The sequence below is a fragment of the Eulemur rufifrons genome, chromosome 25 (assembly GCF_041146395.1).
Source record: "Eulemur rufifrons isolate Redbay chromosome 25, OSU_ERuf_1, whole genome shotgun sequence".
Taxonomy (NCBI): domain Eukaryota; kingdom Metazoa; phylum Chordata; class Mammalia; order Primates; family Lemuridae; genus Eulemur; species Eulemur rufifrons.
This window is the reverse complement of record NC_091007.1, coordinates 22387378-22531556: the sequence shown is the minus strand read 5'-3', so window position 1 is coordinate 22531556 and position 144179 is coordinate 22387378. Positions and strand designations below refer to the sequence as shown.

The following is a 144179-nucleotide window of genomic DNA, read 5'->3' as shown; positions in this document are numbered from 1 at the left end:
TAAGAAAACTGAATGATATACAAGAAAAAATGGATAACCAACACAAAGAAACCATTAAAAAAATCCAGGACTTGGAAGAAAAATTCACTAAAGAAATTGAAATATTAAAGAAAAATCAAACCGAAATCCTGGAAATGAAGAATTTATTCAGGGAACTACAAAACATGGTGGAAAGCCTCAAGAGCAGGGTAGATCAAACAGAAGAAAGAATCTCAGAGATCAAAGATAACACCTTCCAATTAAATGAGTGAGTCACAGAGATAGAGCAAAGAAATAAGAGAAAAGACCAGAGTCTGCAAGAAATGGGGGATTATGTGAAGAAGCCTAACGTGAGAGTTATGGGCATTCCTGAGGGTGAAGAAGATAATACACCAGGGTTGGATAAGCTATTTGTGGATATAGTTGAAGACAATTTCCCAGGCCTTGCTAAAAATCTAGATATACAGGTACAAGAAGCTCAAAGGACCCCAGGGAGATTCATTGCAAATAGGAAGACACCATGTCATGCAGTCATTACACTGACAAAAGTATCCACCAAAGGGGCTCTTCTTTGAGCTCTAAGGAGAAAGAAACAACATACTAAGGAAAGCCCATCCAAATAACACCAGATTTCTCAACTGAAACCTTACAAGCAAGAAGAGGTTGGGGCCCCATTCTCATTCCTCTAAAATAGAATAATGCCCAGCCTAGAATCTTATGCCCAGCAAACCTAAGTTTTGTATACAAAGGAGAAATTAAGACATTCTCAGAAAAACAAAGACTGAGGGAATTCACCAAGACAAGACCAGCCCTCCAAGAAGTACTCAAAAGAGAGTTACACATGGACAAGCACAAGAAAGACCCACAAATGTAAAACTACTCAAGAGCTAAAGATCAAAGGCCAGATACCACAATGGCTCAAGACAGAAAACACAGTAATGAAGTTCTACCCAACAGGATGAACAGAAATCTGCCCCACCTATCAGTTCTCTCAATAAATGTGAATGGCTTGAATTCCCCACTCAAGAGACATAGCCTGACCCAATGGAGAAAAAAAATACAAGCCAAGAATCTTCTGTCTCCAGGAAACTCATCTAACCTGCAAAGACGCATTTAGACTGAAAATAAAAGGGTAGAAATCAATACTTCAAGCAAACGGAAGCCAAAAGAAGGCTGGCGTGGTGGTTTTGATTTCAGATAACTTAGTTTTTAAATCAACAAAAGTAATGAAAGACAAAGACAAAGAGACTTCAACACCCCACTGACAGCACAGGACAGATCCTCCAAACAGAAAATAAACAAAGATATAATGGACTTAAACAGAATGCTAGACCAAATGGGCCTGACTGACATTTACAGGACATTCTATCCAAACTCCACTGAATATTCGTTCCTCTCATCACCTCGTGGGACATTCTTAAAGATTTTTTTTTTTTTTACTCTTACATTTATTTTTTTTTTTATTATTTCTTGTACAATGATATATTCTTAAAGATTGACCATATCCTAGGACACAAAGCATGTCTTAAAAATTTTTTAAAAATACAAATTATACCATCCATCTTCTCAGATCACAGTGGAATAAAAGTTGAAATTAACCCTAACAGAAATTTTCATTTCTACTCAAAGTCATAGAAGCTAAAAAACCTTCTCCTGAATGATTATTTTATAAGTAAAGAAATCAAGATGGAAATCAAAAGCTTCTTTGAACTAAATGACAAATGAGACACAAGTTATCAAAATCCGTGGGACACAGCTAAAGCAGTGGAAAATTTATTTCCATAAATGTCTATATCAAAAAGACAGAAAACTTAAAAATACACAACCTAATGAATAGATTCAAAGAGTTGGAGAAAGAAGAACAGACGAACCCCAAACCCAGCAGAAGGAGAGAAATTAATAAGATCAAATCAGAACTAAATGAAATGGACAACAGAAAAACCATAAGGGAAATTAATAAAACAAAAAGGTGGTTCTTTGAAAAGATAAACAAAATTGACACACCTTTGGTTAGATTAATGAAGAGCAGAAAAGAAAAATCTCTAATAACCTCCATCAGGAACATGAAAGGAGAAATCACAACTGATGCCACAGAGATACAAGATATCATCTATGAATTCTACAAAAACCTGTATGCACACAAACTGGAAAATGTGGAGGAAATTAACAAAATTTTAGAAACAAACAGCCTCCCTAAGCTCAACCAGGAAGAAATAGAATTTCTGAACAGACCAATACCAAGAACTGAAATCGAAACAGCAATAAAAAACCTTCCCAAAAAGAAAAGCCCTGGACCAGGTGGCTTCATACCCGAATTTTATCGCACCTACAAAGAACTGGTGCCTATCCTACAAAAGTTATTCTACAACATTGAGAAGGACGGAATTCTCCCCAACACATTTTATGAAGCCAACATAACTCTGATACCAAAACCAGGAAAGGATGCAACAAAAAAAGAAAACTATACACCAATATCCCTTATGAATATAGATGCAAAAATTCTCAATAAAATCCTACCAAATGGAATCCAGATGTTTATCAAGAAAATAATCCATCACGACCAAGTGGGCTTCATCCCAGAGATGCAGGGATGGTTTAACATACACAAATCTATAAATGTAATTCACCACATAAACAGAAGCAAAAACAAAGACCATATGATCCTCTCAATAGATGCAAAAAAAGCATTTGACAAAATTCAACACCCTTTTATGATAAGAATGCTTAATAAAATGGGCATAGACGGGGCCTACCTAAAAATGATACAAGCCATATATGACAAACTCACAGCCAACATCATACTGAATGGGAAAAAATTGAAAGCATTCCCATTTCGAACTGGAACCAGACAAGGTTGCCCACTCTCCCCATTACTTTTCAACATAGTACTGGAAGTCCTTATGAGAACTATCAGGCAAGAGAGCAGAATCAAGGGTGTCCAAATAGGGACAGAGGAGATCAAACTCTCACTCTTTGCTGAATATATGATATTATGTCTAGAAAACCACAAGCATTCAACAAATAGACTCCTAGAATTGATAAATGAATTCAGTAAAGCCTCAGGATACAAAATCAATACACACAAATCAGAGGCATTCATATATGCCAATAACAGTCAAACTGGGAACCAAAGCAATGACTCAATACCCTTCACAATAGCAACAAAGAAAATAAAATACCTAGGAATATATTTAACTAAGAAGGTAAAAGACCTCTACAGGGAGAACTATGAAACACTGAGGAAGGAAACTGCAGAGAGGTAAACAGGTGGAAAACCATACCATGCTCATATATCGGAAGAATCAACATTGTTAAAATGTCTATACTACCCAAACTGATCTACAGATTCAATGCAATCCCCATTAAATTACGAACATCATTTTTCACAGATATAGAAAAAATAATTTTACACTTTGTATGGAACCAGAGAAGACCCTGTTTTGCAAAAGCAATTTTAGGCAATAAGAACAAAATGGGAGGCATTAATTCACCAGACTTAAAACTATACTGTAAGGCTGTAGTTACTAAAACAGCATAATATTGGCACAAGAACAGGGACACAGACCAGTGGAACAGAACAGAAAATCCAGATATAAAACCATCTTCATATAGCCATCTAATCTTTGACAAAGCAGACAAAAACATACTCTGGGGAAAAAAAATCCTTATTCAATAAATGGTGCTGGGAAAACTGGATAGCCACTTGCAGAAGACTGAAATAGGACCCATACCTTTCACCTCTCACAAAAATCAAATCACGGTGGATGACAGACTTAAACCTTAGGTGCGAAACTACTAGAATTCTAGAAGAAAATGTGAGAAAGACTCTTATAGACATTGGCCTAGACAAAAAATTTATGAAGAAGACCCCAAAGGCAATCACAGCAACAATAAAAATAAATAAATGGGATCTGATTAAATTAAAAGGTGTCTGCACAGCCAAAGAAACTGTAACGAGAGTAAACAGACAACCTACAGAATGGGAAAAAATTTTTACATGCTACACTTCTGATAAAAGACTGATAACTAGAATCTATTTAGAACTCAGGAAAATCAGCAAGAAAAAATCAAACAACCCTATCAAAAAGTGGGCAAAGCGCATGAATAGAAATTTTTCAAAAGAAGACAGAATGGCCAACAAACATATGGAGAAATGCTCGTCATCTCTAATCATCAGGGAAATGCAAATCAAAACCACAATGAGATATCACTTAACTCCAGCGAGAATGGCCTTTATCAAAAAGTCCCATAACAATAAATGTTGGCATGGATGCAGAGAGACAGGAACACTCATACACTGCTGGTGGGACTGCAAACTAGTGCAACCTCTGTGGAAAGCAATATGGAGATACTTTAAACAGATACAAGTAGACCTACCATTTGATCCAGCAATCCCATTATTGGGCATCTACCCAAAAGAACAAAAAACATTGTATAAAAAAGACACTTTTACCCAAATGTTTATAGCAGCACAATTCACAATTGCAAAGATGTGGAGTCAACCCAAGTGCCCATCAATACATGAGTGGATTAATAAAATGTGGTATATGTATACCATGGAGTACTACTCAGCTATAAGAAATAATGGGGATATAGAATCCCTTATGCTCTCCTGGATAGAGTTGGAAACCATTCTACTAAGTGAAGTATCCCAAGAATGGAAAAATAAGCATCACACATACTCACCACCAAATTGGTTTCACTGATCATCATCTAAGAGCACATTTAGGAATAACATTAATCGGGTGTTGGGCAGATGTGGGAGGGGAGGGGATGGATATATACATACATAATGAGTGTGATGTGCACTGTCTAGAGGATGGATACACTTGAAGCTCTGACTGGGGGGGCGGGGGGCAAGGGCAATATATGTAACCTAAACTGTTGTACCCCCACAATATGCTGAAATAAAAATAAAAAAATAAAAGCCCAAGCAAAATAGATGCTGACATGGATGGAGACAGAAAGGAATGCTTATACACTGTTGGCGGGCCTGCAAATTAGTACAACCTCTTTGGAAAACAGTATGGAAATTCCTCAAAGAACTAAAAGTAGATCTGCCATTTGTTCGAGCAATCCTGCTACTATGTATCTACCCAAAGGAAAAAAGGCCATTTTATTAAAAAGATATCTGCCATCAAATGTTTATCACAGCACAATTCACAATTTCAAGGTTGTGAGATCAACTCAAGTGCCTATCAATTCATGAGTGGATTAACAAAATGTGGTATATGTACACTATGGAGAACTACTCAGCCATTAAAAAGGATGAATTAATGCCTTTTGCAACAATTTAGATGGAACTGGAGACAATTATCCTAAGTATCTCAAGAATGGAAAAACGAACACCACATGTACTCTCTGTTAAATTGGCTCTAACTGATGGGCACACATGTGCATAGAGGGAAGTAAAACTCACTGGAAATAAAGTGAAGGAGGGGTTGGGGGAGGGGCAAAAATCTACCTAATGGGTACAATGAGGACTATTCTGGTGATGGGCATACTTATAGCTGTGACTCAAGCATTACAAAAGCAATTCATGTAACAAAAACATGTGTACCTGCTTACCCGCTCAATATTTTGAAATTAAAAAAAAAAATGCCTAGGTCATGAGACCTAAATGGCCTGCTCTCAGAGGGAGGACTAGCCTTCTACTATACTGACAATCTCACTTAAGTGATTCCCAAGGAAGGACATCACCTAAAAGGACTAGATACCCTAATGACTACCAGTGGCTTTGGCTAGACCATTAGTATGGACAAGGTACCCTAGTGAAATTCCTGGGATTGCTCTTTAAGGGGCATGACAATGACAATCATTACACAGGAGATTGTGAAGCTTTGATCATCTCTGGTCCAAGAAATAAAAACAGGCCTAGCAATTACTGTGATGATTCAGATATGTACATTCCCATTTTCCCTGTAGGGGTCCTTGACGACATCCATCTATGGGCTTACCAGAAAGGCTATATCATTTCAGTGGAGCCATGATCAAGAGGATGCCCTAGAAGCCCTCATACGGGCTTCCTAGGCCACTTTGCCCTATGTTCTTCCAATCCCCATTTGCTGTTTTGAGTCACAGATCTCAGCAATATCTCTGTTTGCCAATTGGAGCCTATGGCAGAAGGCTATTGCCACAGGTCAGATGTGCCCATTAAGTTTTTGAACCTATAATTGCCTGGAGTCAGCTGAAAGGCACACCACTTTGGAAAGATGATTATTCCCCTGTTATAGAGCCTTGGGGGATACTGCATGTCCCATGGTCATGACATAATCTTAGGGCCAGAAATGTCAAACAAAGGGTATCAATATTTTTGCTTTTTTTCTCTACTTATCGTAGAGTATTCACACTTTGGTCAAAAGTGTAAAATTTCTGTAATATATAGGCTAACGTAAGATGATACCTTGATGAGCTTAATTTTAAATAATTTAAAGTTATCTGTAATTTTTATACTTATGAGTAAGTCTTTCCCTTTTTGGAGTTCTTTGTTCCTTCACTTGCATTTCTGATTTTGACATTAAGTCTTGATGCTTAAGCATAAGATTTTATCTGGTTCTTCATCAACAACTACATAAAGAGACACATTAAGTCCACTAAATGAAAAAGAGATCTATTTGAATCTCCTAGGTTTCAAATTCACAACAAATGTGCAGTAGCATTTTCTCTCATTTTTAATTACCATAATGCTATATGAAATATGAAAATTGTAAGAAGAGCTTTACTGGGTATGTGTTGAAGCCATCTCATCAAATCACTAATATTCCTAGGCTTTGAATATGTTTTATCTTAGTCCCTAGTTTTCTTAAATTTTTTATATTTTCCATTAATACATCTTCATAGACCAAACAATGAAAATGCATATGCATAAGGTTCTTCATTATAGCATAATTGTAATTGCAAATACTTAAAATGACCTAAATGTACATGCATAGGATATTGGTTGAAAAGGATATAAACTATGATAATATCAACTATGGTATATAATGTGGGCCAAACAACTGTACATGCAGTTATAAGAGAAATGAAAAAGATTGCTACAAACTGACTTGGCGATATTTCTACGAAATAATGTTTAATGGAAAAAAACTGAGAGAGAGAATATTTAGTATGCAATCTTCTAAGTAAGAAAGAAGAGGAAATATCTGGGTTCTCCGTTCTGCTCCATTGGTCTATGTCTCTTTTCTTGTGCAAGTGCCATGCTGTTTTTGTTACTATAGACTTGTAGTAGAGCTTGAAGTCTGATAAATTGATGCCTCCTAATTTGTTCTTTTTGCTTAGGGTTGCTTTTGCTATACAGGGTCTTCTCTGGTTCTATACAAAGCGTAGAATTATTTTTTCTAGATCTGAGAAAAATGATGTTGGTATTTTAATAGGAATTGCTTTGAACCTGTAGATCACTTTGGGTATAGACATTTTAACAATGTTGTTTCTGCCAACCCTTGAGCATGGTATGGTTTTCCACCTGTTTATGTCCTCTGCTATTTCCTTCCTCAGTGTTTCGTAGTTCTTCCTGTAGCCTCCTTAGTTAAATATATTCCTAGGTATTTTATTTTCTTTGTTGCTATTGTGAAGGGTATTAAGTCTTTGATTTGGTACTCAGTTTGATTGTTGTTGACGTATAAGAATGCTACTGATTTCTGTACATTGATTTTGTAACCTGAGACTTTGCTGAATGTGTTTACCAATTCCAGTAGTCTCATGGCAGAATCTTTGGGGTTTTCTAGATATAAGATCATATCATCAGCAAGGAGTGATAGTTTGACCTCTTCTACTCCCGTTTGGATGCCCCTGATTTCCTTCTCTTGTCTGATTGCTCTGGCTAGGACTTCCAGCACTATGTTGAATAGAAGTGGTGATAGAGGGCAACCTTGTCTGGTTCTAGTTCTAAATGGGAATGCTTTCAATTTTTCCCCATTCAGTATGATGCTGGCTGTGCGTTTATCATGTATGCCTTGTATCAGATTTAGGTAAATCCTGGACATAAAACCATCCTCATATAGCCATCTAATCTTTGACAAAGCAGACAAAAACATACACTGGGGAAAAGAATCCTTATTCAATAAATGGTGCTGGGAAAATTGGATAGCCACATGTAGAAGACTGAAACAAGATCTGTACCTTTCACCTCTCACAAAAATCAATTCATGGTGGATAACAGACTTAAACCTAAGGCATGAAACTATAAGAATTCTAGAAGAAAATGTTCGAAAAACTCTTATGGACATTGGCCTAAGCGAAGAATTTATGAAGACGACCCCAAGGCAATCACAGCAACAACAAAAATAAATAAATGGGACCTGATCAAATTAAAAAGCTTCTGCACATCCAAGGAAACTAACACGAGAGCAAACAGACAACCTACAAAATGGGAGAAAATATTCGCAAGTTACACATCCAATAAAAGCCTGACAACTAGAATCTATATAGAACTCAGGAAAATCAGCAAGAAAAAATCAAACAACCCTATCAAAAAGTGAGCAAGGGACATGAACAGAAACTTTTCAAAAGAAGACAGACTAATGGCCAACAAACATATGAAAAAATGCTCAACATCTCTAATCATCAGGGAAATGCAAATCAAAACCACCATGAGATATCACTTATCTCCAGTGAGAACGGCCTTTATCAAAATGTCCCAAAACAATAAATTTTGTTATGGATGCAGAGAGATAGGAACATTCACACACTTCTGGTGGGACTGCAAACTAGTGCAACCTCTGTGGAAAGAAATATGGAGATACCTTAAACAGATACAAGTAGACCTACAATTCGATCCAGCAATCCCATTACTGGGCATCTACCCAAAAGAACAAAAGACATGCTCTAAAAAAGACATCTGCACTCGAACGTTTATAGTAGCACAATTCACAATTGCAAAGATGTAGAAACAACCCAGGTTCCCATCAATACATGAGTGGATTAATAAAATGTGGTATATGTATACCATGGAGTTCTACTCAGCCACAAAAAACAATGGTGATCTAGCACCTCTTGTATTATCCTGGATAGAGCTGGAGCCCATTCCACTAAATGAAGTATCACAAGAATGGAGAAACAAGCACCACATGTACTCGCCATCAAACTGGTATTAACTGCTCAACACTTAAGTGCACATATAGTGATAACATTCATTGGGTGTTGGGCAGATGGGAGGGGGAATGCGGTGCACACCATCTGGGGGATAGACATGCTTGGGGCTCTGGCTCGGGTGGGGCAAAGGCTATATATGTAACCTAAACATTTGTACCCCCATAATACGCTGAAATAAAAAAATTAAATGAAAAAAATAAAAGGGGAAATAAAAATATATAAAGAGAGTTACTTGTATAAAATAAAACACATAAAAGAATAAACAAGAAAACAAAGTAGTTGGTCACTAAGAGTCATTGCAGCCACTGCTTGATGAGTTGCACCCAATGACAGCTGTTAGCTCTAAATATGTGCTTGGCATGGATGACACAGCTGGTTTTTGAGACTCATGTTTAATGAGAAGGAATGTAGACTTCTCAGGTTCACTTCACCAGTGACCTGAGAAAACTATAGAAACTTGAATAGTCTGTTTCTACCATGAAGGAGGTCATCTTGTGGACTCAGTGTATGACAGTGACACCTTGTGTGGTGTGTCACAACAGATGCCCTCATTGTGAGTGCCATGACAGCATCCAAGAGATGAGGAGGGGAGAAGAGGAAAGAAGACATGAACTCTGGAGACACTCTCCTTCCTCTATCGGCTACTACTTGTTCTCCAAACGTTGGGCCCCCCATGAAGAGTTTCCTGTCACTGCAAACTTATCTATTTACTGAACAATAGGGTCTCAAGGAAGAGCTTGATAGACTCTCCAACAAGGATCTTCTGGCCAGATAGTAGGCCCTGGGGGCCAACATACAGCCCCACTAGAGTTAAAATGGCAACAACACTTATGACTCATGCAAGTGCTATTCCCTCTACCCCTCCCAGCAATCAAGATGAATCAAAGAACATTGTCTGTATTTACCCAGAAGTCTTGGCTTTCAAAACTAAACAAGATTAGGGTTAGGCCAAAGTCTCTGCATGTCCAGTGGTACCTGAGGATGTACCAAGTCAGAGTTCAAAGAGGTGGTAGTGAGGAACTGCATAACTTGGGCCATTTGGATATTAGTTTACCAGTGACTGATGTCCACAATCTGACACGAGGATGAGGGAGAATCAAATAATGCTGTATGGTTTGGGGTCTGAAGCCACCAAAAATATGACCCTTACCCAAACACGACTATGGGTGGGTACACTGGGCCACAACAAACATCTGTTATGGCTCCCACTACTGAATATATTATTGGTATAGAGGCATTTTCTACATGAACCTCCACACACATCAGCCCCAAGCCCTAATGGGAACTGCTGCAGTTAGAGTCATTTCAGTGGGGCATGTAGAAGACTATAAACCTACTGAACTGCATGTGATTAGAGATTTGTCTCCAAAAACAACTACCTGAGGGGGAAAAGGAAATTACTGCCCTCATTGCTCAGCTTAAGCCAAAGATCTTTGTGAGTCTACTTCCCCATTCAGTAACTAAGTCGCTCTGCGTATATGGCCATGGGTGCCTACAGACTGAATTCACTATGGGCAGCTTAACACTGTGTGGTACAGCCCAGGACACTGGTGTTACCCAACGTTATGACTGCCATGGAGACTGCTGCCCAAGCTGAGGGAAGTAGATATAAAGCAACTGGCATTGCGAATGCCCTTTTCCGCATCTCTCTCCACACAGATGATCAGGATCTGTCTGTCTTATGGAACGGGTTGCAATATTCCTTTAATGTCCTTCCACAAAGCCATGATCTGGAAAAAGTCCTGTTCCCATCAGCCTTCCATGATGCTGATGACTTCCTCCCGGCAGGCCCAGACAAGAGCATTACCCAGCAAGGACTGGATGCTGTGTTGAGCCCACGCAGCAATATGGCTGGGTCATTAATGCAGAAAAAGTACAAAGACGTTATACCCAAGTGAAATTCCTGGGAGTAAACTGGAAAGGGGTAACATGTCTCACTCCAGAGGAGGTAACTGCCAAATTATGGTCCTTCTCGATCCCAAGAAATAAAAAAGAGGGCCAGCAACCCGTGGCCTATTCTTCTCCTGGCACTGTCACATTCCCCTGAATGGAACCCTGATTGCAACCATCTGTTAAGTTATCGAACGAACAGGATGCCTTGGAGGCCACCCAACAGGCTTCCCAGGCCACTCCTCCCTGTGCTGCCTCTAGTCTGCAGTCGAGTTACAGGTCTCAGCAACATTTCTGCTCACCAACTGGTGCCCATGGAAGAATTCTACTGCGTAAGTCTGAGTTGGGCTTTTGGACCTGTAATTTCCTAGAGTTGGCTGAAAGGTACATAACTTTGAAAGATAATTATTGGCCTGTTATTGGCCTTGGTGAATACTGAGAACTTGATCATGGCTACAAAATAGTGCTACAACCAGAAATATATTAATAATACTAACCAAAAGTAATGAATACCTCGGCTTTTGTTCTCATCATCTTATAGTATTCACACTTTAGGTCAAAGGTAAAATTTCCATAAAATATATAGTAAAATACACATATATAAATCATAGAAAAAGATCTTTGGATGTGATTAATATAAAATAATTTAAAGTCATCTGTAATTACTATACTTACTAGTGAGTCTTTGTCCTCTAGAAGTTTCTTGTTTCTTTACTTGTAGTTCGTTGTTTGACACTGATTCTTGATGCTCAAGCATAAGATTTTTACCATCTAGTACTTCATCATGAGCTACAAAAAGAGATACATTTAGTCCACTAAATAGAAAAATGCACCTATTGTGGAATCTCTATATTTAAAATTTATAAAAAGTTTACAGTAGCATTCTCTTGTTTTTACAAAGTTGTAATTAAATTATTAATACAATAATAGTGGATTTGACAAGAAAATGGTAAAGAGTTTTAATGGATACATGTTGAAGCTTGCTCATTTCATAAACATTTCTAGGCATCAATATAGTTAATAGTAGTCTCTATTTTCAAGTTATTTATGCTTTATAGATCACATAGATTTCATGGGACAAACAATGAAAATGCATATGTACAAGTTTACCATTATAGCATTATTTGTAATTGCAAAATATGCAAAACCACATAAATGTTCAAGCATAGGAGGCTGGTTGCATGAGCTGATGTACATACTATAAACTATAGTATAATGTAAATTATGGTAAATAATGTGGTACACACATCTGTACACAGAGCTGTAAATGTAATAAAAAAAATCTTTATAAATTGATTTGGAGGGACTGCCAGGAGATAATGTTAAGTGGAAAAAAAAATCTGAAAAAGGGAAACCTTGTATGCTTCATTTAGGTAAGGAAGAAAGGGAAATATGAAAAAAAGAGAGAAAATCAGAGATATGCTTACATTTGCAAAATGAAACACAGATGAAATATAACAAAACAATGTAGTTAATTACCTACAAGATGAAAGCGGGAGAACTGGAGAAGGAATAGAACTTCTCTAAGTATACCTTTTGTACACTTTTTACCTTTGGAATCAGTTTCAGGTCCCATATATTTCAAAAATAAAATCATGAAGGATAACAAGGGGGAACTAAGACTGAAGGAAAACTTACTGAACCTACTGAACAAAAAAAAGAACTCATGCAAATAACGCAACACTATATTTGACATATGCCCTCATTCATGAGCAAGTGTGTGGAGCAGAGACTGTAAAACATATCACAAAATATTTTCAGTAGACTTGTTTTTCTAGAAGTTTCTGCTAAGTAATTCTAAAATAATTTTAGAACTATAATACAATCAAATATATGTGCTATGGATTAGTCAGGATTCCCACAATAGAAGAAAGGACATACGCATATGAAATGGAGGAAGACAAGAACAAGACCCGAGGGAATGGACTAGAATTGAAGGTGTCCAAGATTTATCATGAATTATAAATATGTCTATGTAGGAATATATATGCATGATTATATGCACACATACAGGTATGTAGGCATATGAATATATGAATGTATATGTAGCGCTTGTTTCAGCAGCACCTGTACTAAAATTGGAACAAATACATGTGTACACACACTTGTGAATATACTGAGGAGTCCAACTTTAGGCCAAATCATATGTGTGAGCTTTCAGGTCCAATCGTAGACAATTACAAAGGCATTACTTGACAGTTCTCACGGACATTCCCAACCCACAAGAGACTCAATGCATAACCAACGTACCGCAGGCTCTGGAAGGAGTTGCAGTTTTGGACTGAGACCCCTCCACCAGGCAGAGCGTGCTCTTAGGCACACTGCATTCTTAGCCCAGTACCAACTGGAGGCCTCCTTCAGGGGGAAGGGCTCGACTGAGGCACCACACTGTTCAGGCACTGCCTCAGCCTAGACCACCTTATGGCGGGAGGTGGAGGGGTAGGAGGAAGCCTTGAAGAAATTTTTCTCAGTTCAGACTCGGTAGTCAGAAACTTTCCAATTCCAGCCCTCCCACCACTGCCCACCACAGACACAGGATCCACCTAACAGAAAGAGCCTTTGTTTGAGGCTCCTTCAGCGGAGAGATTATCCTTCCCCACATCTTACTTCCAAGTCTGCATGGATGCATGTGACCCTTACTTGCTACTGTTCCAAGGGAAACAATGGAATATTAGTGGAGCTGGAGCCTTTTCCAGTTTAGATTCTTACTTATACTGTCACAGAAGTGAACAAAGGCTTAACTGTTACCTTCAACTTGGCTTAATTGATCAACTCAAAAATTGTCATCTCTCTGAGAAATTAGTACAGCAAGCAAGGTCGATGAAGCACAAGGTGTTTCTGGAAGGAACACTATGGGAGTCTCTAGTGAGTCTGCAGGGCACTCTGGGGTGGGATGGGGGAAAGAGGGTGTTACTGGATAATTTACTAGCATCTGAGGTGCCCAGAATACTTCTGAAGTCAGGCCAATGTGTTTCAGGTAGCTCTAGCAGACCACACAGGATGCTCTAGGAGAGGGCTATTTTATTGTTTGCATAAGCTTTTCAGTTCTGAGGGAGAAAAAAGGTCCTTCTCTTTGGATTCTTTGGCTAAGACAACTGGTGAGCCAAACTAGAGGTTCAACAGAGGGGCTGTGAGAAAGCTAAAGAAGCAATTTATGACTACTGCGTGTGGTCTACTCACAATGGGGCCAAGCACACTGATCCAGTCAGGACTGTTAGCTCTAACCATTCCCCCTGGAACTGAGGGACAGCCTGTGATGGCAGTGAGTTATTGAGAGTCATGCTTTAATGAAAAAGAACCAGAGCCATGAGATTGCTTTGCTCAGCAAGCAAAAGAGTCCTTAGAGACCTGGGTAGTTTGCCGCCATGTCAAAGGAAGTAATCTTGTTAAACCTTATGAAAAAGAGGGGCACATTGTGGGACTTATCACTAGAAAATCCCTTCTTCAGAGAGCCTTAACAATGGCCACACTGCTTGAGGAGGTAGAAAAAAAAGAAGGGAATGACAAAAGCAAACATCTGAGACCCTCTCCTTCCTCAGCTGAGTATTATTTTGACCCTGAAATTTTGGCCCACCCATGAGGAGTTTTATGCCACTGAAAAACATGTTTAGCTCACCCTTGCAGAAGCGACAGTGTCTCTTCAAGTCATGATGGTGGTCCTAGAGTTTACACTGATAGAGTGAGGACCACAGATGATGAGAATTTTAACCAGACTCAGATTTCTAAATTCAATTGTTCTATGCTTACTGGATATCAACCTAAATTAAACTGCCTCATAAGGTCAGGTCAGTGGACAAGACACAATCTGGATATTAACTGACAAATTATCAGATATGAAACTAAACCCAAGAAGCAATGATTGATTAGTAGTGAATGCAGTGTACAAATGTTAATCAGGCATCTACACCTACACAATCTAGGCAAAGGCCTTCCCAGTGAGATCTATGGCTGGATGCCAAACAATGAGGTGTCAAAGTAGACTGATGGGCTCTCTACGAAAGAATTTATGGCTTGGTAGTGGGCCAAGTGATACCCCAAGAGAGGATGAACTAGGGTCCACATGGCGACAGTCCCTGTGACTAATACAGTTGTATCGCTTGGCTCTCCTCATGTTCTTGCCATTGAATCTTTTTTTTTTTTTTGAGACTAGATCTTGCTCTGTCACCCAGGCTGGGGTGCAGTGGCATGATCATAGGTCATTGAAGTCTTGAATTCCTGGACTCAAGCGATCTTCCTGCCTTAGCCTCCCAATTGCCATTGAATCTTGAGATGAATCTGAGAGACTGCCAACCTCTATCCAGAATTGCATGTCTTCCAGCAGGAAGAGGAAGACCTGTGCTGAGGTCAGGGTTTAATGAGGAAGTGAAAAAGAATGGCATTTCTTGGGCCTTTTGGTTACTGGTACATATGTGACTGTGATTTCCATAACCCCTGACACCAGGATAAGGGCAAAATACATATGTTTACTGGTTTTGGCTCAGAAGCTACCACCACTGGGACCTTTACCCAGACCCAACTATGAGTAAGGGTCCCTTCAGGCCACCACAAACTTCTATCATTGGATAAGGAGATTATTAACTAGACTCGGAGTTCTAGGCTCATTTGTGCTAGTCTTGCTGATTATCAAACTCAATTAATCCTCCTCTTAAGGTCAGATCAATTGGTCCACAACACAATTTGGATCATAACTGACAAATTCCTGGGCATAGGAAAAGCAACTACTGCCAAAATAACAAAAAGAGACAATCAGAGTGATCAACATAAAAGCGGTAATCGGGCACATACTACTGGAAAACCCAGGCAACAATAACAAAGAGATCTCTGGGCCTTAACAGTGTGTTCTCAAACAAGAAGACTGATGAGCTCTCCACCAAGCAGCTTATGGCCAGATAGTGCGCCAGGATGGTGCACCAGGCCTGGTGACAGTCCCTGTGATTAATACAAGTGCCATTCCTTCTACCTGGTATTTGTTTGTTTGTTTACCCAGTAAATCTTGAGATGAATGAAAAATCATGCCAACTTTTAACCAGAACCAGCAGAACATAAACAAGACTTTTGTTATGTTGTTTTGAAACATAAACAAGACTATCAAGAAGGCCAAGGGCCTGCCCTGCACCAAGGGTCAGAGTTTAATGGAGTGTGGAGGAGAACTGCATTTTTGAGCCTTTGGATAGTCATGAGCATAAAAGTGACTGTGATCCACACAATCTCTGACAATAAAATAAAAAACAGATAGTGCTCTCTGGTTCGGGATATGAGGCTACCACCACCACAACCCCTCCCCAGACATGACTATGGATGGGACCATGAGGCCATCACAAACCTCTGTTGTTACGGGACCCACTACAGAATATGTTACTGGTATGGAGGTGCTGTCTCTGTGAACCCTCCATTACATTCACCCCAAGCTCTGAAGGGAACTGCTGCAGTGAAGGCCATTTCAGGGGGGCATGTAAAGACTGTGCACCTACAGTCTTCCAAAAACAACTGCTTGAGGGAGAAAAAACTACCTTTCCTCATTGCTGTGCTTAAGGAAGCCAAAATTCTACAACTGGCCTGTGTACAAGATTTCAGGTTTCTGAAGTCTCAGTTGATTACAGGCCATAAAATAATCTTAGTGCCATAAATTATTGCTGCAGTACAGCCCTCAGCACCAACAGCACGTGACATTGTGGCTGTCACAGAGGCTATTGCCCAAGGTAAAGGAACTTGGTATATAACCACTGACATTGCAAATGTATCAGTATCCTGTCCACACAGATGATCAGGATCAGTTTACCTTATGTGAAATGGGCTGTAATATACCATTAATGTCCTTCCACAAGGCTCCCTAAATTCTCCAAATATCTGAGACACTGTACTGTTCAGGCACCTCTGCCTAGACTACCTTATCACATGGACCTGGATTCTCAGTTCTGACTCAGTGCCCAGTATTTATTCACCCCAAACCCTCCCTCCTTCTACCTGCCCCTCAACCCCTGGTCCACATAACAGCAGGAGCCTGTTGTACGGGGCAGTGAGATGTTGCCCCCATCCCTGCCTGTCCATGATGACACACTGGAATATGATGGCATATGAAGGAATAGGATGACCCTTGCCCAGTGCTGTTCTAAGGCAAAAATGGAAGATTTGTAAAGCTTCAGCCTTTTCTATTTAGATTCTTGCCTATATTATCATGGTAAGTGAAGAAATGCTTACTTTTGTTTTCAGTTTGGCTTGTTGTCTTAATTGACCAACTCAGCAACTGGCAGCTCTCTCTGTGACAAACTGGCACAGCGAGCAGAGTGGTCAATGAAACACAATGTCTTTCTGGACCAGATCCTGTAGGACGCCTGTAGAGATGTTAGAGAAGATTCTGCATCACTCTCAGACTGTGCAAGTGGATCACTGCAGGATTCTAAGGGTCCAACAGGGCACTTCTCACTCATGCCAATGAGAAACTGGTGGATGCTACAGAGTGCTTTGCAAAGTTCTAATGGATTTTCACTTTGAGAGGGAACACTGGTCTTTCCGCTTAGCCCCCAACCCCTTGCTTTGTTCCACAGCGGGTCAAAATAGAGATTTAACAGAGAGATTCTAAAAAAGCTAGGGAAGCAATGCCCTAGTGAATGGGAGGGGGGTTAATAGTCCCCAGAGATGGGACCAAAAGTCATCAGAGACCCTGCAAACTGAGTTGTACCCCATGACTATCATTAGCTCTGAGCAGGTCTTCACACTGATGGATCGCATACATTGCAGTAAGTTATTGAGAACTGTACTTTAATGGAAAAGAATGTAGAGTCCTTTGGAATTGCTCTGCCAGTGCCCTGAACAGACCTAGAGACTTGGATAGTTTGCCTGCCTGATAAAGGAGGTAATCTAGTTGAACTTTGTGAGGGAGAGTGGCGCCTTGTGATGTGCCTTACTACAAATCCCCACTTTTGGAGTGTGCTGAAAGTGGCCACTTTGCATAAAGAGGGGAAGAAAAATAAGAAATACAAAAGGACACAAAACTAAGACCATCTCCATCCTCAGCTGGGCACTATTTAGGCTCCAACAGTTGCGGCCCACATATGGTAGGTTCCCTGGTACTGAAAAATACATATGACTACGTTTCCAGAGAGTACAGTATCCTGGCAAGCCACCTTGTGGTACTGCAGGTACACAATGAGAAAGTGAGAACAATATATGACATGACTGCTGACCAGACTTATATTTCTAGGTTTGCTTGTGTCAATCCTGTCGGTTAACGTAGTCAATCAAACCTCCTCAAATGGTGTGTCAATCAGTAGTGGCACAATCAGATTTTACTTGACAGATTTTCAGACATGTAAAAAGTGGCTGCTGCCCAGATAGAAAAAGATTGTTGTAATACTATACCCTTTCCTGGAAAATATGGGCAATGGCCTTACCTAAGATCTATGGATCTAATTACCCACAAAATGGGGTCTCAAAGTGGTAGAGTGATGAGCTGTCCACCAAGGTACTCATGGTCAGATTATGGGCCATGGGATACCAAACAAGCAGCCTCACCAGGGTCCATGCGGTGACAACCACCATGAATAATACAAGTGATATTTCTCCACCTCTGCTAGTGAATCTTAAGATGAATCAACGAATTCCACATACATTTACCCAAATCTTGGCTTTCAAAAATAAACAAGTCTAGGGGTTAGACCAAGGTACCTATTTTGAATACTGACACTGATAACTGGGATGCCCACAAGTCCTTCCACCAGGACAAGAAAAAAACAGACAATGCTCTCTGGTTTGGGGTCTGAAGCCACCACTGCCAACAGAAACCTTTTCCAGTATGCAGTATGGTGAATCCCATTGTTATGGCCTCTACTACTGAACATATTATTGGTATAGATGTTTTGTTCTATGACCTACCATTCACATTCACTCCCAAGCTCTAACAGGATGTTGCAGTTAGGGTATTTTAGTGGAACATGTGAAAGATCATGAATCATCCAGTTATTGGAATCTAAATCCAACATCTACCAAAAACAGTATCAAGTGCCTGGGGTAAAAAAGAAATAACTGCCTTCTTTGCTGAGCCTAAGGACGCCAAAGAACTCCTTAGACTATCTCTCTATTCAACAGCCTTATCTGGCCCGTGTACAAAATTTCAGTTGCCTAGAGACTAAATTAATTAGAGCTTCACAAGGCATTAATATCACCTTGACACCAGCGGTACCTGACATCATAACTGTCACAGAAGCTATTGCCCAAGATGAAGGAACTTGGTATATGCAATTGACATCCTGATCTCCCTTTTCAGTATCCTTCTTCAGGCAAATGATCAGGGTTAGCTTTATGGGGAATAATTTGTAATATATGACTAATGTCCTTCCAGAAGGCTTCCTAAATCCCCCCAACTATCTGTCATCAGTGGGTAGGGCATGACCTGGAAAAAGTCTGGCTCCCGAAAGGATTACTAACCTTCCTCTATGTTGACAACACCGTTCTGGTAGGTCAAGACAAGGGCACAACAACTCAACAAGGACCGGACATCCTGTTGACACACAGAGGCAATATGTCTGGGCAATTAATGTTAATATTCCTCAAATCATGAAAAGAGTTCAAACACTGGTGGGTCTCTCCAGATACGAACTTGTTGGCATTCTGCCCACAGGATCTGATGGCAGCTATCTATGGGGTGAGCATACTGAGTGACCCCTTGAAAAACAGGATGCCCTAGAGGCCCTCCAACAGGCCCCCAGGCTGCCTTGCTCCAGGCCCTCTGATCTTCATTTTGGTTTTCAAATTACTGATCTCAGCAACATCTCTGTTCATTGGTTGGAGCCTATGGCAAAAAGACACTGACACAGGTGAGAGGCACCCATTTGTCTTCTGGAAACCCGGTAATCTTCCAGGGTTTTGCTGAAAGGTACACACCCTTTTAGAGACAATTATTGACTTGTTATTGCCCTTGGTGGATACTGAGCACATGACTCATGTGTATGAAATAGTCTTATGGCCATAAATTCTAACCAAAAGTATCAAAAATTTTGATTATTTTCCCTAGTTACTTTAAGGCATTCTAAGTAAAATTTCTACCAAATTTATGCTCAAATACATTTTCATGAACCAAAGAAAAAAGATTTCTCATGCGTTTTAAAATAATATAATATTATTTATATTATTAAACTTACTAGTATGTATTTCCTTGCTGGAAGTTCTTTGTTTCTTTACTTGCAGTTGGGTTTCTGACACTGAATCTTGATGCTCAAGCATAAGCTTTTCATCTAGTACCTCATCATAAGCTACAGAAAGAGATGCATTTAGTCCACTCAATAGAAAAATAGATCTATTGTGATATACTTATATAAGATTTATAATTTATAACTGTACACAGCAAAGTTTTCTCTCATTTTGATAGTTATAAATAAAATATTATAATGCTGTATCTGATATAAAAATGGTGATGAAAGTTTTAATGGGTGTTTTTGAAGCTCTCTCATTACTTCATAAACATTTCCAGGAATTAAATTAAAAATATTTCATTTTAGTCTCTAGTTTTCTTTATTTATACTTCAGGCTAATATATAATTATATACCAAACAATGAGCATGCATAGGCACAAGGTTGTTCATTACAGCATCATTTGTAATTGCATAATATTTAAAGTCACCTAAATATTCAAGCATAGGTTACAGTTTGAATAACTTAAAGTATATACTATAAACTATGGTATAGTATAATTTATGGCATATAATATAGTACATAGAGCTGTAAATTGAATAATAAAGTTCTCCAGAAACTAACATGTAAGAATTTCTAAGAAAGAATGTTAAGTGAAAAAAGAAGGTATCTAGTATGCTGCCTTTGGGATAAGATAGAGGAGGAAATAAGGGGGTAACATGGAGAAAGCAACATAGAAAGTAATCGACCATTACAAGATGAAACACAGGAATGATAAACCAGAAAAAACACACCAAACGCTACTTACAACAGAAGAAGGGGAAAACTGGGGAATGCAGACGAAGGAATACAGGAAGAATTGATACTTCTCTCCACCTCACTTTTTTTCTTTAGATTTTTTTTAATTTTTGGAAGTAATTTAATGTTCTACATATTCTAAAAATTAAATATCAACATGGATAAAAAAGCAACTTAAGAAATAACCAATGAAGAAAAAAAAGCACTAATGCAAGTAACTCATGAATATAGTACTATAATACCCTCAGTCTTGGGCAAAAGAAATAAAATCACAAAATCTTTTATGTGGTTTGTTTTCCCAGTTGTATAGGCTTAGCAATTCTAAAACAATTTTAGAAGAAGTATAAGACTGAGTAAATGAGTACACATGTTAATGTTTTGCAGTCAGTACTCACTCTGAGAAAGAAAGGACAAACGCACATGAAGCAGAGAGAAGAAAGAACAAGCCTTGAGGGAATTGATTGGAACTGAAGGTGTCTGTGAGAAATGATTTCCAAATACGTCTATTTATGTGTATGTGCATATATACATGCACGTGAATGTGTATGTAGGTATATGTGTAAGAATATGCATATGCATATACTAAATAAATTTATACACATATACTTCTTTATATTTCTCAACACTCCTAGAAGCAAAGACATGCCAGTATGAATGGGCAGGATTAGTTTCCACATCTTGGTTTCTAGTAACATTTTCTATTAAAAAAAAAAAGGCTCCTAAAAAAAATGGCTGACTTAAGATATGGGGCAGAAAATATACAACATCTTGTCATATTAGATAACAAGGAATTTCTCAATATCTACTAGGGTTGTTTCATAAGGACTAGTAATTATTTTGAATAAGCTCCTACTTGCCAATGCTAGAACAATTTGAAAGCTAAAAAAAAAGAATAGTAATTAAGATAAATTAATACTAACAATAAACAGAGAAAAGAAAGAAAGAAAGAAAAAGAAAAGAAAAAAGGAAGAAAGGAAGGAAGGGAGGGAGAGAGAGAGGAAAGGCAAGGCGGGAAGTGCCCTACGTTCACTGTCAGGTATCCACTGGATGTAGAAGTGGCACTATAGTTGCAAAATCATCATTCTGAAACATCAAAGAGTGGTTCAGGCATAAACTATGAATACATTTTAAATCTAGGGAGGAAGATTTGATAGGGCATATGATATTTGCATTATCTTAAAGTATCTTCCTGTAGATCACTTACTAGAAGCTAGAAGAGACAATAATGAAAGAAATCAGACAACACTTTGACCAGGAGATCATTATTAGAATCAAAAAGGAATGACAGATGCACATAGGCCATCACCAAGGCACAGGGTCACCAGTCTGGCCAAAGTCAAGTAAAGGAGAAACTTCTACAGCCTGTGAGAGGAAAGCCACCAGTAACTTACAAAGGGAAACCCATCAGAATATCCTCAAACTTCTCAAGGAACTTTGTAAGCAAAAAGGATCAGGATCCCACTGTTAGGCTTCTTAAACAGAACAAATGCCAGCCAAGAATTTTTTATACTACAAAACCAAGTTTCATAAATAAAGAGGAAATAAAGTCCATCCTAGACAAGCAAACAATAAGGGAGTTTGTCACCACTAGACTACTGCCCTACATGAAATGCTCAAAAGTGCTCCACGTGGAACAAAACAATCAATACCCACCAGTGCAAAAACACAAAAGTTAAAGCTCAGAGCTCTTACAAAACAGTAGCACAAGGGAGAACACAAAACAAGGTATGATCCAACAAGATGAAAGGATAAATCACCAATAAAGATCTAGAAGTATAAACAAAATAATTACATAAGAAATACAAAAAACAGTTGTAGACATATTTGTGAACCATAAAACAACGTTCTCTTGAATTTACTTGAAAATAATTTTATAAAATTTTTAATTAATTACTTACTATGGAAACTCTCATTTCTGGTAGCTGCAAGATTCTTAGCTTCAGATTGGCTTGTTGAAACTAAAATTATGTCTTCAGGCGATGGTGGGGTTATAAACACTGGTAAATAGGAAAATAGATCTCTGATGAAACTTCTGGATATGCCAAGTAATCAGAAAAACTTCCTCTCATTTGTGTAAAATTAAAGGAAGAGGATTTCAAAGTTACAGAAGTGAGCTATTTCTTAAAAGACCATGGAGGTGAGGTAGGAATTTGATGTAAACAGATTCATAAAAGTGTGTGGAGAAGTCTTGTCACATAGCAGTCATTGACCATACAAATACCAATCAAAAGGTATCAAAATTATCACTTTAGTTCTCTAGTTATCTTAGGGTATTCCCATGTAGGTCAAAGTATAAAATTTCTACAAATTATATGCTCAAATAAACATTCATGATCCAAAGAAAAAAGATATTCTGATGAGTTTTACTTAAAATAACTTAAAGATATCTGCAATTATTATACGTACCCTTGCATCCTTCCATTCTAGAAGTTCTTGATTTCATTTGTTTTCTTTGGATTTTTCTTGCTGAATCTTCATTCTCAAGCATAAAGTTTTCATCTGGGACTTCTTCATGAGCTACTTAAAAAGATTCCTTTAGTCTACTACGTAGAAAGCAAATCTACCGTGCAATCTCTAGATTTCAAATTTAAAACAGGTATACAGCAGCATTTTCTCTCATTTTCATAGTTACAAGTAAATTACCATAATGCTAGATCTGACATGAAGATTGTCAGAACAGTTGTAGCAGGGAGTGATGTTGGTGCTGTTTCATTATTTCTAGGACATAATGTTAAGTTTAAAAAAAAGAAAAAGAAAAAGCATATCTAGTATGCTACTTTTTAATAAAAATGAAGGGGATAGAAGAAAAAAATTAAGAAAAGTAAAAAATGTAATTACCTTCATGAAATGAAACATAAAAAAAACCAGAAAACAATATACTTTATCACCTACAAGAGGCAAGGGGGAGAACTAAAAGGAATGCAAAGGGAAGGAAAATAGGAATGAAACTGCTCTAAGTATACCTTTTACATATTTTTTACTTTGGGAAGTCAGTGCACATATTCCAAAAAAATATAAAATCAATAGTTGCACAACACTATGAATGTAATTAATGCCACTGAACTGTATACTTAAAGATGGTTAAAACGACAAATGTTATGTTATGTATATTTTACCACAATTCAAAAAATTGTAAGTTGATTGATTACATTCAACTCAACCCCTGGTAAAAATTGATACTGAACACTGAATAAAAGAAAACGTCCTGAGATAATAAGGAATATTTATCTCAGATAACAAGTCATCATAGGTGGAACGGCAGAGGCATTCTCATTTCAAAGCACAATAGAACAGTGATGCTCCTGCACACTATACTACAATCATTTAATTTTAAAAGTAAAATATGAGTAGGATTCTAAAGTTACATATGTTAGAAAGGAAGAACAAACTTGTGTTTGCTTTTAATCATATTATACACCAAACACCTAAATGACCTGGTAAAAATATTAGTTATTCATACCACAAGTCATCTTTTTTCCTGATATGCCCATATTAATTTATGGTATAATATTATGTTAAGAATTCATAATGCCAAACACTATTATTTGGTTGAAACAAAAGTATCACTTCCCTTTTACACAGATTTTAGTTGAAATAGACTCTCTGAGTAATATGATGATAACTTAGCAAGTTAATTTTTATATAATCATCAGTATATTTATATACTATTTGATAACTAACAAGTTGTTTGTATATTTAATAATGTTCTCCCCTCATTTATTTAAAATTGTACCATGGGAACACACAATCATTTACATTTTCACCTTACAAAACAGAAAATCTTTTTACCTTGAAATTCTCCTGCTGCTTGGTTTGTTCTTCAGTTTTCTTTTGTAATTTCTCTTCTGAAACATCAGACTTAATAACAAAATTATAATAAGTTATTAAAAATTATACCTATATAAAAACTCTGCTTAATTACCTTCTTTGAGAGAGAGCACTAGCTTTTTACCATCATCTACAATGTCATTGCAAAGAACATTTTATTTTTCATTATTTCCTGGATGTATTAATATCAAATAAAAAAGTCAGAACAATTAATGGATTTGAGAAGTGTTTGGGAACACCAAATAGTGTAGAGGGTACCCAAGCAATATTGTGATTCTCCCTCATAAATAGTTCTAAATAAATCATGTTAATAATTAAGATTCTTACTTAGATTTACATTTTAGTCTGCTTCAATCTTTTGACAACTCAAATGGCTTACAAGATTATTTTTACAGGAAGACTTTAATAACTTCTATAATAAAAATATATTGTGGGTATGTCAAATAGGTACAGCCTTTTTATTTTTTCTCTTTTTCCCAGCATTTTTGCCCTGAGAATCTCCCAATTAAATGCTTTCTAAAGAAAAGTAATAATGATAATTTTCTAGGTCATTTAAAGGTATATAAAATTATTTCAAAATGACTATGATTTTACAATCACATTATTGTGTAAAAATCTTTTTTGTAGATTTTTAGTAGATGTTTCTGTAAACTAAGAAAATTTCCCTTGTCTCAGAAATATATACCTTTTAATTTACCATTAAAACTATAACCTAAACCACAACTTTTTGGTCAATATCAATTAGAATTTTTTGTAAGTTAAAAATATTACTTAGATTTCCAAATATTACTTTCAGAATCCTAAATATAAAGGTTTTATTAAAAGGCATTTTTTTATTTTTTTTAAATAATAAAATATTGATGAGTTTTTAATTAGCATTTATTTAGGATATTGAACAAGTCTAGTAATTCAAAACAAATAGCTTTCAAGTTATTATACTAGATCATACCTTTTTTTTTTCAGTAAGAACAGGAAGTGAAGTCAATGATGATGTCACTATTTCATTCTCTTGAGCCAATGTTCCAACAGACAATGAATCCTGAATTTCTTTGCCTGATGATACTGTTGTAAATGATTTACCATGGGTCTCTGATGAAGATTTTTGGGATGGGTCGTCAGCAACTGAAACTTCATTTGAATTCTCTAAAAAGGTTGACTCATCTTGAGACTTAAGGATCTGTGAAAGATCTGAAACAGCAGAGCTAGATCTTTTCTTCTCTGAGCTTTAGAATTACAAAACATCTGGTATTAGATGATACGAAGAACATTTTATTTGCAACTGAAGAATCATTTTAATCATCTATAAGGATATTAAGTAATCAATTATAAGTATTCATTAATTTATGGTAATATATGAAATTGATGCGAGGTAACAAGTTGGAGATAGTAATATATCTTCTATAATTTAAAATAGACACATAGAAGTAAGGTGTAACTGATTTAAAAAACTCCAACAAAATAGTTATTTAAGGTCATAACAGGCCACAGAACAAGAAAAGTTTGGTCAGCCAAAGTAGAGTACAGGATGGTTTAGAGATTTCCCTTTAGTCACATTTATTCCAAAATTATTTTTCTACAATGTCATTTCAGAATGAAAATAAAAATCTCTCCACAGCAGCTTTGACAATAAAAGATCATCATCTTTCACCAGAGTCAGTTCCCAAGCTCTGAGTTTGTTTTCTTCCAGGTAAGAGGTGTTTCTTCTCTACCAGTTGCCAGAGGATCAGCTTTCCAGGTTCCATAACTACGGTGACCAGAAGTCATGTTCTGCCCACACAATCTCCGTTTATGCTTGTTGTCCCAACATTCTAGTTTAGATGATAATTTAAATGCTCAAATTACATCTATACCCATATAAACATTTAACAAAGCTTTCCCAGTCCTGTGAAATGCAACGTTTGATGGTTCCCGTTTTGAACAGCTATTACTCCAGATAGCATAATTTGCTTAAGGTTTTTTGCAAAGTGTCTAAAATAATTTGAAATTTGGTCTCACAGAAGCAAAATTTTTAAATATAAATACTGCCACCTATCCAAAGTTTGTTAATTTAGGATGAAATTCAAACATCAGAGTTAGAATTATTAAAAAAGAGGGGAATGGGGTGGGTAAGACAATCCTGAGAATAAAAGTGTAAGGTGGTTGGTGGTTTAAAAATATATACCAATATAATTTACATTGAAGAGACTTTTGTAGTGGCATTATAAAGCAGATTCCAATGTTAAAAGTAAAGAGAATAGGTGCCTTCCTATACTAAATTAAGAAGGGCATCTCATCCTCAAACATAATTTATTAGTTTTATTAGGTATTTTAATTTAAAATGACTAGTTCTGAAGTAAAGTCTAAGTCTCTTCTGGAAACCATTCTTGAAGACATACAATAGGGAGCTATTGTCATTAGCCACTAAAGCAGAAAAATATTTCAAATACATGATATAAATTGATGTTTATTTATAAGCACACCTACAGTTATACACCAACCATCACTCCTGCCACCAATATTACCACATAGCTATAAGTAGAAAGCAAAATATTTTCAAAGTGTTTGAAGTGGTTATTAGGGGACATAATTCATCACTTGATTCTGCACAGGCAAATGATCTTACTATAACAGTAGAGAAAATGTGTGGCAATCCAAGAACAGTGCCTTAAATACTAACATAAAGTTCATTGGTAACCATATTTCCACACCATTCCCCACTTCTATTAAATCCTGTAACCATAAGGGACCACTACACACTAACTACGATACTTCTGCTGAGGGCGTCACGAATGAAAAACACAAGGCAGGTAGGCAAGCAGTACTGTATTCAAGCTTCTGCCAGCCAAAGGGATATCTCTAATAAGTGGAGACGGGCATACTTTCAAAGCCCCACTGTTTGTCTAGATGGTGACGAGGAGGAGAAAGAGGGGAAGAAGAGGAAGAGGAAAAACAAGGAGTAACTTAAGGAGGATGAAGGATGGAGGGAAAGAAAGGCTATGGAAGGTACCCTATACTCACACAGAAAACAATAATAAAGCAAGTGATTCACACCCTCCCAATTTTCAAAAGCAATCTAAAAATACTTCATAAATTTTAATAAATTTGTTTAACACATTGCTTTAAGTTTTTCTAGTCATCATTCCATATGAAAATAATCCAATATAATAGTATAATTATGAGCATGTATTTTAACAGCTTTGATATAAGCATGTTGACAGCATTCTACACGACAGTCTTCAACATCGCTGAAGTGGTATAAAGAGTAAATCTCCTCCTACTTGCAAAAGGATTTGTTATCTCTGAAGATCTGAACATAGCATCCTTTCCTCACCAAGCAAATAGATGTATAAGGGCACAGTCTGTTATGCATAGAATCCTAGACACCTCATAATCCCTCTTAATATAAAATGTTATCCAGGCAAAATGGAAAACTGCCACTGGATAACAGCCCAAACTGCCCTGCTCTCTTTTTCTTTCCAGTAACTTCTTTTTCAGGAACTTTCCTTAATTCTATCCATTTTCTTTTTTTTTTTTATTTCAGCATATTATGGGGGTACAAAAGTTTAGGTTATGTATATTGCCCTTGCCCCCTCCTCCCCTGCCCCAGGAATCAGAGCTTCAAGCGTGTCTATCCCCTAGACAGTGCACATTGCACTCATTATGTATGTATATACCCATCCCCTCCCCCCCTACATCTGCCCGACACCCAATTAATGTTATTTTTAAATGTGCTCTTAGGTGATGATCAGTGAAACCAATGTGATGGTGAGTACATGTGGTGCTTATTTTTCCATTCTTGGGATACTTCACTTAGAAGAATGGGTTCCAACTCTATCCAGGAAAATACAAGAGGTGCTATATCACCATTATTTCTTATAGCTGAGTAGAACTCCATGGTATACATATACCACATTTTATTAATCCACTCATGTATTGATGGGCACTTGGGTTGTTTCCACATCTTTGCAATTGTGAATTGTGCTGCTATAAACGTTTGAATGCAGATGTCTTTTTTATAGAATGTCTTTTGTTCTTTTGGGTAGATCCCCAAACTCTCAGCATAATCCCCAGCCTATACCCTCCCCACTTAGGAAAAAAAATAACTCACAAGTATTGATGCTACACTGAAATTTTAATTATCAATGGAAATACAGAGAAGAATGAATTTCATATTCTTATCTGTTATAACACAAGATGTGGAATGCATTCCTACATATAAGTAAAACAAAAATTCTAGGATTCAAAATGCAAAATATAGTACAATCTATAATGATTCTAAAAATTAACCTTATAGAAAATTTTCAATATAAGTACTGTAAAAGTCAAAAGTTATAAATATTTTAATAATTTTTAAAAATTATCTTCAACATTAATCAAAATATTCACAATGACTAGTCTTAGGCTCCTCAACGAAAAAGAAACTCAAAAAATTTAAAAAAGGTTCAGTAATAATCCAAGATGATAAAGAGCCTGGAAAAATAAAAGGTTAAAATACTTGTAATTATTTTACCTAGAGAAAACAATGCTGATGGACTACTTAGAAACAGTTCGTAAATGTGTAAATAATTCTTACACTGGCAACACTGACTAGCTACATCTAGCTCCACCACAGTGTTATCACTGAAATAATTAGAAATGGAACTTAAATTACAAGGAAATTATATGTGACAAAAGAAAAACTAGTCTAACACTAGAAAAAACAAATTACGGGTTAATGAGGATGATGAATGTGTTTTCTCCTGAATTTCCTTCCTTACTTGGTAGATTAGCAAAGACTCTCAAAGTCTTTCACTGATATCTGCAATATTGAAATGTTCTCTGTTGCTACTCTGCTTCCAGGGTTTTTTTTCAATAAACCTTGTTATGTGTAGCTAGTGGTATGGACTCATCTGGATCTTACCTAGCTTTTGAAAACAGGAAGTTTGGGCCCCACTGAGGTGGGAAGTAACTCCACTGGAAGCCTTACACCAGACAAACCACTGAGTTGAAATGGTCAATATCTCAGTGTCCATATTTTATACAGTCATAAATTCCCAAGAGAGGACAACCTAGAATGACTAGAGACCAGGTAGACAGAGTATGGGATACCATAACAGAGGAATTGAGACAGCCATGCTCAGAAACTGGAAGATTTCTTGGGAATGCTGAGCAGTAGATTTGCTACAAAAGAAAAATCTGGAGTAATGTTATAAGTAGGGAGCTGCAGCACTCTATTTCCTTAGGGAAAGACAAAGACTCCAGGCTCAAGAGAGCCTACAAAAATTGGCATAAATATGACTGAAAGTTAACAGCCTCACACCAAATCCTGAAGGGGACTTAAGAAATTACATGAATGAAATGCTCTATGGTTGGCCTCTCTAGGGACAGAAGCAGGGAACACCATGGGGCTGTTACAAAATTTGGAATGATCTTCACAGAGTTGTACAGATAAGAGAAACTGAGACAAAGGCTCGGGCTAGAGCCCTGTGCCCGCCTTCAGCATCCCAGAGGGGAAGACCCTAAACATTCCTAAACTTACCATATACTGGATCTTACAGGGTGGTTACACAAGGGTGGTAACATAGCAGGGCTGAGACTGCGATCCTTAGAAAGGCCTATTTGCAGCATTTGCCACTGGCTGGCATCTGGGAACTTGCCAGGATCCCTACTATTCCCAGAACAAATAAAAGGCTCACTGTGCCCAAATTGTTCAAACAATGTGTTTTATGCCGAACACCTGTTTTCCTTCTGCGAGTACAGATTTTGGTACATGGTAGGCAGAAGATATATATATTAATATATGACCGGCCCACAGTAAAACTCCTGGGCACTGAACCTCTAAGCTTCCCCAGATAGACATCATTTCACAGGTGTTGTCACAATTCATTGCTGAGGCAATTAAGAATGACCTGACTCCGCTGGGAGAGAGCTCTTGGACACCTGAACCTGGTTTCTTCCAGACTTCACCCTATGCACCATTTCCCTTTGCTGGCTTTGCTTTGTATCCTTTTGCTGTAATAAATCATAGCCACGATAACGACTGTGTGCTGAGTCCTGTGAGTCCTGCCAGCAAGTCAATGAACCTGGAGATGATCTTGGGGACCCTCAATACAATTGGTGTCCGAAATGAGATTCCCTAGCATGACTCTAACTCACTAAAACACGAACAAAGCATCGTTTGGGGAAAGGAATAATCACAGGGTGGCTGAGAAGTCACCTATGGTATAAAACAGCAGCTGAACTCCTGCCTGCTGGGAGAGGTAAAAGTTACTTGTGGAATTTGAAAATGATACATCCAACTCCAGGGAAACTGGCTCGCTGGATTCCCTGGCTGCTTTCGGTGGTGCCACGTAACGTGAGGGAAAAAGATGCAGCCTGGGTGATGTCTTAGGTTTTTGTTCTAGCCTACAGGTGGGAGGAGAAAGGACCTAAAAATTCCCAAAGGTTAGCTTTGGATGGGGTAAAGGCAATGAAAATTAGTTTACAGTTACTCTTTCTTATAGGTGAGAGTCAAAAAGGTTAAATCAGTTCCCAAGGATAGAGCAAAGTTTTAAATAAACCAGAGGAAAAAATGGTGGTGGGGGCAATGGGGAGCAGGGTGAGGGTGAGTAGGCATCCCGCCTTTTCTCAGTCTAGATCCTGTCACTGTGGAAGAATTACCTTTCCCTCACATTCCAGCTGTGATCTTCCTGCAGCAGGAATGAAAACCCTGTAAATGCCAAATTTACTGCTAGAATAAATTTGCACACAGAAAAAAAAAATTTTTAATGGCTCTGTATTTTGTGGCTATTACATCTGGATATATGATTTAAAAGTGATGTAAACTCTTATGTTTTAATTTAGTGAATGCTACAGGGATCATCCTGATTAGGGAAAGCAGCCAAAAAAACAAAAAGTGTTAACGGGACACAACTTCCTTGCTTTTTGCCACGAAAGGTAGCTTGTAATTTAAATTCTTTGAATCTTGACCCTAGAAGTAGTCTGTATAACTGATCGGTTTTATGATGATTTTTGCCTATTGGCGCCTCTGGAAACAGGGAGAGGAGCGGCAATATCTAGATGGAGATATACAATTTTGGAGTTTTAAAAAGTTAGTTGTTAATGAGCTCTTGTAAAATCAGATATTTGACCTTTAGAGGATGATGATTTTCCGGCCTGATGTGCATATTTTTGAGTGAGTCAATTTGAATTCTAAGACTGGCAAGACAAAAAAGGCTCAGGAGGCCAGACGCCGTGGCTCATGCCTGTAATCCTAGCACTCTGGGAGGCTGAGGCGGGCGGATCATTTGAGCTCAGGAGTTTGAGACCAGCCTGAGCAAGAGCGAGACCCCGTCTCTACTAAAATAGAAAGAAATTATATGGACAGCTAAAAATATGTATAGAAAAATTAGCCAGGCGTGGTGGCACATGCCTGCAGTCCCAGCTACTCGGGAGGCTGAGGCAGGAGGATCGCTTGAGCCCAGGAGTTTCAGGTTGCTGTGAGCTAGACTGACGCCACGGCACTCTAGCCCAGGCACCAGAGTGAGACTCTGTCTCAAAAAAAAAAAAAAAAAAAAAAGCTTAGGAAAGCCTTGATTGTCACTTGTACTTGGAACATGGTTATTTGTCCCCATAGCATCTCAGCTTTGCTATTTATCTTAAAAAAAAAAAAAAATGGCTTTTTTGGAAACCTAATTCATGGATCCCAATTGTCTGGACTAGACTCCAAGCTGACTTGACATTGTTTGCTATAAGCTGTTTCTGCCTCAGCACAGCTTGTGCTGAACAATCAGAAAGCATGATGAACAGGACTCAGACTCTGGGTCTGCTCCAGATCTAGGACACCCCTCCTTAGGGTCTAGACTTTAAAAACATCATAGATGTAGGCTGAACTGTCACAATACATGTCCACAGAAAAGGGCTTGCTCTCTGATGGGGCCATCTGGAATCCAGCTGCTGACAGATTATGTTTCTGACACAGAAACTGACCACATTCCTAACTTGTGACCCTGAAGAAAGCTGCGAGTTGGAAGAGGGTACGTCGCAGACTGTGGTCACTCTGCCCACTCCTAACAGATCAGACATCAATCCCCTTTCTGGAATGTCTCACTGCCATTGATTATTGTGTCTGACTTTCTGAATTAGTTACAGCTGGCAACAATGAACACACAGCCTGGCTCCACCAACCTCACCTTTCTCCTGGTACACACACCTTAGGAAGGCTATCCTTAGAAAGGCCTGACTGCACGCTTGGATCTTGGATGGCATCTGGAAACTCTGATTTTACAAGGGTTCCCACCATTCCCAAAACTAATAAGAGCAGCTTACTGTGCGTAAACTGTACAAATAACATGATTTACATTTATGCGGAACATCTGATTTCCTTCTGGGAATCTGGACTTTTGGTACATAGTAGGCAGAAGGTACTACATGACCAGCCCCGAATAAAAATCCTGAACACCAAGTCTCTAGTAGACATTTCACAAATTTTCACAATTCCTTGCTGGAGGAATTAAGAGCATCCCGTGTGACTTCACTGGGAAAGGACTCATGGAAACTTACACCTTGTTTCTTCTGGATGTTTTCCCAGACACATCTTCCTTTTGTCAATTTTGCTTTGTATCCCTTTTCTGTAATAAATCATAGCCATTATAATGACTATATAATGAGTGCTATGAGTTCTCCTGGTGATGATGGGAATGGTATTAAGAAGACTTGGAAGAGGTCCAGGCATCATAAAGTCAAGTCTTAACTTTAGATCTGCCATATCCTTAAGATTCATAGAATTATAGGTACCTACAAGCAACCTTTTTCTGACTGAAGCTTTTTGCAACAATGCTTCAAGTTATTTGTCAGATCCTGGCTCTTTGGACTCAATGATTTCTTCCTACTCCTGAGTGGCACATGCCTTTTGGCCAGTGACTGCCAGGCATTCTTCAAGACCATAGAACACCATCTTCTCAGATTGACTGAACTATACTTTTACAAAGATTCATGAGCCATTGCTAATAGCCTAGTTACACGGTCAGGCCGCTGGGCCCTCTAGGATAGAACTATTAAATACACATACTTTTCTGAGGCACCCCCTCCCCTGGGAAATAGGTATAACTACTTTAATCACAAGCTCAATCCTTATTTTTCATGTGTATGTGCCCATAAAGAGGAACTGAATCTAAAGGAAAACATCTGACATGAAAAAAACCACTTAAGAATGTGTGGCCATCATCTCTACTGTAGCCCTGGGTTCCTATTCAATTCCATCCTACCATGAAGGAATAAAATACCCAATAAATATTTTATTTAAAAGACATAGAAGCCACTGTTGTCCAGCAAGCTTATTCTCCTTGCCATGTAAGCCTGTCTCTTTGAAAACAACTCCACAGCACTTATCAGTCCACCTTTCCCTAATTGTTTGCAAGTTATAGGCTGCCATACTCTGCAAGGGCTCCTCTCCATGGTTGAACTCCAAAGCACCCAGGAGTTAGGGTGTGGAGGAAAAGATGATTTCAAGAGGAACAATACATTCCTCTTCTTTTTTTCACCCCTTGGTTTGACATCAGTGCACAGGTAGACATAATATATTGCTCATTTAAAAGACGGACATCATTTTTGCATCATGATGGCAAAATGGGGGTCCCTACTGAACTCATCGTTCCAGAAAAAGGATAATGTGCCTTGTCTCCATGGAGGAATGACAGACCTGCTTATTAGGTGTGAGCCTGTCCGACACTGGGAGATATCAGGAGTGGGGAACAAAGGGAGGTGATGAATGACTTTCTCTCTCCTACTGCAGATATTGAACAGACATCTTCAAGTCTTCTGACGCTGGCCAGGAAGAAGAGTTCACATGTGAATTTATCAGGACACTGATTCTGCATCCTCACCTAACCCAGCTGGTGACCTTACTGACACCCTCTGACCAGGTGATACTGTAGAAAGGTACTGAGGTGTCAGCCAGAGCTAATGGAGAGACTTATTAAATAATTAAGTCTCCAAGACCAAAGGGTGAACAGAAGAGGGAAAAGGGACACCAGCTGTGCTGGCATACCAAGGACCTCCTGCCTTCTCCCTTTTCCTAACAAGGCTATTACCCCACCCAGGAAGCTCTCACTGTTACAAGGTTGATTAGGTGGTCTCTATCCCCTCCCCATTCCCCTAATTTTGCAAAGCGGAATGTAAGGTGGGGGTTCCTCTCAGGAGCACTTCCCATGGTGAATTCAGCTATGCTTAGTCTGAATACACCTCTCTACGGAATTAAAGTACCCTCTACTGCTTCTTAGATTGCAATGTTTCCTCTACATAGTATAAGTATACCTTATACTATAATTTGGGTCACTAGCAATATGCCCCTTATACGACAATTAACTGAAGAAATTAAAAGTTTCTCTAGAGTTTTTAATGATAATATAAATTGTCATTTGTAGAGGTTTATTCTGATAAAAATTGGAAAAAAACAAAATAAATATTTTAAAAGCTTTTTATTTCATAATTAGACAATCCCTTTTCTTGATACATAATACCTTCCTTGACCACTCAATTTAAATTATCCTTCCCTGTGACTATCAGAGAGGGAGTTTATCATCATTTATTACTCTCTACAATTATCTTGTTCATTTACTTTTACTTGTTTACTTCCTGTCTCTCCTATTATAATGTAAGCACCACAAGAGAAGGGATCTTATCTGTCTTATTTTTCAATAAAAGCCAATACCCAAAAGAATATCTGGTATATGAAGGTGACAAAAATGTGTTGAATGAATGAGTTTTGTGAATAAATGAATGAGTAAATTTAACAGTTAATCATCTAATTGATGAAGAAGAAATGGATATGTATCAATACTCTTCCTTTTTTGTATGTTTTTGTGCTTTATAACAAACCTAAGTAGTATTGGGGAGAAAAAAGTCCTAACAAAAGGATTTAGAAAGAAGTAGGTTGGATGTGTAACTCTTAAAAATAAACATCAAGAGGCCGGGTGTGGTGGCTCACGCCTGTAATCCTAGCACTCTGGGAGGCCGAGGTGGGTGGATCGCTCGAGGTCAGGAGTTCGAGACCAGCCTGAGCAAAAGCGAGACCCCATCTCTACTAAAAATAGAAAGAAATTATATGGCCAACTAAAAATATATAGAGAAAAAAATTAGCCAGGCATGGTGGCACATGCCTGTAGTCCCAGCTACTCGGGAGGCTGAGGCAGGAGGATCGCTTAAGCCCAGGAGTCTGAGGTTGCTGTGAGCTGGGCTGACGCCACTGCACTCTAGCCTGGGCAACAGAGCGAGACTCTGTCTCAAAAAATAAATAAATAAATAAACATCAAGAATTAGTTTACATTTTCATTTCTAAAAGGTGTGAATTTCAATAATATAGAACATTTAAGAAGAGCTAACAATGCATACTATGTGAAACAATAAATTATTAAAATCTATTGTTTAACTATTTGCCACTAATTCATTCTCTAAGCCAAATAAATTGCTACACGTTGTAAAGTGCAAAAAAATGTACTTTATTATAAGCAATACCATGTATCTGCTCAGGTGGGATCTCCTTACTTCGCTCCCATCCACTCTGTGAAGGTTTGGGAGACTTTTCCAAGGTATTTCAGAAATTCTATTAGGATCTAAGAAATAACCCAAAATGAAGGTTGATGAATAATATTATACCATGTCCTTAATAGTTTGAATTTTTATTATATTTAGCAATACTTAACCTAAAGCTGTTATGGGAAATTCTATGAAACCTATAAAGCTGAAACAATCTATCTCATGTCATATTTCCCTTTGGTCTTTAGTCTAGAATCCAAACTAAAATGAATTACTGGCCTTTCTCCGAGTACACTGCATATATTTTAAACACTCTCATCTTTGCCTCAAAGCAAAGATCTGTCCACCTGGAACACCTTTTCCTCATATTCCCCTGTTAAAATCTAACCCAACCATCTTTCTTAAATTAAATGCTATGTAATTCTCAATCCAGCCAAAAGTAACTTCTCCTTTTTGATGTAGCTTCTTGGTAACTTTATTCAATGCAACTCCTAAATTATATTCTACTTATTTTTGTACATATCTTATATGCCTTATTAGATTGTTAATGCATTGAAGTTAATGACCATATATTTGTTAACCTTTACACCCTGAAATATCTAGCATAGTGCCTTGCACAGCATGGACATTCAGTCAATGTTTCCCCAATAGAGCTAAATTAAATTGAAATGAATTAAAATAATCTTCTTCTTGAAGTTAGGGAACATTATTATATCAATCAGTATTTCTTTTTAAAAAAAAAGGCATTTAAGAGGAATTATCTGATATTCATTCTATGATGTTTTTTCTGATCTTGAGGTTCTATATATCCCTATCATCCTCAGCCTGTTCTTCCCCTGCAAATACTTCTTCTAGTCTATCACCTCCCATTATAACTGTAAGATGTGACTTGTCAGCAAAGTAGAACGGGGGACGGCAGGGTAGTGACGCACAGCAATACTGTCACAATCCCTCCGCAAGACTTTCCCACGGGAGCGTGGAAAGTAGCTGAGGTGGCCCTACTATGTCTTCATAGAGACTCAGGCTTGTCTTTAAAACACTTTTTTAAGCCAATATTTCTACCTTATGAGATTTACCAAGTGTACAAAGAGCCTATCAAATTTATCAGCAGCAACTAATTGTTCAAAATTAAAATAACTTATATCAAAAGTTACCACTTCATGCTCTTCAAGGTGATAAATTATTGGCTTTCCAACATTTTCAAAGGCTACACTTCACCATGTTTCTAGTAAAAAATTATAGTAGTATGCCATGTGCCATGTTCTACCATAATCTGAACATGAATATGAAAGCATCATGCTTTCTTCCTTTCTGTTTCTACACACTTCATAAGACAGTTAAGTTCCCGTTAATATTAAAGACAATTACTAATACTTTTTCTTACACCTTCTCAAATATTCATAAAACCATACATATTTAAAATGCAAAGGAATAAATGACAAGAAACCAACCATATGAAGTCTGCAAAGCAACAAGTAAACCAATGTGTAATTGTCTCTTGAGATATTAAAAATATATACTTTTAAAAATATAAATAATCACTACAGATATTTAAAATGGACCTTTTCAAACTTCTGGCCATTAATCATTATACTTATTACCCAATTCTTGCTAATTATCTGGGTCTATAATACAGAAATATTAAAAATGGTGATGAAGCACAGAAATGCCTACTTCTAGGTTATTCTTCTTTTCTGCATGGCAATCAAAACCAAAATCTTACACATTGAGCTCTGTATATTAAGGAATAAGTAAGAGACTCATGTACATTTAATTTGAATTCTCAATAGTTCATGTCAATGACGGAAAGGAAACATTGACACAGTTTATTATCATTGGATAGCAACCTAACTCATAACTGACAGAATCTGCTGCCCTACTAACATATCTGCCTCAGGCAGACTTTCTCACTAGTGAAAACTGTAAGATTTAATTGGGTGAATAATCAACTCAATGATTTATGTGCATAAATGTATAATATATGGTGACTGACTAAAAATGAAAGGCAACAAATGTTCAGTTGAGATGCATGAGCAAGATGCATCTAGCTCATGCATCTTGATGATAACTAAATTCAAAATAAGTGTCAATTCATCACTATCTAGAAATTTTAATTGCTTCCATCAGAAAAAAAAGTGTGTCTATACATTAGACCTGGCCCTTAATTTAAATTTTTCATTTAAAAATTTTGATTTTTGACTGCATCCAAACTCTTCAATTGTTGATATCTAAAGTTTCAAACATTTTCTATTTAAAATTACTTTCAAAGAAAAGAGTACAAGACAATAAGCAAAGATATAAATCAACAAGTTTTATGACACAATTTAGAATGGCTATTTTTTATCACTTACATGTGTGAATTGATAAAGATTAGAAAAAGATAGTACAAATTTTTAAAAAATATTTTACCTTTCTTCAATTGGTCTTCTGCTTTGGACAACTGAGATCTGTGATAAATATAATAATAAATTTAAATATACCAAATATACAAATAAAATGTTTGCATTAAGTCATTTAGAAAGATATCATTCAAAGCAGTTTTTTAATATGACAATTTTATAAGATTAAGGTATCAAAAACACCAAGAAATTACCATATTTTGGCATTAGAAGAGACATTATAGCAGAGGAACAGGTCCCAAAATTATATTTCTAAATCAATAACAAAGAAGGTTTTATACTTTTATTAAATAAAATTTTTTAAGCTTATCTATTAAATAATTATCTAACCCTTTTAAATATTTTGTTGAAAGGTTTATAATGCTAATATTATATATAATATATTAATATAGTAATTTTTATAAGTTACAATTTTTATTTATTTATTTTTTAAGTTTCGATATACTTTATTTTTTTTTATTTATTTCAGCTTATTATGGGGGTACAAAAGTTCAGGTTATGTATATTGCCCATGCCCCCCCAATACCCCCGAGTCAGAGCTTCAAGCGTGTCCATTTCCCAGACAATATAATTTACAATTTTTAAAAGAGTATATTGAGAATGCATGTTTAAAATATGTTTGAGGTGTGTCATCAAAAATGTTAGAGGCCAGTGACCTCTAAAGTGTGATTTTTATTAATAAATTACCTCTTGTGAACATAACACATATTTTCCTATAGTATAAATGTTGATTCTAGGTTTTATTCCAGACTTGAATTTCATCGAATTCAGTATCTTTTATATAGACATTAGCTAACTTTATCCTTACCTACCTGTGGCAAAGACTTCTACACGTTTACCAAACTAATTTTCTTTTCTTCATAAGCACATTGCTAGTCTCCATTTTTAAGTTCCTCCTACAGTTAAATGTGGCAAATAGAATGTGAGAGAAAATGATGTACACCTCTTCCAAACTGGTCAATGAAAATTACTCATTTTGGGGCTCTATGTTCTTTTCTGATAGCTGGATGTCTATGCCCAGTGTGGCTCAAGAAACCACAAGTAAGATGGCAAAAACTCCATATGCCAGGATATTGAATGACCTTGTAGAGTAGAACTCCCTACCATGAACACTGACCTTGAACTTCCTTGGACTATTGATATGAGGAAATCAACTTCTATTGTGTTTAAGCCATTATACATTTTGTATCTATATATCACAAGAGTTAGCCTTATATTAATATTAACTCATATATCACCAGGCATGTTCATACAGCCTGTGCAGACAACTAGGACAGGCTAAACAGTGATGCGATGTGACATTTACATAGCACTTCCCAATACACAAAAGCAGTTCACAAACATTATCTCATTTTATCCTCACAATATTCTTATAAGGTATTATCCTCTATTAAGGGTTTGTAGATAATTATGAATAATTTCTGACAGAAATAATAACAGCTCTTGCCCCTCCCTCTAATTTAAAAAGACCACTATTCTAATAAATAATTTTAAAAACAGGTACGAAAAGAAAAAAAAGGCACTATGTGTCAAGTTTGCTCCAGGTGAGAACCCAAAAAGTACGTATAGGACAGAATGTGGTTAGTACAAAACTTAGGCTTGTAAAACAATAGCCGTAGGAGTCTGGAAGTCTCGGGACCTTGTAGATCTGACAGACAGCTGCAGCCAGCATTCCTCCCCCTTCCTCCCTGATGGAGATGAAGTTTGTCCCTCCCTAGCTCTCCTGATAAGGACGACAGCAGAGCTGAAGGATGGATGTCACTGGGGCAGGGGTCCTAGGAGCTGGTTGTTTGAAAAAGAATTAATTACAAACGGCTGTTCCCCCCAGAAAAACCCTCTATAAAAACCCAAGGCTCTCTGCTTTTCTCTGCTGGACGCTTTTTCGCCTCCACCCATCTGCACCCAGATGCTCAAAATAAACAGCATTTTGCTACACATGAGGCTTCGTGTGTCTCTCTCTCAGCTCCAGACCTAACACTATGTTGTCCAATATGTCATTTATCCATATAATGGACGTTTTGTGTGATATAATCTAGTGTATCGTAAGAGTTCTAAATATTTTTCCTTTACTTCTTTTAGATTTTAGTTTCTATCCCCAGTAGCAAAGGGTGATAAACTGGCTTCCCTGTGAAGCCCAGACTCAAGAGCACTGGGAGCGTCCCACCTCAGAGGAGGAAGCTTGCTCTTGATATTGACAATATCACAGCTCCACAGCCAACAAGGGCACTGTAATACGCAGGAGCGACATAGCACCAAAAAAATGAAATAAATTTAAAGTTACAATACATACAAAAAAAACCTTGTGAATTATGGGATCAGTAAAAGAGAAGAATATATCTGCCTTGCTAATGCACATTTTCTGTAAAAATATAGATCTTACATGTTTTTCCTTTACCTAAAATTTTCAGTGGTTCTTTCTTTCCAAAAAATTGAAGACCAAACTGCTTAATTAGCATAACAGCATTTTGCTACACATGAGGCTTTGTGTGTCTCCCTCTCCCTCTCTCTCTCTCTCTCTCAGCTCCAGACCTAACAGGTTCATCTGAGCCAAATGTGTGTGACAGACCTGGAGCACATGGCCTCAAGAGGTCCTAAGAAAATGTGCCCATAGTAGTTGGGTTATACGTTGGTTTTATACATTCATGGAGACAGAAATTACACATAGTATCATAAGTCAATACTTAGAGATCGCACATAGGTTTGGCCAGAAAAGGCGGGACATCTCAAAGTGAGAGGTTAGGCAGAGGGGCTTACAGGTTTTATGTGGGTTTAAAGATTTTTCGATTTGTAATTGGTTAAAGAAATGAAGCTTTGTCTGAGGGCTCAGAATGTTTTAACTTAAGATAAGCATGTCTGTTAATCAGAGAGAAGCCACCAGACAGTTACCAAAATTCAAGAGATCTCTTAAGTAAACTGCTGGCCTGCAGGTGTGGTTTAAGCTTTGTCTTGTGTAGTTGTAGGCCTATTAACGATTTAGTGTCTTACCGTTACAAGGAGTATCTCCGAAACAGGAGAGGGAGGCTGGGGAGGCATGTCTGACTTTCCTTCTCATGGCCAGCAACTCAGCTTTCGGGTTTCTCTGGGGTCCCCTAGGCCAAGAGGGGGTCTATTCAGTCAGCTAGGGAGCTTGAGATTTTTAGTTCACATGACTACGTCTGCTTTTAATGAATAGGATATGGCAAAAGTGATAGGATGTCACTTCCATGATTAGATTCGTTCTGTCTCTGGTCCTTTCTCTCCATCTATTTGTTTATCTCTTTGTATCTCTCCTGCCCTTATTTCCATTTTTTAAGCTGCCTTATAGCGAAGCCCCCATGACAAGGTACTGGTGTCTCAAACCAGCAGCCAGCCAGGACCTGAGGTCTAACAACAGTTATGTGAGTACATGAGTGATCTTGGAAGTACATCCTCCTCCAGTTGGATTTTAAGATACATGCAGCCAAGGCCAACACCTTGAATACATCCTCGTGAGAGACTCTGAGCCGGAGGACCCAGCTAAGGCACACTAGGATTCCTGACCTACAAATATTCTGAGATAATACATGTTTGTTGTCTAAGCCACTAAATTTTGGCATAAATTGCTGTACAACAAAAGATAACTGAAATAGTGTTAGGTTTGTTCCAGGTGGGAACCTGAAAACTGTGTATAGGATGGAATGTGGTTAATCGAAAACTTAGGCTTGTAAAACAATAGCCGCAGAGTCTGGAGAGTCCGCAGGCTGTAAAACAGACAGCTGAGCCAGCATTCCTATCCTCCTTGATAAGAATGAAGCTACCCAGCTCCCTTATCTCTACAGGATAAAACTGATGCAGAGGTCCCAGAAATTGGTTGTTTAAAAAAATTTTTATTACAGTTGCTGTTCTGGCCCAGGTACTCACTCCCCCCAGGGAAACCCTCTATAAAACCCAAGGCTCTCCCCTCTCTCGGGGTGGACGCTCTTTGGCCTCCACCCATCTGCACCCAGATGCTCAAAGTAAACAGCATTTTGCTACACAGGAGGCTTTGTGTCTCTCCCTCTCGGTTCCAGACCTAACAAATAGTACTTTTTGTTGCTCATATATATTTTTTTAATTTATTTATTTTTTATTTTTTTTGATTTCAGTGTATTTCAGGGGTACAAATGTTTAGGTTACATATGTTGCCTTTGCCCCTCCCATGTCAGAGCTCCAAGCGTGTCCATCTCCCAGACGGTGCGCACTGCACCCACCATTAGGTATGTATATACCCATTCGCTCCTCCCCCCTCCCATCTGCACGACCCTCAATGAATGTTATTACTATATGTGCTGATCAGTTAGTGCCAATTTGATGGTGAGTACACATGGTGCTTGTTTTCCCATTCTTGTGGTACTTCACTTAGTAGAATGATCTCCAGCTCTATCCAGGATAATACAAGAGGTGTCAGATCATCGTTGTTTTTTTTTTAACCATATACTAAAGGAAATGGAGAGACAGTGTTTCAAGCAATGAAAACAAAATATGCAAAATACTTAAAGATACAGAAAACATGGCATGTTCTATGCACTTAAAGAAGTGTAGCTAAAACATACAATGTATGTTACATATGTGCATATGAAAGCATATGCAGTGGCCTGGGGTGCTAATTAAAGATAAGACTAGAGTCTCAGGAAAGGACCAGATCTGAACTATAATTAGGAATTTGTACTTCAACTAACAGTAATGGGAATCATTAAAGCTTTAGGCAAGGAGGTAACATAAACAGATACCAATTTTTGAAAGTTGACTAGATGCCAATGTGGAGAATACACTGAAAATAGTTAATTCTGGAGAGAGGGAAACCAATTAGAGTCTTGGTGGCAGCTTAACTAAAAGAACTATCAGTGATATTGAGAAAAATGGACAGAATTTGATGGCTAATAATTGGATAGAGACAAAGGAACAGAAGAGACAGCAGTGATCCCAGAGTTTCTAGTGTCAGCATTAGGTGGATGAAGATGTCAGTAATCTCTGAACACTCAGAGATAAAACAGGTCTGAGGAGAAAGTAATTAGTTCGTTTGGGAACATGATGAGTTCTAGATGCTTGCAATCCATTCAAGTAGACAAGTTCAGTATGCTGATAGATAATATGTTTGAAAATTACATGATACCATGGTTAGAGATGAGATCTGTGTGGCACTGGAAGCCATGAAGGTATATGAGCATGCTCAGAAAGAGTCCAGGATAGAACCCAGAGAAATATGACCAGTTAAAGGATGGACAGAGCAAGAGGAGACCAAGAGGAATACCAGAAAAATATAAAGAAAGCCAAATACTTATGCTGTCCATCAAACTACACACTATATTTTTAAAACTGGTCAAACATGGTCAAATGCTAAGAGGAAGGGTGAGATAAGACTATAAGGAATCCTTCAGAATAGCATCAAGCAGATTTGTTGTGACCTTGACAAAAATGGTTTTAATACAGTGGTTGAGAAAGAAGATTATAGTTAACTAAAGAATCATTATAAGAACATGGAGACAGTGACTTTGAACAACTTCTATTCCTTCAAAATCTCTAATAATGATGTCTCCTATTTCACTATTACCAGAATAGGTCAATCTGAATAGATGACATTATATAAACCATCTATGCAAAGAACCTAGAATATAGAAGATGTTTAATTAATGAATGTTAAGCCAGACATATAGGAAGACAGGTATGCATTAACTATATATATAATCACTAAAAATTAGAATCACTTGCCCATATGAAAGCAACATGATGTTTTAGGTAAGGAAGCAGCTCTTTCTGTTCAGGTTCATCTTCCTATTTAATCTAACTGTCTCTATATTTAACCTGTCACATACAGCAACGTTTACTTTAGATTTAGGAAAAATACTGGGAAATATTAATATAAACATTAAAGCTATTAACAAAGTGAGGTTTTGAATGCAGTCACACAGACAAGCTGTAACAGAGGGAACAACCTGAAAAACGGTAGAATGTTTTAAGAGCTGTCTCTTCAAATGCCGCCCCCCCACTCTTTTGGGGAATTAAAACTTGGATCCCTGCCCAAGGCTAGTAATCAGAAGGGCAGGGGAGTGTTCTTTCTTTGTTTTGTTTTTTTTTGTTTTGTTTTGTTTTGTTTTTGTACCACAGAAGATGGCTTAACAGAATTGGCCAGGCAGAGGTCACAAGATTGTCTTGCTGTGGAGATGGGCTCAATCAGGACCATCAACTATAGTTAAACAGCAATAGCCCCAAGCTGAAAACTCCCTTTAAAAGCTCTGTATTTCTGCCTATAGATAGGACAACAGTACTTTAAGACAAGAGTGTGCCATTCTCCTCATTTGCTGGCAAATTAATAAACTTCTCTTTCCTTCTCCTCAAACTGCTTGTCCTCATTCTTCTGATGCAGCCTCAGGGACAAGTGCCAAACAGTAACAAAGCAATGAATATAACTTCAAACATGATTTTGGAACCAGAAAGACCTGGATTTGCAATCTAACTCAACATTACTGTGATGTTGCATTGTTGCACAGTTTAGTGTTTTTAAGCTTTGGTATCATCCTCAAAATGAGGGTGCTAATAGCTATCTTACTGTGGACTGTTTTTCTCTTCTAAAGTATAAATACAACTAACAAATTTAAACAAATTTCCAGAAAAAGCTTCTGAATGATGAACCATACTGCACAACAGAAACAAAAATAAAATATTTTAAAGAGTTTTTCCCCATGATTTTGCATTTATATTTAATTATATTAATTTAAAGCAAAATATTTTCAGTCTTTGAACCCTTATTCTTCTAGCTCTCAAATCTCAGATGCTTAAATCATCAAAGTCAGTACATATGTAATATATAGCTTTGGTAGTCAAGATGATAATGAATTGACACATCCAGAAAGTAAAAGGCAGAAACAAAAATAAAAAAGAAGCATAACTTTTTAAATAATATATACAAGTGAAGAAAATGATAATATAAATGATAAATGTCTTACAACACATACTACTGTCTCTATTTTGGTTATGTCCTTACCTGTGGATGTTCTGGGATGGTAATATTTGCCTTTGGTCCACCTGAATCTGAAACTACTGCTTTATTTATTTCTTTCTCCAATGGTATACTTTTTGAATCTTCACCTTTTACTTTTACTTGACTGTTACTCATTTCCACTGTTGTATTGGTCTTTCCCTCACTTTTAAGTAACTCCTTCCCTTGATTTAGGAAATAGTCAAGTTGATGCTTAGCTCTTTCAGCTTCCTGTTTTTAAAAAAGTACCAGTTTAACAAGCATTGTTTTCTGACATTTTCCTGCCAATACTACAATCTTCAGGAATCTGCATATATTTATGCCCACATTATTTCTCAACTCTTATGTTTACTGAGTTGGAGGAAGCTAAGTCATTGGTATAATCAATAGTTTAACAATTCCACAATCAAAATTAAACACTATAAAGAAACCTCTTTCACTTTGGAATGCTATTTTTATACTCAGGAGTTTCTCCTGGTTGTTATCTTTTTAAGGCTCTAATTAAAATACAAGCAAAATAAAAATTAATAGAAAGTATACATTATAAAAAGTGATAGATTTTAACCAAGATAATTAATACTCAAAGAATGAAAGAAAATGTGGAAAATAAATAACATTTCTTCTGGATTAAAATTTTCTTTAAAATGTCACTTTTTATAATTTCTGTTTAGTTACACAAATAACTTATTTGTACAAAAGAATATATAGATCAACAAAAAGAAAATTCACAAATAATCTCACCACATAGAGAAAAATCACTGTGAACATTTTGATGTATATCCTTTCTAATTATTTCTAAATGTACCTAAAACATATATGCATATATTTTTTAACATTTTTATCTAGATGGGATCATACTATACTATACTCACATAATATGCTCTTTTCATTAAATAATGTCATATAGGTTTCTATGACAATAAATACACATTTAAATCAGAATAGATAACAGAACATTTAATAATACATCACAATTTATTTACCAAATTCCTTATCAATGGAAATTTATTTTGAAATAAATTTTTGCTATTAAAACATATTGCATTATATATACTTGTATAAAATCTCTGTACATGTTTTCCTTCTTTAGAATAAACTTTTAGAAGGAGACTTATAGAGTGAAAAGGCTATCTTTCCAAGTTTTGCTCTATCTTTTCTTCTAGAAAAGTATCAATTGAAACTTTGATAATAGAAGTGTATGAAACATTGCTCATTTCAGCATACACCCACCAATATTAGATATTTCTGTTCCTTAAATTTTTACCAAAATGGCAGGTAACAAAAAAATCTATCCTAGTGTTATTCTAAATTGCATTTAATTGATAACTAGTGAGGTTACATATATTTGTATGCATTTATTTGTCATGTGTATTTCTGAATCATGACTTGCCTATTTGTATCCTCTGTGTATGTTGGGAAGGACTATCCATATTACTTGTAGGTTTATAAAATATCTTCATATAAAACATTTTCCATTTATCTTTCTATCTCATAATTTTACCATAAAATATTTTTTAAATTTACATACACAAATACTATACTTTTATATTCATTTGAATCTGTTTATAGACTTTCTATTCAGTACCAGAACCAGAACCACAGTGTTGTAATTACTGTAGATTTACACTACATATTTATTTTGGGATGAGCAGATCTTCCTTAATTGTTCTTTATTTGTATAATCACCAATTTCTTTTCTCATTATATCTTATAATAATCTTGCTAAGCTCAAAAATAATTCCATTTATAACTAAAAATAAATTGCTTTAAGCTGTATAACAGTTTGGGAAACATGGAAAATGGAAATATTGATAATACTTAGCCTTCAAGACCAAAATTACAAATTTCCATTTCTTCACTATTTATCTATGCCCCTTGGTAACGTATTGTATCTTTATTGATATAAAACTGTGTGTATTTTTTTTTAAATATGCTATTCTAATGTCATTCTAGACTAATATTATGAATAAACTTTTTCTATTATGTTTTCTGAATGATATATTTGAACAATCATTTTCTAAATGATTGTTTCTGATAAAAAGAACATCTATTGCTTTGTTATTTTCTAGTCTATTTTAAAAACAATCTATTTTCTCCCCAACCACCTTTTTTAACTACATCACGAATAACTTTATTATCTTGCATTTTTCAGAAAAACAATTAAAAGCAGTATTCTACTTTTAAGTATACTGTCTATCAGTTTGAAATAGATTGCCTTTGTTTGATTAAGAAAGTTTACTTTTCTATATAGATTACTGTTTTGATTCAAATGAATATTAAATTTTATTAATATATCCCTATTGCATAAAATGAATATATTTTAATGCTGGCAAAATAGTATAATATATAGACTGCTTACTTTACAAAGTCAAAATTACTCAATTAAAAATTCCTTTATGAATATTTTCTTCACCTACTAAAAATTTTCAAGGAACATGACATCCTTTACCTGTAAAGCCTGTTTCAGTTGTTCCTTTAGGACTTTGTTCTCAATTTCCAGAGCACATGCTGCTTTCTAGGAAGTTATAAGGGGAAAAAAGGTATTCACTTTGTTATTTTAAAAATTAATTTATATTTACAATTATTAATTTTCTAAAATCTATATATACCCAAGATGATTTCAGCATACACTGCACATTTCTCATGCATAATAGTGGATAATACCTGAAGCTTCCTATAGATTTTCTACAGGCGAATTGGCCATGAACCTGGCAAATTATAAGTACAGAAAATTAAACATTTCATTTCTCCTTTTCTCTAGGCCTTAAAATATTTAAATAGAAACATATCAAATCTAACTAAAAGAGGAATCCCTGCCCTTAACACAAAATAAACATATTTCTGGATTTGTGAGAATTAGTAGATTCAATTACACATGAAGTCTCAGGAATTCTCCATTAGCTAGAAGACAGTTTGAGGACCATACTTGAAGTCCCCAGTTTTGATTCTATTAATAATATGGCACAGTAAGTTCCTACTGGATGAATGCTGCCATATATAACAATCATAAACCCTTGACAGAATACAAATATCAACACTGGAGAGTAGTGAAAGAATCAAGAGTAGGTAGATTCTTGATGGAAGGTGACACTTGGAAGAAGGAAAGAGGTCTAGGTAAGATTCTCATTTTCATGGCTCTTACTTTGAAGGCAAGCCCTATCTGAGCCATGCAGGGAGCCTAACAGCTGAGAGAAAACTGCCAAAGGACAGAGTAAAGGACAACCATAGCCACTGGAAAGATTAGGGGCAAGTCATACAAAGAAAAAAGCCATAGATAAGGAATCCCAAATTCTTTATAAAACTCTATCCAAATCTCCCCAACTCCTGAACCACATATGCATAGAGGAGACTCTATGCAGCCTAGCAAAAGCTAAAACAACTGAAATGCAATTAGAGCTCCCACCTAAATACATAATTTGCATTTTACATCCAATAATGTTAATTATATATTAAATATTAAAAAATAGTACAGTTATGTCATAAGAATATAACAGAATCCAGCGTTTCAACAATATGCTTTTCAAAATATCCAAGATACAATTTAGAAATAATTGAAATTTGAAGAAACAAAAAAATGAGGCTTACTTTGAAAATAAGAGATAATCAACCAAACAATCCAGATCTTAAAATTAGCACACAAGACTTTTAAAGCATTCGCTATAAAAATGCCCACTATAAAGGAAAATATGCACATAATGAATGAATGATAGAAATATTAGTAGATAAATATAAACTATGAAAAACAGCCAAATGGAAATTCTGGTACTAAAAGTTATATCTGAATTTTAAATGTTAATGTATGGATATAGAAACAGATTGGATGTGACAGTAGAAAAATCAAACCACTTGAAAAGACATCAATAGAAAATATCCAATCTAAATACAAAGAACAAAGATTTCAAGAAATTAACATATACTAAGGCATATATGTAGGATAATATCAAATACGTAACATGAAATTGCAATCCCATAAGGAAAAGAGAGAGAGGAAGTGATATAAAAAGTATTTGAAAAATAATAGTTAAAAATTTTCACCAAACTTGGTGAAAATTACGTACTCAAGATGCTCGGCCCACCCCAAGTTGATGTTTAGAAACAAGATCATGCCTAAGTTAAACTGTTAAAAACCAAGTAAAAGGAGAAAACTTTGAGAGCAGCCAAATAAAAATGACATATTACACAATGGGAAAGGATGACATGAATGACTGCTTCTCATCAGAAAACAATGAAGGACAAACAAAAATATAAAAACATCTTTAAAGTACAGAGCAAATGCTCCTTTTCTGAAAGTTTTTAAGAAACAAACAAAAAAAAGCTTTAAATCTACATTTTATTCTCATTGAAATTTGAGAGGACATAGCATCTATGAAAAACAGAAGGCAACAATAATGGGAACAAAAATAAACCTTCTAACCACCACTCAAGAGATCTCAACATGTGACCAGTGAGGTGGCTGAGGAAACCGGCATCCATACACAGACACCTGGATAAACCATCTGATGGGCCTAAGTGACTTTCGAGAGGAAGATGCACAATCCAAAGAGGTATCCCCTACTAAAGCAGAACTAGAGACAGAAAATAATTCAAAAGAAAACATTAAAACTCTGATGGAGTTCTCTGATAGATGCAATTAGAGCTCCAAATTAGGGTCTCCTGAGAGATTTTTGAAGAAAGTAAACATGATTTTTTAATTTAAAAATTCAAGAGGAAGAGAAAAGGAGAAAGGCTAGTTCTGAGAATAGATTTAGTAATCTTATAAAGTAAATAAAAGAAATATCTTATAGCACAGAAAATACATACAAATGGAAGTTAGGAGTGAAAAGACAGAAGACTTAAAGAATCAATCTGGAAACTGTAGTACTCAAATATGAGCTCCAGAGACAGAAAAGGAAGAAGAAAGTTAAATGTTAGTGAAATAGATAAGATCACAAAACTTCCTTGAGATAAATAAAAAATGTGAAATCTGGTTAAATTTCTAAATTTCAATGAGAAATGAGAGCAAGAAGAAAGAAGACCAGGTCCCAAGTAAATCAAACTACTATACCTGCTGTAACTATCTACTCAAACTTTACATGAGATAAAAATAATTATCTTAAGCTATTCAGTTATTAATATATGAGATCTCTTTATATACCAGCTTAACCTATATTCTAACAGAGATATTAAGAGTAAAAATAATAAGACAAATCTAGACTTAATTCATTTTTATACAGAGGGAGGGAGAGAGAGAGAGAATATACACCCCACTGTGGTAAACTACAAATGGCCATAAATTCTTTGCAGTAGCTCCCATCAAAAGGTAGAGTCTATTTCCCCACTCCTTGAACTCAGCTGGCCTGTGACTTCTTTGGTCCACTATGTGAGATGTGAGCTTAGGCCTCAAAAGAACTTTCAGCTTTGTTTTGCTCTCTTGCTGCTGGGAGCCCTTCTGTAAACTACCCAGGGCTGGCCTCCGGGAGGGTAAGAAACTGTCCTAGATATCCCAGCTGGAATGTCAGACACATGGGCAAAACCATCTTACACCAAATAAAGCTGAGACTGCTCAGAGAGAAAACATATCCGGCCACTAAGAGAAATAATGAATCTACCATTTTAATTCACTAAGTTTTGGAGTAATTTGTTATTTAGGAAAAGTTAACTGGTATACCTAGCAATAAAAAATGTGCGTTACTTTATGTACTTAGAACATTTACAAAAATTGAAAACTGGATTATTTCCAAAACTGGCTGCCAACGATTCCTTCTACCCTAGAATTTTCAGAATGGCAAACAAACATTGGCTTCAACTTAAAATCACCAGCTATGTTAGCCTATAATGAGAGTCAGCCAGCCTGTCCTTTGAAACTTTGAAGCCAAGCATTGACTTCTCCTCTCTAGTTACATAAGTCCTAGATGGCATCTTCTTCCAGTAGAAGGCTGTGTCATCTACATTGAAAATCAGTTGTTCGGTGTAGCCACTTTCATAAGTTATCTCATCCTGAGATCTCCTGGATAACCTGTTTGTTGCAGCTTATATATCATCACTTGCTACTTCACCTTGTACTTTAATGTTATAAAGACGGCTTCTTTCCTTCAACTTCATAAACCAACTTCTGCTAGCTTCAAACTCTTCTTCTGCAGCTTCCTCACCTCTTTCAGTCTTCTTACAATTGAAGAGAGTTAGGGGCTTGCTTTGGATTAGGCTTTGGCTTAAGGGAATGTTTTAGCTGGTTTGATCTTCTATCCAGACCATAAAACTTCCTCCATTTATCAGCAATAAGGCTGTTTTGCTTTCTTATCACTCGTGTGTTAACTGGAGTAGCACTTTTAATTTCCTTCAGGAACTTTTCTTTTGCATTCACAACTTGGCTAACTGGCACAGAGGCCGGGCTTTCAGCCTATTTCAGCTTCTGATATGCCTTCCTCACTAAGGTTATTTCTAGTTTTTGTTTTTGTTTTTATTTCAGCTTATTATAGGGGTACAAAAGTTCAGGTTATATATATTGCCCATGCTCCCCCTCATCCCCCTGAGCCTGAGCTTCAAGCGTGTCCATTCCCTAGACAGTGCACATCACACTCCTCATGTAGGTATACACCCATCCCCGCCCCCCACCCCCCATCCCCCCAAGTCAGAACTTCAAGTGTGTCCATTCCCCAGACAGTGCACATTGCACTCATCACGTAGTTATATCCCCATCCCTTCCCCCTACTCCCATAACCCCCCGAGTCAGAACTTCAAGCGTGTCCATTCCCCAGACAGTGCGCAACGCACTCATCATGTAGGTATACACCCATCCCCTCCCCCTAGCTCCCACCTCTGTCCGATACCCAATTGGTGTTATTCCCAAATGTGCACCTAGGTGATGATCAGGGAAACCAATTTGATGGTGAGTACATGTCATGCTTATTTTTCCATTCTTGGGATACTTCACTTAATAGAATGGGTTCCAACTCTCTCCAGGAGAACCAAAGAGATGCCACATCACCCTTATTTCTTACAGCTGAGTAATACTCCATGGTATACATATACCACATTTTACTAATCCATTCATGAATTGATGGGCATTTGGGTTGTTTCCACATCTTTGCAATTGTGAATTGGTATTAATTTGCCAGACTTCAAACTATACTACAAGGCTGTGATTATTAAAACTGCTTGGTATTGGCACAAGTGCAGGGACACAGACCAGTAGAACAGAACAGAAAATCCAAATATAAAACCATCCTCATATGGCCATCTAATCTTCGACAAAGCAGACAAAAACATACTCTGGGGAAAAAATTCCTTATTCAGTAAATGGTGCTGGGAAAACTGGATAGCCACATGTAGAAGACTAAAACAGGACCCACAGCTTTCACCTCTCACAAAAATCAAATCACAGTGGATAACAGACTTAAACCTTAGGTGTGAAACTATTAGAATTCTAGAAGAAAATGTAGGAAAGACTCTTACAGATATTGGCCTAGGCAAAGAATTTATGAAGAAGACCCCTAAGGCAATCACAGCAACAACAAAAATAAATGGGACCTGATTAAATTAAAAAGCTTTTGCACAGCCAAAGAAACAGTCACAAGAGTAAACAGACAACCTACAGAATGGGAAAAAATTTTCGCATACTACACATCAGATAAAGGACTGATAACAAGAATCTATTTAGAACTCAGGAAAATCAGTAAGAACAAATCAAACAACCCTATCAAAAAGTGGGCAAAGGACATGAATAGAAATTTTTCAAAAGAAGATATAAGAATGGCTAACAAACATATGAAAAAATGTCCTTCTTTCTTATCTCTGCATGATTATGCTGCAAATCTCTCACTTAGTAGATACTTGACTAGAGAGTAAATTTACTATTTTTCTAACAAATAATCTGAAAATCAAAAGTTAATAGGATAACAAAATATTTTATGTCCTTTTCTCTAAGCATAATTTTTGTTAGTATAACTACAGCTACTGAGTGCTAGTCCATACAGTGTCTTTGATGAATGAGAAAAAGGACCCCTTCTTCCACGAAGACACAGTCTATGCCAGAGTGCATCACTGGCAAATAAAGCATAGGCTTAATTTCAACACTTACTTTCCCTCAGCCCAGCATCCTTTCTTTTTTAAATTTCAGAATATTATGGGGGTACAAATCCTTTGATCACATAAATTGCCTTTGCACCGCCTGCATCAAAGCTACAAGTGTGCCCATCCCCCAGACAGTGCACAACGCACCCAGTAGGTGTGAACTAATGCATCCCCTCCTCCCACCCCCACCTGCCCACCCCCCAATGAATATTACTTCCATATGTAAATATAAGTGTTGATCAATTAGTACCAATGTAATGGTGAGTACATGTGGTGTTGGTTTTTCCATTCTTGTGATTCTTCACCTACAAAAATAGGCTCCAGCTCCATCCAGGATAATACAAGAGGTGTTACTTCACCATTTTATTTTATGGCTGAGTAGTATTCCATGGCATAGATATACCACATTTTATTAATCCACTCATGTATTGATGGGCACTGGGTTCTTTCCACAACTTTGCAATTATGAATTATGCTGCTATAAATATTTGAGTGCAGATGTCTTTTGTAGAGAATGTCTTTTTTCCCTATGGGTGGATACTCAGTAGTGGGATTGCTGGATCAAATGGTAGGTCTACTTTCAGTTCTCTGAGGTATCTCCATACTACTTTCCATAGAGGTTGTACTAGTTTGCAATCCCACAGGCAGTATATAAGTGTTCCTATCTATCTACATCCACACCAACATTTGTAATTTTGGGATTTTTGATAAAAGCCATACTCACTGTAGTTAATTGATATCTCATTGTGGTTTTGATTTGCATTTCCCTGACGATTAGAGATGTTGAGCATTTTTTCATATGTTTGTTAGCCATTAGTCTATCTTCTTTGGAAAAGTTTTTGTTCATGTCCTTGCCCACTTATTAATGGGTTTGTTTGATTTTTTCTTGCTGATTTTCCTGAGTTCTTTATAGATTCTAGTTATCAGTGTTTTACTGGATATAGTCAGAGCAATCAGACAAGAGAAGGAAATCAAGGGCATCCAAATGGGCGCAGAAGAGGTCAAGCTATCGCTCTTTGCTAACAACATGGTCTTTTAGCTAGAAAACCCCAAAGAATCTGCCAAGAGACTACTAGAATTGATAAATAAATACAGCAAAGTCTCAGGTTACAAAATCGATGTTCAAAAATCACTAGCATTCATATATGCCAACAACAGAAAAACTGAGAACCAAATCAAAGACTCAATATCTTTCACAATAGCAACAAAGAAAATTAAATATCCAGGAATATATTTAACCAAGGAGGTGAAAGACCTCTACAGGGAGAACTATGAAACACCAAGGAAGGATATAGCAGAGGACATAAACAGATGGAAAACCATACTACCATGCTCATGGACCGGCAAAATCAGTGTTGTTAAAATGTCTATAGTACCCAAAGTGATCTACAGATTCAATGCAATCCCTATTAAAATGCCAATATCATTTTTCACGGATCTGGAAAAAATTATTCTATGCCTCGTATGAAACCAGAGAAGACCCCGTATAGCCAAAGCAACCTTAAGCAAAAAGAATAAATTGGGAGGCATCAATTTACCAGACTTCAAGCTATACTACAAACCTATAGTAACCAAAACAGCATGGTACTGGCACAAGAACAGAGACATAAACCAATGGAACAGAACAGAGAACCCAGATATAAAACCATCCCTATATCGCCATCTGACCTTTGACAAAGCAAACAAAAACATACACTGGGGGAAAGAATCCCTATTCAGTAAATTGTGCTGGGAAAAGTGTATTGCCACATGTAGAAGATTGAAACAGGATCCACACCTCCCACCTCTCACAAAAATTAACTCACGATGGATAACAGCCTTATACCTAAGGTATGAAACCATAAGAATTCTAGAAGAAAATGTTGGGAAAACTCTTATAGACATCAGCCTAGGCGAAGAATTTATGAAGAAGACCCCAAAAGCAATCACAGCAACAACAAATATAAATAAATGGGACCTGTTCAAATTAAAAAGCTTCTGCATAGCCAAGAAAGTAATCATTAGAGTGAATAGACAACCTATGGAATGGGAGAAAATATTTGCATGCTATACCAGCATCATTGTTCAAAGTACAATTTGTACAACATGAGGATAGCCTTAAATCCAAATGAATTTGTATCTACATATCCTTTAAATAAACCTTAGAATAATTACTGAAATAATGGTCCCCTAATTAAGAGGTGAACAACTAGTAGTTCATTTAAAAACTAAAGTTTTCATGTGACTTAAACATTTTATAAGCATTATAATTATTTGAAAAAATGTATAATAATATAATCTATTATTCATGTTTGCGTAAGGAAACAAAATTGAATAATCTTCCATTATTGTTGCAAATGCTGAGCAGGATTCAGAAAGCCATTTTTGCAGTTCAAATTTCACCCCTAATTTGTTTTCTAACCCTAAGCAAGTCACTTTTTATCATCTACTGATCTCTGTAAAATGGCCTAGATCCATGCAGCTCATAATAGAGTGCTGGAGGAAGGAGATGAATTCCTCTAAAATTATTAAATTCGCTGACATTCTCTCCAGAAAAATTATACCTGTACAGAAAATGTTGGCTTTAAATTCATAAAAAAGAATTTTATAGGATATTAGCTTAAATATTTCTAATATTAATAATATAATGGGATTATAACAAATTTTTAAAAATATACAAAATGCCATTCTATCTAAAATAAGCTTGTAAGCATGGAGGCAGAATTCTAAGATAGTCCCATGATCCTCCCCCCTGGGTTATGCTCCATATAATAAGATAATATACTCCTTTTGACTGTGGGTAGGATCTGTGACTTGCTTTTAACCCATATAATATGGCTAAGTGGTGGGGTGCCACTCCTTTTATTAGGTTACATGCTATAACAAGGGTGACAGGATATCATTCCCATGAGCAAGTTACATTATAGACTCTGTCTTAGCAGACAAGAGAGACTCTTGGCTGGTCTCAAAGAAGAGGCAAGCTGCTGTGATGTGCACTGTCTATGGAAAAGGTCATGTGACAGGAAACTGCAGACTGCAGTTGAGTGCCTCAGCAACAATTGCAAGGAATTGAAGTTTGTGATATCCACTTACGTTTGGAAGAGGACTCTCAAGGTACAAAATGGAATAAAACCCAGCCAACACCTTGATTACAGTCTGCTGAGACCCTAAGCATAGGACACCACTAAACCATACTGGGACTCCTAACCACTGAACCTGCGAGATAATGTAAATTGCTTAAGTGGCTAAATTTGTGGTATCTTCTTATGCAACAATAGAAAACTAATACTACAAAGTTGTATGTTTTATATTCAGTATCTCAAGTATCACTCTTATTTTTTCCAGAAGTTATGTTATCTAGTTCTTGAGTCACTCAGGTGTGTCCATACTTGTAGGACACAACTCCAGCCACTTACTGAAACGGATGGTATGATGCTACAATGGGTGTTAAGAAATCAACTTGTAGCAAAAGAAAAAAAGTATTACGAAGCCAAAATGAAGTAACAGGTTACTTGTGTTCCTTTTATTGGATCACATAAAACAGAGTAGGCTATATAGTTTACAATTTCTGAAGAATTTTTTATTTGCTTCTTATAACTCTTAAACCTTTTTGAGATAGATTAGTTATCAATTTACCCATTCTGGTGATAGAAAATATAAAGTTCAAATAGGTTAAAGGGACTTATCCAAAGTCATATAACTAGTGAGTCCCTATTTTGGTTCCCAATATGATATTATTTCCTCCATGATATTGCCTAAGGTTGAGTAAGACATGATAATTTGTTATAATCTTGGCAGTAAATATGCCTAGATTTACTGTTTTATTTTCTGAAACTTGCTGATAAAAGTAAATCAACAAGAAAGACATATCTTAGGAAAGAATTTCAGTACACACACACATACACACAGATTCAAATATGTCCATATTCACATACATACATCTGTTATTTATATATATAATTATCAGAGCATGTATCATTAATTAAATATAGATGCACAGAGAGAGAAAGTGTGTGTTTTACCTGGACTTGTAGCAAATCCTCTTTTATTTTAAGCTCTTTGTCTGGAGACATCTTCCTATAACAAAAAAATGTTTTAAAATACACCATGGTATTTTAAAATGCATCACTGCTTTGCCTTCTTGGGGAAGACTTTAAATCATTTTAAAAGGATGAAATTTTTTAAAGAAATTCAAATTTTTTGAAAGCCACAGAATCCATACAGGTCAAATGATAAACAACTAAAATAACATTTCTCAAGCTAACTTCTCATAGGTATGAGTAAAATGTGAAAAGACTGAGATTTTCAAAGTGCATTGGTCATTTTTTCTTCTCTAAGTCAAAGGACAAAGCCATTGGTCCAAAAAGTTTCTTTTCAGAATTTATGAAGCTCTATGATGACTGATTTCATAGTTTCTTTTTAACACTATTTTAAGATTACAGTTTGAACAAGCAAATTCAAAAAGCAATAATTATTTTATAATGCTAAGGAAAATATGCATTTACTTAATAAGGCTACTTTATAATAATCCACACACAAAAAAAGTAGATAACTTTTTATAAAAGTAAGTACAATTAAGAAGTACAGTAGGAAAGAACAGCTCAGAGGTGGAAGCAGCGTGAGGAGCGGCTGCAAGGCCGAGCGGGGGCGGGGCAGGCACCCAGGCCGGGGTCACCACCACGGAGGCGGCGAAGCGCAGGATCCAGGGTCTGCGACAGTGGCTGGTGATGCAGAGCAGAGAGCCGCGCACCTCCAGCAGGAAGGGGAGGGAGAAAGGCGGCCCGGGGACAGGCTGAGGCCTCCTTGAACCGCAGGACCCAGCTGGTGGCAGAGGAGCCAGATCCTGCTCAGGAGCGCCTGGCCACTGCCCTGCAAAAGCCGGGGGAAGCGGGAAAAGCTGCTGCTGAGAGTGAGAGAGGTATGAAGGTGATTGAAAACCGGGCTTTAAAAGGTGAAGAAAAAGATGAAACTCCAGGAAATCCAACTCAAAGCAGCTAAACATATTGCAGAAGAGGCAGAGAGGAAGGATGACGAGGTGGCTCGTAGGTTGGTGACTACTGAAGGAGACTTGGCACAGAGGAGCGAGCTGAGCAGGCAGAGTGCTGCGGCCGAGAGAGGGATGAGCAGACCAGACTGATGGACCAGAACCTGAAGTGTCTGAGCGCTGCTGAAGAAAAGTATTCTCAAAAAGAAGACAAATATCTCAGGAAGAGATAAGATTCTTCCTGATAAACTCAAAGAGGCAGAGACCCGTGCTGAGTTTGCTGAGAGATCGGTAGCCAAGCTGGAAAAGACAATTGATGATTTGGGAGATAAACTGAAATGTACCAAAGAGGAGCACCTCTGTGCACAAAGGATGCTGGAGCAGACTCTGCTTGACCTGAATGCGATGTAGAGCACCCCAGGCCCGCCCCGCCCCGCTTCTCCCTCTGACCCTGACTCTGCCTGAGGCCAGCCTGCCCGAAGCTGACCTTTAAACCCAGGGCTGATCTTTTACTGGAAGGTTGCTTTCTCCTCTCACCATCCCCTCCATCCTCCACCCCACCCACCAAATTGTCTCTGCCTTTTCCCAGAGATTCTAGCTGGGCTAGAGGCTGAGCACCTTTGGGAACAACATTTAAGGGAATGTGAGCACAATGCAAAATGTCTTTAAAAGCATGTTGTGATGTACACATTTTGTAATTACCTTTTTTGTCATTGTTGTACGAACCATTTGTAAAACATTCCAAATACTTCCACAGCTCTGATGCAGCAATCTAATACCTTTCTCACTTTTGGAAGGTGACTTTGCAGCTTAATGCATATTGCCCTCTCTATAAAGGAGGCAAAAAGGTATGGGCCTGCCTTACTGAGAACCAAACAGAGCCCAGGGAAAGACTCCACTATGGGAAATCTCATTGCTCTGTACAAAGTACTAGCCAAATCTGAAAGGTGATCCCAGGAGGAGTCAGCCAAAAAAAAAAAAAAAGAAAAGAAAAGAAAACACCAACAAAAACATGCTGTTCAGGTTTTCATTTTTAAGGTATCTTTGGACAATTTTATTTTTTTCATTAGAAGTGACCAAATTAAGATGGTGAGACCTCTGAGACCAAATTTTTGTCTACCCCTTTCCTAACCACTCACAGAATGGATCATGTGCCCCTTACTTTTGAGTTGACCACTTAATTGCTCTCCTGCCTCCTTGAAAGAAATAAAATTCTGTTTTTGCCACTGATTTACCACATGAAACTCATTTCATTTTCCTTTTCTGAGTCTGAAGCTGCTATATCTAAAAATGCCATCTCATCATGCTTTGTATCAGTCAGTGCTGGAGAAATCTCGAATAGCTTATGTAAAAACTTTGAAAATTTTATATTACTTTGAAACTTTGCTTCTTTGGGTTTGGGGCACCCTGGCCACCCCATTTGGCTGTAAGAGCTCTCTATAGTTTGTGGGCTAGCCGTGTGCTTATCTTTTAAAGTTTTTTCCCCCGCCCAATCCCCACTTTTTTATGAGGTTTCTGTGAGGTCTGTTAGGTGTACATCCTGCAGCTTATTGGCTTAAAATGTACTCTCCTTTGGTGTGGTCTCTTTGGGGCCAGTTGGGAGAAAGTGAAAACCAATAGTGCAACTGTTTTGATACTGAATATTGACAAGTATCTTTTTGAAATAAAGGACCAGTCCCTCCAAAAAAAAAAAAAAAAAAAGAGAGAGAACAAGCTCAGACTGGAGAGTTAACAAATTATTAGGTTATCAAATATTTGATTTCCTTAAGTATTAAGTTTGACAGTTGTCATCTCTGACATTTCACTTTGACACCTCTTGTTTTATTTTTATTGTGAAGGAACATCCTCCTTTGAAATGCATAGTTTAGCTTGTGATTAACTTTCAAATATTTTTGAGAGCAATTTTTGTTAAACCATGGATAAGTCAAAAAATTCGTGTTGTTTTCAAATATGAGTTCCCTTGCAGAACCACTACTGTGCAGACAGCTTGAAATATCAACGAAGTGTTTGGGAAGGATGTGGCTAATGAACACACAGTACATCGATGGTTTGAGAAGTTCCATTCTGGTGATTTTAATCTTGAAAATGAGCCACATGGGCAATCAGAGACCAAAGTGGATAATGATGAGCTGAAAGCTGTAGTGGAAGCGAATCCACCTCAACTTACATGTGAACTAGCAGCAAGGTTGGATGTTACTATTCCAACAATATTGGGCCATTTGAAACATATGGGCAAGGTAAAGAAGCTGGATAGATGGGTACCACATGAATTAAATGAATGTCAGAAGAGAAATCGTCTTGAAACTTGCCTTTCTCTACTGTCATGACATAAAGGAGAACCATTTCTGTTGAGCCTAAGAAATACTGATTTATAGAAATGCCCCCTGTATTTTTAGAGACAGATATGATTTCAGAAGTCAAGCAAGGCTTTGTCCTAAAGGAAAATGTAAACGTGTTAGTTCGCATATCAAAAGCTGCCTCACCTCAGGAGGGCGTCTCAATGGTCAGTAGCAGCTGCATTCCAAGGTGAGGCTATAATCTGGGTTTATGGCTCTCACCTGTTTTGAAAGACAAAGCAGGTCTTGCCTAGAGCCATAGATTGCCAGAGCTGATCAACAAAGACAGGCTGCTGGGGAGGAGAGCTAATCAAATAGATATGCTGAGAGCTGATCAAATAGATATGCTAAGAGCTGATCATAAGATATGCTGCCCGGCCAGGCCCAGACGGAACCATGCAGTTAAAGTAAATAACATAAGGCACAGCTCATCTTGACTTCTGAAATCTCTGTTCTAACACACAATAACCAGAGCCACGATGTCTCTGTTTTCGCTAAAGTAATAGCCTTATCATAAAACCTAGAAGTTTGTCCTAAGAAGATTTTATAACTCATGTTTACCTAGGTAGAGTTAGTTAAATGATCTGTAGTAGCCTTTTAGAAGACTTATGACCCTGAACTATCTATTATTATGTAAATCCCATTGCCCTTGGCAACCAAGAACCTGTATCTGCCCTATAAGTAGCTGTGTAAAACTTCAGTCGTTGTTGCATCTCCGCAGGAAGAGATGTAACCTTCCAGGCACCCTCCTTTGTCTATCTTCATAAATCTTTACTTTATAAACTATGTCTTTGGCTCTGCATATTATTTTTATTTCTGTTTCCTACTATTTTTTCATCCTTTGCAACAATCCCTGCATGAGGGACCCGAGAACCCCCTTGAGGGGAGTGTAGCTAACTCCCCGCACATTTCTACACCATATTGTGACATGTGATGAAAAATGGATTCTTTTTGATAATCTCAAGCATTTGGCACAATGACTGGCTAAAACTGAAGTGCTGAAACACAGTCCAAAACCAAATATTCATCCCAAAAGCTAATGGTGTGTGTTTGGCGATCCAGCACTGGTATTATCCACTACAGCTTCATGAAACCTGGTCAGTCAGTGACAGCAGGTGTCTACTGCAACCACCTGGATGAAATGATGAGGATGCTTGCAATTAAGCAGCCAAGATTGGTCAATAGAGACAGGCCAATGCTCTTGCAAGACAATCCTTGACCACATGTCACACAAACAACGCTGCTCAAACTACAGAAGCTGGACTTGGAAAACCTCTGTCATCCACCGTATTCACCAGACCTTGCACCTACTGGCTACCACTTCTTCCAGGCTTGGACCACTTCTTGCAAGCAAAAATATTCAATTTTCAACAAGCGGTGGAAAACGCCTTTCACAATTTCATCATCACTTGCTCTCCAGGCTTCTTCACTGCTGACATAAACAAGCTATCATTAAGTTGGCAAAACTGTGTTGATAGTTTAGGATCATACTTTGATTAACTCTACTGCTTCTTGTTTGAGATATAATAAACTACACTTTTGATTCAAAATTGCACACTTCATATTTAATGACCTTCTGATATGAAGCATTAGCTAGACCATCGAGAAAACAATGTAAAACCTTTTTCTTTGTAATTATTTCAAGATTTAATTCTATTTACCTATTCCTAAATATCTTTTGGTTCATCCTCCTCCTCCAATTCACTTTTGGTTTTTTTCTTCTTCCCTTTTTAGCTTTTTCCTACAATCATATCCTGGTCTGCTTATAAAACTATATATTTACTAATTTTATGTTTCTAAAATCTATTAAATTATGTTTACCTTAACTTGTTTGTCTAAATAACAATATAAATTAACAAGAAAGGGGAGGATTAACGTGCATCTTTATGTCTTACCCTTCTGAATCCTCATATTTTCCTTTGTTTTTTTTCTTCTCTGTTTTGGCAGTTTTCTTTGCTTGATCATGTGCAGGCTTTGTTTTCTGCATAATTTTATATAAGCCAGAAATAAATGGTTAAGGATATAATAAATTATAGGGAAATATATGATACTATACATTAATAAGATTTCTATTTTACTTTGAGAGTGACTATATAATGTTTCAAGAAAAATTGTCTGAATAGAAGCAAAACAAAATTAATGATACATCTGGACTGTTTATAATAATGCTTTATTGAATATAAGTTGTATATAAGCTAATATATATTAAAACATTAAAATTCCTGTAATAAATTACAGTCAGTTCTATTACAATATGGCATATGTATTCCTAAAATCAACTTACTATGCAAAAACATGCAATAAAACCTACTGATGTATGGGGAAAATGAGTTAGGTGCACATCATGCAAAAACATTATCAATGATATGTTTAAAACAATAGAAACCTAATAAAAACAGTACTACAGCTTTACATAGTTAAATGATTAAGAATACATAAATACCACGGGAAATATAGCCTTTTATCTTGACAAAGATCTGAAGCTTGTTTGTGGAAATGAGCACTGAATAGGTTGAAACTTGTGAGTTATTGTGTAGTGGAAGTGAGTTAATGGAAATTGAATAAAAACTTGTAACACTAGACATAGACTGTTGTGGCACACTACACACATGGTGAACCAAGGGAGTTGGAAAAAGCCATTTTCTGCCTTCACCTTAAATTTCTGCAGATGAAACTGTGCATAAGCACCTGTGAAATTCAAGTTATACTCAAATTATTCAATTCTGTTGGAATAAATCTGCATTTCAAACCAAATATTATAGCAGAATTGACTATGTGTTTTAAGGTATTCCTGAACTGCTATGTAGTATCAGATTATTTTATATAAGAAAGTAGAGAAAAAAATTAACAATTAGATTATTGAAAATTTTAGGGACCTATTAAGGCATTAGGTGGTTATTTCCTGTTTTAGACTACAATTTCCAATGCATACAAAATTCACTGTAGTAGCAAACTTCTCATAAATTAAACATAAAGTATAATAACCCCTCATAAAATATAGAAAAAAGAAAAAGTATAATAATGAATTTTAATGAGAATTGTTAACATCTCAAAATAATTTTCTAGCTTAAATATGAGATTTTGGAGATGTTTTCTATTCAAGAAAAATTAATATATATTGATAATCAATAAAAACTAAAATAATGAGAGGGATAAAAGACTAAAAACTAATGAACAGGTCATTAGTAAGTTCTGAGACAACTTCAAGTGAACCAATATGCTTGCTAATTGGAGTTTATGATAGAAAAGAGAGGTGGGGGAAGAGAAGAACTACTGGAAGAAATAATGGCTGAAATTTTTTTCAGATTTGATGAAAATTAAATACCCTAAAATCCACAACAATATAAAGAAAACTACCCTAAGTTACATAACAATCAAATTACTTTAAGCAGCGATAAATAGAAAATCTTAAAAAAAGACGGAGGAGAAAAGCAGATTACATACAAGGGTAAGGAGGAGAGTAGACTTCTGATGAGAAACAATGCAAGCCAGAAAACAAAGGAGCACCATCTTTAAAATACTGAAGAAAAAAGTCAACCAGAATTCTTTCTCCAGAAAAAAATATTTTTGAAACATAAAGGCCAAAAAAAAAGGGGGTGGGGATTTTTTTAGAAATCAAAGAGTTGAAAGAACACATCAACAGCAGCCCTGTATAACAAAATAAATAATAAAGAATTCTTCAAGCAGAAGGAAAATGATACCAGACGGAAATATGAAATTAAGGAAGACCACCAGAAATTATAACTATTAAGAACACCATGCACTGGTTACCAATCCCAAGGGAAGACTCTAAAGACTTCTTCCCATTGTATCTTAGAATCAGAGTTTCCAGGGAAAACACAATGCAATCAAGCAACAGATGGAACAAGGCTTTACTTGCATAGAGGAGACAGAGCAAGATCAGCTTCAGTATTGTGCATCAGTCCCCCGTGGCTAGCCAGTCCTCCTGGAAGCCAAGACAGGGGAATTGGCTATGGGTACTCCTCTGATACCACAGAAGAAAGACCAAGAACTCTCCTCATGGAGTTTGAAGCACTGGAGGTTGGGGGTATACCTAAGGACGATTTACACACATGCTTAAGCAACACAAAGGAACATGCATTGAGAATAAAACGGAAAGACATTCCCATACAAGACAATATACCTGACACAGGCTGCATGGGCTCTTTATCTCTTGGTAAGGAAGTGTTCCAGGACCAAGGACCATTTTTATATGCCAAGAGAGGAGTTGAACGACTACATGCACTAGACTGTCTTTCCCAACAATACAGAAGTCCCCCCTCCTTAAATGTAGTCTGGCTTTCCATGGTTTTAGTTACCCATGGTCAACTGTAGTTCAAAAATATTAAATGGAAAACTCCAGAAACAAATAATTTATAAGTTTTAGATTGCAAATTTTTCTGGGTAACATGACGTAATCTCATGCCATCCTACACTGTTTCTCTCCCTCCTGCCCTGGATGTGAATCCTCTGTCCAGCATGTGCATGCTGTAGATGCTCCCTGCCTGTAGTCACTCAGTAGCCATCTTAGTGATCAGATCAACTGTCACAGTACCACAGTGCTTGTACTCAAATAACCCTGATTTTACTTAATAATGGCCCCAAAGCACAAGTATAGTGATGCTGGCAATTCAGATACGCCAAAGAGAGGCCATAAAGTGCTTCCTTTAAGTGATAAAGAACTTTGTTGAAAGTTCTGAATAAAGAAAAATGTCATATGTTGAAGTTGCTAAGATTTACAGTAAGAATGAATCTTCCATCTAAGAAATTGTGAAGAAAGAAAAAGAAAATTCATGCTAGTTTACTACTGCACCTAAAACTGCAGAAGTGAATGATAAAAACTTAGCTAAGATAGAAAAGGCATTACATTTATGGGAAGAAGACATGAACAGAAAACATGTTACAACTGACAGCAATGTGTTAATCTAGAAAGCATTAGGCCTATATGAAGACTTCAGCAAGGGATCCTGTGAAATGAATGACACCAAGCCATTTACTACAAGTAAGGGATGATTACACAGATTCACAAATAGGTTTGGACTGAAAAGTATAAAATTACTGGAGAGGCCATGTCTGCTAATGAAGAAGCTGCTGCCACATTTCCAGCCAAGTTGAAGAAGTTAATTAATGAGAAGGGATACCATCCAAAGCAAGTCTTCAGTGGCAATAAAACTAGGCTCTTAAAATGTAAAGGAGGCACAATGTTGGCATGGACGCGGAGAGACAGGAACACTCAGACACTGCTGGTGGGACTGCAAACTAGTGCAACCTCTGTGGAAAGCAATATGGAGATACCTTAAACAGATACAAGTAGACCTACCATTTGATCCAGCAATCCCATTATTGGGCATCAACCCAAAAGAACAAAAGATATTCTATAAAAAAGACATCTGCCCCCGAATGTTTATAGCAGCACAATTCACAACTGCAAAGATGTGGAAACAACTCAAGTGCCCATCAATACATGAGAGGATTAATAAAATGTATCTGTATACCATGGAATATTACTCAGCTATAAGAAATAATGTGGATATAGAATCCTTTATGTTCTCCTGGATAGAGTTGGAATCCATTCTACTAAGTGAAGTATTCCAAAAATGGAAAAATAAGCACCACATGTACTCACCATCAAACTGGTTTCACTGATCATCACCTAAGAGCACATTTAAGAATAACATTAATCGGGTGTCGGGCAGATGTAGGGGGGGAGGGGATGGGTGTATACATACGTAATGAGTGCGATGCGCACAGTCTAGGGGATGAACACTCTTGAAGCTCTGACTCGGGGCGGGGGGCAAGGGCAATATACATAATCTAAACTTTTGTACCCCCATAATATCCTGAAAAAAAAAGTGTAAAGGAGGTACCAGAGCATAAAAGATGGAAGAACAGACCATCTTTGGTACTATGTAGCAACACTGTAAGGCACATGATAAAGCTGGGTGCATTACACAGAGCAAAGAACCCATGTGCTCTTTCTCAAAAACAAAGACAAAAATTATCTGCTTCCATGTTCTGGCAACATAACCAGAAAACGCAGGTGATGGTCATCTTGTTTATGGAAAGGTTCCACCAATTCTTCATCCCAAAATACTTGGAAGAGGAAGACTTGGAATTTAATAGATAATGTACCTGGTCATCCCAAATCTGTTTGCTATGAAAATGAAAATGTCAAGTTGCCTTTTTACCTCCAAATACAACACTTCACTGCTTCAGTGCCTTGACCAGGACATCACATGGTTTGCAAAGGCTACATGTACCCCACCTTGTATTTGCTACATTCAATCAGCAATTAATGCAGAGCCTAATCTGGATATAATACAGTGCTGGAAATCATTCACTATTGATGCAATAACATTCATCAAGGCTGCAATGGATGAAGTAAAACCAGAAACTGTAAATGCCTGCTGGAAGAACCTATGGAGTGAAGTCACAAATTATTTTAAAAGCTTCCTGGAGATCAATGGAGAAGTTGGGAAAATTATTCTTGTAGCAAGACAAGTTGGTGGAGAACGATTTACCAACAACAAAAAATTTACTAAAGAGGTAGATATATTACCAAAAAACCCCAAATAGAACTCCTGGAAATCAAAAATTCATTTAAGGAAATACAAAACAAAGCAGAAAGTTTTAAGAATAGACTAGACCAGGCAGAAGAGAGAATTTCAGGGCTTGAAGACAACTCTTTGAATTAACTCAGTCAAAAATAAAGAACAAAGAATCAAGAGGGACAAACAAAGCCTACAAGAAACATGGGATTATGTAAACAGCTAAATATAAGAATTATAGGCATCCCTGAAGGTGAAGAAGAAAAGCCATAAGGGCTGGAAAACCTATTTGAGGGAATAATTGAGGAAAACTTCCCTGGTCTTGCTACAGACTTAGATATCCAGGTACAAGAAGCTCAACGAACACCTGGGAGATTCATTGCAAAGAGGCCATCACCAAGACACACAGTCATCAAACTGGCCAAAGTCAACATGAAGGAGGAACTTCTGTGAGTCATGAGGTGAAAACATCAAGTAACTTTCAAAGGAAAACCCATCAGTCTAACTGCAGACTTCTCAACTGAAGCCTTACAAGCCAGAAAAAATTGAGGCCCCATTTTCAGTCTTCTTACACAGAACAACTGCCAGCCTAGAATTTTGTATCCTCCAAAACTAAGTTTCATATATGAAGCGAAAATAAAGACTTTTCCAGACAAGCAAACACTGAGGGAATTTGTGAGGACCAGACCTGCCCTGCAGGAAATACTCAGAACCGCATTATACATGGATCAGTCCAATAGACACCCACCAGTGTAGAACCACCCAAAAGCTAAAGTTCAGAGCTCATATAAAACAACAGCACAAGAGGGTAAATAAAGCAATAAAATATTACCCAACATGATGACTAGAACATCATCCCACATATCAATCCAATCAATCAACATGAATGGTCTGAATGTCCCACTCAAGAGACCCAGGCTGGCTGAATGGATGAAAAAATAAAATCCAAGTATCCGCTGTCTCCAGGAAACACATCTAACTCAAAGACCTCACACAGACTCAAGGTGAAGGATGGAAAAAAATACTCCATGCAAACGCAAACCAAAAGATAGCAGGTTTAGCTATTCTCATATCAGATAAAACTGACTTTAAATTGATAATGGTAAAGAAAAACAAAGATGTTCATTATGTAATGGTAAAGGGAGAAATTCAACAAGAAATAGCAACTATAAATATGGATGTACTTAACACAGGAGCACCCAGATTCTTACAGAAAATTCTACTACATCCAAGCAAAGAGATAAATGACAGCATTGCCATTTTCAGGGACTTCAACACCCCACTGTCAGAGCTGGACAGATCATCCAAGCAGATAATATATAAAGAAACACTGTACTTAAAGGGGACTCTAGAACAAACGGGCCTAACAGAAATTTACAGAAAATGTTACCCAAAAACTATTGAATACATTCTTCTCATTATATCTTTGGCCACAAAATGTGTCTCAACAAACTAAAAAAAAAAAATAGAAATCATAACATGTATCTTCTCAGATGACAGTGGAATAAAACTAGAAACCAACTCCAAGAGAAACACTCAATTCTACACAAAGTAATGGAAATTAAACACCCTGCTGCTAAACATTTATTGGGTCAATAATTAAATTAAGATGGAAATCAAAAGACTCTTCAAACTAAATGACAAAGGAAACACAAGCTATCAAAATCTATGGGATTCAGCAACAGCAGTCCTAAGGGGAAAATTCTTAGCCTTAAATGCCTACATCAAAAAGACAGGAAGAGCACAAACTAACAATCTAATGACACATCTTATGGACTTAGAAAACAAATTGCAAATCAAATGCAAAGCCAGCAGAGAAAAGAATAACTAAGGTCAGAGCAAAACTAAATGAAATGAAAAACAAAAAAACAGTACAAAGGATTAATGAAACAAAAAGTTGGTTCTTTGAAAAGATAAACAAAATTGATAGGCCTCTTGCTAGATTAACCAGGAAAAGAAGAGAAAAGACACAAATAAGCTCAATCAGAAATGAAAAAGGAGATATTACAACTGATACCACAGAAATACAAAATATCATCAATGAATACTATCAAAATCTCTATGTACATAAACTAGAAAACATAAAGGAAATGGACAAATTCCTAGAAAAACACAACTTCCCATGACTCAATCAGGAAGAAACAGAACTCCTAAACAGATCAATAATGAGCAGCAAGATTGAAGCAGTAATAAAAAATCTTCCAACAAAAGCAGCCCCAGACAAGATGGATTCACAGCCAAATTTTACCAGACCTACAAAGAAGATCTGGTACCCACACTGTGGAAATCATTCCATAACATAGAGAAAGAAGGAATCCTCCCCAACACATTCTATGAAGCCAGTATCATCTTGATGGCAAAGCCAGGAAAAGACACACAAAAAAAGAACACTACAGACCAATATCCATTATGAATACAGATGTAAAAATCCTCAATAAAATACTAGCAAACCGAATTCAAAAATATAATCCACCATGACCAAGTAGACTTCATCCCAGGGATGCAAAGATGGTTCAACATATGAAAATCAATAAATATGATTCATCACATAAACAGAATCAAAAACAACCACCATATGATCATCTCAGTAGATACAGAAAAAGCATTTAACAAAATCCAGCACCCTTTCATGATAAAAATCCTTAACAAACTAGGCATAGAAGGAAAATATTTCAAAATTATAAAAGCCATATATGACAAACTCACAGCCACATAATGAATGGGGAAAAGTTGAAAGCATCTCCCCTAAGAACTAGAACAAGACAAGGGTGCCCACTGTCATCACTTCTGTTAACACAGTGCTGGAAGGCCTAGCCAGAGCAATCAGGCAAGAGAAAGAAATTAAGCGTATCCAAATTGGGAAAGAGGAAGTCAAGCTATGACTTTTCACTGATGATGTGATTTTATATCTAGAAAATCCCAAAGACTCCACCAAGAGCTCCAGGAATTGACAAATAAATTCAGCAAAGTCTCAGGTTACAAAATCATTATACACAAATCAATAGCATTCCTATATACCAATAACAGTCATGGTGAGAGTCAAATCAAAGACTCAATAACATTCATAATATCTACAAAGAAAATAAAGTACCTAGGAATATACTTAACCAAAGTGAAAGATCTCTACAAAGTAAACTACGAAACACTGAGGAAAGAAATTCTCAACACACAAACAAATGGAAAAACATATCATGCTTATGGAATGGTAGAATCAACATTGTTGAGATGTCCATACTACTCAAAGTGATTTACAGATTCAATGCAATCCACATCAAAATACCAACGTCATATTTCACAGATCTAAAAAAAAGAAAAAAAAAAAACAGAAAAAGAAAAAATTCTATGCTTCATTTGGAAGTAGAAAAGAGCCCAAATAGCCAAAGCAATCTTAAGCAAAGAGAAAAATCTGGAGGCATCACATTACCAGACTTCAAACTACAGTACAAGGCTATGGTAACCAGAACAGCATGGTACTGGCACAAAAATAGAGGCAAGACCAATGGAACAGAACAGAGAATCCAGATATAAAACCATCCACATATAGCCAACTGATCTATGACAAAGTAGACACCACTATACACTGGGGGAAAAGAGGCCCTATCCAATAAATGGTGCTGGGAAAATTGGATAGCCATATGCAGAAGAATGAAACAGAATCCATACCTCTCACCACTCACAAGTTAATTCAAGATGGATTAAAGACTTAAATGTTAAGCATGAAACCACAAGAATTCTAGAAGAAAATGTAGGAAAAACTCTTCTAGATATTGGCCTAGGCAAAGAATTTATGACTAAGACCCCAATGGCAACTACAGTAATAAGGAAAAAAATAAATGGGACTTGATTACATTAAAAAGCTTCTGTACTGCTAAGGAAATAATCAACAGAGCAAAAAGACAACCTACAAAATGGGAGAAAATATTTGCAAGCTATATACCCAATAAAGGGCTAATATCCAAAATCTACAAAGAGCTCAAACAAATCAGCAAGAAAAAAACAAACAACCCCATTAAAAAGTGGACAAAAGACATGAAAAGATGCTGTTCAAAAGAAAACAGACAAATGGCCAATAAATATATGAAAAAATGCTCAATGTCACTAATCATAAGGGAAATGTAAATGAAAACCACAATGAGATATTACCCCTGTTAGAATGTCTTTTATTAAAAAGTTCAAAAATAGATGCTGGTGTGTATGGAGAGAGAAAATAACGTTTATACACTGTTCGTGGGACTGCAAATTAGTACAACCTCTATGGAAAACAGCATGGAGATTCCTGAAAGAAATAAATTACTATTCAACCCAGCAATCCCACTACTGGGTCTACCCAAAGGAAAAGAAGTTATTTTATCAAAAATGTTTGATAAAGCACTCAAATGTTTATTGCAGCACAGTTCACAATTGCAAAGATGTGGAATCAACACAAGTGCCCATCGATTCATGAGTGGATTAACAAAATGTGGTATATGTATACCATAGAGTACTACTCAGCTACAAAAAGGATGAATTAATGCCTTTTGCAACAATTTGGAAGGAACTAGAGACCATTATCCTAAATGAAGTATCTCAAGAATGAAAAAACAAATACCAAATGTAGTCCCTAGTAAATTGTAACGAACCGATAAGCACACCCATGCACAAAGGAAAGTAAAGCTCAGTGGAAATCAAGCAGGGGAGGAGAGGATGAGTGAAAACCTACCTAACACTACAATGAACACTATCTGGGTGATGGGCACACTTACAGCCACTTAAAGCATTACAAAAGTGATCCATGTAACCAAAACCATCTGTACCCCCTTAATATTTTGAAATGAAAAAAAAATGAAGTGGCTTTGGAATTGGGTAGTGGGCAATGGCCAGAAGAATTTCATAAAGCACAAAAAAAATTAGCAAATTAAGAAAAATCCCTTAACATGATAAATAGCATTGAGAGAGTAAGGGACAGGAAGACAGAGAAAAAGAGCAAGTGAGGGAGTGCTGGCTGACTACAGCAAACAAGAAAACATCCCTTTAAAATCAGGAACAAATAAACAATGCCCATTCTCATACATTCTATTCAATATTAGTCTAGAGGTCCCTTCCAGTGCAGCAAGGCAAGGCAAAGAAATAAAGGGTATTACAAATTGGAAAGCAAGAAAATTTAGGCTATTATTATTCATAGATACTTTGATTATGTAAGTAGGAAATAAAAATCTAATCATTATGACAGAGTAGCTAAGTTTCCAGATGCAAAAATCTATGACACTTCTACTTCTTTAGAAAATGTATTTCAAAAGGTAGAAATTAAAATAGCATAAAAAGGCCAGACAAGGTAACTCATGCCTGTATTCCTACCACTTTGGGAGGCCAAGGTGGGAGGATTTCTTGAGGCCAGGAGTTTAAGACTTGCCTGAGCACAAGTGAGACCCTGTCTCTGTATAAAAAAAAAAAGAAAGAAAAATTAGCTGGGCATGGTGGTTCATGCCTGTAGTCCTAGCTACTCAGGAGGCTGAGGCAGGAGGATTGCTTGTGCCCAGGATTTTGAGGTTGCAGTGAGCTATGATAAGGCCATTGCACTCCAGCCCTACGATATAGCAAGACCCTGTCTGAAAAAAAAAAGCATAAAAATATGAAGCACCTAAGATTAACCTAACAAAAATGAATAAGATTTTATGATGAAAATATAAACATTGTGTTGTAAGACATTAAAGAAATCCTTCAAAATGGCAACATTTAATGTTCATTAATGAAAAGATGCATCTTGACAACCTAGAGGTCAAATCTCTCCAATTTAATGTACAAATTCAGTGCAGTTGTACAGTCTGACAAGTTTAACTCAAATTTATATGAAAGTATAAAGGCCATAAATAAACTGCTTGTAAAGAAACAATATGGGTTGACTTGCCCCGTAAGACATCAAGACTTATTTTAAATCTGTAATCATTACGGTTCTTAAGGGTTGGCACGGTAATGGACAAAGCCAATGGAACAGAATAGAGGGCATAGAAATAAATCTTTAAGCTGTGATATTTTCATCAACAGCATAAAAAACATATACATCGAGGAGATCCTCTTTTGAAAGCTACTTTAGAAAGCTAGGTGATAGCAGAAATGAATAAATCAGGAGTTGGCAAACTATGGGCCAAATCTGCCCTGCTGCCTGTTTGTAAATAAAGTTTTACTGTAACATAGCCATACTCATTTATGTATTGTCTATGGCTGTTTTCATACTATAGAACTGACTTAAGTAGTTGCAACAGAAACTGAACAGCCTGCACAGCATAAAATACATACCTGGCCCTTTATAGTAAAAGTTTGCTGTTACTATAAGTAAATGGGTATAAGAAAACATTACACATTACAACAAACAACAGATACTTGTGCCCAGTATCCTTTTTCCCTTTTGTTAAGAAACAGCATCATGTTTTAAAAAGGTTCAGTACCTCCCTCATTTCCATTTGTCCCAGTGACACTTGCCCCAAACCAGGCAAGATCCCATCTTCTAAGAATTGACTGTTATGAAAGGAAAATAGGTAGAGCTGAGTAATTCCAGATCCAATATCCCATAGGATGAAAAACAGCCATAAATTCCCTCTCCAAAAATTCCCTGAAAGGGCAGAAGTACTGGGTGTTCATGAACTTCTGTTATTTTGACTCCCAGAGTTGCTCTGGTTCTACCCCTCACCAAACATGTTGTACAACTTTTCTTTCAATTTTTTTTAATTACCCTAATACTTGTCCAATACATTCATTGCTTTAGATAGCCAGAGTCAGTTCCTCCTGCTTACACAAAAGAAAATAAGAAACTTAACTAATTCACAGGAAAATACTGGTTAATATTTGGCAGATGTGAGTAAGAATCAAATGTGGCTTTTGATTATTAAGCTTAGTTGTCTACAAAAATTAAATTATTCAGATAAATTTAGGAAAGGAAGCTTCCTTTGGAAGAAAAATGATAACTTTGTTATTAGAAACCCCGAGTTTGATATATGCTATAGCCATTATTCTCTCCCCACCATCCTGTTCCACCAACTCCCATGTTAAATTTCCTTCTCTGAAAACAGACTGCCTCTTCATCTCTTGGTCGCTATCCTCATGTGAATATAACATTACCACTATATATGTAGTAATGCTCCTTCCAAATTTCTCCCTCAAGCTTCCACACAATGATCAGAAGTGCTACAAGTAATTTCCAGTGAGAGAAGGTAAGGTCAGTAATTCATTGATGACATTTCAAATATATAAAGCATTAGAAATATGGCCACTGGACTTTAATATATTTTAGAAATTTAAAAGCTTAAGTGAAAATTAAATAAAAAAAAAAAAAAAAAGCTTAAGTGAGTAGTCAAGTGGGAATTATGTGCAGAGGCTGAGACAAGAATGGTAAGAGGTATAATCTATCAAATGAGCACCAAAGTTTCTATGGACTGAATAGGAAAACCATGTTGTATCCTACACCATATATTGAACAAGCCCATGAAGAACCATTGCTCCCTAGAGCAAAATTAGATGCAGAACACCTAAAGAAATAAAACAAGAAAGTAAAACCAGAAACTGCTACAACTTCAAGACATCTAAGAAGCCAAAAAGTTTATTCAACGTGGCTCTAACAGTACATGATTAAAATGTTGCAAAACTCTCACACTTAGACTACTCAATTCATTATTTTACTATTCACAAATTACTATTTTTAGCATTTTTTGTACGGATATTCTATTCCTACTTGAAATGATACGTAAAAGGAACTATTCCTAAACTGAACATATGTGACAGCCCTGATCTTAGATTTGACACCTGTGTGAGATCACTGATTTCCTGATTAAATGGCAAATTGCCTGGTACTATTAATATTTCTGCTTCCTTCTCTAGTAAGGAAGAAATATCAAGTAATTAACATTGGTGGATTCAAGAGCATTTTCCTTCAGTCACAATCTTATGTTTGTAAGTGGTTAATAAAAAATTCACTTCTAATCTATTTGACTTTGTTGTCTATAGCATGAATTTATAAGCTGTCCAAAAAATGGCAAGGAAAAAGAGAAAATGTAAAAGGAAACAAATTTTCCTTTATCCTTGGCATTTCCATTTACTCTACTTGGTATAACAACCTGGGACACACATAGTACATAGTTGCAGATAATACCACACAATGCATTGAAAATATATTTGTAAACTTTAATTTACAGATAATTTAATGCACTTAAATATTTGGCCTAGAAACTTCTTTTGGGATGCTTAAATTTTATGTCTATTTTATCACAGCATCCTTTTTGTTTTGATAGCTAATATGGTAATTTAGACTACAACATTATTTTATTTTTTTAAAGCACAGCTGCTACAAATCATTATTAAAAACCTATTATAAAACATTTAAATATCTCTTTGATTCCTCTCCTAAAATAATAACCTTGTTAAGTACTGTTTGACATTTTTAGACACTAAAATTTTACCCACCTCTATATCCTTCAACTTTTGTAGTTCAATTTTTAGCATCAGTTTCTCCTCTAATAATACTTCAAAATTACTTTGCATCTGTTTGTATTTCTAAAAACAAATATTATAATTTTAGGAATAATAAAGAGCACACATCTTAAAATAAAAAGGTTATTTGGATATTTAATTGTTAAGGTAAGAAAGTCTTCATTAACTCATGAAGATAATGAACCATTGGTATTAATCTGTATAGTAAGGCTATAACTGGGGCTAAAAGAGGTAAAGGAACTAGAAGTGAAAATGACTGGAACTATTCAGAAGACTGCAGGATATTATAGCTTAATACTTCAGAAGTTAAGTGTTTCTGAATAATAAGGTCAAGTAAAATTAAAAGAATAGGCCATTATCCTAAGTGAAGTACCTCAGGAACAGAAAAATAAATACCACATGTTCTCACCTAAAAGTGGGAGCTAAGCGGTTGGGTATATATGGTCATACAGAGTGGTATAATGGACATTAGAGACTCAGAAAGTGGGAGCGTGAGAGGGGGATGAGGGATGAAAATAACCTGTTGGGTACAATGTACACTATTCAGGTGATGGGTGCACTAAAAGCCCTGACTTCACCACTACACCATTCATCCACGTAACAAAAAACCACTTTTACCCCTTAAATCTATTGAAATCAATTTTTAAAAAAGAATAGACAAAGCTTTCCAGCTCACATACATAGAAATCTCTTGAATAAACCACATAAGCATTAGATCTTTATTTTTATGTATTCTAAAAATTTCTAGAGTCTATTAAGACCCAAGGGCAAAGTGTAATTTCAAATTGAGAATGCTATACTTACAGCCTCTAAGAAACTTTGATCATTTATAGCTCTGAAAAACAAACCAAAAATATCTATAATGCATAATTTTACATTTATATTTTTATTTATATAACACACATACATTTTCTTTGTAAAAAGTTTAAACTAGCACAAATAAAGGTTAGAGTACACTTTTAGAGGACACTTTGACTACCACTTGAAATATTTAATGCTTCCCCCAGAGATAGTGTTGGATTACTGCTACCTTTCCAGAACTTGTTCCAAGCATTAACAGAATACTACATGTACCTATTTAATTCTATAATTTTTGTTAGCAGATTAGATTTCTGTTTTGTTTTCTTTTTCACATAAATGATATAACTATTGTACATATTGTTCTCAACTTGTTTTCACTTAACATAATGTCTCAGATCTCTTTTTTTTTTTTATTTCATCTTATTGTTATGGGGGATACAGAATTGCAGGTTACATACGTTGCCCATGTACTGCCTTTCCCCCCAAGTCAGAGCTCCAGGCGTGTCTGTTCCCCAGGTAGTGCGCGTTGCACCCATCATGTAGGTATATATCCCTCCCTTCCCTACCCCCCCTTCCCGAGTCAGCACCTTCAAGCGTTACCATTCCCCAAACGGTGCGCAATGCACTCATTGTGTAGGCATACCCCCATCCCCTCCCCCACCCCCCACCTCAGTCTGATATCCGATTGGTGTTGTTCCCAGATGTGTATTTGGGTGATGATCAGGGAAACCAATTTCTGGTGAGTACATGTGATGCTTGTTTTTCCACTCTTGGGATACTTCACTTAATAGAATGGGTTCCAACTCTCTCCAGGAGAACCATAGAGATGTCGTATCTTCATTATTTCTTATAGCTGAGTAATATTCCATGGTATACATATACCACAGCTTACTAATCCAGTCATGTATTGATGGGCATTTGGGTTGTTTCCACATCTTTGTGATTGTGAATTGTGCTGCTATAAACATTCGGGTACATGTGTCTTTGTTACAGAATGACCTTTTTTCCTTTGGGTATATGCCCAGTAATGGGATTGCTGGGTCAAATGGCAGGTCTACTTGAATCTGTTTAAGATACCTCCATAATGCTTTCTACAGGGGTTGCACTAGTTTGCAGTCCCACCAGCAGTGTATTAGTGTTCCTGTCTCTCCACACCCACGCCAACATGTGTTGTTTTGGGATTTTTTGATAAAGGCCATTCTCACTGGGGTTAAGTGATATCTCATTGTGGTTTTGATTTGCATTTCTCTGATGATTAGGGATGTTGAGCATTTTTTCATATGTTTGTTAGCCATTCTTATATCTTCTTTTGAGAAGTTTCTATTCATGTCATTTGCCCATTTTTTGATAGGGTTGTTTGATTTTTTTCTTGCTGATTTTCCTGAGTTCTAAATAGATTCTTGTTATCAGTCCTTTATCTGATGTGTAGTATGCAAAAATTTTTTCCATTCTGTAGGTGGTCTGTTTATTCTCGTGACTGTTTCTTTGGCTGTGCAGAAGCTTTTTAATTTAATCCTGTCCCATTCATTTATTTTTGTTGCTGCTGTGATTGCCTTGGGGGTCTTCTTCATAAATTCTTTGCCTAGGCCAATGTCTGTAAGAGTCTTTCCTACATTTTCTTCTAGAATTCTGATTGTATCATGCCTAAGGTTTAAGTCTGTTATCCACCGTGATTTGATTTTTGTGAGAGGTGAAAGCTGTGGGTCCTGTTTCAGTCTTCTACAAGTGGCTAACCAATTCTCCCAGCACCATTTATTGAATAGGTATTCTTGTCCCCAGAGTATATTCTTTCCTGCTTTGTCAAAAATTAGGTGACTATATGAGGATGGTTCTATATTTGGATTTTCTGTTATGTTCCACTGGTCTGTGTCCCTGTACTTGTGCCAGTACCAGGCTGTTTGAAGAACCACGGCCTTGTAGTATAGTTTGAGGTCTGGCAAATTAATACCTCCCATTTTGTTTTTGTTGCTTAAAATTGCTTTTGCTATACGGGGTCTTCTCTGATTCCATACAAAGTGTATAATTATTTTCTCTACGTCAGATCTCTTTATATCACTACACATAGATGTTTCTCAGTCTTCTTAAATGCTACTTATTATTCCATAGCAGCAGTTGGCAAACTTTTTTTGTAAAGAGCTAGACATTAAATATTTTAGATTCTGTGGGCCCAGTGGTCTCTGTCACTACCAAATTCTGCAAAAGCAGCTACAGATAATAGGTAAATGAATGGGTATGGCTGCAGGCCAGATTTGACTCATGGGCTTCAGTTTGCTGACATGCATAGATGAATTGCCATAGATTTTTTTTTTTTACAAAAGAGTTGTGTTTATTAAATCAGAATTTACAACAAACTTATTAAGATATAATTAATACACCATAAAATTTGTTAATTTTTTAAGTGTATAATTCAATGTCTTCTAATATATTCACTAAGTCTAGCAACCATCATCACCATCTAATTTTAGAACATTTTAGTTACACCCAAAAGAAACCCCACATCGGTTAGTAGTTATCCTCATTCCTCCTTGCGTGGCGCAGTCCTGTAAGTCAGCAGTGTACTTTGTCTCTACAGGTTTGTCTGTTCCAGGTATTTCATATAAAGAGAAGCATACAATATATGGTCTTTTGAGACTGGCTTCTTACACTTAGCATAATGATTTCAAGGTTCATCACTGTTGTAGCATGTATCATTACTTTGTTCCTTTCTATTGCCACATGACATTCCATTATATAGATACGCATTTTATTTATCTATTCATGAGTTTATGCATGTTTCGGTTGTTTCCACTTTTGGCTATTATTAATAATATTACTATGAAAATTCACAGGCAAGTTTTTGTGTTGACATATGTTTTGATTTATCTCAAGTATAAACCTAGAAATAGAATTTCTGGGTCATATGTTAACTCTATATTTAACATTTTGAAGAACTGACAAACTGTTTTCCAAAGCAGATGCATCACTTAAATTCCCACCAGCAATGTATGAGGGTCTCAATTTCTCTACATCCTTGCCAAAAATTGTTATTGTCTTTGTCTTGTTGTTTGCAGTCATCCTAGTGGATGTGAAGTAGCATCTCATTGTAGTTTTGATTTGTATCCCCTAATGACCAATGATGCTAAATATCTTTTCATATTCTTATTGAACATTTGTAGATCTTCTTTGGGAAAATGTCTATTCAGATCCTTTGCTCATTTTTAATTGGGTTATTTATCTTTTATTATTACGGAGTAAGAGTTCTTTATATGCTCTGGATACGTAAGTACCTTATGAGATATATAATTTGTGAATATTTTTTACATTCCATAAGTTGTTTTTTTCATGTTCTTGATGATATTTGCAGCACAGAAGTTTTTCATTTTGATAAAGTTCAATTATCTATTTTTTTATTTTATGGTTGTGCTTTTGGTGTCATATCTGAGAAACTGCTGCCTAACCCAAGGCCACAAATATTTAGTCCTATACTTCATCTAAGATGTCTATAGTTTTAGCTCTCAAATTTAGGTTTTTGATAATTTTGAGTTAATTTTAGCACATGGCATAATGAAATGATTCAACTTCATTCTTTTGCATATAACCAGTTGTCCAAGTACCATTTATTAAAGACTACTCTTTCCCTCCATTCAATTGCATTGTCTTGAAAATCAACTGACCATAATTGTAAGAATTTATTTCTAGACATTCAATTCTATTCCATTGCTCCATATGTCTATCCTTATCCCAGTACCATATTTCCTTGATTATTGTAGCTTTGTATTAAGTTTTAAAATCAGTTAAGTGTGAGTCTTCTAACTTTGTTCTTAAGATTGATTTGGCTATTCTGGGTTCCTTGCGTTTCCACATGAATTTTAGAATCAGCTTGTTAATTCATACAAAATAGCAGCTAGGATTTTTATAGAGATTACATTGAATCTGTAGAACAATTTGGGAAGTATTGCTATTTTAAGATTATTAAGCCTAACAGTCCATGAAGATAGGATATTTATTTAGGTTTTCTTTACATTCTCTTAATGATATTTTGTAGTTTCGGTGTACAAGTCTTGTACTTCTTTCATTAAATTCATTCACATTCTCTTTGGTGCTATTATAAATGGAATCGTTTTATTTTGCTTTTGGAATGTTCCTTGCTGGTGTGCTACTTTCCTAAAGCTGAAGTAACAAAGTACCACAATCTGGATGGTTTAAGACAACAAAAATGTATTCTCCAAAATTAAGGTGTTGGCAGGGCCATCTCCCTCTGAAACATCTAGTGAAGGAATGAATTTTCCTTGCCTCTTTCAGCTTCTGGAACTCCCTGGCATTCTTCGGATTGTGGCAGCGTAACTCAATCTCTGTCTCCACCTTCACATTGCAGTCTTCCCTCCATGTGTATCCGCCTTCTCCAACTCATACACCGACTGATGCTGGATTGCTGGCCCATCCTACTTCAGTATGACTTCATCTTAACTAATTACATCTGTAATGACCCTATTTCTAAATGGCTCACTCTGAAGTAGTAGGGTGTTATAACTTCAACATATCTTTTGGTCGGACACAATACAACCCATAACTACTAGTGTATAGAAATGCAACTGATTTTTCTTTTCGGATTTATAAATTGCAGCCTTGATGAATTCATTTATTACCTCTAATAGGTGTTAGTGGATCTCTTGGGACTTTTTATATATAAGATCAGATCACCTGCAAATAGAGGAAGTTTTATTTCTTCCTTTTGAATCTGGACACTTTTATTTCCTTTTCTTATGTAATTTCCCTGGCTAGAAACTCCACTACAATGATGAACAGGAGTGGTACGAATGCCCTAGCTTAGGGATCTTAGGGAAAAATAATTCAGTCTTTCACCATTAAGTATTATGTTAGCTATGGGTTTTTGTAGACAGTTTTTATTAGTTTAAGGAAGTTTCTCTCTATTTCTAGTTTTTGGAGTATTTTATCACAAAAGATATTGGGTTTTGTTAAATGCATTTACTCAGTCTAGTGAGTTGATCATATGTTTTTTTTCCCCTTTATTTAATTATTATGTATTATATTAATTGACACTTGCATTTTTTTTTCTTTAGAGACAGGGTATCACTATGTTGCCCAGGCTGGTCTCGAACTCCTGGCCTACAGCAATCCTCCCAGCCTCCCAAAGTGCCGGGATTACAGGCAGCAGCCACCATGTATGATACTTGTATTTTAAACCAACCTTATATTCCTGAGATAAATCCCACATATATATGGTGTATAATCTTTTATTATGTCGCTGGATTCAATCTGCTAGTATTTTCTTGAGGATTTTTGTGTTCATATTAATAATAGATATTGTTCTATAGATTTTCTTTTGATATTGTTTTCTGATTTGGGTATCATAGTAATACTAGTTACACAGAATAAGGTGAGAAGTGTGAAGCCTCTTCTATTTTTTGGAAGAGTCTATGAAAGGCTGGTATTAATTCTTCTTTAAATATTATTTAAATAATTGATAGAATTCACCAGTGAAGCCACCTGGCCTAAGCATTTCTTGATAGGAAATATGTTAATTACTAATTAAAACTTTTTACTGATAGTTGCAGTCATATTTACTTGTTCTTCTTGAATCAGTTTAGTTTGTGTCTTTCTAGAAATACATATCACCTAAGTTATCTAATTTGTTGTCATACACTTGTTCACAGTATTCCCTTATAATGATTTTACCATAGATTACTGAGCCATACTCCTACTAACAAAAATTGAGATCCTTTTCAGTTTGGCTAGTATCACAAAGATATAATAAATTTCACTTTATATGCCTCCTTGGGCATATGTGTACTGCCTCCCCTAGGATAGATAAAAAGAGATCTGCTATATAATATGGTATACATTTTTGTTGTTATTAAATTGTGCTACATTGTTCTTAAAGTGGGCAATTTCCATCATATTAGCATTGTAAGAGTATTCATTACACTACCTCTCTGTCAATACTTGATATTTTAAAACTTTTAATTTTTCTTACACTGGTAGACAATAAAAACCATATTGTCATTGTTTTGCTTTGTATTTCCCAGTCACAGTAAGATTGAGCATCTATTAAAATGTTTATTGGCCAATTTCTTGTCTCTTCTTTGAATTATCTGTTAATATACTTTGCCTACTTTTCTTGTGTTTTTTCCATTTTATGGAGTTATATGTTCTTACTATTACTCCTTTTTTTTCTATTGTATATGCACAAATATTTTCTCCAAATCTATTGTTTATCTTTGAACGCTGCTTCAATCTTGAACAAGACATTTTTAATTCTAATAGTATTGAATGCCATCCCTATGTTTATGGATTTTTTTTTACATTTAGTTCTGTAAATAAATATTAAATTTAGTTTTTTAAATAGTGTGAATTCAGAATCTGTCATTATTTTTTCACCAAATGAATGCCTTTATCTTGCCGGGGCCCTAGCTGACCACTGGAGTTCATTCGAGACTGTGAATTTGCCATGTTAGAATTGTTATCCTTCCAACTCTGACATAACATAACTACCTATAGTACATACAACCGGGCCAAAGACATTTTGAAAGGCAAAAACAGCCTACTACCCTCACTTCTGACCCCATGCCTCCCTAGAAAAACATCATGATGGAATTCTTAATAGGTCTGCTCTCCTGTCAGGACCACATGACTCTGGTGATGAACAATATTCTGACCAAAACTGACAACTTCATTCACCCCACCACCACCAAGACCGGACACTAAGCACCATATTTATCAAGGAGGAATTATGTCTTTGCAAACTAATGTCTAGTTAGGATCTCAATTTGTCCCATAATTGAAAAAAGAATTGTTCATGACCCTCTGTGTCTATGCTTACTTGTCCATTTCTCACTACCCAAAGATCAACAGCTAGCCATGCATTAACAAATCCTGAAGCCTATTAGCTCCCCCAAATACTATCATGATTGTCCTATCTTGCTAGTATATAATTCATACATAGTAACTTAATACAATCCAATTTTGTACGTTATCCTATCTTTTTAAACTACTTAATTGATGTATGATTAACATATAAAAAGCTATACGTATTTATTGCATATATCTCAGTGTGTTTGGGGATGTGTGTATACCCATGAAACCATCAGCAACATCAAGGCCGTGAATATATCCATCACCTCCCAAAGTTTCTTTCTTCACCTTTTATTATGATTGTTTCTTGTGGTTGCTGCTACTGATGTTGTTGTAAGAACAATGTAACATCTACCTGTTAGAAAATTTTAAGTATACAATACAGTATTGTAGGCACTCTACTACAGGAACTCTATAGTACATCTCCAAAACTTATTTATCTTGCATAATCGAAATTTTGCACACTTTATCCTACACCTACTCATTTCACCCTCCCACTGGCCCCTTGCAACCACCATTCTACTCCTTGCTTCTATGAATTTGATTATTTTACATTCCCTATGTAAATAAGTTCATACCATTTCTTTTTCTGTGCCTGCCTTCTTTCACTAAAAATAATGCCCTACAGGTCCATCCATGTTGTCACAAATGGAAGAATTTTATTCTTTCTTAAGGCTGAATAATATTCCATTGTGGATATATGGCACAATTTCTTTATCCATTCATCCATTTATGGATATTTAAATTGTTTCCATGCCTTGACTACTATAATAAACATCAGAATCAGAGATCTCTTTAACATACTGATTTAAGTTCCTTTGGATGCATACCCAGAAGTGGGATTTATGGATCATATGGTAGTTCTACTTTAATTTGTTTAGGCACCTCTATACTGTATTCCATAATAGCTGTACCAATTTGCATTTCTACAAACAGTATAGAAGGGCTCTCTTCTCCCTATCTTTGCCAAAACCTGTTACCACTTTTCTTAATAAGAGCTGTGAACTGTTATCTCATTGTGGTTTGGATTTGCATGTGTTGCTGAGAAGCTCCCTTTCCTGTCCTATGGTACATTTGTAAGTCTTCTTTGGAGAAATACGTATTCAAGTCCTTGGACTATGGTTTGTTTGGGGTTTGTTGTTGGTTTGTATGCGTTCCTTGTATATTTTTTATATCAACTGCTTATCAGATGTATGGCTTGCAAATATTTTTCCCATTCCATAGTTTTCCATTTGATTTTATTGATTGTTTCCTTGGCTGTGCAAGACTTCTAAATTTGATGTAAGCCTACTTATTTATTTTTGCTTTTGTTACCTGTGTTTTTGGTGTCATATCCAAAACATCATTGCCCAGATCAATGTCATGGAGCTTGTTTCCCATGTTTTCATCTAGGAGTTTTATGGTTTCAGGTCAAACATTTAAGTTTTAATGCATTTTGAATTGATTTTTGTGTATGGCACAAGGGTATCCACTGGTGAATATCCACTTTTCCCAGTATCATTGGAGGAAGATACTGTACCTTCCCCATTATGTATTCTTTATACACCTGTTGAAGATCAGATGACTTTATATCCTGGGCTTATTCTGGGCTCACTATTCTTTTCCATTGACCTATAATGACTAATTTTACACCAGTACTATCACTGTTCTAATTACTATAGCTTTAAAACTTCATTTGATATCAGAAAGTGTGATGCCTCCAGCTTTGTTATTCTTGATGAAAATTGCTTTGGCTATTTAACGCATTTTGTAGTTACATAGGAATTTTAGGAAGTTTCTTATTTTTGTGAAAAATGCCATTAGAATTTTCATAGGAATTTCACTCAAACTGTAGATCATATTGTGTAGATAGACATCATAACAGTATTAATTCCTCTAATCCATGAACATCAGATATCATTCCATTTCTTTGTGTATTCTTCAAATTTCTTTCATCATATTTTCTTTTATCTTTTTATTTCAAAATATTAAGGAGGTGCAAAAGTTGTTACAGGGATACATTCGATAATGCTGAAGTCAGGGCTTTCAGTGCGCCCACCACCAGGACAGTGTTCATTGTACCCAATAGGTAAGTTTTTATCCCTCATTCCCTCGCACCTTCTCCCTTCTTAGTTTCCATGGCCCTTTACATCTTTTTGTGCCCATGTGCATCCATCATTTAGCTCCCATTTATTATTCAGAACATGTTGTGTTTGTTTTTCCATTCCTGAGATATTTCACTTAGGATAATGTTCTCCAGTTCCATCCAAGTTGCTATGAATGACATTATTTCATTCCTTTTTATAGCTGAGTAGTACCCCGTGGTGTATATATACTATATTTTCTTTCTTTTTTTTTTTACAGGTGATTCTTTATCTGATACAGAGGTTAGGAAACAGAGAACAAAAATAATTGATTACATAACTTACAAGTTAGAAAAATATGGTTATACTAATGGAAAATGAACACGTTAATTCAGAAAAGAAATATAAATGGTCTCTTAACATTGGAAAAACAGTTTAGCTTCCCTGGCAGATCAAAGAAAATGCCAATTAAATTTAACTATTAAACACCATTTTCAATACATCAAATTGACAAAAATTAAAAGCCTGGTCCCACCCCGAGGCTGGTGCACTATTATCATGCATGAGGTCAAATGGACTCTTATAGATGGTAAATGAAATGCTAAAAATCTCTCTAGAAAACAATTTGAAAGTAAATATCAATAGCTTTAAAAATATGCTCTGACTCTGGGGGATAGGCGGTACATGGACAATGTATGTAATTTGAACTTTTGCACCCCCATGATAAGCTGAAATAAAAAAAATAAAAATAAATAAAAACAACTGCAAAAAAAAATATTCAAATACTTTGAACCAGTAATTCTGCTTCCAGCAATTCATTCTAAGGAAATCATCAGACATATACTCAGAGATGTCTAAATAAGCATGTTTGACCAGTTATTGTACTACTTAGGCCTGCATTTGGCAGAGAGAAACCTGACAGAGGCTTAAATAAGCATAGTGTTTATTCTTCTCATATCTCAAGAAGTTTAGAGGTCAGCAGTCCAAGGCTGGTACAGCAGCTCAAGGCATGCCATCGAGGATCCAGACTCCTTCAGTCTCTCCACCTAAACCAACCAAAGCAAATGGTTGCCTTCCTTATGCCTAAAAATGGCTCTGGTCCTCAGGTTTCATGTCTGCTCTCCAAGCAGGATGAAGAGATGAGGGTAAATGTTCATGCTTGCCAAGTCTGTCCTTCTGCATCAAAAAACTCAGCAGTTTATTAAGCAGAATTCCACTTGCTAACTCTTAACTCGCCAGAGCTAAGTCATATAGCCACCCTTAGCAGGAGATGGGGAGGTATTTTTAATTAGACATGTTATCATCTCCCCCACCCAAAGTAGGGTTCTCCTAATGAGGAAGATACAACAGGGTATCTGTTTAATTATAAAATTCTCTGCAGCTAAGAATGTCAGGTTTTTGAAATTTACTGACCTGGAAAAATGCTCACAATGTAATGTCAAGTGAGAAGCAGGACAGAGAACATGTACAATTGTATTTATACAATTTTGTTTATATAAACAAGATGTATTTCGTTTAAAAATATATAATTTACATACACACCCACACACAGGAAATAACAAAATGGTAATAGTAGTTAACTTTTACCAAGTTGGCATTTCAAGTCAGAGAGGTATTGATGGACAGATGTAGTTTATTTTATTAAATTTTTTCCTGTATTTTCTAAATAACCAACTCCTTATAATAGGAAAAATATATACTTTCCAAGGAGACTACGTCCAAAATGTTTACACTTACTCGTTTTCATCTTCATTGTCAAAAGAAAGGAGGCTACTGTTTTTGATTTGCTTTTGTGAGCTCTTTTTAACTGAGTCCCAATTTATTTCATCTTCATTTGGCTTTTTCTTTTTTGAGCTTGCTGTTTTCATCTGAGGGACGCTTGACTGGTTTTCGATACATGATTCTTCCATCAGCTGGAGCTGGTTCTTCCTCTGCTTTGGCAGCCTTTATTTCTGCTTTAATTTTCATGACTTCTTCAGCTGACAGATCTCCTTTTTTAACAACCACCACTTGGGGCTGTTCATCTTCTGTGTCACTGTAATCACCATCTTCATCTGAGAGCTGGGGCTGGATTCTCCTGGTCTCTACAGTGGGCCCTTTCCTGTAGCCAACCCCCTCCTTGAAGCGGGCCAGAAGCGCCGGCTCGGCCGGCCGCACGTACGACGCCTGGTTCCACTTGCTCATAGCAGCTCTGGGGAAAGAGGCTCCCTGGCCAACACTGACTCCATATTTTTCTTAATCCACCCATGTATTGATGGGCACTAAGGTTTATTCCCATATCTTTGTAATTGTGAATATGTTGTGATAAACATTTGAGTGCAGGTATCTTTTTGAAGTTATTTCTTTTCCTTTGGGTAGATACCCAGTAGTGGGATTGCTGGATCAAATGGTAGGTCTACTTTTAGCTCTTTGAGGAATCTCCATGTTGTTCTCCATAGACATTGTACTATAATAATCTGCAGTCCCACAAACAGTGTGTACGCGTATCTTTTTCTCTGCATCCATGCCAGCATCTGTTGTTTTTTCACTTTTAATAATGGCTATTCTCACAGGGATAAGGTGGTATCTCACTGTAGTTTTAATTTGCATTTCCCTGATGATTAGTGACATTGAACATTTCTTCAAGTGTTTTGGCCATTTGTCTATCTTCTTTTGAATAAATTCTGTTCATATCTTTTGCCCACTTTTTGATGGCACTGTTTGTTTTTTTCTGGCTGTTTTGTTTGAGTTCTTTGTAGATTCTGGAAACTCGTCCTTGGTCAGATGTATAGTTTGTGAATACTTTCTCCCATTCTGTAGGTTTTATGTTTACTCTGTTGACTATTTCCTTTGCTGTGCAGAAACTTTTTAATCTAATTAAGTCCCATGTATTTATTTTTGTGCTGCTGTATTTGCCTTTGGGGTCTTACTCTTTCCCTAGGTCTATGTCAAGAAGTTTTTCCTATGTTTTCTTCTAGAATTGTTATGGTTTCATGCCTTACATTTAAGTCTTTAATCCATCTTGAATTAGTGTCTGTATATGGCAAGAGATACAGGCCCTGTTTCATTCTTCTGCATGTGGCTGTCCAATTTTCCCAGCACCATTTATTGAACAGGCCATCCTTTCCCCAGTGTATGTTTTTGTCTGCTTAGTCGAAGATCAGTTGCTCATAACTATATGGTTTTATTTCTGGGTTCTCTATTCTGTTCCATTGTTCTGTGTTTCTACTTTTATACCAGTACCATGCTGTTTTGGTTGCTATAGCCCTGTAGTATAATTTTAAGTCAGGTAATGTGATGCCTCTAGGTTTGTTCTTTTGGCTTACAACTGCTTTGGCAATACAGGCTCTTTTCTGGTTCCAAATGAAGTTTAGGATTATTTTTTATACATCTGTGAAATAAGATATTGGTATTTTGATGGGAATTGCATTGGATCTGTAAATCACTCTGGGCAGAATGGACATTTTAACAACATTGATCATACCAACCCATGAGCATGAGATGTTTTTCCATTTGTGTCATCTACAGTTTCTTCCACTTTTGTTTTGTAGTTCTCCCTGTAGAGATCTTTCACCTCCCTGGTTAAATACATTCCTAAGTATTTTATTTTCTTTGTGCCTACTGTGAATGGTATTGAGTCCTTGATTTGACTCTCAGCTTGACTGTTATTAGTACATATATATGCTACTGATTTGTATACATTGATTTTGTGATCAGAGACTTTACTGAATTTATTTATCAACTCTAGAGTCTTTTGGTGGAGACTTTAGGGTTTTCTAGATACAGGACCATATCATCAGCAAACTGGGATAGTTTGACCTCCTCTTTCCTGATGTCGATGCCCTTTATTTCTTTCTTTTTCCTGACTGTTCTCACTGGGACTTCCAGTACTGTGTTCAACAAAAGTGGTGACAGTGGACAACTTTGTCTTGTTCCAGTTCTTAGGGGGAATGCTTTCAACTTTCCCTCATTCAGTATGATGTTGGCTATGGGTTTGTCATATAAGACTTATAATTTTGAGGCCTGTTCTTTCTATGCCTAGTTTGCTGAGAGGGTTTTCATCATGAAAGGGTGCTGGATTTTATCGATTATTTTCTGCATCTATTGAGGTGATCATATAGTCTTTGTTTTTGCTTCTGTTTATATGGTGAATCACATTTATTGATTTGAATATGTTGAACCATACTTGCTTCCCTGGCATGAAACCCACTTGATCATGGTGAATCATCTTTTTGAGGTGCTATTGAATTTGCTTTGTTAGTATCTTGTCAAGGATTTTTGCATCAATGTTCGTAAGTGATATTGATCTGTTAGTTTTCCTTTTTTGTTTTATCTTTTCAGGTTATACTGGCTTCATAGAATGAATTAGGGAAGATTCTCTCTTTCTTGGTGTTATGGAATAATTTCTGTAGGGAAGTACCAGTTCATCTTTGTAGGCCTGGTAGAATTCAGCTGTGAACCTGACTGATTTGGGGCTTTTTGTTGTTATTGGAGTTTTTAATTACTGCCTCAGTATCATTGCTATTAATAGTTATTTTTCTGTGTGGGGTTTCTATTTCTTCCTGATTCAAGCTTAGGAGGTTGTGTGTTTCCAGGAATTTATCCATTTATCCATTTCCTCTAGGTTTTCTAGCTTATATGCATAGAGATTTTTGTAATCATCAATGTTTTAGTTTTCATTGTATTAATACAAATCTTTCACTTCCATGGTTAAATTTATTCCTAAGTATTTTATTTCTTTTCATGATATTATAAATAGAATTGTTGTGGTTTTTTGTTCCTTTTGCAGATAGTTATTATTAATATATAGAAACACACCTAATTTTTATATGTTGATTTTTTTATCTTCAACTTTACTAAATTCATTTATTAGTTCTAATAGTTGGAGGGGTACCCTTGGATTTTCTATATATAAGATCATATCATCTGGAAACAGTTTTACTTCCCTAGTCTTATTTAGATGCCTTTAATTTTTTTCTTTTTTTTTTTTATTTCAGCATATCATGGGGATACAAATGTTTAGGTTACATATATTGCCCTTGTCCCCACCCCCAGTCAGAGCGTCAAGCGTGTCCATCCCCCAGACGGTGCACATCGCACTCATTATGTATGTATATACCCATCCCTTCATCCCCCCTCCCATCTGCCTGACACCTGATGAATGTTATTACTATATGTGCATTTAGGTGTTGATCAGCTAAAACCAATTTGATGGTGAGTACATGTGGTGCTTATTTTTCCATTCTTGGGATAATTTCTTTTTCTTGGCTAATTGCTCTGGCTAGGACTTCTGCTACTATGTTGACTGACAGTGGTATGAGTAGGCATCCTCACCTTGTTTTTGATCTTAGAGAAAAAGCTTTCAACTTTTCACTGTTGACTGTAGTGTTAGCTGTAGGCTTGTAATATGGCCTTTATTATGTGGGGTATATTCCTTTTAGACCTAATTTATTTAAAGTTTTTATTGTGATAGGATGTTGAATTTTGTCAAATGCTTTTTCTGCATCTATTGAAATGATCATATGTTTATTGTCCTTCAAAATGGCAATAGTAAGTCCTTACCTATCAATAATTACCTTGAATGTATTATTTAAATGTAAATAATTTAAGGAATGGGTTATATCTCCAATTAAAAGACACAGAGTGGCTGAATGCACTTTTTAAAAAGAACCAACTATATGCTGCCTACAAGAGACTCAAGCTTTTAGAACACACAAAGACTAAAAGTGAAGGGATGGAAAAAAATATTTCATTCAAATGGAAATGAAATGAGAGCAGGGGTAGCTATATGGCAAAAGACAATTTAAGTCAATACTAGTCACACGAGACAAAAAAAGGTCATTATATACTCACAAAGCCTGAATGCATCAATAGGATATAATAATTTTAAATAAATATTCACACAAGATTGAAACATCTAAATACATATAATGAATAGTAATAGACCTAAATACATAAATAGACAGAAATAATACTAGGGGCTTTCAATACCCCACTTACAACAATAGAAAGTTCATCCAGAAATCAAATTAATAAGGAAACATTGGACTTGAAATATATTTTAGACCAAATGAACCTAGTAGACATATACAGAACATTACAATCAACAGCAGCAGAACAGACATTCTTCTGAAGTGTACATGGAACGTTACCCATGACAGATCATGTGTTAGGGCACAAAACAAGTCTTAACAAATTTAAGAAGATTGAAATTATATCACATATATTTTCCAACCATGATGGTATGAAACTAGAAATCAGTAATAGGAAAAAAATGGGAAAAATTCACAAATAAATTAGAAATTAAGCAACAAACTCCTGAAAAAACAATGGGTCTAAAAGGAAATCCAAAGGGAAATCAAAAAATATCTTGAGACAAACAAAAATGGAAATACAACATACAAAAACTTATAGGATGCAGCAAAAGCAAATTATAGCAATAAATGGCTACATTAAAAAGAAGAACAATCTTAAGTAAATAACCTAACACATCAAATAACTAGGAAAAAAAAGAAAAAAGAAAGCCCAAAGTTAAAAAAGGAAGGAAATGACAAAGATCAGAGAAGCAATAAATAAACTAGAGACTAGAAAAATAATAAAAATGCTCAACATCCCTAATCATCAGGGAAATGCAAATCAAAACCACAATGAGATTTCACTTAACTCCAGTGAGAATGGCCTTTATCAAAAAGTCCCAAAACAACACATGTTGGCATGGATACAGAGAGACAGGAACACTCATACACTGCTGGTGGGACTGTAAACTAGTGCAACCCCTGTGGAAAGTATTATGGAGATACCTTAAACAGATTCAAACAGACCTACCATTCGATCCAGCAATCCAATTCTATGACAAAGACACCTGTACCCGAATGTTTATAGCAGCACAATTCACAATTGCAAAGATGTGGAAACAACCCAAGTGCCCATCAATTCATGAATGGATTGGTAAACTGTGGTATATGTATACCATGGAGTATTACTCAGCTATAAGAAATAACGGTGATACGACATCTCTTTGGTTCTCCTGGAGAGAGTTGGAACCCATTATATTAAGTGAAGTATCCCAAGAATAGAAAAACAAGCATCACATGTACTCACCAGAAAATTGGTTTCCCTGATCATCACCTAAATGCACATTTGGGAATGATACCAATTGGATATCAGACTGAGGTGGGGGGTGGGGGGAGGGGATGGGTGTATACCTACATGATGAGTGCAATGTGCACTGTCTGGGGAATGGGCACGCTTGGAGCTCTGACTCGGGGGGATAGGTGGTACATGGGCAACGTATGTAACCTGAACTTTTATACCCCCATAATAAGCTGAAATTAAAAAAAAATTAACAAAAGTAAAAGCTGGTTTTTTTCTGAAACGATAAACAAAATTAATAAATGTTTAGCTAGACTAAGACAAAAAACAAGACAAATAAATAACATCAGAGAGAAAAAGGAAATATTACAAATCATACCACTGAATTAAAAAAAAATCAAGAAACTACCATGAACAATTTCATTCCAACAGATTGGACAACCTAGAAGAAATGGTTAAATTCCTAGAAACATAAAATCTGCCAAGACTGAAAAAATAGAAAATCCGGAAAACGAATATGAGTCAAGAGATTGGATCAGTAATATTATCTCCCATCGAAGAAGACTTCACAACCTCATGGATTCAATAATTCTACCAAACATTTAAAGAAAAACTAATACAATCCTTCTCAAACTCTTTCAAAATATTGTAGAGGAGAGAATACTTCCAAACTATTTTACAAGTCTGCATTATTCTGGTACCAAAAACAGACAAGGACATCACAAGAAAAGAAAATTACAGGCCAAAATCTTTGATGAATACATATGCAAAAATCTTCAACAAAATTCTATCAAACTGAATTTAACAGCACATTAAAAGGATCATTCACCATGACTAAGTGGGATTTATCCTGGGGTGCGAGGATGATTCAGCAAATTTATAAATGTCATGCATTACTTTAGAAGAATGAAAGAAAAAAACCATATCATCTCAATAGATGTAGAAAAAGCTTTTGACAAAATTCAACATCCTTTCATGATAAAATCTTTGAAAAATTAGTTATAGAAGGAATATATCTCAACACAAGAAAATCTATATATCACAACCCCGCAGCTAACATTATACTCAACAGTGGAAAGTTGAAAGCTTTTCCTCTAAGATCAGAAACAAGATAAATATACCCATTCTCACCGCTTCTATTCAACATATGAATAGTACTGGAAGTCATAGCCAGAGCAACTAGTCAAGAAAAAGAAACATAAGACATCAAAATAGAAAAGGAAGAAGTACTACCATCTCTGTTTCCAGATGGCATGATCTCACATAAAGAAAACCCTAAGGACATCCCCAAAAAACTTTCAGAACTAATAAATGAACTCAGTAAAGTTGAAGATACAAAATCAACATCTAAAAATCACTTACATTTCTATAAATTAACAATAAACTATCTGCAAAAGAAATTGTTTAAAATCTCATTTATAATACCATAAAAAGAAATAAAATAGGAATAAATTTCACCAAGAAAGTGAAAGAGTTATACACTGAAAACTATCAAACATTGACGAAAGAAATTAAAGATGACACAAATAGAAATATATCCTATACCCATGAATTGGAAGAATTAATATGGTTAAAATGTCCACACTACCCAAGGCAACCTAGAGATTCAATGTAATCCCTATCAAAATTCCAATGCCATTTTTCACAGAAATAGAAAAAACAAACCAAATATGGAACCACAAAAGACCTTTGGCTCATGATAGCCAAAGCAATCATGAGCAAAAAGAACAAAGTTGGAGGCATCACACTACCTATAGTAACCAAAATAGGACAATCCTGGCATAAAAGCAGATATATAGCCAATGGAACAGAACTGAGAATCCAGAAATAAATCCATGCATTTATGGTCAACTGATCTTCGACAAATATCCAAAACACACAATTGGGAAAGAAAAGTCTCTTCAATGGTGTTGGAGAAAATACAGAAGAATGAAACTGGGCCCTTATCTCACCCAATATACAAAAATGAACTCAAAGTGGGCTGTAGACTTAAAGATAAGGCCTGAAACTATAAAACTACTAGAAGAAAACATAGGAAAAAGTCTTTCTAACATTGGTCTTGGAAAAGATCTTTTGGATATGACCCCCAAAAGCACCAGCAACAAAGCAAAAATAGAAAAATAGGATGATAAACTAAAAACCACAGCAAAGGAAACAATCAACAAAGATACAATCTATTAAATGAGAGAAAATATTTGCAAACCATACATCTCATAAGGGTTTAACATCCAAGATATATAAGGAACTCAAGCAACTCAATCTCAAGGAAACAAATAATCCTATTTAAAAATAGGCAAAGGGCCTGATATTTCTCAAAAGAAGACATACGAATGGTCTACGAGTATATGAAAAAAACGATCAACATCAAGCATCATTAGCAAAAAGCAAATTAATATCACAATGTAATATCACCATACCTTAAGGGATAGTTATTATCAAAAAACAAATGGTTATTGTCAAAAATAAAAATAATAACAAATATCGTCAAGAATGTGGAGAAAAGGGAACTCTTCTACACTTGGTAAGAATGTAAATTAGTACAGCTTTATGGAAAACAGTATGGACGTTCCTCAAAAAATTAAAAATAAACTACCATATAATAAAGGAATTCCACTTCTAAGTATATATCCAAAGTAATTAAAATAAGTATGTTGAAGAGAGATCTGTACTCCCATGTTCACTGCAGCATTATTCACAATGACCAAGGTATGGAATCAACCTAAGTGTCCATCAGTGGACGAACAGATAAAGAAAACATGGTAGTTATGTATATGTGTGTGTGTGTGTGTGTGTGTGTGTAAAATAAAATATTATTCAGCCTTAAAAATGAAGTAAATCCTATCACATTCATTCATTTGCAACAACATGAATGAAACTGGAGGACAATATGCTAAATGACATTGTAACTTTTTTTAAACTATGGTAAAATACACATAACATAAAATTTACCACATTAACCATTTTAAGTGTACAGTTCAGTAGTGTTAGGTACATTCACATTATTTTACAACCAATCTCCTGAACCCTTTTCATCACGTTAAACTCAAGTTCTATATGCATCAAACAATGATTCCCTATTTCTACCTTCCCCATCTCCCTGGCAACCTTGATTCTACTTTCTGTTTCTATGAATTTGATTACTCTAAGTACCTTATTGTTAAGGGGAATCACACAGTATTGTATTTGGCTTGCTGAAACTGGCTTATTTTACTTAGCATAATGTTCTCAAGGTTCATATATGTTGTGGCATGTATCAGAATTTCCTTTCTTTTTAACACTGAGTAATATTCCATTGTGAAGTAACACTTGAAGGTGCTGACTCGGGAAGGGGGGGTGGGGAAGGGAGGGATATATACCTACATGATGGGTGCAATGCGCACTATCTGGGGAACAGACACGCCTGGAGCTCTGACTTGGGGGGAAAGGCGGTACATGGGCAACGTATGTAACCTGCAATTCTGTATCCCCCATAACAATAAGATGAAATAAAAAAAAAATTCCATTGTGTGTATATGCCACGTTTTGTTTATCCATTCATCCATTGTTGGACATTTGAGTTGCTTCCAACTTTTCGCTATTGTGAATAATGTTTTAACAAACATGGGTTTACAATTACCTCTTCAAAACTCTGCTTTTAGTTTTTTGGGGTATATACCCAGAAATGGAATTGCTGGATCATATGACAATTCTATTTTTAATTTCTTGAGTAACCAACATAATGTTTTCCCATAGCAGACATTTTATATTCTATTTTACATTCTGTTTTTACCATTTTTAATTTAAAAATTATACATATGAATAACCATAAAAATTGATATAAAAACTCTATTTTGACAGAGGTCTTATTTTCTTTATGTTTCCAGTATTTCTGTAGTAAATATGTACTAATTTTTGTAATTAAACATATTAATACATGATTAAAAACATATAGTGTTATCTGCTAATTTTTCAAAAATAATAAAGTATAAAAAAAGGAAAAAGAGTTATTTTAAAAGCTTACCTGTCCAACATATTTGACTGGTTTTCAAATATTTTCAACATGGTAGTCAATCGATTAGTCAGTGAATGAGCAGTTTCTATAGTAAAAATTTAAGAAAGCAAACTTTTAAAGGTATCACAAATGGCCAAAGTTACAGCTCTATGCTTATATAACCCACTGCTATAGACATGAAAACTAAACAAGCATAAAGATGAATGAGTAGGCCACATGAACATTAAGGAATAAAATGGTTATGATGAACATAGCTACCATTTTATTAGACACCTATTATGTGTAAGTCACCATGTTAGTTCACATTCTCTTAGTCTTAAACTAAAAAAGAAGATACTTTTTTGTTTTCAATAAATAAATTCATGCTCAGAGAGGTTATATAACTTGATCAAAACTATGCACCTAATAAATGACAAAACCAGACTTAGGTCCAGTTCATGTGACCTCATTATGATACGGCATGACAGAGGACTCTAGGATGCTAAGGGAAAACTTCTTTGGTTGCTGTTGCTAAGTCAATAAGATCTATGGGAGTAACCAAGCTAACCTATTAAGTTTTCCAACAGTATCAACTAACTTAAAAAGAAACCTAAGATGCTATTTAAAAGGGTACCAACATAATGAGGATCCATAATAAACAATGAACATTCAGGGTAATAACACAAGACTCTTCAATCTTCTGACACAAAAGGCATATGATAGAAGACTGACCCTGTACTATTTTCTGCTAGATAAATAAGATATAACATTTATAAAGAAAATATTAAACAACGTGGAAGCATACAATAGATCCTAAACATTAATTATATTTTTTCTATTCTACTGCCAAAAGATTGGTGTAGAAAAATATAATTAATGTTTAGGAGCTTAGAAGAGAAAGGAGGAAGATAAAAATAAGCTAAGCCTTAAAGAATGCATAGAATTTCATTAGAAAGAAAAAGTGAAAAACAAACACCATAAGCAACAGCAAGAAAAGTAGAAATGTACAAAATATATCAAGGGTATCAAATAAATCAAGTATATCAAGGAACCAAGTCAACAAGAGGCTTTGCTTTGGGAAAGTCAACACTCCTCAAAGATTCAAATGGAATATAAAGAGAAGCCAGCTTCAGAAGAATTAAATTTAGAATTTCTTGTAGGCAAGAGAGAAGAATTAAAAATGCTTACATAATGGAAGCTCTATGCCCCTTCCCCCATACCTTGCTCTATACATTTCTTCACCTGTATTCCTTGTAATATTCTTTACAATAAACCAGTAAATATGGCTGACTAGAAGCATTTCATACACGTCTCATCCACTTAGAAGAACCAAAATAGCATATAAACAATCACACTTTGAATACATTATCCAAGAGGGAACACAGGAGTTCAAAAGGATAGCAACAGGAAACACCAGAACCTAGAAAGGAGAAGGAAAACAGACAGCCTTCTTGGCCAGGAGCCAGGAGTGACTCTCCAGTACAGGGAGAGGGTGAGTAGGAGTCCCTCTGCAGTCTACTTTTCCACTAGGGAAGGGTACAATCCAGGCCATGGGAGAGCACCTTGACCATCCCAAATCCTGAATCTAACTTAAGGAGCTGCAGCTCCAGGGAGGGAACTCACTCTGGGTCCCACACTCTCTCTGAAACCTAAGTGGCTATGACAAGATACTATTTTTAATCCAAGCTTTCAAGAGACTATGCACGGTCCTGGGATCCAGCAGTGCCAGTCCTAAGCCCGAGTTTCCCTAAACTTGGGCTGCTACTTGTGAAACTGGGACACAAGCAGGGGGTGGGCTCCAACAGTCAGGACTAAAAAGCAAGCATGGCATGGGCTGTAGCCACCAGCACTGGAAAACAGGCACTGTCCCTGAGACTTTAGCTTGAGCCGGATGTGAGTTGCCACAGAGGCTAGGTCTTGAGCTGGGCAGGGTCTCCTACAACCCAGGGCTGAGGTGAAGGCTAAGCACTGGCTGCCGAGTCTGATGGGCCAGCTGGGTCTGCTGTGAAAGCCAGGAGTGGGGAGCAATCCGTGCCATGACAGAGGTTTGAGAATGATGAATGTTCCCTACCCACCAGCCAAAGCTGTGGCCACTGGGACCGGCCCCAATCTCTCCATGGCAGGACCTCAGAACAGCAGCTGTGGTCCCTAACTCTACCATTCCATCCAGGGCCTGAAGACTGCCCCACCCTCACCCATTGTGCTGGTGTATCACTTGCCATTGAGGGGCCTGAATGCAAGCCCACCTAGTCCAGCACTCCCTGGTTTTGCACCCCTCAGAGACAGAGTGCACGGTCTGGGGTCCTGGGAATTGTACAACACAATGCACCACCTGGGACACCTGAGCACTCTCCTGAATAACTGAGGTTGGGCCTAAACACCCTACAGCTACCACCTCGTCTGACTCCTACCTGCAAGTGCCACCTGCTGGCCAAGAGGATGGCCCACACAGCCCACTGTAACCATTGTCAAGACAAGCACACAGCATATGCGACACAGAAGAGCACCTTACCACTGCTACCAACATTGCCCACGCCACGCCAGTTGCCCAGAGACTCAAGAGCACCAGGTCCACCACTATCACAACTAACATCAGAGGCCCAAGAACTGGCCCACCTGGAACCACAGGTACCAGTGTATATCACCCCAGGGATAGACATGCTTAGCCCACTAATGCTATCACTGAGTCCTGAAGATGGGCCTATCTGGCATTCCAGTCACCAGCATAACACTACAGCCTTCACTAATGACCACATCCTAACACACCAAGGAAACCACAGATACCACTAAGGCTGTTTATAGCCAAAGAAATCATACAGAGACTTCACTATTTCAGGCACCAAGAAGCAAAGCCAAAGGGCCCTACCAAAACAAACCATAAACACATCTTTAAGGAAAAGTCTCCTCACCACAATCAACAATAGTGAATTCAAAAATAGGAAGAAGTGACTATTACAACAGATGTGCAGATATCAATGCAAAGACACAAGAACCATGAAAAGCAAGAAAACAGGACACCCTCAAAGGAACACAAGAATTCTCCAGCAATAGATCTTAACCAAAAAGAAATTCTTGAAATCCCAGATAAAGAATTCAAAATATTGATTTTAAAGATCAATGAGATGCAAGAGAAATCTGAAAACCCCTATGAAGAACTCAGAAAATAAAGATCTCATTCAAGATATGAATGAGAAATTTACCAAGGAAACAGTTACTTTTTAAAAACCCAGAAATTCTGGAATTGAAGAATTAATTGAAGAAAATACAAACTACATTCAAAAGTTACAATAACTGACTAAACCAAACAGAAGAAAGAATTTGAGAAATTAAAGACAGGTCACTGAAAATAATCCCATCAGAGAAACTAAAGAAAAAAGAATTTAAAAGAATTAAAGCCTGCAAGACATTAAAGACAACATAAAGTCACCGAATATTTGAATTATCAGTATCCCTGAGGGTGAAGAAAGAAGAAAATGTTTAGAAAATGTGCTTAACAAAATAATAGATGCAAATTTCCCAAGTCTAGTGAGAGACTTAGACATCCAGATACAGGAGGTTCAGCAATCCCCAAATGCAGTGCAAAAAGGTCTTCACCACAGCACATTATAACCAGACTACCTAAAGTTCAAGTAAAACAATAAGTTCTAAAAATAGCAAGAGAAAAGTACCTAGTCACCTATAAAGGAAAACTCATCAATCTAACAGTGAACTTCTCAGTAGAAACCTCACAGGCCAGAAGAGAATGAGATAACATTTTCAAAGTGCTGAAAGAAAAGAACTTCCAAGCTAGAATACTCCATCCAGCAGGATTAAGCTTCATAAATGAAAAAGAAATAAAGTCTTTCCCAGATGAGCAAATGCTTAGGGAATTTGTCACCATTAGACAAACCCTACAAGAAATGCTCAAGGGAGTCCTAAACTTGGAAGCAAAAGGACATTTAACATCATGAAAACACATGAAACTTTAAAACTCACTGGTAAAGCAATCACACAAAGGAGGAAAAGAAAGGAATAAAATGGTACCACTAATATCATCAAACCACAATGACAAACAGTAAGAGAAAAAGAAAGAAACAAATAGTTTAGAAAACAATTAACAATATGACAAAACTTCAAACAGCAATATAACCTTGAATGTAAATGGATTAATGTTCCAATTAAAAGATACAGATTGGCTGAATGGATTAAAAAAACATGATTCAACTATATTTGGCTTACATGAAACTCGCCTTACATGAAAAGACACATATAGACCAAAAAGTAAAAAGGTATAAAAAGATACTCAATGCAAATGGAGACCAAAATCAAGCAAGAGTAGCTATTCTTAGATAAAACAAAGTCAAAAACAATAAAAAAAGACAGGTCATTATATAATGATAAAGTGATCAATCTAGTCAGAAGATATAACAATTCCAAATTTTAATACCTTGTACTCAATACTGGAATACCCAGATTCATAAAGCAAATGTTATTAGACATAAAGAGAGAAACAGCAATACATTAATAGTAGGAGACTTCAATACTCCATTCACAGCATCAGACAGAATATCTAGACACAAAATTAACAATGAAACTTTGGGCTTAAACAAGACTTTAGACCAAATGGACCTAACAGATATTTATAGAATATTCAACCCCAAAACTATAGAATATATATTTTATTCATCAACATATAGAATATTCTCTAAGATAGACCATATGTTGGGTGATAAAACAGGTCTGAACAAATTCAAAAAAGGTGAAATCATATTAAGAATCTTCTCAGACCACAGTGGAATAAAACTAAAAATCAATACCAAGAAGGACTTTGGAAACCATACAAATATATGTAAATTAAACAACATGCTCCTGAATGACCATAGGGCAAATGGAGAAATTAAGATAGTAATCAAAAGATTTTTGGAAATAAATGAAAATGGAGACACAACATATCAAAACCTGTGGGACAGAGTAAAAGCAGTGCTAAGAGCATCATATGCCTTCATCAAAAAAGCAGAAAAATTACAAATTAACAATCCAATCTAACCTCATGGAACTAGAAAAAACAAACCAAACCCAAAATCAACAGAAGAAAATAAATAACAAAGATCAGAGTAGAACTAAATGAAATACAGACTAAAAAAAAAAAAAAACAAAAGATTAATGAAGCAAAAAGTTGTTTCTTTGAAAACATAAACTAAATTCACAAACCACTGGCAAGACTAACCAAGAAAAGAAGAGAAAAGGTCCAAATAAACAAAACCAGAAATGAAAAAGAAGACAACTAATCCCACAGAAATACAAAAGACATCAGAAATTATTATGAACAACTATACATTCAAAAACTAGAAAACCTAGAGGACGGGTATAAATTCCTAGAAACATACAGCCTCCCCAGATTGAAACGAGAAGAAATAGAAAACTTGAAGAGACCAATACTGGGTAGCAAGATTAAATCAGTAATTTAAAACAATCTCCCCAAAACGAAAAGCCCAGGACCAGATGGTTTCATAGCCAAATTCTACCAAATGTACAAAAAAGAATTAATACCACTCCTCCTGAAACTATTCCAAAAACAATGAAGAGGGTGGAGTTCTCCCTAATTCATTCCATGAGACCAGTATCATCCTGATACCAAAACCAGACAAGGACACAACAAAGAAAGAAAACAACAGACCAATATCCCTGATGAAAATAGATGCAAATATCCTCAACAAAAAATTAGCAAACTTCATCCATCAGAACATCAAAAAAAAATAAACCATAATCAATTGAGTTTTATACCAGGGATGTAAGGATAGTTCAACATATGCAAATCAATATATATGATACATCATATTAACAGAATCAAGAACAAAACCATATGATCATAAAGGAAAATTATTTGATAAAATTCAACATCCCTCCATGATAAAAATGCTCAACAAACTAGGTATTGAAAGAATACACCTCAAAATAATAAAGGCCATATATGATAAAACCATATAGCTTCCATCATACTGAATAGTGAAAAGCTGAGAGCCTTTCCTCTAAGATTTGGAGCAAGACAAGGATGCTCACTTTCACCATTCTTATTCAATATCGTACTGGAAGTCCTAGGCAGAGGAATTAGGCAAAAGAGTAAAATAAGAGGCATCCAAATTAGAAAAGAAGAAGTCAGTTATCCATGTTTGCTGATGAATGATCTTATATCTATAAAAACCTAAGGACTCCCCTAAAAATTCTTAGATTTGATAAATATATTTACTAAACTTACAGAATACAAAAATCAATGTACAAAAATCAGTAGCATTTCTACATAATAATGACTAGAAATCAAGAAGTTGATCTCATATACAATAGCCACAAAAAATACAATACCTAGGAATAAATTTAATCAAGGACGTGACAGATCTCTACAAGGAAAATTATAAAATATTGATGAAAGATATTGAAGAGGACACGAACAAATAAAAAGACATCCCAAGTTTATGAATGGGAAGATCTAATATCATTTAAATAACCATACTACACAAACAAATCTATAGATTCAATGCAATTCCTATCAAAATACCAATGCCATTTTTCACAAAAATTGAAATAATAATCCTAAAATTCACATGGAACCAAAGAAAGAGCCTAAATAACCAAAGCAATCATGAGCGAAAAGAACAAAGCTGGAGGCATCACACTACCTGACTTCAAAATATACTACAAGGCTATAGTAACCAAAACGACAAGGTATTGGTAATAAATAAATAAATAGACCTAAGGATAAATATCCAACAGGACAGGGAATCCAAAAATAAATTCACATATTTACATCCAACCGATTTTCATCAGAGGCACCAAGAACATACACTGGGGAAAGAACACCTTCTTCAATAAGTTGGCTGTGAAAATCAGATATATGTTTTAGTCTGTTTTGTGTTGCTGTAAAGAAAATATCTGAGACACAGTAATTTATAAAGAAAAGAGGTTTATTTGGCTCACAGTTCTGCAGGCTGTACAAGAAACATGGAGCCAGCATCTGCTTCTGCTGAGGGCCTCAGAAAGCTTTCAATTATGACAGAAGGTGAAGGTAGGACAGGTACGTCACATGGCAATATAGGGAGCAAAAGAGAGAAAGAGGAGGTGCCACACTCTTTTAACCAACCAGCTCTCAGATGAAATAACAGAGCAAGAATTTACACATTACCTGTAGGGAGGACACAAGTCATGCATACATGAGGGATCCACCCACATAACATAAACACCTCCCACCAGGCCATACCTCCAACATTGGGGATCAAATTTCAACCTGAGATTTGAGAGGTAAAAATATCCAAATTATATCAATATCCATTTGCAAAAGAATGAAACTGGACCCTGTCTCTCACAATGTACAAAAATTAAGTCAAGATGGATCAAAGACAAGACTTGTCTTGCCCTCCCCTCCCTTCTTAGAGATATCCTTTGTAACTCATTAACAGGCCTAAGGCTATACAAGACAAAGCTCAAACCACACCTGCAGGGCTATCAATTTACTCAACAGATCACTTGAGTTCAGGTAAATGTCTGGTGGTTTATCTCTGATTAACAGATATCCTTATCTTTCGTTAAAACATTCTAAGCCTTTAGACAGAGCTTCATTTCTTTAACCAGTTACAAATCAAAGAATCTTTAAACACACCTATAACCTATAAGACAGAGCTTAGAGATGTCCCGATGTCCCGCCTTTTCAGGCCAAAGCAGTGTATGCCCTCCACATAATGACTTAGGGTCTCACGTGTAATTCCTATCTCCATGAATGTATAAAACCAAACTGCAACCCAGCTACTGAAGGCACCTCTTCAGACCATGTGTTCCAGGCCACTCAAGCACATTTGGCTCAGAATAAACCTCTCTGAATTATTTTACAGAGTTTGGGTCTTTTTCCGTTAACAAGACTAAGCTGCTGCCATCTTCACTGGAGCCTGAAGTGCCACACCCACCCAGCTACTGCACTCACAAACACCCACAGGTGAAGATCCTTTCCCATCAAAACTGGTCCATAAAGTCTGGAAGAGATGACTACTCCATCAGATGTGCAGATATCAACTCAAGGCAACAAGAAACAGAAAGGCTGAATGAATAAAAAACAAGACTGTATGCTGCTTATAAGAGACTCACGCTGATTTTAAGGACACTAACAGAATTAATGTGAAGGGATAAAAATATATATTCCATGCAAATGGAAATCAAAAAAAATACCATGGCTGGCTATACTTTTATCAGGTAAGAGATGTTAAGGCAAAAACTGTCACAAGAGAGAAAGAAGGTCATTACATAATGATAAGGGGGTTAATTCATCAAGAGAATATAACAACTGCAAATATATATGCACCCACCATTGGAGCACCTAAATATGTAAAGCAAATATGAATAGATCTGAACACAGACATACACAGCAATACAGTAATAGTAGAGGCCTTCAATACTGCACATTCAACACTGGATAGATCACCCAGACAGAAACAAAGAAAGAAACCTTGGACTTGAACTACATTTTAGACCAACTTGACCTAACAAACATATACAGAATATCTCACCCAAGAGCAGGAGGATACAGAGTCTTCTCAAGTGCACATGGAATATTCTTCAAGATAGATACATGTTGGGCCACAAAATAAACAAATTTAAGAAGAATTTATTTAAAAATAAAACAAATTTAAGAAGACTAAAATCATATCAAGTATTATCCAACCATAATGGTATGAAACTAGAAATCAATAACAGAAGAAAACTGGAATATTCATAAATATGGAAATTAACATACTCCCTAACAATGGTCAAAAAAGAAATCCAAAGGGAAACCAAAAAATATCTTTTTTTTTTTTTATTATTTCAGCATATCATGGGGGTACAAAAGTTTAGCTTACCTATATTGCCCTTGTTGGTATTGGCACAAGAACAGGGACATTGACCAGTGGAATAGAACTGAGAACCCAGATGTAAAACCATCCTCATATAGCCATCTAATCTTTAACAAAGCAGACAAAAACATGCACTGGGGAAAAGAATCCTTATTCAATAAATGGTGCTGGGAAAACTGGGTAGCCACATGTAGAAGGCCGAAACAGGATCCACACCTTTCACCTCTCACAAAAATCAACTCACGGTGCATAACAGACTTAAACCTAAGGTGTAAAACTATTAGAATTCTAGAAGAAAATGTTGGGAAAACTCTTATAGACATTGGCCTAGGCAAAGAATTTACGAAGAAGACCCCAAAGGCAATCACAGCAACAACAAAAATAAATAAATGGGACCTGATCAAATGAAAAAGCTTCTGCACAGCCAAAGAAACTGTCATGAGAGCAGACAGACAACCTACAGAATGGGAGAAAATTTTCGCATGCTACACATCCGATAAAGGGCTGATAATTAGAATCTATTTAGAACTCAGGAAAATCAGCAAGAAAAAATCAAACAACCCTATCAAAAAAGTGGGCAAAGGACATGAACAGAAACTTTGCAAAGAAGACAGAACAATGGCCAACAAACCTATGAAAAAATGCTCAATATCTCTAATCATCAGGGAAATGCAAATCAAAACCACAAGGAGATATCACTTAACTCCAGTGAGAATGGCCTTTATCAAAGAGTCCCAAAACAATAAACGTTGGCATGGATGCGGAGAGACAGGAACACTCATACACTGCTGGTGGGACTGCAGACTAGTGCAACCTCTGTGGAAAGCAATATGGAGATACTCTAAAGAGATACAAGTAGATCTACCATTTGATCCAGCAATCCCATTACTGGGCATCTACCCAAAAGAACAAAAGACATTCTATAAAAAAGACATCTGCACTCGAATGTTTATAGCAGCACAATTCACAATTGCAAAATGTGGAAACAATCCAAGTGCCCATCAGTACATGAGTGGATTAATAAAATGTGGTATATGTACACCATGGAGTACTATTCAGTTATAAGAAACAACGGTGATATAGCACCCCTTGTATTTTCCAGGATAGAGCTGGAACCCATTCTACTAAATGAAGTATCTCAAGAATGGAAAAATAAACACCACAGGTACTCACCATCAAATTGGTTTCACTGATCAACACCTAAGTGCACATATATGAAAAACATTAATCAGGTGTCGGGCAGATGGGAGGGGGAGGAGGGGATGGGTATATACATACATAATGAGTGTGATACGTACTGTCTGGGGGATGGACATGCTTAAAGCTCTGACTGGGGGGGGAAGGGGGTCAAAGGGCAATATATGTAACCTAAACATTTGTACCCCTATAATATGCTGAAATAAAAAAAATATCTTGAGACAAACAAAAATGGTAACACAATATACCCAAATTTATAGGATGTAGCAAAATAGTTCTAACAGGGAAGTTTATAGAAATAAAACCTTATATGAAAAAGAAAAAAAAGACCTCAAATAACCTAATGTCATACCACAAGGAACTAGAAAAAGAAGAACAAACTAAGTCCAAAGTTAATAGAAGGAAGGAAATAAGATTGGAGCAGAAATAAATTTTAAAAATAGAGACTAGATGATGATCAGGGAAACCAATTTGCTGGTGAGTACATGTGGTGCTTGTTTTTCCACTCTTGGGATACTTCACTTAATAGAATGGGTTCCAACTCTCTCCAGGAGAACAAAAGGGATTCTATATCACCGTTACTTCTTATAGCTGAGTAATACTCCATAGTGTACATATACCACAATTTACTAATCCATTCATGAATTGATGGGCACTTGGGTTGTTTCCACATCTTTACAATTGTGAATTGTGCTGCTATAAACATTCAGGTATAGGTGTCTTTGTCATAGAATGACTTTTGTTCCTTTGGTTAGATGCCCAGTAATGGGATTGCTGGATCAAATGGTAGGTCTACTTGAATCTGTTTAAGGTATCTCCATAATGCTTTCCACAGGGGTTGCACTAGTTTGCAGTCCCACCAGCAGTGTATGAGTGTTCCTGTCTCTGCGCATCCATGCCAATATGTGTTGTTTTGGGACTTTTTGATAAAGGCCATTCTCACTGGAGTTAAGTGATATCTCATTGTGGTTTTGATTTGCATTGGGAATAACACCAATTGGGTATCAGACTGAGGTGGGGGGTGGGGAGAGGGGATGGGTGTATACCTACATGATGAGTGCAATGCGCACTGTCTGGGGAATGGACATGTTTGAAGTTCTGACTCAGGGGGACGGGCAGGACATAGGCAATATATATAACCTGAACTGTTGTATCCCGATAATATGCTGAAATTAAAAAAAAAAGAGAGAGAGACTAGAAAAAAACAGTAGAAAAGATCAACAAATTATAAAAGTTGGTTTTTTGAAAACATAAACAAAATTCACAAAACTTTAGCTAGACTAAGAAAAAAAGAGAGAAGACAAAATTAGAAAAGAAAGAGGAGACATAACAACTGACACCACAGAAACACAAAAGATCTTAAGAGATCACAGTGAACCATTATACACCCACAAATTAGATACTCTAAAGAAATTGAATAGTTCCTAAACATATACAATGTACTAAGACTTAATCATGAAGAAACAGAAAATCTCGGGAGACCAATAATGACTAAGGAGATTGTATCAGTAACAAAATCTCCTATCAAAGAAAAACTCAATACCTGATGGCCTCGTGGTCTAATTCTATTCAGCATTAAAAGAATTAATACAATCCTTCTCAAACTCTTCCAAAATATTGTAGAAGCAAGAATTCTTCCAAAGTATTTTACAAGGTTACTGTGATACCAAAGCCAGAACATCCTTGATGAATATATATGCAGAAATCTTCAACAAAAGATTAGCAAACTGAATTCAACAGCACATTATGAAGCATCCCAAGAATGGAAAAATAAGCACCACATGTACTCACCATCAAATTGGTTTCACTGACCATCACCTAAGAGCACATTTAGGAATAACATTAATCGGGTGTCAGGCAGATGTGGTGGGGGAGGGGATGGGTGTATACATACATAATGAGTGCGATGCGCACTGTCTAGGGGATGGACACGCTTGAAGCTCTGACTCGGGGGAGGGGGGACAAGGGCAATGTACATAACCTAAACTTTTGTACCCCCATAATATGCTGAAATAAAGAATAATAAAGTAAATAAGCAGAGAAAAAAAACAGCACATTATAAGGATCATTCACCATGGTCAAGTCAGATTTATCTCTGACATGCAAGGTGGTTTCACATATCAAATCAATGAGATATACTACACTAATAAAATGAAAGACAAAAGTCATATGATCACCTCCACAGATGGAGGAATGATTTAAAAAAATTCAACATCCTTTCATGATAAAAAAAAAAAGAAACTTTCAACAAATTAGTATAGAAGGAATGTACCTCAACACAATAATGGCCAAGTATCACAAACCCACAGCTAACATTATACTCAACAGGGAAAAGTGAAAGTTTTTCCTCTAAGATCAGGAGCAGGATGAAGATGCCCACCCTCACCGCTTCTATTCAAGATAGTACTGGAAGTCCTAGTCCGAGCAATTAGTCAAGAAAAAGAAATAAAAGGCATCTAAATAGGAAATCAAGAAATAAAACTATCTTTGTTTGATGAATAGAAGTAGGGGCCATCACAACTGACCTTGTAGACATAAAAAGATAGTAAACAAGTATCATAAATAACAAATTGCTAATAAATTTGATAATTTAGATGAAATGGGCAAATTCTTGGAGACACACAATCTATCAAAATTCACAAAAGAGAAACAGATATTCTGAATAGGCCTACTTAAAGAAATTGAATCAATAATTAATAACCTTCCAAATCAGGAGGTACCATGCTCAGATAGTTTCACTGGCAAATTCTACTACACATTTAAGTAAGAAATTACACCAATTCTCTACCATATCTTCCACTACACAGAAATATAGACAGTAAACAGAACATTTCTCAAGTCATTCTATGAAGCCAGCATCATTCTAATACCAAAACCAAAGACATTACAAGAAAGGAAAACTACAGATAAATGTATCTCCCATGAATACAGATGTAAAAATCCTTAACAAAAATATTAGAAAATCAAATCCAACAATGAAGAGAAAGAATTATACAACACAACCAAATGAGATTTATATCCAGGTATGTAAGGCTGGTTCAATATTCAAAAACATCAATTAATGTCATCTATTAACATCACATTAATATGCTAAAGAAGAAAAATCATGTGATCATATCAATATATGCAGAAAAACCATTTGACAAAATCCAACACCAACTCATGATTTTTAAAAAATACCTTTGCAAATTATAAATAGAGATGACTTCTTCAACTTGATAAAGAAAATCTACAAAAACCCTATAGCCAACATCATACTTAATAGTAAAAAACTAAATGCTTTCCTCCTAAGATCAGGAATAATATAAGCATGTCCATTTCACCACTTTCTTCAACATCATAGTAGATGTCCTAGATAATGCAATAATAGAAAAAAATAAAACTTACCAGAATATGAGAAGGAAGAAATAACACTTTGTTCACAGATGATATGATTGTCTATTTAGAAAATCCCACAGAACACCCAGTATCTCCAGGAACTAATGAGCAATTGTAGCAAGCTTACAGGACACAAAAGTCAATTGCAATCGCTCTCTTCATATACCAGCAATGAACTATTTGAATTTGAAATTAGAAACACAACACCATTTACACTGGCACAAAAATTTCAACATTTAGGTATAAATCTAAAAAAAAAATACGTAAAAGATCTATATGAGGAAAAGTACAAAACTCTAATGAAAAAAATCAAGTAAGACCTAAATAAATGAAGAGATATTCCATTTTCATAGAATGGAAGACTTAATATTATTAAGATGCCTATTCTTGCCAATTTAATCTATAGATTCAATGCAATCCCAATCAAAATCCCAGCAAGCTATTTTGCAGATACCAACAAATTGTCTCTAAAGTTTATACAAAAAGGCAACAGACCCAGAGAAGTCAACACAGTGCTGAAGAAGAACAAAGTTGAAGGGATGACACTACCCGACTTCAATACTTACTGTACGCTACAGTAATCAAGACAGTACAGCAATAGCAAAATAGACAAATAGATTAATGAACAGAATAAGAGCCCAAAAATGACCCATATAAATACATGCAACTGAGCTTTGGCAAAGGAGCAAAGGCAATTCAATGAAGAAAGGTTAGTCTTTTCAACAAATGATGCTGAAACTGGACATCCCCATGCAAAAATAAAAAAAGAAGAAGAATCTAGACAAAAAACTTACACCTCTCACAAAAATTAACTCAAAAGTGTTCACAGGCCGGGCGCGGTGGCTCACGCCTGTAATCCTAGCACTCTGGGAGGCCGAGGTGGGCGGATCGTTTGAGCTCAGGAGTTCGAGACCAGCCTGAGCAAGAGCGAGACCCCATCTCTACTAAAAATAGAAAGAAATTATATGGACAGCTAAAAATATATATATAGAAAAAATTAGCCGGGCATGGTGGTGCATGCCTGTAGTCCCAGCTACTCGGGAGGCTGAGACAGGAGGATCGCTTGAGCTCAGGAGTTTGAGGTTGCTGTGAGCTAGGCTAACGCCACGGCACTCACTCTAGCCTGGGCAACAGAGTGAGACTCTGTCTCAAAAAAAAAAAAAAAAAAAAAAAAAAAAAAGTGTTCACAGATTTAAATGTAAAATGCAAAACTACAAAACTTCTACAAGATAATAGAGAAGAAAATCTAGGTGGCCTTGGGTTTGAAGATGACATTTTATGTATAACACCAAAGGTACAATTTATGAAAGAAAAAACTGGTAAGTTCGACCTCATTCTGTTCTGCAAAAGACACTGTTAAGAGAATGAAAAGATAAGCTACAGACTGGGAGAAGATCTTTACCAAACATATATCTGATACAGGACTTGTATCCACTATGTAAAGACAGCTTCTGGATTTCAACAATAAGAAAACAAACAACCCAATTTAAAAATGGGTAAAAGATCTGTATGCCTCACCAAGGAAGATATATAGATGGCAAATAAGCATATGAAAAGATGCTCAACATCATGTATTATTAGAGAATTACAAATTAAAATAGTGAAATACCACTACACAGCCATTAGAATGGCTAAAATCCAAAACACTGACAATACTAAATTCTGCCAAAGATGTGGAGCAACAGGATTTCTCCTCCAATGCAGGTGGGGATGCAAAATGGTAGAGCCCCTTTATAAGACAGTTTGACAATTTCTTATAATGCTAAACATACTCTTACTGCATGATCCAGCAATCATGCTTCTTGGTTGAAAACCTACATCTACACAAAAACCTACACATAAGTGTTTATACAGCTTTATTTATAATTGCCAAAACTTGGAAATAGCCAAGATGCCCTTCAATAAGTGGATGGATAAACAAATTGTGATACATTCATACAATGGATTATTACTCAATAAAAGAACTGAGCTATCAAACCATTGAAAGACATGTAGGAACTTTAAATGCATATTATTAGGTAAAATAAAGACTATATGGTTCCAAACATATGATATTCTGAAAAAGGCCATACCATAGAAACAAAAAGATGAGTCGTTGCCAGATATTCAGATGGACAGATAAAGAGATGAATAAGTGAAATATGGGATTTTTAGGGCAGTAAACCTACTCTGTGCAATACTTTAATGGTGAATACCTGACACTACACATTTGTCAAAACCGACAGAAGTGTACGACACAAAGAGTGAACTCTATGTAAACTATGGACTTTAGTTAATAATAATGTATCAAAATTGGTTCATCAGTCATAACAAATGTATCACACTAATGCAAAATATTAATAAGAGGGGAAACTGTATAAAGGCAAAGTGGGTTAATGGGAACTCTGTACTTTCTGCTCGATTTTTCTGTAAACCTAAAACTTCTCTAAAAAACAGTCTATTATTAAATGAAGCAACATCAAGATGAAACTGAGGTCTAAAAAGGAATAAAAACAGAGTGCCATACAAAGGTAGCTTCTGTCTTACTAGCTAGGCTATAAAATCTAATAGAATTTAGAGAATAGGAAGGGATGAAAAGAATAATTTTGGCCAGAAAAAATGAAAGGAACTTTTAAAAGAAAATGGGAGTAAACAAGTGAAACAGCAATATTGAGAGAGAGCAGATCTGTACTGATGGAGCTCAAGAACTAAAGTAACTGCCATGGGGAAAAAAGACTTAGAAATCTGCAAAAGGGTTTTCTCCACATTGTGTAATATAACCCTGTTCTCTGATTTCCTGAAAACCATGAGTAAAATTTCCACTATACTTGATCCTTTTGAAATTTAGTTTTGTGGTTGGAAGATGTGTTCCACTGGTCTTTCTGTTTTCATCCATGATGAGGCATTGGAGACCAGAATTACCTTTCTACTTTAAACCACTTAAATATTAGACAAAAATATATGAAACAATGGTATTCATAAATTGGAAAACAGTAAGTACAATACACAAGGACAACAAAGGAGAAGGGCCCTAGGATGACACCAGCTTACTGCCTGGAATTTCCAGCCCATAGTATAAGGAAGGGCAGCCCAAACAGAGCCTATTGGTCTCCTTCAGTTTAGGAGACAAAGTTCAGTGTTTGGGAAACCAAGTCAGCTAGGATTCACAGAGCACAGTATTAGGGAGAAAGCAACCTCACAGACTGAAAGAGAGAAAAAGAGAGAGACAGCACCATAGGTATACAGAGGTTTCCCCTAGATGTATAAAGAGGTTTTCACTACCCACTCCAAAGGTCTAGATACCTTTCTACCCCACCTCATCAGTCAGAACTCTCTTGGATCAGAAATCTCTATATAACTTGGAAGTACTGTAGAATATGCAGCTGTCCTTGGTTTAAACATGGCAACCCTAGGGTTTCAAGCTGAAGTTGAAAGAGGGCAGAATTACCGGCAATTTGTTCAATTCAAATCTCATTCTACATCTAAACTGTATTCCATAGCATACACTGGACTATTATTTCAAAATTCTCTCCAGTACTAAGACATGAGCAAAGTAATTTTTCCTTTCTGTTGACAAAAAGTCAGAAATTTGAAATACAAGTTCTAGCAGCTCTTTGTATTCATGAACTGGCAAGTAAGTTAAATACTTTAACTGCAGTTAAAGTATTAGTATATTCCTGGTAATAAAAGCTACAAACCATCTCTTAAACTTATAATGCTCTACCTCAAAGGCCTGCCAACATTTCAATAGATGTTCTAATCACAACTCAAAATCCTCCATTCCAAGTACTAGCATGACACTTCTCCAAAATGAGTCTAGTTTTGATAACACGCCACCTTAACTAAGAATTTCAAAATTTGCTTGACAACCAGCTCAATTGCATGGCTCCAAACTCCAGGGAATCTGTGTTGCTGCCCTAATAATCACCACTTTAACTTAGAAATTAATGTACTCGATAGAGGTTATTAAGACAATAATGTTTAAATATGTAGAAACTTACGTGGTTCCATTGCAGAAGTATCTACAGATTCTTCGGTTGAGTGGGTTTTTATGAATTCTGAAATAATTAAAGGTGTATTTATCATTATGAATTTCAAATAGAAATTATATATACTAATTGAGTTTAAATTTTATAGTTTTTAATAACTCATTCAAGAGAAAGGAAACTCTATGAAAAAATAATAGCTGCCAATACTGCAGATCCTCCCAATCAAGCAATAAATGGTAATATCTGAAACAATGTGGGTAACAGCTGATTATGAACCCATCATTTTTTCATTAAAACTTGTTTTTACTCTTAATATTCTCTTATATTAGTTGGTGGTACCATAATCATCTGATCTCCCTTCTTTCATATCCAATCACCAAGTTTTGCCAAGTTTATCAAGTAAATATTTCTCCAGTCTGTCCCTGGTCTTCTCTTTTACCAGTGCTCTAATATAGGTACTTATTACACACCTAAGAGATATAATAACTACTCCTAGTCCCCAAATCTAGCTTCTACAATGTGGCCGGAATAATCTCTCTAAAATTAAATCTGACAGTGTCACTCCCCTTTGAAAAATCTTCAATGGTTCCCTATTATATTTTTTTTTTTTTTTGAGACAGAGTGTCGCTTTGTTGCCCAGGCTAGAGTGAGTGCCGTGGCGTCAGCCTAGCTCACAGCAACCTCAAACGCCTGGGCTTAAGCAATCCTACTGCCTCAGCCTCCCGAGTAGCTGGGACTACAGGCACGCGCCACCATGCCCGGCTAATTTTTTCTATATATATTTTAGTTGTCCATATAATTTCTTTCTATTTTTAGTAGAGACGGGGTCTCGCTCATTGCTCAGGCTGGTCTCGAACTCCTGACCTTGAGCGATCCACCCGCCTCGGCCTCCCAGAGTGCTAGGATTACAGGCGTGAGCCACCGCGCCCGGCCAGTTCCCTATTATATTTGGAAAAAGTCCAAGCTCCTTAGCACGGCATCCAATCCCTCTATAACTAGACTCTCTCCTACCTTAGCCCTATCTATCACTTCACACTCTAATACCAATCCAGTTGCACTTCCCTGTTTGTTCGTGCTATTATCGTCTTTTAAAATGCCAAATATCTTCCTTCTTTACTTGACTAAATCCTATTCACCCTCTAAGGTTACATAAAACCTTCCTAACTCCCTCAGGTTGAACAGATTGCTCCCTTCTGTGGACCCAATCCAAATTACCCTTTATCATGCATTAAACTATACTGAAATGCTACATAATGTACTTGTGTCCTTTCTAAGCTGTGAATTTCATGAGGCTGACAACCAACTTGTATTCATTTTGTATGTTCCTAGAATTTGGAACATAATAGGAACTTTTATTGAAATATCAAAATCACTATTGAATGTTATTCAAATTTACTATTTCATAATTTCATAACTATAAATTTTAAAACTGTAAGTCCAAATATGTTAATACACTTAGGAAACCCTATAAAGGCTAAACATGTATAAAATAGAATTACCTTCAATTTTCTGCCCTATGGTTTCATAACCTTCCCCTTCTTTTGGTAGATTTTCTTTATCCCTGTTAAAGTTTCAATAAATATGTTTTAATATATATCCCTGTTAAAGTTTCAATAAATATGTTTTAATATATCAAAGAATAAGAATTTAAATTACACTTAAATAAGAACTAGAATGTACAGTCTAGACATATGAAGTTTGTAAAATAAAAATTAACGTACTCTTTAACCTTTATTCACAGACACTAAGGTAAATTAGTAATGAGCAAATAAGTATAAAAGTCAAACTATGTAATTCTATAAATTCCATGTATTCCTTGAATATAATTAGGTATACCAACAACATTAACAAAATAACAAAAATAAGTTCAATAGAAACATGAGGTTTCTTTTAATCAACATTATTATCAATGATGTAATGTTTCAGAGGACAAGTTCTGGAGTGAGACTACCTGACCCCAAAACCTGTTTCATTTGGGTCATAATTATATGACCTCAAGTAAGTTAATTAACCTCTCTGAGCTTCAGTTTCTTCATATTAAAATTGGGGAACCTTCCCCATAAAGAAGTTATGAGGATCAATGGAGATTATACATGTAAAGTTACTAGAAAAATACCTAAAACACAGCAGACACTATGGTCTGAAACTAATTTCATGCCTTATAAAAAATAGCTCAAGTAAACATATCTGAATCCCTGAGTGAAGGATCTAGTTATGCAACCCCCATTGGAACCAACTCAAGTACCACTCCCTTCATTCCTTTAAGTCACTGACAGATAGAGATACCAATAAAGTAATTATATGATAAATAGTAGCCCCTCCCAATTATGGGTATAAACTTTCTATTTTAACACCATAAAATTAAAAATTTCATGTATGTTTAATGCAAAAGCATAGTTGTTTATATAAATGTAAAATTTTTACTTGGATAAGTTGTTCCTATAATTTTTAATGAAGGTGCTCATGAACAATTAAATATATAATCAGTTCTTAAATAGTTGCCTATTTGTTACTGGGAGTTATCTGATAAAACTGAAAGAAGAGTTTTTTTAGCCAGATATCTCAACATCCAACATAACTTTCTAATAATAGCCACACGTAGTTACTAAGCACTTGAAATGTGGCTGGTTAAGACTAAGAAACTGATTTTTTTTATTGAATTGAATTGAATTTGAATAGCCACATATGGCCAGTGACTACTGTATTGGACAGAGCCATCTCAGACTATTACAAATTTCAGACAGAAACAAGCTCACTAGACCTGATTTGATTTAGAAGCTCTATGTTTAGCCATATTATCTGACTCATCATCTTACGTTTGGTGCTAACTATATACCCCCTCTTATTGTTCTTAATTCAATTAGTTCTTATATTTCACTTACATGGGCTTAGACAACATGGCTTTCAAGGAGTATTTAGAGCCCTGTGTAAAGCAACTTCTCAGTTCTTCAAGTTTTTGTATACGCCTTAATATTTGTGCAATATTTAAACTGATGGTTTTGTCAGGTGCTGGAAGCTCTGGTTCTGAAAGAGTTTGATCTTTACCTATCTAAAATAATAAAATTAACCAGTTAGTTGGGAAATACCAATTTTGCTCCCATCCTTCAAAGAAATTTCATTATTTCCTTTATCAAATCTAAGTAATTTTTACAATATTATTCTTATCTATGGCCATAGTCAAATATTCTGATATATTTTACAACTATATTCAAGCAATTATCTATAAATAGAATATAGCTCAGTGATGACTTTTACATGTCTAAACTGAAACCCTCTTTTATTATTTTAATATATAGGAATTTTAAGCAAGTCCAATAAGTTCAATTCAAAATATTTATTAGAGTAATTCTGAAATAATCGTTTCCCCTAAATTCTTTCTAAATATACCCTTACTGTGAAAAATTGTGGAACAACACTAATTTACTCTCAAATACCCTCTACTACTAACTCCCAGAAGTTAATACATAAAGGTATATGGCCCTGGCATCCTCAGTCTGCATGAAAAAAAACTGAGACCTACCTAAGTGTTGCAAGACCTTTGGAATAGACCAAGCTAAAAAGTAACAGGCAGTGGGAAAAATCAGTAAGATACACAGAATAAGATGAACATAACTAGTGTTCTAGGTAAATAGGTCTACTTAAAGAAAGTTCAACAAGAATGAGTGTGTTCAAAAACACAGCGAAAGAAACATAGAAACAGCCAATATATGCAGACATAAATAAAGAGAATAGCAATTGGGGGAAAAAAGTTTTGACAGAAAAATAGCAAAGAATATTTATAAGAGTAATTCTTAAATAATTGCTTAATTCTTAAATAATTGCTTCCCCTAAATTCAGATACCCACTCATGTAGACACCTCTAATCTTCATGATAGGAAAAACTGGAGGGGAAAAAAAGAGGTCAAAGCCCTAGCAAAGAGAAATTTGAGCACTGGGGATTGAGAAGAGACTTCATTTCAGTAATGACTATCTGGATTAGGATTAGGATATAACAGCAAGAACTGAATGCTGGACGATAAACTAGAAGTCTGAGATTGTGTAAGGAAGATAAGGAAAAGAATGCAGAACAGGAAGCAGGAAGGGAAAGGAAGGGAAGAAGGAGACCTATGGAAACTCTATGGCCAAAGGAAAGATCTCAAAGAAGAGGCCACTAATCATAAATGGAGTCTAAAAGGTGATAAACTAATCAGGTACATTTATCAATCTATCATCTCTCATCTCAAAAATTTATTTGCTTGTAATAGTGGAATATTTCTTCTTCAACAGGTGGCATGATGTGAACTTTTGTCAACAGAGGGTCCTAGAGAGGCACTGGAGGCGGAAGAAGCTTTTCTTCCTCGTTTTGCCACCTCTCTCTGTTTACTAGTAGGGCAGTGCATAGTGTGTCTAGTAGCACTCACCCCCAGCCAGTTTCAACAGCACGACCCCTACAGATGGTTTCATGGTGAGGTCCCTGGCATAGCACATTCCCATGTGCAGCCTCCCCCAGAACTTCTTAGCAAAATCCACCGGCGCAGAACTTCCCTTTGGGAGGATTTACAGCATATCACCCTTGTAGACAGCTTTCCAGCAAGAGATACAGTAACTCTACAAGACGGTTTTTCACAGCACCACAGAGAGTGGACTTCTGGTGTATCACCCTCATGGGCAGCATCCCAGTGAGTTCAAGTTCCCCTTACGTGGCACCCCTGCAAACTTTGCCATCTAGTGATGACAGCTGCTCCCTCTTCAGAAGGTCTGGATCTTAGCCCTGGGTTGGGGGGAGGGGTGGGTTGAGGGTATTCATATTTGTTCCTTCTTTGAGAACTCTACTTACATCCATCCTCGAAGTAGAGGCTATTCCCTGTGTCTTCTAATCCTATATTTGTTAGGATTTTCTGTGCCCCTTTAGTAGACATAGCCCTCTGTTATAATAATTCTTTACATAAAACTTTTCCTAATCAAATTACTGTGTGGTTTTTGTCTCTTGATTAGACTCTAACTGATACATTATATTTCCCAATAGGGATTAAATCTGAATGGAAGTCTTTTCTAGGAGAAGAAAGGAAGGTATGGAACTAAAGCAGTATGGAATAGACAGTAGGATTATCAGCTAAATAATTTCATCAGAGATTTATGGAGCACAAATTCCAACACGAGAACCCTGAAGAACACAGGTTACAGGCTCATTCTACATTTCTCTGGTGGAACTCACCATATACTCTGATGACTTCAACATGTATCTCTGTTAACACAACATGACCACAGCCTCACCAGCATGTTCTGACAATAAAACCTGTCAGCAGTAAAAAGAATATTGTTCCAAGATTCTCAAATGTTAGTGTGCATAAGAATATCTTAAGAAAGCCTTTTAAATCAACAGATGTCTAACCCACAAATACACACAAAAAAAATTCTAATTCAGTAATGTGCATTTATAACACGTATCTTGGGTGACATTTAAACATGTTCCATCAACTACACTCCTTGAAGAAACACGCCTTGAAAGGAAGAAGATAATACAAACACTTAGGCCTGATACACCAAATACACCTGATACACCAAATTAAGAAACTATCCAAGAAAAGTAATTATGGGTTTAAACACTGAAAAACTTATAATTCCATATTGGAAGTATAGCTGTGTAGTGAGCATTCCTCCCGGGGATTATGAATGCATAAACTGGGATTTCAGGTGTACTGTAGATGACGGCAACTAACACGAAATGTGTAAACAATAGATACAGAGAAAAGTGGACAAATATGACAGCTATTTAGGAGGTAAAATCAAAAGGATTCATGGATGGATTAAGTATTAGGAATAGGCAGGAGTTGTCAAGGATGGTTACCACATTTCCGGTTTACCCAATTTGATAAATAGTACTACCATTCACTGAAATAGGGAACACTAAAAGCGGTATGAGTTTATGGGTAAAAAAAAAATCTTAGTTTTGACCCATTGGACTTGAGGTGGAATAGTCTCATAGTAATCGTATACAACCCTGGACTTCCAGAAAATTGTTTTGAGCAAAAGGTGTATGTTTCTAAATTACCAGCATAAACGTAATACTTGAATGGAAAAACTAGACAAGATTGACTAGGGAGAAAGTTTGGAGTAAAAAGAGAAAAAAGGAATGCAAAGGATAAAATCTTGAGGCACTTTAACATTTACTGGTGGGGTAAAGCAGGTGACTCTGAAAAGGAGGCAGCTAAAGAGGTAAAACAACAGACAGGAGAGTGTAATTCACAGAAGCCAAAGGAAAACTGTTTCAAAAAGCAGAGAGTAATAAATAATGTTAACTGTGGCTGAGGTAAAGAAAAATGTCTGTTGAATTTACATACAAATTATGAGGAACCAGATGGACAGAATGTTTTCTTGGTTATGGAGATAGTATTTAGTCTGGGTAGGTTGAGAACTGCTCAGGAAGTAAGACATAGTGTATAGTAAATTAATATAAATTTGGCTCCAAACCTGTAACATATGCTCCACAGCTAAACTCTTAAGGTTTTATATTAATAGAAAATCTGTGAACAACTCAAATTGTTTTACTTGATACCCCTGGTTGGCTCTTACAAGGAAAAAATGCCTAGATTAACCTCTTCGCTAGGTACTAGTTTATCAATTGAATAATACTTTTTAAAAACAGCAAACTAGTTTAGTTGTTCAAAGACCATTTACAATATTTTTCTCTCCACTCACTTATCTTTTTTGCCTTTATTCTCTGACAATAATTTACTGTTTCCCTAATGTGAGTAAATTTGTGTACAAAATAATTTTTTAAAATTGGTTAATGAAAGGCCTAAAATTGGAGGAGAATGTGGCATCAAATGAGAGATGGATGAGCATATTTAAAAACTAAAAGAAAGGACACAACTGAATAAGAGTGGTTGAATATACAAGAGAGAATGACTAATCAAAGTTCTCAAGTAGGTAAGAGGAGATGGGACCCAAAACAGAAGGGAAGGAATCAGTCTTAAGTATTAGGAGGAACAATATCTCTGTTTTAATAGAAGAAAAGGAAGAGAAAATGAGTATAGATACAAATATTTTGTATGGTGGCAGGAATTGAAGGGGTCCCAACCAATGGCTTGTATTTAGAGCATTCCAAGTGATTAGATGAGAGTGAAGACAAAAATGGGACAGAGGGAGTGGACTGTAGATGGTAGCTGGCAAAGGTTGAAATTTTTTCAGAAGTGCAATAGAATTGCCAGGCAGTATTTGGAGTAATCGTGTCTTACCCACTGTGTTATTAATATTTCCTTCAGCAGTGTTTCACAGCTAAGCTATAGGGCCAGAGAAAGTAAATAATTGCATTTATTCTGGGTTAAATTTTATATACAGGACTGGGGCAATGAAAAAAGAAAGAGATAAGGGACATTAGGTAGTTAAAAAAATTCACTGTGATGAAGTACACAGTCTCCAAGCTAAATAGAAGGATTAACAATAAAAAGATTGCAAGAAGGTAGAGAGAATGAATGAACTGGAGGTCTTGATGAAGTCAAAGAGAGGTATTTAAAGTAATAATTGGAAAGGTAGAAATTTGTAGTTCAAGAATAAGTTGTCTGAATTGGAGATTTAAAAAGAAAAAGCAATTTGGTTAAGTGAAGGCCAATGGTAAAGAACACTGGATCTTTGGAAATGAGGAAGTCAAGGAACTGAGAGGCCATGGTTTTGGATAGGTCATGTACATCGACAAGACTGGGTGTAAAAAGAAAACAGTAAGGCAAACTCATGAATAAAACAATAAAAAGAGGTTGATAGATGAAAGTAAGAAGGCAGAAGACAAGTTGAATTTCCCAAGTTTCAAAGAAGTACACATTTTACAAAAAAGTAGAGGAATAGTAGACTTCATCCCAACACTACTTCTCTGGAAAGATAAAGACCACTATGCCATAGTCAAGGAAGACCCACTAACACTCTTTCAATGTTAATCACATCTATCCTAAAGCAAAGAGTGTACAGATCATGAAACTCTTCTACTCTGAGGCCAGAGGTAAAATAATTAGAAGGTACTAGGATATAGTTGCAGTTTCTATCTTCACCTTTAATTTTGTATCCCAAGTAAATCAGCCTCTTTTCTTTGAAAAGCCTGGGCTTCAAGAGTATTTAACTGGACTGCACCATAAGTGTGACCAAGGGAGAACTAAAACATTTCTGTACATCGCTACCCTGGAAATCATTCTGCTATACTAACAGCACATATAAAGTCTTTTCTAGAATAGAATTAAAAGTTTCTAAGGACAGAAACCAGTAGTTCTCAAACTGGTGGTAAAGTACCTGAAAATCAAAAGTACAAAAGAACATCTTTAAAATAACACATTAAATAGAGAAAATCAATATATAATTTTATGTCTACACATATATCACATTTTGCATGATGTTTAAACATAGCACAAATTTTTAATTGATAAATTCTCTCTTGTTAGTTACTCTTATATAAATTAAGAAAAAATAATCAAGTAGTTTCCGTTATTCAATTTTAGGAGAAAGAATCTGTCAGTCAAACTTGAAGTATACCAGATATATGCAGGAATATAATGTGTAAATCACTAAGAAACATTTTATTCCATCCACTTATTCCTTCTCCAACTAAATCAAAAGATTACTTTATGACCAACAGTTATTTAAAAATTTTTAACTTACACATACTTGAAATTGATTTTCAAATGAGTTAAAATATTAATTTAATTAACAATTAAGAAACCTTATACTTACTTCCTCCATCTGATTGACTTGCCACTGAAACCACTTTTTAAAAAAAAGGAACAAAAAAGAAATAGTTAATGACAAGTTAAATGTCTGCAGTAAAATAAATGTGTACATATATGTGTATCTGTGTCTGTGAATTCTCATCTACCACCTATCAGTTCCTGACCAAAATATCACTTAGAATTCAGAATGGAACTAATGCAATACACAACTGAATATAAAGTTTTTAAATGTATAGAGCTACAAGTTTGGAAGTTCTTTTACTTCCTCAAAAGTTAGAAACCTCTTTTTCATGTACATGTATTCCTATATTAAGTTTTAGTAGGCTCAAGCTGTATTATATTGAACATACCTTAAAAAGAGATTCCAAAATCTGGAAAATAAAGTTTTAATTAATACATTTAAAATAGAATTCTTCATAATGTATGACATGATATAATATTTAGTTCAAGTCTTTTGTAATTTTCAATCACAAAAGAGCACTCATTGTTAAAATATACCTTTATAAATCTACAGTCCAAAATCATAATACTTTTATATTTAGAGATAGTGTTTTGAGTTCATCTTGCAAAGACAACTTAATTCTAGAATAAAAAATAATTTTCTACCCTTATAGACCTATATTAGGAGGCCTCCAAATAATTCATATAAATCATTTCATATATCTTCTCAAAATAGGTAAGAAATAAAATTTAAATTCAAAAAAATAATTCACCATGATCAAGGGGGTTTCATCCCAGGGATGCAAGGATGAGTCAACATATGCAAATCAATCAATGTGATTCACCACATAAACAGAACTGAAAACAAAAATCATAGATCATCTCAATAGATGCAAAGTATTTGATAAAATACTTTATCAAAGTATTTGATAAAATCCAGCACCTTTTCATGATAAAAATCCTTAACAAATTAAGCATAGAAGGAAGATATTTCAAAATAATAGAAGTTATGCATGACAAACCCACAGCCAACATCATACTAAATGGGGAAAAGTTGAAGGCATTCCCCCTAAGAACTGGAAAAAGACAAGGATGCCCACTGTCACCACTTTCATTCAATATAGTACTGGAAGTTCTATGACTTCTCTTTCCAAGAGAAAAAAATAAAGGGCATCCAATTAAAGAAAGAGGAGGTCAAACTATCCCTGTTTGCCAATGATATGATCCTGTATCTATAAAACCCTAAAGACTCCTCCAGAAGACTCCTAGAATGTGCACAAATCAGTATACACTAATAACAGCCAAGCTGAGAATCAAATCAAGAACTCAATCCCATTTACAATGGCTACAAAAGAAAAACTTAGGAATATACTTAGCCAAGAAGGTGAAAGATCTCCACAAGGAAAACTGCAAAACACTGATGCAAAAAATCCTAGATAATACATACAAATGGAAAAATATCCCATGCTCATGGACAGGAAGAATCAATATTATTAAAATGTCCACACTGCCCAAAGTGATTCACAGATTAATACAATTCCCATCAAAATACCAATGTCATTTTTCACAGAAATAGAAAAAAAAATCCCAAATTTCATATGGAATTTAAAAAGAGCCCAAACAGCCAAAGCAATCCTCAGCAGAAAGAACAAATCTGGCTGCATCACATTATCCAACTTCAAATTATACTACAAGGTAATAGTAACCAAAACATCATGGTACTAGTATAAAAGTAAACAAACAGACCAATGGAACAGAATAGAGAACCCAGAAATAAAACCATACACCTACAACAAATGATCTTCAACAAAACAGAAAAAAAAACATACACTAAGAAAAGGATGTCCTCTTCAATAAATTGTGCTGGGAAAATTGAAGAGCCACATGCAGAAGAATTAAAGTGGATCCCTATCTCTCACCATATACAAAAATTAACTCAAGATGGATTAAAGATGTTTATAAATGTAAGACCTGAAACCAGAAAAATTCTAGAAGAAAACTTAGGAAAAACTCTTTTGGACATTGGCCTAGGTAAAAAAAAAAAATTATGACTAAGACCCCAAAAGCAAATACAACAAAAACAAAAATAAATAAGGACTAAATTAAACTAAAAAGCTTCTGTACAGCAAAAGAAATAACCAACAGAATAAATAGACAATCTACGGAATGGGAGAAAATATTTGCAAAAAAAAAATTCATCTGACAAGGCATTAATCTCCAGAAAATACAAGGAACTCAAACAACAGTAAAGAAACAAATAATTTGATTTTTAAATGGACAAATGACCTGAATAAGTACGTCCCAAAAGAAAGACATACAAATGGTCAACAAGTATATGGAAAAATGCTCAACATCAGTAACCACCAGGGAAATATAAATCAAAACCACAATGACATATCATCTCACCCCAGTTAAAATGGCTATTATCAAAAAGAAAAAGTATCATACACTGTTGGTGGGAATGTAAACTGGTACAGCCATTATGGAAAACAGTATAGAGGTTCCTTAAAAAACTACAAATGGCACTACCACATACCATATATAGCCATCTTATGCTGGTATATATCCCAAGGAAAGAAAACAGTGTATCAAGGAGTCATCTGCTCTCATATGTTTACTGCCATACTATTCACAATAGCCAAGATATGGAATCAACCTAAGTGTTCATCAACAGATGAATGGGATGGGATGCCATGGGTAATGCCTGTAATCGCGGCACTTTAGGAGGCCAAGGTGGGAAAACCACTTGAGGCCATGAGTTCAAAACCAGCCTAGGCAACATAGCAGATCCTGTCTCTACCAATAAAAGTTTTCAAAACTGAGCCAAGCATGGTGGTGTACACCAGTAGTCCTGGCTACTTGGGAGGCTGAGGTGGGAGGCTCATTTCAGCCCAGGCATGTGAGATTACAGTGAGCTATAACTGTGCTACTGTACTGTAGCCTGAATGGCAGAGCCAGTCCCTGTCTCTAAAAAAATAAAAATAAAGAATTTTGAAAAAACAGATGAATAGGTAAAGATGGCATATATAAAGAATGAAATACTATTAAGCCTCATAAAAAGAATAAATTCCTGTTATTTGTGGCAACATGGATGGGCCTGGAAGATATATTAAGAAAAATAAGCCAGGAACAGGAAGATAAATATTGTATGTTCTCACTCACGTGGAAGCTAAAAAAAAGTTGATCTCATAGAAGTAGATAGCACAATAGTGGCTGTTAGAGAATGAGAAGGGTAGGGGTGAAGGGGCATAGACAGAAGTAGGCTAAAGAATACATAATTGCAGCTAGACAGGAGGAGTAAGTTATAGTGTTCTATAGTACTGTAGGATAACTACAGTTGTAGTTAAAAATAATTTATTACATATTTTTAAGTAGCTGGATGAAAGGATTTTAAATATTCACAATACAAGAAAATGATAAATGTTTGAGGTGACAGATATGCTAATTACTCTGTACCAAAATATCACTACACACTGTACATAATATCACTATGTATGCCAAAAATACATTAATTATTATATGCCAATTTAAAAAATAATATTGCCAAAAACAAGAAATCAAGTGTATACCAACATACGAAAGAAAAAGACAATATAAACAACTCTATATATTCTTACTTTTTACTCTGGATAATTGATAAGGGCTGTGATACTAAAGCATAATTGTGTAGTCATTCTCTATTAATGGCCAATCACTCTCCCTTTGTTGCTGATTGTCTCCTTGTCAATATTTTTAACTATCTTGTAACTACTTAACTGCTCTGAGTGAGGGGATATGGCAGTTCATTAACACCCACACAACTATTGAAAAATCAACTCAAAATTCGTGTCTTATTAGTGGTGGGTCAGTGGCATAATCTTTGATTTGGACATAATACCCTTGCTGATGAAAAAAGAATAAAAATAAGTAAATAATGCTGAACAATGCCATGTATAACTCCTTAAGGCATTGTATCTAGGCTAATATTGCTGACTGGCTATCACATTCAAGTTTCAACAACCAACACAGGTTTTAAGATTTTATACTTGGCAGTTTATACAGAATACCTACATTACGTTCTTCCTTAACAGTTTCTTCAACCTGAGCTGCAAACTGTGAACAACATTCCAAGAATGAACTCAGATCATCCCCAACCTTTCAAAAAGAATAATAAAACAAAAAGTTACTTTTCTTTCAGAATCCATATGCATTTCTAGTCTTAATATATTTAACTACTTTAATTTTAAATATTTTAATTTTGTGTAATTGATGTCTCTTCAAATATAAGGCAAGAAACCATGCTTCAAATGCTATACTAACAAATTCTCCCAGAGAAAAAAATATGAAAGAAAGCACATTCTAAGAGATATAGTTTGGATGTTTGTGCCCTCCAAATCTCATGTTAAAATCCCATCTCCGCAGTTGAAGGTGGGGCTGAGTGGGAGGTGTTTGGGTCATGGAGGAAGATCCCTCATGAATGGCTTTGTGCCTTCCCTGAGGTAATGAGTGAGTTCTTGCTCTACTGGTTCCTTTGAGCTCCCATTGTTTAAAAACAACTCTGATACTTCCTCCCTGTCTATGGCTCCCTCTCTCACCCGCCATGTGACATGCCAGCTCCTCCACTTTCCACCCTGACTGGAAGCTCTCGAAAGCCCTCTCCAGAAGCAGATGCTGATGCCATGCTTCTTGTAAAGCCAGCAGAACAGTGAGCCAAATAAGCCTCTTTTCTTTATAAATTACCCAGTCTCAGGTATTCGTTTATAGCAATGCAAAACAGACTAAGACACCATGCTTCAAATGCTATCCTAACAAATTCTCCCAGAGAAAAAATATGTGGAAAAAAACGTATTCCAGGGAGTGGTCCATTAATGACATATACGCAGCTATGTCTCTCCTCTCATTTTCCTCTACACAGTCCAGAAAATCAAGTCTTACTCTCTAGAAATTTCTGGGTGGCCCCTCCAAATAGTAACCAATGTATGTATACCTTTAAAATATTTCTTTATGTTAAAAAAAATGCATGCTAACTACAACTTCTGATTATAAGTATACTTGCCAAGAGCTGTAGTCCTTTCACCTAATGGGCAATAAAAAACTCTGAGGAAAAAGATAGTTACAGCTTAAAACATCACAATGACTAAATCTCTTCTAGTAGAGCAGTGATCTGTAAATCAGAGTTGACCCATAATAAATATTAGGTACTTTATATGTAGTTAGGATTCTTATAGAATGGTTCTTCATGAAGAGTCTGTTCTCCGAGCATTGCATTTTAAACATACTCATAGGCTCACATACTTTCTGTCATAGTAAAGACCATAATTATATAGAAGAGAGGAAAAAAACTGAAGTAATTACCCAGGAGAGTGGGAAATGAAGGGACTAGGGTTATTACTCACAAATATAAAGTAAGACCTTTGGCATTCTTAGGGATTTTTTTCTACCTACATTCAGGTGTCACAGATATGGAGAAAACAGAGATCAGTTTGACCAGGTTTGCAATTTAACCAAGAAAGATCAATAAAGCACGAAAGGGTTTTAAAGAGAGTAAAGTACATGTGCAGGGAGTGATAATAGTGGACCATGCTATCTAGGCTAGGTGAGTAAGGACACAAAGAGGACCTGGGACACTAAAAAGCAGTAAGAACAATGGCTTGTAGGTCCCAGTGAAATCAAAGGATTTTTGGAGTAAGAACTGAGTGGAAAAGATAGGAGGTGGTGGCCAGAAAATAGAATTGTTGACATTCAAATTATGAAACAGCTACTAATCATGACAAGGACTAGAGGATATCACCTTACCAATTAGTGATAGAGGTAGATCGTTGAAGGAAAAAAAAATCAGTGAACTCGAAACAGGACCCCCACCTTTCACCTCTCACAAAAGTCAAATCACAGTGGATAACAGACTTAAACTTAAGGTGCGAAACTATTAGAATTCTAGAAGAAAATGTGGGAAAAACTCTTATAGACATTGGCCTAGGCAAAGAATTTATGAAGAACACCCCAAAGGCAATCACAGCAACAACAAAAATAAATAAATGGGACCTGATCAAATTAAAAAGCTTCCGCACAGCCAGAGAAACTGTCACAAGAGCAAACAGACAACCTACAGAATGGGAAAAAATTTTTGCAGGCTACACATCTGATAAGGACTGATAACTAGAATCTATTTAAAACTCAGGAAAGTCAGCAAGAAAAAAATCAAACAACCCTATCAGAAAGTGGGCAAAAGACATGAATAGAAATTTTTCAAAGGAAGACAGAAGTATGGCCAACAAACATATGAAAAAATGCTCAACATCTCTAATCATCAGGGAAATGCAAATCAAAACCACAATGAGATATCACTTAACTCCAGTGAGAATGGCCTTTATCAAAAAGTCCCAAAACAATAAATGTTGGCGTGGATACAGAGAAACAGGAACACTCATACACTGCTGGTGGGACTGCAGACTAGTGCAATGTCTGTGGAAAGCAATATGGAGATACCTTAAACAGATATAAGTAGACCTGCCATTTTATCCAGCAATCCCATTATTGGGCATCCAGCCAAAAGAACAAAAGACATTGTATAAAAAAGACACCTGCACCCGAATGTTTATAGCAGTACAATTCACAATTGCAAAGATGTGGAAACAACCCAAGTGCCCATCAATACATGAGTGGATTAATAAAATGTGGTATATGTATACCATGGAGTACTACTCAGCTATAAGAAATGATGGTGATATAGCACCTCTTGTATTTTCCTGGATAAAGCTGGAACCCACTCTACTAAGTGAAGTATCCCAAGAATGGAAAAATAAGTACCACATGTACTCACCATCAAATTGGTTTCACTGATCATCACCTAAGAGCACATTTAGGAATAACACTAATCTGGTGTCGGGCAGATGTGGGTGGGGGGATGGGTGTTTACCTACATAATGAGTGCGATGCGCACTGTCTGGGGAATAGACACACTTGAAGCTCTGACTCAGGGGGGCGGGGAGGAAGGGCAATATACATAACCTAAACTTCTGTACCCCCATAATATGCTGAAATAGAAAAAAAAAAAAAAAAAACCTTTCTCCTGTGGGGAAAAAATAAATAAATAAGTCACCTAAAGATCTACCAAAAAAAAAAAAAAAATGAGTGAACTAAAATACTAGATTATTTGGAAAGCTCTTCTGCATAGACATTGTAATCATCAAGACTTGTGACAACAGGAGTGTTGTGAGATAAGTAGAATATATTATAATACAGACTACTGTTATAGTTGCCTACCTTATATTGATTCTTCCTTCTTTACTAACAGGACTTCAATTTTGTTAGGGATGGCAATGTACACAGCTAATAATAACAATAATAACAAATTTCCCAGCCCCATTTACCAATAAGCGTAATCATGTGTCCTAATCAGGCCAATGAGACAAAAAGAAAGTGTTGGGTAGCTGTTCTAGAAAGAGCCTAAGGACAAAAATGTCACTTAAGATTAGGATGTAAAAAGACATGAGATGCCTTCACTGAAGTGTTTACATCACAAAATAAAATAATGTTCATGCTTTTCCATGAGGATACTGAAAAGGGAAGGATACAAGAAGACTGGATGAGTTGAGTTCCACAGAAGAACAAGCACTTCATAGGATGAACACAGAACAAAAGCCATATCCATACCTAAAGGGCAGTATGGTTGAGGGAAGTGGGCAGTTGGACCAGTGGGTGTAGTCTAAAAGCAGACCTGTCATTGACAAACAGAATTTGGAGGGATGAAGAAAACCCAACTAAGGCCGGGCGCGGTGGCTCACGCCTGTAATCCTAGCACTCTGGGAGGCCGAGGCGGGTGGATTGCTCAAGGTCAGGAGTTCGAGACCAGCCTGAGCGAGACCCCGTCTCTACTAAAAATAGAAAGACATTATATGGACAACTAAAAATCTATATAGAAAAAATTAGCAGGGCATGGTGGCACATGCCTGTAGTCCCAGCTACTCGGGAGGCTGAGGCAGTAGGATCGCTTAAGCCGAGGAGTCTGAGGTTGCTGTGAGCTAAGCTGACGCCACGGCACTCACTCTAGCCTGGGCAACAAAGTGAGACTCTGTCTCAACAAAAAAAAAAAAAAAAAAAGAAAACCCAACTGAGCCTTTGACAGTCATTTTGCCTGGCATATCAACTAGAATAAGGGATAGCTCTGAAGATAAATAACTCAACCTTACCATTTTTCTCCACCAAACCCCTCCACCCTGAATTTTGCCAAGAAGGTAAAAGAAAAGGAGGTCTGCATACCCATAGAAATGGCCAAAATTTAAAGACTGACAATACCAAGTTTTGGTAAGGATGTGGGGCCACTGAAACTTTCATACACAGCTGGTGGGAACACAAAATGGTAGTGCCATTTTGCAAAACAGTTTGGTAGTTTCTCATAAATCTTAAGATATACTTACAATATAACCGACCAATTCCACTCATAAGAAATTATCTGAGATTAATGAACACATATGTCCTCTCAAAGACTTGTATACAAATGTTCATAAAATCTTCATTCGTAACAGCCAAAATAGCTACTGAATCCAACAACCCAAATGTTTATTAACTGGTGAATGGATAAACAAATTGGCAGTATTGCATATAATGGAATACTCTTCACAATAAAAGGAACAAACTACTGACACATAGAACAACATGGATGAATTTCAAAAGCATTATAAGGGAAAAAACCTCAATAAATAAGGCTACTTACTGTATGATTTAATTTATATGAAATTCTAGAAAATGGAAAACTATAGTAAAGGACCAGTGGCTGTCTAGATCCAAGGTAGGAGGAAAGAACTGACTGCAATGGAATACAGTGGAGCTTTGTGGGATAATGGAAAAGTTTCATATTTTGATTGTGATGGTGATTATGCAACTATAGAAAAGGAGGGGCTAGAAAGCAGAGAAGCTTATCCTGCATGTCCCTGTGGTGATTGTATTTTGAATCTCTGCCAGGATTGAAGCAAAATGTGAACCAAAACTATTTAAAAGTGAAATCCAAACTCCTGCCAGCTCAAATACTGACAAGATCAAAAAGATCAGCCCTTCAGGGAAAGTAACAATAGGTGAGATTGTGAATTAGACAAATCAGATGAGAACTCAACCTAACTAAAGGTTAACTGCGGACCTCAACTCAATTCTTAGCAGAATGTGAATGCTTAGCCCTTTGACCTAAAAGCCAGACAAAGGAAACAACAACCATTCTCTAGGAAACAAAAGAAAACAAGATATTATACCTCAGTTTCCAATGTTCTTTTATATGCAATGCTTAGAATCCAATAAGAAAAATTACAAAACATATGAAGAACCAGGAAAATACGATCCACAGTCAAAAGAAAAAAGTCAGTAAAGCAAACACTGATGATCCCAATATTGAAATTAGTGGACAAGGAATTTTTTTTAATCTATTATTAAGATACAAGAATTTTCAGGAAGAGAGAATAAGAGATTGATAACAGAAGGAGAGATACAAAAATCTCTAAAAAGGAACCAAAAGGTAATCCTGAATATAAAAATTGTAATATTGGAAATAAAAAACATTATCAGATAGAGTTTAACAGCATATCAGACACTACAGAATGCATTGGTGAACTTGAAGATAAGGTAGTATATGTTGTCCAAACTAAAGCACAAAAAGAGAAAACGGTGAAATAAATGAACAGAGTATGAATAACTTCTTACATACTATCAAGCAGTGTAATATATGTGTAGTTAGAGTCCCATAAAAGGGCAGAGGAGAGGCAGTAAAATACCTGAAGAAATAATGAATTTTCCAAATTTAGTGAAAACCATCAAACTACAGACTCAACTTAGTGGACCCCAGGCAGAACAAATATACAGAAAACCTCACCTAGACCTGTCTTCTCAAGCTGCTAAAAATGAAAGAGAAAATCTTAAAAGCAGTCAGAGAAAAAAAGGGAAACAATGATATAACAACAACAGCACAAAAAATAAGTAGGGTTAATAAAATTGTATTGCTATAAGGTTCTCACATTAGAAACAAAGTGTTATAATATTAATTCAAGAAAAATTTTGATAAGTTTAAAATATATATTGAATCCCTACAGCAAGCACAAAAAAAGGGTACAGGTAAAAATCCAAAAAAGGAAATAAAATGAAATACTAAGAAAGATACATAATTAACCCAAAATAAGACAGAAAAGAAAGAACAAAGGAACAAAGACTATATGGGACCAAAAATGAGCAAACAGCCGAGAGTAGACTTAAGTTAAATTAGTTTATTAACATTTTATTACAATAATTATATGAAATGACATGTAATTGTATTAATTAATTGTAAGTAAACTAAATATTTCAATTAAAAGACAGATTATCAAGGCTGGATAAAAAAGACTCAACTCTATTGTTTCAAAGAGATACACAATAAATATGCACTTATAAATAGTTTGGAATTAAAACTTTGAAAGATATAAAATGCAATGATTAATCGTAAGAAAGCCGGTATCAGACAAAACATGCTTTAGAACATAGATTGTATCAAAACTAAAAAATTATTTTGGACTTCCAGTTCTGGCCATGATGGACTAACCCCATTCCTCCAATCCTCTCTCCTACAACTAAAATACCCTAGACTCAACACAACAAACACAGGAAGATTCTGCAAAGTGGAAAGAAGGCAGCAGGAATCTTAGCTCTTGATGAACACACGTCAATGAGTTCCCTGAGTTTTCTTTTTACCTGCATATACTGGATGGGGCACTGGAAAAGTCTGCAACCTGCAACTGCCAATAAGCACAAATGAAAAAAGCCCTAAGAAAAGCCAAAGGACTATGAAAAGGGGTCTCTAGAATAACATACAACTTTTTGGCAATACCTATCCTACTTGAGCCAAATACCAAGAAAAATTCTGTACCACCACCTCATATACATCAGCAGTGCTCAAGAATAATGTGGCAATGAAAGCTGTCGCACCATGTCTCCCACCAGGGTTGTAGCAGCAGTGCTAACTGGAGAGCAAATCTCCATCACCTACCTTGCAGTAATAAGTGGCATTTCGATGCCCCCACCAGGGTGATACTAGTGGTGCCAAGTAGGGAACAGTACTCCTACCCTCGTCTGAAAGCAGCCCTCAGAATTCACCACCGTTCCTCAGTGGACAGTGGAAACCACTGCCGGCGCAGTAAGTCAAGAGAAGAAAATAAAAAGCATTCAGATTGGACAGGAAGAAATAAAACTGTCCCTATTTAAAGATGACATGATTGTCTATGTAGAAAATCCCAAGGAATCTACATAAAAACCCCTAAAATGAAAAAAATACATTGAACAAAGTTTCAAGACATAAGATCAACACAAAAAATCACTCATGTTTCTCTACTAGTAACAAACATGTGGAAGTTGAAATTTAAAGCATAATGTTATTAACAATCACTCCAAAAAACCATGAAATATCCATGTATATATCTATCAAATCATGCCTAGGATCTATATAATGAAAATTTTTTAATGCTAATGAAAGCAATCAAACAAGACCTAAATAAATGGAGAGACATATTACATTCATTAATTAAAAGACTCAGCATAGGTGTTTCACTACATAGAGCTAAACTCAATCCCTAATTAATAAAACTAAATTATATAATAAAAGAGTAGTATCTATGTATAAAGTATATTAAAGTATGGTTCATATTAATAATAAAATAACTCAACAGATTGAAGAACGATATAATTACCTCAATAGTTGCATTACTTCAATATACACAATAAATCCATTTGTTAACCCCATTTATTCTTTTGGGGTTTTTTATTTAATAAGCTAGAAATGGAAGAATACTTTCTTGATGTAATATAGAATATAAATCTCAAACCAATAGATAAGCCCATGCTTAAAAATTAAACAGAAGAAGCAGCATTATTAAAAGCAGTCTCAAGATACAGATATGCCTTAATTAAACTTTAAGAGAAGTTATTAGCAGAAAATGGAAAAATCAGTTCAGTACTTTAATTTCCTAGGAGGATCATTTTCATGGATGGGGAATTTATTCTGAGAACATATACGGATTCCAAAAGAAAATCTTGGCCCTTTTCAGTGATAATGTGTCTACATTAATGTTACCTATACTTACAGATAAAGATAATTCTTTCTGTTCAGGCTTCACAGAAGCATTTTCAATGTTAAATCCATAGGTTTCTTCCAAACTAGAAACAACCTATTAAAAACATCAAAGCAAATTAAATACTTTCATAGTTTAAAATTATTTTATGGAACATAAAAGATATTTAAGCAACCACGCGAGGAGCTTTTTAGCAGCAAGACTTATTTCTGCCAGTGCCATAAACTTAAATTTTCCATCTCATACCCCATCTCATATCATTATGAGGAAAAGGCAATAGTCCTTTATCCTCCTCTTAGCAGTGGAGAGATTCTCTATGACTTTATGACTTCTCTGTTGACAGGTACCTAAAAGGGAGAGGGTCTGTCCATGAATGGTTGAAGCATTAAGTAGAGTTTTCTTCAAAGTCTGACTGCCTTGACTTTTTCCTCTGAAGAGAATACGGAAAATAGAAAGATGGAGACCAGAAAGAAATCAATTTTTAAAAGAAATTCTCTGACCTAACCCCTCAAACTTTGAACAAACTTGTATTTTGGAAGTTTGACAAACTATATATTCTTTTTACATTAGTGTTCTTCCTCACTGTTCTCATTTGATGTTTACTACATTTACAAACAATTCAATTCTGGATCACTGTGCAAAAAGAAACCAAGAAAGAGGATTTTTTTTCCACACGAATAGCTAAAGTTTCTGAAGCACAGGGAAGAGTTAAGAGCAGGCATAAGGGCCAGGCACAGTGGCTCATGCCTGTAATCCTAGCACTCCGGGAGGCCGAGGTGGGAGGATCACTCGAGGTCAGGAGTTCGAGACCAGCCTGAGCAAGAGTGAGACCCCGTCTCTACTAAAAAATAGCCAGAAATTAACTGGACAACTAAAAATATATAGAAAAAATTAGCCGGGCATGGTGGCGCATGCCTGTAATCCCAGCTACTCGGGAGGCTCAGGCAGTAGGATTGCTTGAGCCCAGGAGTTTGAGGCTGCTGTGAGCTAGGCTGATGCCAAGGCATTCTGGCCCAGGCAACAGAGTGAGACTCTATCTCAAAGGCCGGGCGCGGTGGCTCACGCCTGTAATCCTAGCACTCTGGGAGGCCAAGGTGGGTGGATAGCTCGAGGTCAGGAGTTCGAGACCAGCCTGAGCAAGAGCGAGACCCCGTCTCTACTAAAAAAATAGAAAGAAATTATATGGACAGCTAAAAATATATATGCAGAAAAAATTAGCCGGGCATGGTGGCACATGCCTGTAGTCCCAGCTACTCGGGAGGCTGAGGCAGGAGGATCGCTTAAGCCCAGGAGTTTGAGGTTGCTGTGAGCTAGGCTGACGCCACGGCACTCACTCTAGCCAGGGCAACAAAGCGACACTCTGTCTCAAAAAAAAAAAAAAAAAACAAAAAGCAGGCATAAGACTTAGAGTGGCCTATCCCTATAAAGGCCTGCTTGCGTGGTTGGCCTTAACCTTGCATCTGAGAACTGAGATTTCAGGAGGGTTCCTACTAGTAAGAGCAGCTCACTGTCCCTAAACTGTTTGTACAAACAATGTGGTTTATGCTGAATACCTGCTTTCCTTGTGGGACTTGGGAGTTTTGGAACAGTTTACTAGGTGACCAACTCCCCAGTAAAAACCCTGAGTGCTGAGTAATTTTCCCTGCTATACATTTCACATGTGCTGTCACAATTCATTGCTAAAGGAATTAAGTATATTCTGTGTTACACTAAAGGGAGAAGACTCTTGCAAGCTTAGACCTGATTTCCTCCACATTCCACCTCATGTACCTGCTATAATAAATTTTAGTCATCAGTATGACTATATGCTGAGTCCTGCAAGTCCTCCTAACAAGTCACCAAACCTGGGGATGGTCATAGGTATTCCCCAACACAGAGACCAACAAGTGTCTTACCATCTTCAGATTTCTGATAATTTTCCTGGTCGTTTCATCTTCTGCTTCTAAGTCCTTTGTCCTACTCGATGGAATAGGCAAAGCATACCGTACAACAGATTCTCCTGTTGGTGGAGATCTTAGGACCATTGGTTCGATTTTATCATGTACTAATTTTGGACTGAGTTTTTTCTTTGGCATAGGTGACACCGGTAAGAGAAGTAGTCCTTTTTTATTTGTTAATTCTGAAACACTTGCCAACTTCTTACTAGTGGTCAACAGATGCTTTGCTGACTTCATTTTGTTATTAACGTAGCTTCCAAACTATAGATGAAAAAATGTTCTTCCTCCCTGTGAATAAAACATTAAGAGATTCAGAGAAAATATCACACTATTTAATTAAACAACAAAAAATAGGTTTATTCTAATTAAATTCACATACTACAGTTCTGTTTTTGTTGTTCTCATGCTACAGCAATTTGCTCAGAGTACATCAAGCAACACCTGGAAGCTACAATTACACTTTGGGCTCCTTTTTTTTTTTTTTTTTTTTTTGAGACAGAGTCTCACTCTGTTGCCCGGGCTAGAGTGAGTGCCGTGGCGTCAGCCTAGCTCACAGCAACCTCAAACTCCTGGGCTCAAGCAATCCTCCTGTCTCAGCCTCCCGAGTAGCTGGGACTACAGGCATGCACCACCATGCCCGGCTAATTTTTTCTATATATATTTTTAGCTGTCCATATAATTCTTTCTATTTTTAGTAGAGATGGGGTCTCGCTCTTGCTCAGGCTGGTCTCGAACTCCTGAGCTCAAACGATCCGCCCACCTTGGCCTCCCAGAGAGCTAGGATTACAGGCGTGAGCCACCACGCCCGGCCCACTTTGGGCTCCTTTGAGTTACAATTACTTAAACAAAACAAAGAAAAATAGAATACAGTTATCACAGTATCTAATTTACATCAAGTAGTTACTTAAGCCCAAATATAATAACAATAATAGTAAAAGGTCAATCATTTTAAGCTAATATATGTCCTTTATATATATCATTATTCCCATTTTACATATGAGTAAACTGAGTTCAGAGAAGCCAAGAGTCACAAAGCAAATAAATGTTAAAGTTGGAATTTCAACATACGTCAATTGGCAAAAAATATAGCTTTTTTCCTACACCATTTTATCTCCATATGGAAAATGTTGACTTTTTTTAAATCCTAAAATGTGTATAGAACCACAAAAGACCCCAAATAGCCAAAGGAATCCCGAGCAAAAAGAACAAAGCTGGAGACATCATATGACCAGACTTCAATATATACTACAAAGCTGTCATGACCAAAACAGCATAGTACTGGCATAAAAACAGACACATAAACCAATGGAATACAGTAGTGAACCCAGAAATTGATCCACATATCTGCAGCCAACTGATTTTTAACAAAGGTTCCAAGAACATACGCTAGGGAAAGGACAGTCTTTTCAATACATGGAGCTGGGAAGACCCGGCACCTATATACAGAAGAATGAAACTAGACTCCTACCTCTCAGCCTATACAAAAATCAACTCAAAGTGTACCAAAGACCTAAATATAAGACCTGAAAACATAAAACTACTACAAGAAAACATAGGGGAAATGCTTCAGGACATCAGTCTGGCTAAGGATTTTATGGATAAGATCTCAAAATCAAAAATAAACAAGTGGGATTATATCAATCTAAAAAGCTTCTATACGGCAAAGGAAACAATCAACAGAGTAAAAAGACAACCTACAGAACTATAGAAAATATCTGCAAACTATTCATCTGACAGGGAATTAATATCCAGAATATACAAGGAACTCAAACATCTCAACAGCAAAAAAACAAACAATACAATTTTTAAAATGGGCAATCAATCTGAACAAACATTTCTGAAAAGAAGACATACAAATGGCCAACAATATATGACAAAATGCTCAACATCACTAATCATCAGGGAAATCACAATGAGGGTACCATCTCCAGTTAGGATGACTGTTATCACAAGGACAAAAAATAACAAATGCTGGTACAGATGCAGAGAAAAGGGAACACATACATTGTTGGTGGGAATTCAAGCTAGAACAGGCAATATGGAGAACAGTGTGGAAATTCCTCAAAAAACTAAAATTAGAACTACCATAACCCCACTACAGGACATTTATCCAAAGGAAAGGAAGTCAGCATATCAAAGAGACATCTGTACTCCCGTGTTTATATGGTATCAAACTAGGTGTCCAACAACATATGAATGGATAAAAAAAAAATGTGGCAGAGAGAATGGCATACTATTCAGCCATAAGAAGGGTAAGATCCTGTCATTCGCAGCAACATGGATGGAACTGGAGGACAGTATGTTAAGCAAAGTAAGACAGGAAGAGAAAATTGAACACCACGTGTTCCCACTCATATGTGGAAGCTTAAAAAAAGTTGATCTTATAGAAGTAAAACATAGAACAGAGGGTACTAGAGGGTGGGAAGGGAAGAGGAGGCGGATAGGGAGAGATTTTTTTAAAGTATTACAGTGGACTCTAATTCAATGACTATGTCCTTATATGAAGAAAAAACAGGCCAGGTCTGGTGGCTCATGCCATAATGCCAGGACTTTGGGAGGCTGAAGCTGGAGATCTCTGAGACCAGGAGATCGAGACCAGCCTGGGCAACATGGCAAGACCCCCTTCTTTACGAAAAAATTTTAAAAATAGATGGTTGTAGTGGCATGTGCCTGTAGTCCCAGCTACTCAGGAGGCTGAGGCAGAACGATCTCTTGTGCTCAGTTCAGGTCTGCAGTGAGCTATTCGCTCCACTGCCCTCCAGCCTGGGCAACAGAGTGAGATCCTGAAGGAAAGGAAAGAAGACAGGACAGGACAGGAAAGGAAAGAGGAAGAGGAAGGGGAAGGGGAAGGGGAAGGGGAAGGGGAAAGGGAAAGAAATGAGGACGGGAGGGGAGGAGAGGAAGAGAGAGGACAGGACAGGACAAAGACACAGACGCCCACAGGAGAGAATATAATGTGAAGACAGAAGCAGACTGGAGTGATGAGTCTACAAAACAAAGGACGCCAAGGATTGCCAGAAGCTAGGAGAGAAGCACAGAGCATCAGCTCTCTAAGAGCCTCCAATGGGAGCTAACCCGCCCAACATCTTCATTTTGGACCTCCAGCCTCCAGAAATATGAGAGAATAAATTTCTGTTTTAAGCCACCAAATTTACCAGGAGGAAACATACATGCTGATGGAAATGATCCAATTTGAAAAGAAAAGTGTATGACTTGTAGAGAGGAAATTGTTGGGACGTCCTTGTGTAAACAAGAGGAAAGGGGTTTTAATACAAATGAGGTGGCCGGGCAGTGGCTCACGCCTGTAATCCCAGCACTCTGGGAGGCTGAGGCGGGAGGATCGCTGCAGGTCAGGAGTTCAAGACCAGCCTGAGCAAGAACGAGACCCGTCTCTGCTAAAAATAGAAAGAAATTATCTGGACAACTCAAAATATATATAGAAAAAATTAGCGGGGCATGGTGGCGCATGCCTGTAGTCCCAGGTACCCAGGAGGCTGAGGCAGGAGGATCGCTTGAGCCCAGGAGTTTGAGGTTGCTGTGAGCTAGGCTGATGCCACGGCACTCTAGCCTGGGCAACAGAGTGAGGCTCTGTCTCCAAAAAATAAATAAATAAATAAATAAATGAGGCCACTCTGTTCAGATGAGTAAAGAAGAAGTTTGTTTACGGTAACAGGCAGGAAGGCGGAGGTGGGGTACTTTTAAAAAACCAGTAAGAAAAAGATACGATGATCACTTGATGTTTAAAAAACACAGACCTAACGAATGTTCCCATGAAGTTTGCATAAATACTAAAATAACAGTCACATGCAGTGAATACTCATATTAACAAGAAAATGTTTAAGGATTTTACCTGTTTACTTCATTTAGCCTTCCTAAAATCCTCGGAGGTGGATAGTATATCACTATTAATTTGCCAAAGTTTTACCCGTCACTTTCCACCACCACGACAAATGTTTTGTAGGCTTATGCTTCAAAGACTGCCTTGCTACGCATTTCAAACCCTTTCATCACCCAGTCCACAAAGTCAGGGACAGCAGCGGGGATGGGGCGTTGGGAAAGGAGGATTTGCCTCAGATCCTCCATCAAAAGCAGCGCCCCTGCCCCGGAGGCAGCGACGCGGCGGCGGGGACGACCTGCCAGGCAAGGCCGCTCGTGCCGCGACGCCGCGAGAGTCGGCCCCGGCCCCGCCCCGCCTACCTGCCCAGCCGCCGCCGGCGGGTCACCGGGCGGACTTCGCCGCGGCCAGGCGGGCTCCAAGGCGAAAACCGCCCGCCTGCCGAAGCGGGGGCTCCGAGCCCGCCGGCCTTCCAGGCGGAGGCCTGCAAGCTCCGCAGACCCCCCCGCGCCCTGCCGTTACAAACCGGCATTTGCGCCGAAGCGCACGGCCCGGCCTCGGCGCCCCGGCGGCTGCGACCACCGCAGGGCCAGCGCCGCCGGGTAGGGCCGTGACGTCACGTCACCGCCGCCCTTCTTCGTGACGTCAACGACGCCGACGCTACGGGCGCCAGCGTGGCGCGGAGGGAATGCCGGGGCGAGGCTTTCCGAGCCGGTAGAAAGAACGAGAAACGTCAGCCGCTGCAGGCCTGCGAGAACGTGATGTCCGTGGGGACCTCGCCCTCTTCCTTTCTCACTCGCTCCTGTGTGATTCCGGGACGCCTCACGGGGCCGGAGTCGCTGAGGCGTTTGACCTGGAGGCTGGAGACGGGGAAATAAAACTGGAGCCTGGTAGGGCCTGTGAGAACCGGGCTTTGCTCGCAATACCTGAGCCCCAGGCTCGGGCTCTTTTCCATGCCAGGTTTGGCGACGTCCTTTGCCAGACTCCAAGATCCCACGGAATTGTACCGCAGCTTCGTGGCTTTCAAAATAAAATGGGCTAGAAATGAACTCAAAGCAGTCTCTTGCAGTCAGCTTCCACGCATTGCTTTTACATGCAATTTTCTGAGAGGTTTTTTTTTTGGATAATTTCATCTCAAGAAATTTTGTTTTTAAAAAAGAAGTTGAAGATTAATTTAAAACACTCTCCAAAACAAAGTTATGACCAAGGTTAAATGTTTTAATATTAAAAATATTAACTCAGTGTAACTTAATTTTTCATAGTGGTTGTATTTTCAGATTCCTGAAAATTTAACCATCAGCTCTCAAGGGCTGGTGCAAGCTAGCTCCAGCACACCACTGGTAGTTACCTTTGGGGTTAACTGGAAAGGGACTTGAAGAGGTTTTCTGGAGTGCCACCAGTCATCTGTTTTCTGCTTTTCCTGGGTGTGTTCAAAAATTCATGAAGGCTTACACTTATCATTTGGGCACTTCATGCATGTTTTATGTTAATAATAAAGAAAATACACATGTAGTGATCAAACTATTCCACCAACATTAAAAAAAAGGTTGACAAAATTTAAGGATGTTTACATAGAATTGCTAAATTCAAGATTTCCCAAAACCATTTTAAATTAAAGGGGTAGGAAAGATGGCACTAAAAATCAGGAAAGAGATTTAATTTAGAGAACAGAGACTGTTGAACTTTCTAGATTTGACATAACAGATTTCCACTGTTTTCCAGAATCCTGAAAATTGATTGTATGTAGTCATTTCTAATTTTGCTGGTAAAATCTGAATGGTAGAGTTGTCAAGTTAGCATACCTGAGCAAACCTCTCATCATGAGTCTAGCCAAAAATCCAACAACCATATCTATCTGTAGCCTTATTATTCAACATAGTTGCAACCAAAGAAAATTATCAGTGCTGGTGAAGCAAGTTGAAGAAGTCTAAAAAGTGAACAACTTTAAGCATGTAATGTCAAAGTTTGCAGTGGTTCAAATCTAAGACACAAAAGAGTCTATTATTCTTTGAAAACTTAGACAAGCAATACCTAGGAATAGAAGGGAACTTCTTCATCTGATGAAGGACCTCTGAAATATCTACAGCTAACATAATGTTTAATGGTGAAAAATTGAATGATTTTTCCTTAAGCTTTGGAACAAGGCAAGAATATCTGCTCTCACTATGTCTACTCAATATTTGTACTAGACATCTTAGCCAGTGCAATAAGGCAAAGAAAAGCAATAAAAGGCATAATTATTGCAATGAAACAAATAAAACTGTCTTTATTTCCAGACAACATGAGTGTGCTCAAAAGGAACCTAAAGTAACCTACAAACTACTAAAGCAAATAATTAAATGTATCAGGGTCATGAGTTGAAGGTCAATGTACAAAAATCAATTGTATTTCTACACACTAGCAAGAAATAACTGAACTGCTATACAGATAATAGAATGTATACTTTTTAAATAATCATTTTCATTATCACCAAAAAATAAATATATAACAATCTTAACGTAAAATATTAATATGAGACATCTAAAATGAAAACTACAAAACACTACTGAGAGGGCAAAAGACATGAATAGAAATTTTTCAAAAGAAGACAGAAGAATGGTCAACAAACATATGAAAAAATGCTCAACATCTCTGATCATCAGGGAAATGCAAATCAAAACCACAATGAGATATCACTTAACTCCAGTGAGAATGGCCTTTATCAAAAAGTCCCAAAACAATAAATATTGGCATGGATGCAGAGAGACAGCAATACTCACACACTGCTGGTGGGACTGCAAACTAGCGCAACCTCTGTGGAAAGCAATATGGAGATACCTTAAAGAGATACAAGTAGACCTACCATTTGATCTAGCAACCCCATTATTGGGCATCTACCCAAAAGAACAAAAGACATTATATAAAAGGACACCTGCACCCGAATGTTCATACCAGCACAATTCACAGTTGTAAAGATGTGGAAACAACCCAAGTGCCCATCAATACATGAGTGGATTAATAAAATGTGGTATATGTATACCATGGAGTACTACTCAGCTATAAGAAATAGTGGGGGCCGGGCGCGGTGGCTCACGCCTGTAATCCTAGCACTCTGGGAGGCCGAGGTGGGCGGATCGTTTGAGCTCAGGAGTTCGAGACCAGCCTGAGCAAGAGCGAGACCCCACCTCTACTAAAAATAGAAAGAAATTATATGGACAGCTAAAAATATATATAGAAAAAATTAGCCGGGCATGGTGGCACATGCCTGTAGTCCCAGCTACTCGGGAGGCTGAGACAGGAGGATCTCTTGAGCTCAGGAGTTTGAGGTTGCTGTGAGCTAGGCTGACGCCACGGCACTCACTCTAGCCTGGGCAACAGAGTGAGACTCTGTCTCAAAAAAAAAAAAAAAGAAAGAAATAGTGGGGATATAGCATCTCTTATGTTTTCCTGGACAGAGCTGGAACCCATTTTACTAAGTGAAGTATCCCAAGAATGGAAAAATAAGTACCACATGTACTTACCATCAAATTGGTTTCACTGATCATCACCTAAGAGCACATTTAGGAATAACATTAATTAGGTGTCAGGCATATGAGGGTGAGGGGATGGGTGTATACATACATAATGAGTGCGATGCTCACTGTCTAGGGGATGGACATCCTTGAAGCTCTGACTCAGGGCG

General features: G+C 36.5%; 1 protein-coding gene and 2 pseudogenes across 1 annotated transcript; 1 reads left to right on the top strand and 2 right to left on the bottom strand.

The window, feature by feature from the left end:
• Positions 1-42954: 42954 nt before the first annotated feature.
• CCDC7 (coiled-coil domain containing 7) lies at positions 42955-136920 on the bottom strand. The gene is made up of 16 exons (XM_069458853.1): positions 136642-136920; positions 134759-134842; positions 126741-126824; positions 123101-123121; positions 122751-122787; positions 116943-117105; positions 115560-115621; positions 114073-114129; positions 96696-96771; positions 76713-76743; positions 75882-75971; positions 62799-62884; positions 57606-57660; positions 48005-48070; positions 45562-45786; positions 42955-43016 (listed from the first exon to the last, which is right to left on the bottom strand). The coding sequence occupies exons 1-16, from the start codon at positions 136918-136920 to the stop codon at positions 42984-42986; spliced, it is 1449 nt and encodes a 482-aa protein (XP_069314954.1). The 3' UTR covers positions 42955-42983.
• Positions 58341-58978, top strand: LOC138375323 (tropomyosin alpha-3 chain pseudogene; annotated as a pseudogene).
• On the bottom strand, positions 87358-87808 carry LOC138375398 (uncharacterized protein KIAA1143 pseudogene; annotated as a pseudogene).
• Positions 136921-144179: the final 7259 nt, after the last annotated feature.

Bases quoted from the DNA above. Each gene is read 5' to 3' on its own strand.
- CCDC7 (XM_069458853.1), bottom strand. From the start codon at position 136,920: ATGAAGTCAGCAAAGCATCTGTTGACCACTAGTAAGAAGTTGGCAAGT. The intron at 126,825-134,758 runs GTAAGTATAGGT...TCTTTTTGAAAG, and splicing joins AGAAAGAATTATCTTTATCT to GTTGGGGATGATCTGAGTTC. The intron at 45,787-48,004 runs GTAAAGGATGTC...TTTTAAAAACAG, and splicing joins AACTGAAACAGGCTTTACAG to GAAGCTGAAAGAGCTAAGCA.